This window comes from Pieris napi, chromosome Z (assembly GCF_905475465.1).
Source record: "Pieris napi chromosome Z, ilPieNapi1.2, whole genome shotgun sequence".
NCBI classification, from domain to species: domain Eukaryota; kingdom Metazoa; phylum Arthropoda; class Insecta; order Lepidoptera; family Pieridae; genus Pieris; species Pieris napi.
This window is the reverse complement of record NC_062259.1, coordinates 10,688,398-10,832,576: the sequence shown is the minus strand read 5'-3', so window position 1 is coordinate 10,832,576 and position 144,179 is coordinate 10,688,398. Positions and strand designations below refer to the sequence as shown.

The window sequence follows — 144,179 nt, the reverse complement described above, 5'->3', positions numbered from 1 at the left end:
ATCGAACCTACGACCTCAGGCATGAGAGTCGCACGCTGAAGCCACTAGGCCAACACTGCTCTTAATGAACATTACTATTCACTAGTATTGAAAATTAAGTCAACAAAACTTATTACACATAATTAAGTCACACTCTTTTTTGCGAACTTTAAATATTAATATAAAGCTAAAGACAGAAACATGCCCTGCGATTCTGTAACTCACTTTTCGAACTCACACAGCGGTTATCTTTATATATATATGATAAACAATAAACTACAAGCTCCCACCTTTTCAGAATGCCGAATCATAAAATGACTGCTTCACGACTGATTTGAGAGCGACCGCCGATGCGAAAACCGCTGTGAGTTCGAAAAGTGAGTTACAGAATCGCAGGGCTGTAGGATTGTTATTTCCGCCATTTTGAAATATCGAACCATATAGTAGTCATATATTTAATAATCGGAAGCATTTATAGAGCTAATCTAGCGCCACACAGTTATTAACAGTATTAAATATTAAACCATACTACTTTCCATATCAACGTCCAGTCCCCAAGGTACCACAAATCCTACCTTGATTGTTTGGTATTGCATTATATTTGTGTATAAAACTCAGTACGGAAAGTATTGGGCAATAACGAGTCATTCAACAAGGCAAATAAATTCAGTAAACATAATATTTTTTATTAGCCAACAGCTTTTATAAAAATTAAAAACACAATTGCATGTATTAATGTTATATATAATGCTTATAAATAAACGTCTGTGAGTATTTTTTTATGTGCGTGTTTGTAAGAGGGTGTGTGTGACTATTTACTTAATATTTTTGAAGTGAAACTTCTTTGGGCGCATGTGGGTAAATTTTTACGGAACGTCACGAATATGTGCAGCGCTTTTGTCTTTTTCGACACTTAATATTTTAACAACAATTAAATTCATTAAATTCCTAGCATATCTTCATTTTTCCCTCCCTCTAAGTCTCGGAAATCTAAAGTTTTAGATTTGTAATATGAACAAGACCAAAAATTAGTTTGCCAATGAAGTTTCACTTCTGACGTGTGTACTTTGTAGGCACGCACTTTTTGTTTTATATGATTTTTATAGGAGGCCTTTGTTAATAATAATATTTATTTATTTATAGCCTTATATCAGAAATACAAAATATATCCATTATAAATATTGTTTTTCTTAATCTACGATAACTGATTCTGTGTGGCTACGGGCAAAGGCCTCCCCCATTGTCCTCCATTTTTCTTTATTGTACACTAATCTCGTCCAGGTCTTAGTCTTCCAGCCATTTCCATGATTTCATCGGCCCACCTTTTTAATTGCCTACCTCTGTTTCCTTTATGGCCTCTTGGTTGCCATGGTAACATTGGTACATAGCCGTTACGAGAAAAGATATTTTTATTTGTATTAACCGAGAAAAGACTTGTATGTATACTCCGTCTATGACAGAACTTGAGATAGGAGATCCACGAGTCAAGGGGTCCACGTAGGAGATCGTGTAGTAAGCATTGGTCCTGGACAGTGCGTCTATCCTTATATAATATAATACAAAATTTCAGCAGTCTTAACCTCCTACGGACAGTTTTACTTGACAAATATAAGAGAACGGAATCGAACCGTTAAAAGGGCGATATTAACGGAACCCCAAAAATTACGACTATTAGAAAAATACAGAAATAAACTTCTTATTTCTGACAATTTGAATTAAGGATATTATAATGAAGATAATGTGTGCGGTAATTACTGTATGGCCAGTTAAACACTTAATGTTTTGTATAAAATTGCTTCAGAGCGTTTAATGAGTGCCGAGTAAAGTTCAGTAGGTATCTTGTATTAATGGAATTCATAGTTGTAACATGGAAAACGGAAAAAATATGTATACACTCTGTATACGTGTAACGCTTAAATAAATTGAAGAAGGAATGTAGTTTAATTTAGTTTTTATAATCTCTAATACGAATATTACGTATAGGGAGAGTTTTGCCAATTCATCTTGCCCGCTTGAGAACTTTTTTAAATGAACCAAAATAAATAAATTTTCATTTAATTTCACACAACGTATTTACAGTTTTCATAAATCGTTAAAAACACCCATTAAAAAGAATGATAAATAAACTTAATGTCGGATATATATCTTATATGTTAAACCTAAATCAAACAAACGGTCGCAATAAATAAATTTAACTCCTAATTCCATAACATAAAATATTTTGACAAGCGCAACATAATAAGTGGATTAAAGGATACGGAGACACAAAGAAATACGGACAAAGCGATTTCCGACCCCGAACATTAAGAAATCAAAAGTTATAGCAGCTACTTCCCTCGCCCATAACTCAGGAATGATCCTCCTCGTCCATATTCTACGATAAAGCGATACCCAACGTACAATGGATTGGACAACACAGTTGAACGCCGCAAATACCGTAAATGGTTATAAATCATCGGCATAGCGGAAGTGCGCCGCGCGCCGTCCAGCTCCGCAATAACCGCTGGCCGCGTCTCCCGGCATTTCCAGCGATAGATAAATTAAATACCAACACACCCCGCCATCACAAACCTAAGAGCGCGAGGAATGTCCAAATAAATTTTTTGATAAACGCACCGGAAGCCCCGACTATTACGTGAATCTGCCCCTGTCCTCAGCTCATTGTTTTTCACCGAAAGTATTTGGGGAATTTTGAGCGACCATCTGAACCGACATACGGGATGCGCGCCTCTTTTGAGCCGATTAGATCTGAAACGATAACAAGCGTCTAATAGGTCAGTTTTGTGTCGGAGTTAATCAAGCATCAAAGGCTATGAGTGTAATCGAACGCCAAACGGTGCGGGTTCGTCGTATATCTCACTAATTAATGGATTCGCTAGGAACCTTTCGGTCACAAAGGACACCGCTGGGGAAATAATCTCTAGCATTTAATACGTCGCCACATGTCCTGAGTAAATATTCTCCAATTGTTCCTCCATTTACATTATTCGATCGCATGGGTAACGGTTTCGTATAAAGCAATATTAATATCGTTGCGTCCATAAACAAGTAGTCGTCGATGATAATTCAAAGACATAAAACGATGCTTTATCTACGATCGGTAGGCAGCCCCTTGAGAGTTTAGTGTGAAATGTGTTCGGAGACACCGTTTAGTAGCGTAATGCGCGTGACTGTCGTACAAATTATGCATTTCGGAGACATGTCGATTTTATTACTGCGGAAGTGACGTCAATAAACCACAGTACAGAAGTTTAATGTTCGATTCGTAATAACCGGTAGTCGTCAGCACGAAATGTTGAACACGGATAACAATGGCATAGTTATATATCTAATCGAACAGAGCTTTTATCGATAAAAAATTTCAGAATTTCAGTTAATACAACGGGCTTCTAAACGCCCCAAATATAAATGGTGTGTGACATTCGGTCCCATAACGCCCTAAGAGATTTCGTATCGACTCAAAAAATGATATACTCCGCACCTTATATTGAACGGAAAATAAATCGTATACTTCCTTTAAGTGCCAATAAAAGTTGAAGTAAATCATAAAAGTATCACTCCTCGAGAAACGTCTATAACAAGTGTGTTATTGCAGAATAATTCAGTAGCAGAGGAGGGCTGAGTGAAGGATCGCTCCCCGAAGAACTTCGCGGGCGTTCGACCAGGGATTCCCGATGCTCTATCAAATCTTTCAATTATTTATCGGACCCGTGTCTACTTTTCATTTTACTCCTTTCCGTGGCTGCCTTCACTTAGAGATATACCCCTTTGGGGATATTGAAACACGAATGCTACGTAACTCTTCACGATGTTGGAGTTAGTTTTACTAAATAACTGATGCTTATACGCTGATATATTGCGCTTTTGAGTTTGTTTTTTGTATGTAAAAAATCACACTTTTTACGTGTATACTATACAATATCACGATCCATAACTAACTGATTTTGGTTAAACATATGATTTTTATCCCCCCGGTTTAGTCACATATTCATAATTATGTTTTTTTCTATATAGAACCGATGGCAAACGGACAGTAGCCTCACATGATGTTAATGAACACTCTCAGAGCTCGCGCATACGTTGCCGGCCTATTAAAAATTGGTTCGCTCCTCTCTTGAAGGACCCTAGTCGAATTGGTCAGAAATATTTCAGTAGGCATCTGGTAAAATCAACACAAGCCCGCACGGTGAAGGAGAGATGGTGAGGAAACTGGCATATCTTTCCCAAACAGTATCAGGCATTATAAAATTTTGTTTAATTTTTTAATTATATACAAATTTGTGGAAACTACTTGTAAGATTTACGAGAAGTACAAATACAAATTTAGTAGTAATATCTAAAACTTCAACGCACAGCACTGGTACAAACATAATACCGTGTAGAGTGTAGACATTATATAAATAATCACGAGAAGAAAGAAGTCCAAATAAAAAGCACATGTTGACGAATGCAAAGTTTTATGGCGTCAAATATTCGTGCAATGATAATGTGAATAAATCAAAAACAAAATTTATATTTACCGCTCACTATAAATTATGCCATCGCAGTAGCATTTGGGGAAGCATAAAATTTTGTTATCTTTTCACGTGTACATATCGATTTTTAGTTTAGTAGGTTGTAAATATTGTGACTCCACATAATATTGCTATAATAAAATTTAAATAGCGATATTTAGCGGGAAGTTAATTAATATGCATTGCTTGCTAGCGAGCAATACAGTTAATTTATATTAAAATGTATTTTCTTCTAGATAAATCAAGCAATATCAACATTTAAGCATACGTATAATTACCAATTAAAAAGATTGCACTGTTAAATAAACTTATTTATTTTCAATTTTAAAGTTACACACACGCTTTTAATTACAATAATTCCGTAATTAAACCCAGCATTGAAATATATTGATTTTTCAATATATCAATAACTAAATCTATAATATTATGAAACTCAAGGACGTTCGCTAAGTTAATTTGCCGCGCAATAAAACAATTTATTTAACCTAAATAAAATAAAATTATAGCAGATAAACTATTCGGTAGCAAAGCTATAAAATGCAGTTATATCATATTGACCTTAATTAATGATTCTAGGATTCTTTGTCTATGTATAAAGCGCGTTAAAGCTATATAAAAGTACTAACTCTCAAGTGCTTAGAGAAGCTGTAATGGATCTCAATGTAGGTGGTCAATAGATGACAACTATGACTACGGTGGATGTGGCAAAAACTGATGATAATGACACTCACTATCGGAAGGGAAGAAAGGACTTCGTACGCCGGCCGAATATTGATGCGTGTGTAGACCTAAGAATGTTTTAGAGGTATCATATTTGTTATATTCTTACAATCTCTGCGCAAGGGTGATGGTGAGACCTGTAAGGGCCTTTACTTGATCGGTCCAGCGAGCAGGGGATCGGCCTCGAGGTCTGTCCCTCCACTCTGCCGGTCACGATGAGTTTTTCTAAACTTTCTGGATCTCTGCGTGTTACATGTCCAAAAAATATCAGGATGCGTGGGTGACAAAGTGTCGAAAGACGATTGTTTACCTGCAACCATAACACAGAGCCCTAGCTGTCCAGAGAACCTTTCTTCTCATAATTATTAATTAAAGGCGATTTTGATGGCTTCAAAACGTATTTGAAATTATGAATCTCATATAATATATTATTATTGTAGTTGTGTAAAACGAAATTTTCGTGCCGTCTATGCGTTCATAGGTCGCGTATAAAACAAAATCATATATATACTTTCACAGACGTGGCGAAGAGGGAAATCTTAAGGAATGGTAGGATTGGAGTGTATCAGCGGAGGTCACGTATTCCGAATTACTCGTTTGTGCAAAGTGATCCTTATTGTCAGGGAAGTGTAGAGGGCACATCAAGTTTTATTGTGTTGATATTGAATGAGATTAAAGATTGTGATCTAGTACAAAGTATTAGTTGTGCTCTTAAATTGGTCGCAACATGATGTTCTAGCCTAAAGCTATCTTTCATAAATGGTTTTTAAATGCAAAAAAAATATTTATTTCTTAAACATATGGTATCGCGAACTTTTTTGTAGATATGTCTTCTATAAATCTGTAGATTAACACTTGGCTCTATTGTTAATAGTTTCTGCACTGTACCCGATTTAGGAATTTTCATTGGTCTTTTTCACACTATCACTATCGTAATTTCATAATTCATACAGAACTTTTTTAAATATTATATAGCTTATATTCGTCAGTAACGGTTTTAACAGTGAAATAATTTTTCAAATCAGTCCTGGAGCCTGATCAATGCAAACAAACGAACCAACAATCAAATCTTTCCTCTTTATAGTATTGGTATAAGTATCGTATAATTCCGGAGAGTAAATAGAGAAACGTCATTGTTTGGTTGCCTTTAATCAATGAAATAGACGTAGAAAGGAATTTCCTTTATTACTGGAGGCTTACAGGATATACAATTTTTATGAGGTTTAACCTTTTGACGTGTTATACAAAATAAACACACTTTATGTGTGTGTGTGTAAGCTCAAAAGCACGTACTTTGATATAATGTATAATTCAAAAGATGTAATTGTTCAGACATTCTGAAGTGAAGTGTATTCAAATAGTCCTCATTTGTTTAATACATCGGTAACTAAAACTAAAAGTAAAACTTAAAAAGTTAAATATATTTATAATAGATTATATTTTTACAAGTAGGTACTTCAACTTTTTAAAATTACGTTTTGACATTTGCATTCTAATATAACAAAGATTGTGAAGGTCTTTGTGAATAAATACAGGATTACTGAATGCAATAGCAAAGACAAAAGACTGCTAATTCGCTATCATTTATAAAAATGAATAAATATTGCAATTCTTAATTTAAAAAATGTCAAAACAAATAATTCAAAATATTTTCAGATTGATAACTCCTTAGAAACTTTTGTATTTAAACTTCAAATAAATTGGTACAATGAAAGACGTTTTATGAAATGAGGTTCACCTAAACAATGGATAATTAAGAAATAAACCTCATTTCAGACTTGCAGTCATCAAAACGTTTGCGTCAAATATTTGTATAAAGATTACCTTACAATATATAGTTGATACTTAACGCTATCTATCGCGTATGTCAAAACCATAATGGTTTAGATTCAGAGTATACCAAGCATATAAGTTTTTTGACATCCAGGATCCAACGACTTAAGATCTCCAAAGATTTGCCGATGCACAATGATTTTAACAGTACGAACTGTTACTTGCGCATATAGAAAACATTGCTCAACCAGCCCTGCGATTCTGCAACTCACTTTTCGAACTCACACAGCGGTTTTCGCATTGGCGGTCGCTCTGAAATCAGTCGTGAAGCAGTCATTTTATGATTTGGCATTCTGATAAACAATAAACTACAAGCTCCCACCTTTTCAGAATGCCAAATCATAAAATGACTGCTTCACGACTGTTTTGAGAGCGACCGCCAATGCGAAAACCACTGTGTGAGTTCGAAAAGTGAGTTACAGAATCGCAGGGCTGGGCTCGCATTAGGCCCACACTTTTAATACTTCTTTAAAATGATTTTGTAGCACGTAACGTTATTGAGTGGTGTAGACTAGGGGAGTTGAGCAAAATCTTAAGTTTAACTGTGCCTTTTAAAATCTTATTCAAACTTTGTAATATAAACTCACCCCTTGGAGGGGTCTCAATAATATTGTGAAGCCATCTGTGACGAGGGAGGGTATCGGATAGACATATTTTTAGATTTAACTCATAAATTACAACAATCCAATTGGTTTACGCTCGTGTGAGAATTAGGTGAGTTTTGTTTGCGATGCGGTTGTTTATTAGCCTTATAGGGGACGTAAATAGATTAGGAAGCACTTTTAATACATCGTTAGCGATTCCCGGGAGTTCATGCCAAAATGTTTTAAGATTTTTGAGATATGTTTGAACGTGTGAGAAATGAAAAGGACGGTACAGAAGTGTCGAACTGGTGTGTACCAAACGATAAGTAAAATTTAGCACAGCTGGGGTTCGAACCTACGCCATCAGGGATTAAAGAGGAACGATGACAACCACAAGGTTCCAAAATTCATGATAATGTCTACTTCTTTAACTGCCAAAGCGCAATAAATTTACTTTTGCTATATATTTCGTGTTCTGCCCAGCGGTGGAAAATAATATCATCACAACGTTACAAAAGGTTAAAAAGATAGCGGAATACCACTTACTCGATGGGATGACAAAGTCAAATGAATGCCCCTAACTAAATACAAATTGACATCTCTAAAGTCCTGCACCTAATGTACTCCACTCTAGTACAAGAAGAATTAAAGGAAATCATTAGAAAGGGATGAAATTTAAAAAATTGAAATAGGATAATAATTATTTTAAGATTCATAAAGCTTAAAATTTAGAAAATTCTACAATATTGTATTAACTTGATGACGATAATGAACGTTACGAGTTAAGAAATATATCGTGACGTTAATTAGCTATCAATCATAAAATTAATTGCATATTAACAATAATAAATAGTGCTCATAACGAAAGACCGTAAAAAGTTACTGTCACTATAACTTTGAACACAGATTGTTGCACATATTTAGAAAAAGGGGTTGAAAACGTTAGATTCGTCACACACGCGACGCTCAATGGGATTTTAATTTTTAAATTGGATTTTTATATCGTTTTAAAAAGGGACTTCGCAAAGTGTTACGTAACATTACTTACCATGAACACGTCTTATAAATAAAAATAAATCAGTGGCGCTACAACCTCTTTATGATCATACGTTATTAGTACATTTCAAGATCTAATAGGCAAGTAGGTGATCAGCCTACAGTGCCTGACACACGTCGCGTGTTTTTGGGTCTAAGACATGTCGGTTTCCTCACGATATTTTCCTTCAACGTTCGAGCAAATGTTAAATGCGCACATAGAAAGAAAGTCCATTGGTGGACAGCCGGGGATCGAACCTACGACCTGAGGTATGAGAGTCGTACTCTGCAGCCACTAGGCCAACAAACTTTTCTTGATTAAAAAATTATAATTTAGCTTGTACGGTGTACATTATATATGTTATGTTTAAAGTTTAATACTTTGCCATGTTTTAGGTTGCATTGATATAGAAGTCGCCTCCCAAACCATTCCTCTCTCTCTATCTAGCAGAATATATCCAAGCCCCACCAGTGCTCCTCTTTTCCAAAAACACCATTCATATTTTCTAATGGAATCTGGTCGTTGAGGATAACAACTTAAGAAAAATGATTAAGAGTTCTGGATGTCAAGACTCGACTTTGGCTGTCTAGCTTCGGATCTCTTCCTCGTGACACTATTATATGACTATGAAGTAAAACAAATTCTATGTATAAAGTTTTAAATAGCCGTAAACTTGCTGTTACAATTTCATGGAACATCAAAACAATGCTTACAATACAAAACATTATTAACGGCCTCAGTTTGAACCCCTGTTAAATAATGACCTCTTAATTTCTACAATGATGGTAATTTCGGTTTATTTACTGACGAATTTTAAACCTAATTAACTCTGTGTACAGTTCAATATTGCTTAACATTTGAAATTGCATGTTAGATATCTGTGGATGAAATTAAAATTGCTCCAAACTTTATTGGGACAACGATAATGTATAATATAGGGTTGATAACTTTTCTGCATTTTATCGCCTACTGTTGTGGCTTCATTCGCAAAAAGGAGTTCGCTGTTATGGGAATTTTTTACTGTTTTTAAAAGTCATTTTTACTTCGTTAATCTACTTTCAATGATTAGACTTTTTCAATATGTATAATAATCAAACTTAGGAACAGTGACAAATCAAAAAGCAATTATATCGTCATAGTCGTAGAATTGTGACGGATCTGACAAATAGTAAAAACTTTACAGGGCAGACAATTCAAAATAATATAATCATGTTAGATTTTGTCATAACTATTTTAATTAATATTCTGTTATTATGAAAGTTGGCATACAAGCAAACAAAAGGGTTTGTTATGAAATAAAATAAAATTACACAGTTTTCTAGAAAAATCACATGATTCTATGAGCGTCTATCAAATCCGTCACTTTCCGACTGATTAATTTGGAATTTAAAACACATGGAATTTGTTTTTAATGTACCCGTAATATTTAGTCAATGTAGTATCCAAAATTTGATAAAAAGGATTTTGTTACGATCAAGACAATATTATTTATGCCTTCAGGATTTAATCAAATCAATTTTTTCTACTACATTAACATACTTTCATAAAAAATTTATATCCAGACTTTGGATATATTATTTTCTTTTAATTCCATTAGCTTGTAAATAAATCTCATATTTTCATCGTACATCGGCCTTATTTACTTAATTGGTGTTTCGTACAGCGGTAAAGTAATGAATAGACTTCCTCTGAGGATGCGATGTGAATTTCTAATTGAAAGATATCATTGTAAGCAAGTCGATGTATGAAATTATATATTGTCGTGTTGAGTCACATTTCCTTATGACTTTTTAATGCTTGTTCAAAAAAATTATCACGGATATGTATTACTGTGTGCGTCGGATATTGATACCGATTCTTGTATTTTTAAATAGGTGCCTTGAAGAATAAAAATACGTGGTTTATTCCTGTCCAAATTATGGGATATGTTAATGTTAATATGTATTATCTTAAAACCCTCTTATGGCACAGATAGTTCTGCGTCTGTATTAGTGATTATTACTACACACCCGGACTAACTAATATATTTTGAATTATAGTTATTTAAAATCTCTATATCTTAATATATATATTTCTTGTGTGCGTGTGTATGTGACTGAACTCCTCCTAAACGACTGGACCGATTTTGATGAAATTTTTTGTGTGTGTTCAAGGGGATCTGGGAATGGTTTAGATTCACAAATCAGCCCGGCAGATGGCACTGCAGTCGGTACTTTCATACTTTGCTTAATATCCTAATCGCTTTAAATATCATGCAGGACAACGTCTGTGGGGTCCACTAGTAATATATAAAATTCTCGAGTCACAATGTTCGTTCCCATACTCCTCCGAAACGGTTGATCGATTCTTATGAAATTTTTATGCATATTTAGTAAGTCTGAGAATCGGCTACTATCTATCTTTTAAATCCCTAAATTTTAAGGGTGGTCCACTCCTAAATTTTTTTTTTTGATTATTTTTTTTATGCTACAGCATACTAAAATACATACAACCTTTAATTGTCACCCCTCTACGATCAACCCCTATTTTTTACTATAGTAGACAGTTATTTTTATAGAACTAAAAAATGTTTCCTAGAAATAATATAGGTACATGGCAAAACTACGTTTACGTAAACAATAATTATTTTTGTTGTCCCAGCAAAACCAAAAAGCCGTACAAGCTAGTATTAAATACGCACATAGAAAATCCATTGGTACACAGACCTGGTCGAGCTGGGGTTCGAGCCATAGATATAAGAGTCGCCAACTAGGCCATCACTCCTCGTAGTTTCAGAAGCTTTCACCTTTTAATGAGCAATGAAGCCGGCGCAGAAGTTTTACATGGACTTCAAACTAAAGACTTGTTAGCTTTCTATATTTAATCATAAATTCCTCTCGTCTTTTTGAAGGCAGGGAGGATCTTAAAACTAAACCTGACGATATGCAAGTGATTGTAGTAATTATAAAAGACCACACTATACAATATTATGCACAATATTTATTATTACGAATTGTTCGATAAATATGTAGCTAATTATAAAATGACATCTACAAATTTCTTTAATATATTAACCGTAATTTAATTTCCGAACCAATTCGACTAAGACTGGGTTCACACGGCATTGTCCTGCACGTTGTTTTGCAGTATACGTCTTAACGAATAAATAGTGGCACATGTATTGTACATAGACCTATTCTCACGGCGTTTGTACTGCAAAATATCGTACACCGTTTATACGTTCAAACGAATACTCAACGGACTTGTCAAGCAAATCGAATAAACTTTAACATGATATTCGGTTTAAAGTGGCACATAATATAGCTCTGTCTCGTTCTCGCTCACTGTGACAACTGTGTGAAGACTGCGGCTATTCGTATTTTACACGAATGAAAATCCCTCAAGAAAAGAGCGTACCAATTCTTAAAAGGCCGGCAACGCACTCGCTAGCCCTCTGGCATTTAGAGTGCCCATGGGCGGCGGTATCACTTAACATCAGATGAGCCTCCTGCCCGTTTGCTCCCCGTTCAATAAAAAAAAAATAAGCTGACAATACGTCATAGTTATCCATCTAAAATTATTTCCTTTTTAGTTTCTTACTAGATTAAATAAAAGACAAGCTTTGTTAAAACACTTCCTTAACACAGCTATGTGTGCAGAAAAAATTTGGTAGAAGAAAAACCATCGCTGCATTAGGTACCTACGTTATAAACTGAACAGATTTTGGAGGCACCATCTTTCAGTAATGGAGACATCTGTAAAAAAATCGGACCCGTTTAAAATGTTTAATAGTCTATTGGTGTATAGTATAGGTTTGATCATTTTGTTTCATAGAACCTTCCACAACACGTCATTTTTCCGCATAACGCAAGCGTTCAATTAGCGTATAGGAAATACAAAATCCGGCATTCATAAAATAAAAAAAAATAAAAAATATGTTTATTATGGAACATAAGATACATGTATCACTTATTCCACGTCATTAAATTTGAATTTGTTGGCATCCCTACTCATCGGCAAAGAAGACAGAGGGCCGAGAGAAAAAGCCGGCGTAAAAAAACGCCTCTAATACCTCAGTATTGTGCAACACTATACTCAACTAAAACTAAGAAGTAATTCTCTGTATTCAGAGGGAATCGTAGGTTGAAAGCCGAAGAGATCAAGTTCCCTCTGCGAACGGAAAGTTCCCAATTGTTTTTCGAAACTCCAGTACTTCTCGTCCCGCTTTTCACTTCGCGCAATTACTATTTGCAGGAAGTTTGTTATTGAATTTTTTAAGAGATTAATCCGTTGGACTGAGAGGAACTTTGTTTGCGCTACATTTAAGGAACGTTTAAATCTTTTTAGTTTTAAACGTTGGCCGTGTTGTCTGTCTCAGTCTCGATACTGAATCTTACCTCAGACCTACGGCTCTAAACTCCAAACGTTTTGGTAATACGGGTGTCTTATTTATTTATTTATTCAAATTACTGATAACATAAGCTATTAGGGATGCAACGGATTGTCGTTAATAATGAAAAATAATTTAAGGGAAAACGCAAGATAAATTAAATTAGGAATAACAGAGAAAAATTACTAAACTAAGTTTTTTATGTAATACGGAAATTATAACTTATAAATTTATTCTTTCAAAGTACTGATAACATAAATTGTAAGGGATGCAACGGATTGTCGCTAACAATGAAAAACAATACTAAGAGGAAGTGCAAGATAAATTAAATTACAAGTAACAATGAAAAATTATTAAACTAAAATGTAAAAAAACTAAAAGCTAAAAGCCTAATGCTGAGGCTAGGCTAAATGAAACTTTCATCATTATTATTTTCTTTTTTTACTTTCATATTAAAATATTATTTTATGCCAAAGTGTAGGTCAGATCCATACTGGGCCCACTAGCTTGTTTTAATATTATTCCGACATTTCTGTCTTTTTTATTACACTTATCTAAAATATACCAGTAAGATTACAATTATACATGATTATAAATCATCAATTAGACTTGACTTCATGTCCTATAACCTCTAGATGGGGCAGAGAGCGTCCACAGAGAGTCTCCATCGCGGTCTGGAGCCTCGTATTTAACCTCGCTCCAAGTCTTACCACCTCTCTTTGCCTCATCTGCAACTGTAAGGCGCCAGGTTTGCCTGGGACGGCTTCCACTTTCCTTGCGGGTTCCAATCAAGCGTCTGCTTGGGAATATGATAGGGATCCCTTCGGAGTGTATGGCCTATCCATTTATATTTGCATCGCTTGATCTGATCGTTCTGATCTGATCGTTAGAGACATAATCATCGTTAGACAATTAAGGTAAATTATAAATTTTGTCAAAATGGATTGGAATTAAAATAAATGCACTGAAAAGTATTAACAATAAAACATGAAATTGCTATCGCCCTCCTTCGGTTATTTCTGAAGTCGGATAAAAATTTACGACACGAAACAGATAGGAGAAGGTTGATGAACTATTAGACTAACTAACTATAGAACCAGGCTTGTAGAGTCACCGTATTGTTATTCCCAGTAAACTGTCGAAATACCTAAATGTTTTCACTAAATGCAATATATCTTATATGGCGAAGGAAACATTTGTTCGACTATTAACAACTCTATTAATTGCCGTCTTCAACAATAATTTATAGACAAAGGAAACAATTAATAATTGGTATAAAAAGTATATTATGATAATGCGAATTCGAGTATGTACTAAACATTCAATACATTGCTAGATACGGTAACTTAATATTGCAATAATATGTGTGTTAGTTAACATCTGCAGTTTGCGCTATGTTAATTTTGTTCCAGAGAACCGCCTGTTCAGTGTTAAGGACTCGGCAGACGAGATATAAACGTCGCGTTTTAGTTTTAACGACGGCTTGGAAACATTTATTGAACAAACAAACGTTTATTCAAGATATTTAATGTTTTATATTGAAGTTTTAAGAAAAAAAAGTCGATATCTCTTAGCCACCAATGGGGCAAGTCCGACACATTTTATAATTATACACTATGCTAACTAACCCCAATAATTGTTTCGGAATCGAACACTGAGCGTATTACTTAGCCGAAACAGTGATTGATCAATGATTTTTGCATATGTCGTTTGATTTTAAAATAATAAAAATCTAAATATGTAAATTCCTAAGATTAGTTATTAGATATAAAAACTTAGTTGCTTGAATATAGTGAGAAATAAAGCCTTCATTCATTATATTGTAACAAATAATTAAATAGTCTACGACCACCATTTGAAATATCAGTAGGTACGTCAGCGTTACTACAAATTCTTTATTTAAAAAAAACATGTTTTTATCGTGTTTCTTTGTTTTTGTTAAATTTGAAATGTATCTTGCTTTGTCGGACATGAACCGATATTAGATTTAAGAAATAATTGAACGGCGTTTTTGGAGCGTTCCGAGCGATATAGGTGTGTAACTTCTTTTGCGGTTGAGAAGCGACTAGTCAACTTTGATACGGTAGACGTAACGATCTCGCCACCTACTGCAAAGTAAACTTAATACAAGTTGCGAACTTTCACGTGATTGCGAATTTGAAAAGTTTCTGTATTATGTCGCCATTCGCCACATACAAGGTGAACTAAACTTTGATCCACATTAACACAGTTAATTATCTAATAACACAAATAATACTCACAATGCGAGTATTATTTGATTAAATACCTATAAAATACTTATTCTATTTCTGCATTTATGTATAGAACAAAGTGAATTTTTTTACGCTAGATTGTTCATCATCCTTTAGTTCGTGAATTCGAATCACAGCTGTTTAGGAATTTTTATATGCGCAAGCTTTTGTTCCTACAGTGAAGGCAAACATCGAGGTGAATCCGGTATGTATCAAACCCAAAGATTGAAGACATATGTCAAACACAGAATGCTATCTATTTCTATAAAATCAAAAATGATCGGTAAAATATGCAATCAGAGACCAAGACTCATGTAGGGTATTATAATTATTAGATTGTTTCCATTCTGTGATTTGCTAGTTCCCGCCCAAAAAATTTTGACAGCTGACAGAAAAAAAACGTCACAGAAACTATTTTGAATACTATTGATAAGCAACATGACATTGCTTTGCTTTGTTTCTCAAGGATGAATTCCATTTCACATACATACTCCATCATGTGTGTAAGCTCGCAAGCAAAGTAATTAGTACGTAAAACGAGAAATAAGAATAGTTGCAATTTGAACAGTGCAAGCAATCTGCATTCACTAGCTTCTGTAAAACGACGGAATAAACAGCCCGACGATGCTATGAACTTTTGCAAATTGCTTTAAGCTGCAGGGCGGTAGCGTTTAACAAGAACTAGCGAGAATACTGTTCCGCTTAGACCCTCTTAAGGCAAAGCTTTTTATTTGATTTTGCGGACATTTTAAAACACAAATAGGTATTGAATTGTAAAACATACGATTTGTTTGTTGTATAATGCTCATTGACATATTAACAATTGATAGTAGGTTAAAAGCCGGCAACGCACACGCGAGTAAAACAGGCGGATTTCTTTTCAAATGAGCTTGTAGAATCTATAGCGTATTACTGTTTAGGCACATACAGATTTTAAATTATTATATTTTTATCATAAGCAATATCAATCATAGGAAAGTTACAAAAACACCCTGATCCTAAAATTATTTTTAATGAATGTTCACATATTTATTACAGAGACTTGAGTATAACGTAACACAGAAACAATATTAGGAATAGTAATGAAGCTGGCGGTATAACAAAGCCAATGTTAGTAACGAGTGTGTATGAAAGAATAACAAGTACTCTTGAACAAGGCGGAACATAAAGGGATTTAGTAATTTAACAAACAGACCGTACCTTTGTATTGTTACAAACTGCATTGCAACGTGCACTCGAAAATGTCCAATTAGCGATAACTGGGCCTTAAACAAGGAGCTAGAGGGCCGAGGAGAGCTTGCGAACAAAACTATGTGGTGGCAGAGTAAGAGCAGCGGCCCCAGACTCAGAGCGCCTCCCTGCGGCACACCTCGCAATATTGCACGTTATATTAACGTACTCAATACAATCCTTGCGCTAAATATAAAGTTCAAATGTTGTATTTCTTTTATTATGTCTAAATGGTATATTTTGTTAACAAAATAATGTATTGATTATGTGAATGGAATAAAGAACGTGTCTAGAGATTAAATCCATTCAAAGTTTTGTTCAAAACAACGCTACTCTAATCTATCTATGTGTTCTTGTTGGTTCATTAGAACGCGATCAGCTCACAATTTTGTTGTTAAGATTATATGTCCCAAAGAAGTCCATCCGGTCTTCGATTACACGGGACGCACACGAGAAACTAATATATTAGATGATCTTAAGATGTATCTTTTAATTTTATGATTTTATTTATTACTTTGTGAATCGAACTTGAGTAATATAAGCATAATTAGAGTCTCAACGATATAAAACAAAGTTTAAGTTAAGTGATAACAATATTTTTTTAAATAGCCAGATGCTTCACAATTTACTAATAGGGTAAATTATTTAAAGTGTCACAATAGTCAATAAGCAAATATAATGTCATCTTTTGTCATGTTTAAAGTATATATTGCGATGTATACATGAATATGGGCAGACATCGGTCCTCCGATGTCGGACATGTAGCTCCTATCTGTTTCGATGCATTTGTCGTTTAAACACCAACCTATAATAAATCAGACCTCTGCATCCACATTCTTTAATAACATATGTAGCACGTCATCCAACCGTATTATAAACTTTATCGCCACGACATAAATATCATTTTACATTGATTAACTACCTGTATTTCTCACCTGACCGTCCACGCTAATTTAAGCCTATCTCGAATCCACTACGGACACTCTTCATTCAATACTTTAAATGAGATTCTTATCGCGCGTCCTTAAATAGATTAGTAGATTAATGATGTCTGTAATAATTAATAATGGATCGTGAATTTTACAACAACAATAAAAGCAGTTCGGTCGCCGTCGTAAAGTGTACCTTGCATTTTGCGTTGTTCTGAATCCTTTAAGTTTACGATGCGTCAATATGTTCCATATATTTACTTCGTCTTAATTACAATCACGTTATCGTCTTCACTTTATGGTGGTTTAGTTTTTTTCGTATTTCCAAAGCCGTGTTCTTTGGTGGTACGATGTCCGTTTATTGATATGATAATGCTGTAATTTTATGTTCGGATACTGTGTTTGTTTTTTTAATTTATTGTTTTACGCCGTTATTACATCCTTGCTCTTAAGAGTCTTAAAAGAGCAGGCTTGCCACTGCAATGAAATCAGTACAAAAACGATAATATTTTCATTTATACCATTCACCATGATTTGGAAAAGAAAAGACGATATTTGTTTCCATTTATCTGTTTATCAACCTAATTGAAATCCATACAAGAATCATTGAGATTGACCTAATCAAACGAATAAAATAACGACAGACCCGAGCGCATCTCGGTCAACGTACAAGCTTTAAAAACTTAAGCCCTTTATAAAAAATGAGAAAAAAGAATACCCCCTAATTGATGCGTCGTCTTTGTTTAGTTTAATTCTAACATGCTTTTCCCATTAAAGTGGTCAGGAATCGAGCTCGTGTTGAAGATAAAAGCGACTCTTTTACTCCTTACACGTTATAATATTATAAGGCCGGGTCTGACCCCAATGTTTTAACCCTAGTTTAACTCGCGTTCTACAATGCCCACTCGCCGCACATGAGACCAAATAAGTGAATCAACGTTCAGCTCCATCGCGCTTTTACGTTGTCACAGCATCCCTGGGGTGAGTATTGAGAATCGATATGTTTACGCTAAGTGCTTAAGTGCTTGCAAGGGATTGCGTTTCACTGATGAATAAGCAATGCAAATTTATTGGTACGCACATTTGTATACTTTACAATTCACAATATATTTCACCACGAAAATACCGCGTTATTAAGATTCATGTAATTGTATCAAATTGTATAAATTATTTTGGATCTTTTTCTTACAATTGACAGTTAAAACGCCGATCTTCTTTAATCAACGATCAATAAGCCGCGGGTTAAATAAACTGTGAATCCGATCCAGCCGTGTACCTGAAGACGGCTCGGCACCTTTTGTGCTTTCGTTAGTTTTATGGATAATCTTCGTTTTACGTGTAATAACATGGGGACTTGTGTCCGGTCGCACATTCGATTCCCAGTCCACACCCACTCACATTTTATCAGCGGCCACGGTCACTGTTCGATAATTTTATTACAGAAGTTTTGTCAAATTGCTTGACTCTTCAAATTAAATTAAACGATACTTGTCCCTCTTTGATATGAAGAATTAATTAATATGGAGATTTGTTTCAACTTGTTACCTACTTAGCGTTGATAGTTTAAATGGAATGTTTGTGTTTATGATTCTTTTATTTTGAGTTATACAGATTCTAGATATAAAAACTGTTATAACGCTCTTGATAGTCAATTATTTTTGCAGCTCACAGTTTTCACAGTTCTTATACATACTTCGCGTCACCCTACATTTCTTAAATGAATTAAAATTTGTGGTTGGTAGCTATTACATTAATGTATTCCGAAATTCGTATATCCGGTAGCATAAAACGGGAGGTTAATTTGGAAGAATATGTATTAAAGCCCACTTTTTATGAGTGCGCTACTTTGTATAATGAAATGTCTCATGTTCTGAAATAACTTTTTCACTTCATACGGGGCTGGCTTGGAAGCACACAAGATGTGTTTTGCTTGCAAGATAATTTGAATAATTTAACAACACTTTTATAGAAACAAATTAAGATTAAAACCAAAGTTAGTATTTTCAATCAAGAAATTATTTTTAAAATTAAATTTAAATTTTTGCCCAATTTAAGACGACTCTCAGACTATAAATTAAACATGAGTAGCGGTTGGCAGAGTTGGAACTAAAAACGTCGAATAAAACTCATGTAAATTCTACAAATTGTACGGAAAATCTAACCATTTGAGTTGTCAGGTAACATTATAACAATAAAGTATTCGAATGACAAATCGTAAAGTTAGTGGCGGTAATGTTTAATTGTTGATTAAGAAAAATAATGAATAGGCAATTACAATAATATGTGTTTGACGACAACTTCTTTTCTCCAGATTTCAGAAAGCCATGAATGACGTGGAATAAATTTGTCTGATCAAAGCTCTATGGAATGTCAATATTAATTAAAACTCAGACACATGAAATGTCAATCAAGAAATAATTAATTAATGTTCCTTTTATTGCTACACAATTTGGAGAATCTAAGTCAGGAAGTTCTAGTTATAACTATACTACGGTAAAAACTATACTATTTAAAGTAGGAGTATACATATGTGATATAAAAGTAATTTTAGATAATTAAAACTCTATGGCAGGCCACAATTGGAAAACTAGTGCGAGCTGGACCAGTCTTTACCTGTTGAAATTTCTAGTTAAAACCAAAAAGCTTCACGAAAGAACTTTCTGTGTCCTCCTAATGTCCTGGTACAATGTACCCTACATTTCAGAAATGACACTGTAAACAAAAGTATCATATAAGTTTATTAATTACACGGCCCCTCCGACTCGAGCCTCCATGAATATTAATTACTGGATACCGAAAGCTTTAGAAAGCTCAAGGAGGGAAACTTTTACAAAGAGCTTTTATTATTTAAGATGTAGCGTCTATGCAATGAAATGAAATATGATCGTTCTTTATTCGAATTGAAAACGACTTAATTGCATTGTTATAAAGCTTATTTTCTTATGTGTGTATTATCATTTATCATAACTTATGAAAGTGGCGGAAGAAAGTCAATAGTAGGTAGGTTGTTTCACTCGCCACGCCTCTGTGAACAAATAACCGAAAATTATACTTTCATAAAAATAGTGTTGTTTTTTAGAATGTTAGGGTGGACACTTTCAAGATATACCTAATTAGGAAGCTCTACGTATTAAAACGTTTCACGGCTTCCGCCTATTATTACGAATAGTTTTTTACTGTTAATTATGTAATAATATAGTAAAAATTTAAGTTTGTTTTGTTGAGTCAAAAATTTGTGTTAATGATGTTTTAGACTACAAGAATTGGCGTCAGATCTATGCTAGACCTTTAAAGTTTGGAGAAGTTTTGTGCGTATTTTTTTACCTTTAACTACATTATTTCAAATCTAGAATTGATGTTAGATCAATTCTAGATCATTTATAACTATTTATTTTATAACTTATCCATTTAAATGGTATTCCAGTATAATATATAAAAAAGTAATGATATTTTTTGATAAAGGAAATAAACTGATACACATAATATAACACAGACCTTAAGAACTCAGAAAGTCATTTAATTGTATAATATTTTAAACACATAAGTAGGTACGTTTAATAAAACCCGCTTTACCAAACTTTTTATAGAAGGCAATAAATATATTTTTAGACATTAGTGTCTTTTGTTTTAACTACAAACTCCATACCAAACTTTATTTATTAAAGAGCTGCGACAAAAGTTTAAATCTGGTTTATTGGACACAATTCGAATTAACTAGGCTACTACGAAACCTCCCGCGGTCGCGTTGAAGGTTATATTCGAAAGAAATAATTGTTCGCGTTTTATTCTGATGTACCTATTGTTTACATAAAAATAACTATACGTATAAGTATAAACATATACACTACATTTTAATACATTTACGTATTTAGAAAAACAGAACTTGAAAAGTTTTTCCCTACAGAATTTTCTGGCTGTAGCCCTCGTCAATAAAACGACTACTTTCCTAATATATTGAATATCTATAATTCACAAACTCAAATATTTTTTCTATTATGTACCACGTCATTTAAAAATAATTTGATTCGACGCAATCGTTCGGTTGTACGAAATTTCGGCGATTCATTTCTATATATATTACTTTGTCTACAAGTACATAACAAGGGTAAGGCGCTAGAGCCTAAGAGTTATTATATAAAGTAATTATTTAATTAACACGGTGTAGCTGTGTTACCCTCTTAAGCGACTCAGGACAAGGAATTAAGTATGGGCTAATGTTAACACGAACGTGTACGTAGCCGTTATTGTTCCGACGCTAAGGCCCCCCGTGGCGGTATTTATGGCTCTATACCAAAGTTTTGGCAAACACACCCGAACCGTTACTACGGCATAGGCAGCGATACTATCCACCCGTTGCATTTACAAACAACGTATCCATTACGCGTTGCTGTGTAAGATAATATGTAATCGCTACGACGAGTCGTCAATGTATTAGAGGTTTATCGATGAGTTTGTTTTAATAGCAATGTTTGAAGGTTTTAGTATATCAGTCGAACTATGACTGTTAACAACGTTACTCTTACCCTCGCTTTTAACGTCATTAGTTGTGCGAGATTTCGTAGGAACGCATAATGTATTTGTTTTCATAACTGTACGCCATTTTCATTTACCCTTTGTATGGCGGATCTATTTAATCGTTGTGGGAAAGTAATATTAATTTATTAGTTAATATTTTTATGACGCAGATGCAGTTCCTTATAAGGGCAATCAATCGCCTAATTTAGATATTTTACAATTGCTACTAATATTTATTAAACCCTTGTTAACTATACAGCCTGTGTCCTGCCAGGACTTTCAAATAATTAGGAAATAAATATCCGCTAGTAATGTAGCATTTTCATGGTAGAATACAATATGAAATCGGCCCAGAAATGAAATTATTCGTTACAAACATCCAAAAATACAAATCTTTCATCTTTATAACTTCGTTTAATGTTTAATTACAATTACTTAGTTTGTATATTAAATAGTCCGTTACACTATTAAGTAGTACAAAAAGTGCAATAACCATTTTATCTCCTCATTAACAGTACACAATCATAAAACAAAAATAAATTCATTATATTCAAAACGGTCATTACTCGGCGAACGTCAAAGTACGCTTTCCTCACTTCAAATTCATAACTTTTAATTAACTCAAACGGAACAATTACAGCGTTTATTGTATTATCAAAATACGGAATACGATCGTAAATTGTAAGAATTATTACAAATTTTATAAAACAAAGGGTTGTTACGTTGAATTTAGTGATGTAAGCAGATGGCGAGCTTTCGGAGGTACATTAGAGCGGAGAATGGTCGGTTAAGATGATTCAGTTGCTTGAGACGGTGTTAATTTTGTTGCGATGGTTGGAACAGATGTTCCTAGTATTCGCTCTAGACATGCGCATTACGAAGAGAATATAAATTTTTTGATGAAAGTGGTGATGCGTGAGATGCTTTTTGTATTGGACGTAAAAAATAAAGGTATTGCCTTGATAAAACTAATTATTATCAATTATTATTATTACTACTGTGTAGGTTAAAAATATTGTAAATAATATTTAAAATAAATTTCAGGGTAGTTATTTGACGAAATATTTGGCTTTTATTTTTACATATTTTAAAACATACTCAGCAGCTTTTTTCTTAATTGCAAGAGTGCTTAAAATTACTTCATTGCGTTAATATTCATAACATTAACTTAAAAATTTTAACTGTCAAAATCGAGGGACTTTTACTGAAAATAAAAGATATTATCCATTCATTACGCCACACCCTATTATGTATGTATTTTTATTCTGTCAAACATATATCTTCTGCAACCTAGCTTAGTTAAGGTAGCTTAGCAATTGTTGTAGCTTATATGTATGTCTTTTTCAGAATCAAAAGCTCTTAATAGTTCCTACATATGTATGTTCAGTATATGATTAATGAAATTTAATTTATATTTAATAATTTGTACCAAATTTGCGTAAATAAACACATAGTAGGTACTTAAGTAAACCTTTAAAATCAGCATGCAACGCATAATCTGCGAAAATTGAAATCCTACTTTCCGCCGAATCCTATTTTGTCCTCTTTTGAGCGGGGCGTTCAAAAATCCTCGAATCAGAATTGGAATGAATTCCCGACATTAATCCGCCAGTCCGAGGGTTTGTTCAATGAAATAAGTTCTTGCTTTATAATTTAATTCGCATTTACATTCGAACTAGACTCGGCGCGGTGTCGACGTCAAAAATTTTAATAACAAAATAACTTCGGAACTTCGTCTCGTCAAATATAATAGCGAAGTTGGAAGTAATAAGACAAAATTTTATGCGTAACAAGGGGGTTAGCGAGGGGTCTACTTGCCGCTGCCTAGACAGAAATGAAACGCCCGAGCCTTATGAAGACGAACAACTTCTTAACAAATATAAATCTTCCTTTTCATCTACATTTTTTCCTCTGTTAAGGGTGACGCCAATTTACTGCCTATTTGGTTTAACATTATTTACAAAATGTACGTGATTTTTATTTTTATCATTGGATAAATGAGGTAAATTATGAACCAAATTCACGATATTTTTTACTGGAGAATGGATTAAAAACAAAGAGCAGTGTGGCTTAGCTGTTAAGCTTAGAACATGTTCAATTTAAATTTAGCATTTGCTTGTATGATGAAGAGTTGAAATTCGTTAGGATTCTTGGAGTGTTTAACAGCCAAATCAAAATGAATATGCTTTTAATATATTTTTATCATCAGTTTCTAATTCCTTTTTGTAATATATAGATATTGGTTGAAATAGTCTAAATATAAAAGTGTCACCCGATAGCGAATTGCGTTACAAATCGCGTGGCATGTCTGAAACTAAACTCGATAACAGCTGCATCACAATTTACATACAACACCAAAATATATTAAAATGCTGTCATCACACTCCAAGAGCGAGACGTCATTGACACCGGGCGCTCTAACGGTGATTAGCACTGGGGGAGACAAGGAAAAAGGGCTACCCAAGCCATAATTATTACGCTACGTACTTCGTGTGAATAATTACCCCGGCAGATCAATTTAGGAAACCCTGCATTTAAGAGAGTTAATGAGCCGGCCATTTTTATGACGCCCGCGACCACATTCCCTCCTAGTTCTATAGATGACAAATGAATAACCAAATTAATGGCGTCTAAGTAACTTAAAATACGATACACAATATCTCTGATTGAGTTGACATCATTGCCTCGTTCATTCAATGCGCACATTCGTCAATAAGTTTTTTTGCAAAAAAAGGGCCGCTCACCGCCAGGATGACATACGGGAAAGGATCAGTTTGTCATAGTTACTCTCACGAGTCGTAAAACATCTTTTTTTCACTTCCTACTCAAAACCGTAACGACTTAACATATGGTGAGCTAAATTATGTTACCTACGTCTAAACGACAACAAAATAAAAATGTCCAAACATTTGTATACATTAAATAAATTTATCATCCCTGTTTCATTTATAGCTGCGTCAAAGGAAGCTGCCGTGAGCACATGGGGCCCGTCAAAGTCCCAAACGTATTATTTTTTCAATATCTCGTTGGCTAATGTGAGATAGTGATTCGCGACAAATGAATGTTCGCGCCGCGTGAAATCAGTTCCTTTGTGAGTGCTGTCTAGTAGTCAGATCAGTACGAGAACGTTTGAACACGTGTATGTGGGCAGACAAGGGTGCCGTCCAACGACTATACCTGTCAAAATATGACGACTCCCGTTCGACTACAGATGTCACCATTGTCATCGGTTTTAATCTAATTTTGTGATGTTAAGCGTAAAAGTGCACGTACGATTAACACGTTTCGTAACGAATTATTGGGAGGCTGTCAGGTTTGCGTAATCCGTGACAGGAGATTGGCAGGCGAGGGCCGATGCCGGAGGGATGACTTCTGTGCAGCCATGTGAGCGATGCGATCCACAGATTGCTGAGCAATCCTGAAACATTGGGGACATTTTATACTTGCATAACTAGTGCTTTGTACTTAATAATGCGGTCCATATATTGATAAAAAGTTGTAATAAACATTAATCTAATTAACGTAGTGTTTATAATTTTTCATAAAAAAGACATTACTAAAAACCTATTTTACTATCGTTCTTGAAGATTTTCTTGTCCCAAAATTGTTTAAAAACAAAACAATAACAATCTTCACGTAATTGTATTAAACAATAAATTAAATTCCAATCCAAAAGCATATCAAACCCGCAACTTTGTTTACATTCTGTAAATGTTAATATTATTACGAATTTATATTCGTATCGTCCTTTTCGCTTATCCCAGGCTCATTAAAACCTATCTGCATCCCCACATTACCATTCCCAACCCAATTTGAATTTAGAAATTTAATTTGAAGATTGTAATGATACGAACGTTGAAATGATCATCAATGGAGCTAAATCTGTACCCAGAGATATAGCTACTTAGTAAAATGAGAGGGGAGATGTGTCACAAAAGTTATTTAGATGTTTACGTGTGTATCGTTGCATTAAATAAGCAACGAATCGTTGTGGGGGCAAATAGACTTGCGACAATGCGTTCGACACCCGGCGTCTAATATGATTAACTTTTGTATATTACAGATGGGAGCTGTGATGTGTTAAATTTTTGAGTGTATCTTGAGATGTTAAGGGCGTGGGACTTAAATATAATGCTGGATTTAATTATAGAAACATTCTTATGGCTGAATAGGCTTAGTAAAATAAGGATTCACACCAACATTAGTACATTCCATTCTACCTATAAATACGATTAGAATTTTAAACAGGTGCGTTAAGCCAAGTTCACTTGAGTGATAAATACAAAAAAATCATAATATGGTTAGTCTATGAATACAATGTTTTGGGTAACCTATAGATTTGTAGTATAATTTAAATAGAATAACAATTAAACGATATAGGTATGTTCTGCAATCTAATGGTAAGATAATGTTCAGAGAGTGGAGTTAATTGTGAGCATTGCACATTTAGGCGAAGAGCCCTCACCGCTCCCTTGAGACTCAGTCCCCACACAAACACCCTCGCTGCCAGCCAGTCTTAATCATTCACCCAATGGAAGCCCATCTGATGTTCATCACTTAACACATGAAATTTAAATGACGTAAGCTAAAAAAACTGTCGCCCAAATATTTGGCGAAAACGTCGAACAATAGTCAAGCCACCAACGCTGTATCAGTTCCCTGCAGAGCGTCAGATAAATAGTATAATACGCACAAAGAGCGAACCTTGTGTCATCAATCAATGTATTCCGAAATGTTTCATTAGTAAACATTAAGATGTTTGCTTACATGTCCGAATTGTCCGCGACGTATACCTATGGGAAGAATTGCACTGTTCGTCGCGGTAGGTGTCATGGCCACGGGAAAAGAATCATTCAAATACGGTTCACTTGAAATGCTCTAAATAAAGTCTATTGTCAATGAATTGCTGAATATGAATTTAAAAATGGAACGATTTATGTTTAGTATTGTTATTACATAAAAGAGTTTAGTAAAACCTTTTTACGTTGGAATTTTGATTTTAAATGTAACCTAATCAATTTAAAATGTTCCGAAACAGATTTGCTTGTTTTGCATGCCAGTTCTATAGATGCTAAGATTTTGTTTTGCGTTTATTTGTTCACACAACACAGGTAGGTGTTATAATGGCATTTTTTGATGTTTTTATTTATTTTCATCGTGAGACTGTCATTGATTCCCACAGCCTTGATTCTATAAACAAATTCAGCGTTTTGCAATCATTTTTAAAGATTTTTAACCAACTTTAGGTCCAATTATATAAGTTATCTATACATGAGATATATATTGAGATATAATATTCTATCCACCAACGTTCTAAGTAAAATCCCGTATACAGTAGAGCAAGTGACAAACATAGTCAATTAACTTTTTCTGACACAATCCCCGTTTTTCCCGGGAATCAAACCCTTATTAAATCAATTGCAATACTACATTAGCAAATAAAAAGCTTTTTTAGATATCCTACGTTATTATATTTATATATAGTATAATATAAAGTAATATGGAAAGTATGTATACCCACTTAAAGTATCTGCTAATAAACTTACATATAACTTTAATTACAGTTAAAAACCAAACGCCATTTACAGCTACTAATTAAGACATTTTAAAAGCGTATGAAATATTAAGCACTTATGAACCACTATTTAATGGTAGCAAAGAAAGAGTAAAGTAGAAACAGTAAAATATATACTAATATTACAATTTGTATTTTTGTTTAACGTTTCTAATGATTAAGGACGGATTTCAAAAATTACTTCTAAATGCATCCCTAATTGATGCTATATTTATTATCAAAAGCAAAGCAAAGTGCGAATCCACCACAGGCCGCTGGAATGTTGTATACTATCTTTACTATACTTTTCACTAGACAACTATTACTTTTCATAAAAAAATAATTAGTCCCATGAAACTGCTTGAAATCATTAGTCCCTTTTCATCACAGCGTCGGCACAATTAATCAGAAAGAGACAAATGTAATCTCAGAACAGAGCAATAAGTTTAAATTAATGTTTGCTTAGTGCGATTCTCTTGCCTTTAAATATCGCCTGAGAACTCCCTTAAAAATAGAGGCGCTGAATCTCTAAGTAGTAGTAGTAGCCTCAGAATTGTGTTACCTGATATTTTTTGGCTCTAAGGCGTGCCAGTCTATTAGTGCAGCCGATTTGAACCTACGACCTGAGTGATGAGAGCACAAGCCACTAGGCCAACACTGCAGAAATTTGTTGGTGTATCTATAAACCGTACCAAACAAGTCGTCAAATCACTTTGAGGACCGAAGGTGGGCTATAGATATATATGATATATGTTGATGGCAAAAATTGGCAGACATTTACTCCCAGAACAATTAACACTATTAACATAATTTAAATAAATTATAAAATTAAAACTTTACAAATAAAGCTTATTCATAAACATATAATATACTGAATTAAGGATATATAATCATTCAGCAAATAGCGGCCTACATAAAGCCTGCTTAATACCAGGCATTATCGGTGTCTGAAGAAAACAGTTTCAATACCGAATCGTAAAACTAACGGCTCTTGCCCAAGATTTAAATAAAACGCTCGGTTTTATTTATTAAGATCGTAAGATTAGCCGTTTCGATACCGCCTGTTAGAAGAAGCACATCACAAAGTATATTATTTAAAGTTGCTCTGTTTATTTTGAAAGGCGCGGGATCTTTAGTTTGTATTGTTTCAAAACGAAAAATAAAACGAACAGAGGTCTTGTACCATTGATTGATTGGAGATTTCGCCTAATATAAAGTGTTGTATGTCCTTCATTGTTTTGAATCCATTTTAGGGACAACAAATTGGGTTAAACCTAGACTTATGAATATCAATAATATACATTTTTGCGAGTTTTTTCCCGCGTTCGTGACTTAATTATGGAACTTTTAGAAAATGATAATTTTATATGAAAATGTATAACAGAAAGGCAAAGAAAAAAGCCTTATTCGTGCGTTTTAACCTTGGGTATGCACCAATGGAATTTAATGTGAAGGCATTATAAAAATTGCATATTTCATATCCAAAGTCTCAGGCGCAGACGGTTAATCACTTACTTACAAACAGATAAATGTGTCTACCCCATGACCAATGATAACGGAACTATGATTATGTGTATTTCGTTAATATTTTCATTTCTTTTTATATTAACACTTACCTAGACTATTAAATATCTGTATTATAACGGAAAATTTCTGTGTGTCTTCAACGAAAGTTAATTAATAAAAATAAGGCTGCATTCACGTAGAATAAAGTGTTCATATATATGTTTAACTTCGGATATAATAGCTTATACAAAAACACTATAAGTTATGTTATGTTATGACACACGATGTTGTTGAATAAACAACAAAAATTGTGATCGATTGCCAACCCCGGGCAGAGGACAACCAAACGCAGATGTTTATTTTTCACTGAATAATATCGCTCGGCTATTCAAAACATTGCAATTACTCCGAGGATATAGCAATCACAGTTTTTGATATATTAAGTAGGTGTTGTATGTTAGTTGTTGTCAGCAACTAACCAACAACATTTTCCAAATATATGTGTTTTTTTTTTTACAATTCTAAAATTAAGAGCGATTTTTATTTCTGGTATATTCATTGAGGTGCCTTTTTCTATAAAGGATTTGAACTCTCAATTCAATAAAGGAAGACCTTTATTGAAATCGGTCAAAAATAGCAGTAATACAATAGTAGCCGGTACATGGGTACTGTTATTTCCGATTGAAAAAAAAAAACAAATCAGTATTATCTACCTGCCCGTTTATCATTTTATCTAAATGACTATGTCACTTTGTTCGCTCATCTTCATGCATCAAGCGTTTTTTTAAAAGCAGTTTAGTATTGAGAGAAAAAAGAGCATACCAATTCTTATAAGGCTAGCAACACACTTGCGAGCTTGGCAACGTGAGTGTTTATGGGTGGTCACTACACGTACAATTGTCCTATATAAAAAAAACCAAATTAGCAGATTAGTTAATAAGCAAGTACCAGTAGTTCAAACAAATTGTTTTACAGTATTAGAATAGATCATTATTTATGAAATAAAAACATTAAAATGAAACTATGGTACCTATAGAAAAGTTCAAACATATTTTTAATATTGTTTTTCCTATTTAGTATAAATTCCCAATTTCTCATAAAAAATTTTGTATCGAAAGAACGAAAGAATTAAGCTCATTTAATGAAAGATCTTTTAAAGTAAGCGTTTTAAGATGTAAATAATATTTTTTTTATGTAACCAGATAAACTATAAGTCCATATGATTATTATTGTGTTCAATATAGTCCATAATAATATATTAGTTTTTTTTTATGTTACAGGGGGCAATCTGATGTTAAGTGATACCGCTGCCAATGGACACTCGCACTGCCAGGCTCGCAAGCGCGCCTCTGGCGTATTGAGAATTGGTACGCTCTTTTCTTGAAGGACCCTAAGTCGAATTGGTTCGTAAATGGGTACTATAGTGGGCAGCTGGTTCCACATAGTGATGGTGCGTGGCAAAAATTGGCTTAAGGAACGCTCAGTTGTGGGACGACAGACGTCGAGATGGTACGGATGGTATTTTGTATTCTGCCTTGACGTCCGATGATGAAACTCAGCTGCAGGTATTGGCTGCAGTGAGTAGGTTAGTTTTAAGGCATATAAATAAAAATGACAGATAAAACATGATAACGGCTGGACCAATTCGAGTGAGTTATTTATTTATGCCTTCAACTCTGAGTAAGGTTTTTATGGAGAGAAAAATTGGAACAACAATTTGAAAAATTCAGTTTTATTTGTACTTAGTTTTTATTCCGGTGAACAGTCGAAGAACAGTATATTGTATATTGTATATAGCTACTAAAATAGTAGGCTAGGTAAAAAGTCAAATAAAGGCAAAACGAACTTCGCGAGTGCAGCCAGTACAATTTTAAAAAATGCCCACAGACATCACCGCAACTAAACCGCACATAGTATTTTCACCGTGTAGGCACGTCCGTGGGTGTATGGGCAATCTAGCCTTCTCACTATAACCGTCAGCATGCTGTCATGGCTCCCCCATACGCGCTTCATCAGTGATACAGACCGCTCAGCATAAAAACAGTACACCTGTACAACCAAACATTGTAGACGCACTTAATAGACCACAATCTTCAAAGAACCTTACACGGTTCTAACTCTTACACTCGCTCACTCACTCAATCACTCACTCACTCACACACTCACTCACTCGCTCACTGACTCACCCACTCACTCCAGCCCTGTCCTGTGCCACCTCCTTCCAATTTCTTTCTTTCAGCTGCATGAGGTGAAAGCCAGAGTCGAAACGATGTTGATGATTGATTGATGAATGATATGTTCAAGTAATAACTTGAAAATATATTTTTGTGTTAATTATACAATTTCTAAAGTTAAGATTAGTCTTGTATGTTAACATAGCATAGCTTATTCTTGTTAAATGCATTTATGCTGTATCGTATAGAGCGGCTTTTCATTATTATAAATCAGGGCAAAACGCTACTCGTCGGTAAACCAATAAACAATAAAGTCAACGAAATAAAAGCAATTATCACATTTACAGTCTTAATCACCGTTTTTATTGTTAAAATGATATTAAACAACGCAGAGTTGTTTATTGTTCGAGAGCATTTAAAAGCGGTTCAACCCTTTCTCTGTTTTAATTATTTTTTAAACCTTATCATTAACTGTATTAGTAACAAAATACACTCAATCACCACTGAGCCGATTTTAGTGAAGTTTCGTAAGATATCTGCAATCGTCTTTCTTTAGAAGTTGACGATAGTTTTGCTAGTAATCGAACCTAGAATCTACCGTTAATAGTTCTTTGAGGCTTTTGTAAGGGTTTTTTTAATGTTGGGCGCATAAACAAGTTATAATACGAAACTATTTTAGGGGGGTTGTTCGCGCGTTTCGCGTTTGTTGCGGGCTTCTTGTCTGACACTAGTCCACTTCTCTAAGATAGACGAATTTCCTTAGCTTAGAACGAATTGACATACACAACAACATATTAATACTGATAACAATACCTATATTAGCCTGGATGAGTAATTTAGGGGAGAGGATGGGGCTGACATTCTCACCGCATCACAATTTTTTAGAAAAACTTAAAGATTTCGTCACTGTATATGACAATTGAATTTTGCTAATACTTTGTAGACAGAAACTTGTGTGGTACAGTTTTATTCATAATAAATTGAAGTTGGGACCCCTTGACTTGAGTTAATCCGCCCTTGACGTAATAGATTTGGTTAAGATTTTTTTTTTTTAAAGACACTTCACACCAATTGACCTAGTCCCATGCTAAGCTGGTGAAGCTTGTGTTATACCTACCTAGTACCCAGGCAACAGATATACATACATATTATAGATAGATATACATATAAATACATATTTAAACACCCAAGACCTAAGAACAACACCAAATGCTCATCACATCGATGTTCCCTCAGCCGGGGCTCGAACCCGGGACCCATGGATTCGCAGTCAGGGGTACTAACCACTAGACCAATGAGTCGTCTTAGTACTGTACTGTTGATTCAATCCAAGGAATATATAGAATTTGCAATTCATTTAAAATATATAAATTAAAAGATATGTTACAATCAGACTTAATTTTTATTTAGCTTAAGAAACTAAACCATTAATTTTATTTTCTATATGTTTTTATGATTGCAGTATAAAAAAACAAATCCGGCGTAATGTAAAACACACACACACGAACAGTTAACTAATTGCAATTAGGCTTGGCGTCAAATATATATAAAAGTTGTTTTTTTTTGTTACAGGAGGCAGACGGGCAGTAGGCTCACTTGGTGTTAAGTGATACCGCCGCCCAAGGACATTCGCAATGCCAGAAGGCTCGCAAGCGCGCTACCGGCCTTTTAAGAATAGGTACGCTCTTTTTTTTGAAGGACCTTAAGGTTCCAAATGACATTATCGAATATTTGACAAAATCATAGTACATTTCGTGCTAAGGTCATTGTCAGAACAACAATCTCCACCACATTAATAAGAATATCGATAATACCTGATAATCTATCGGAACGTTCATTTCTATTTGTATAACTCTAAATCATACCGTCGGCTAACACGCATTCCACGAATTCAAGTCATATCCAGCATCGTTACAACAATTATAACAACTTATATTCATTAATCTCTAGATAAATTATAATTTATAACTCTCCGAGTATGGCATTAATAAAAGCTCTATTGAAAAATCCCGGTCATAATAAATACATGATATAAGGCAAACAAGCATTAAGATCTCCCGGTGATCGGGTCGCGTGGCTCGGATCAGGCATTTTCATATCAAAGGGATTTCTCAGTTTTTATGAATTAGTTTAATTCAACCCCCGCCTGCGTTCGGCGTTCACGCTCCAGAACTTATTTCGTGGGAGTTTTTGCCATTGATAACATTATGAAAATGTCTCAATTTATAAATATTACTGTCTCCATTTACCATAAAATTGTATCTGCATACTAATGGGTATACGTATTTATCGTACTTAATATAACCTTTTAAAAGTATTAAATGCTTGTCGCTATAAATCGTTATTTTTTTTATTAAAGGAGAGCGGCTTTTATTTAAAAATGTTTATTAGCATCAGATTGTGTTTTGAACTTATCTAAAAACCAGTTTTATCGATGCTTTTATCTCTGAAACGATTATTTGGCCAGTCGGTATCGGTAATTATTATTTTAACGACCGAATTATTGTTTTCATTGTGTATTGCAAGTTCCCCCTGAACTTCGCCAAGTAATTTATAACAGTGCAAACAATGACTATTTCCTCTGTATACTAAACATGTTCTTTTTTCAAAATTGAAACAGATAAATAGAATAACGATGTCGATAAATTTGGTTCTTGTAGTGACATAATCTATTGACAAAATAGTAAAACGCGAACCTTTCACTAATATGACATTGGCAAATGATAATTCTATACGCAGCATTATTCAATATTAGAGTGAATTGTTGGGATACTTTTAGCCACAAAGGGCGAGCGAGGGTTATTGTTCGCGCACAATAATTGTTTGCTCGTAGACAATTTAGTTACTTGAATGTTAAACAAATTGTTTAAAAGTTGATTTGAGAACTTATTGAATATTAGCATATTTTACACAGATTTTCAATTAAATACCTAACTTCGTTCGTAAAACAATAGGTATATCTTTAAAATTAACATAATGTTAATAATCAAACGCATAGAATGGCAGGTATTTTTTGAGTTAGAATTCAAAGTTCTTGCTCGTCTATTAGCTATAATCGTAATCAACTCTTGTAAAAGAAAAATTAATTAAATAAATAATATTTGATCTCGGCGAACTATTTAATGCAATTCCCAAAACTAAAGAAGCAGAAACATCCTGAGGTCGTTCTTTATACATGCGAAAATGCCTAATATAATCGTGAGTTTCGAATTCACTATTGAAACATCATACTCGTGATTCGGACCACCGGCACACAGTATTGTCATATTTGTTCTCATTTCCATGAATTTTGTATACTCAAAAGCAAGTTTTTTTATTACATGATTTATTCTTGCCCATTAGGTCATCGTGAGTAATGCATCTTCTCGCTATGGGGCGTCCGATACGATTTCTTAGATAACATTAACATGTGTTGTCAAGTTGTTTAAATAATAATTTTATAAGGTGTCGGATGATCGGATGTTTGGTGATACGACTAATTTGAAGCTGTGAGGTTCGATTGGTAGACTAGAAAGGGTTAACTTCTAATATTTATATGAGGTCAGGTCTTAATGCAATTAGATAATAATTAAGCCCGTTTATTTCCAATCTTTACAAATTATACTTATATTATAATAATATACATTGTTTTAATGCGGCCAGCGTTAAGGGTACACTGCCAAAGGAGGGCCAAACTTTTTAAATTAGTATATAGAGGTTAAGAAAATTGTAAATACTATGTATTTATATATATATTATAATGATTATATTGAAATATACAGTTAGGAATTTTAGATTTGTTATAACAACTTCCTTCGGTACAATTGATCGGAAAACTTTCCAGAGCCTCCTCCAGCTTTTTCCAAATATCTCTATCCATGTTTTTCTGTCTCCTTCCTGCTTCTATTTCTTCTATCTACCTTTTTTACAATGCAATTAGTATACACGGTACAAACTATTTAAATTTTAAATTTATAAACTTTTAGTTATTATTACGATGTAGTTTGAGAATATTGTAAGTACATGTAAACTGACACACACAAATATTTGAGGTTGACAATTGACTGCGTGTTTCGACAGAACTGTTATGTTGATAGGTCTAACTTTTAGATTTAATAAGGTAAAACGTAAGAAAAATTGTTGTTGAAAGTTTACAGAATATATATACTTGAACCATTCACCATATTCAAAACTGTATATTTAACAACTAAGTAAACAAAGTTTTTGTCTATCTATAGTTCAAAAGTACTAGATTATAATCAATTTTGACCCGCGCCCTTCAACCTACAAATTGTACAACGAAACAAACACGACATTATACACGCAAACCGCAAGTCATCAGGTGTGAGGAACATCAATAAACAAACAAATCAACGTACATCATAAACAAAAACCACTTGTCACCCGGAGAAAGTTTTTGTTGCTCTTGCATTTTTATAACAACAGTTTTTATTTGAGGCTGTTTTTTTATGTAGGAAGGAAGCCACGGCGGGCGGTCTTCGCCCCCTGGGGACAGAGTACACAAAACATTTCGTGATCCATAAAGACAAAAGGAATATTACAATCTAAGTCTCGACGCCATACTCGCGGGATGTAAGTTTCGTATTACCTACAACTGACTTACTCCACTTTTTTTATGTAATAAGAGGCAATCGGGCAGGAGGGTCACCTAATTTTAATACCCATGGATACATTGCCAGAAGCCTCGCAATGCGTTGCCGGCCTTTTAAAAATTAGTACGCTCTTTTCTCGAAGGACCCTGTTGGTGTTACGCGGCAAAAACTGCCTTAAGATACGCTCAGTTGTGGAACGATGAACGTCGAGGTGATAATGATGGTATTTTGTATTCCGCCTTAACGTCCGATGATGAAACTCAGCTGCTGGTATAAGAACAACTCCTCTGAAACAAATATTTGCCTGTTAAAGCTTTCTTTTAACTCAGCGGGAATTGATTCTATGATACTGAAAATCGCATTTACTACAATAAGTATTAATAAGTTGCCAACATCGATTTAATTGCTTTGACAATAATATAGATTAATTATCTAATAGAAATATAATGTATAAGGGATTCATTATTAATAAATTATCTTAGATTTACCACTGTATAATCTCGATGACACATTCCCAAACAAAAGATAATTTTTTCACAGCTATTAACAATAATTTAGATGGTTCTATTTTTAAAACGCAGAGTCCACTCGGGCCCGGGAAGCACTCTTACATTCACAATATTAAAACATTTACATATTATTCATGGAAACAAATGTCCTCTGAATGGTTTTTGGATTTGTTGACTTAATACAAAGTGCTTATACGAAGGTGGCCGATGTCGGCGACATGGTATAATGGATTGCCAGACGCTCACATTTTGCACAAATGTTTCTCTTATTTAGAAGAACGCAAAATTTATTATCATCCCATCAAATGTTGTATTGTCTTTATGGAATTATTAGTCTCGATGTCTGCATGTGTCTTTTGCCTGGTTCGACATGAAAAATTATTGTGTACCTTAAATTTTATATTCATCGACAAAGCAATAACAGGTGAATTAAATTATTATCGACGGTTTGAGAACACTAGACGTTTATAGCGTCTATTCTGAACGCAATGAATATATTAAGGACCTCGTTTTTAAGAGTACAGAGATGTAAACTGCGTCCGGAAATCGTAGTTATAATAAAGAGCTAAGGTAGAAAGCGGCCACTCGCTGCGTGATCGATGCTCCGCCTGAACGACAAAAAAATAACAAAATCGACTTAGCGAACATGTTTAATAAAATGAATGACTCCCCAGTATATCTTCACCTGCTTAGTATGACATAAATTATAATAACATTATGTTGTACACGTTCAAGAACTCCCAACAAATTCTCATTCACTAGGAAATAAGACGTATAACAAAAAATATTGTCCGAGTTATTAAGATGAAAATAGAAAAAGTTGAATTTCAAATACCTCTGGCACTGGCTTTTGTGTTTGTTTACTTGACTAATGTTATATGAATTTGGATTAGGAATTGAATAAAGATTTAATATATCAGTGCCTCTATAAATAGCCGCTACAACTTATCAACGCTCGGCATTGATGTTGAAACCACGTTCTTACTTTTAAGACGTTTATACAATCATAGATTTATCATATCAACGTGATTCACAGCCATGAAGCGCCTATAGCTATAGTAGTAGTACATTCTAAACAAATATAGTATATCTTTACTGTATAAATAAAATTTTGTAAACCAATGTCTTGACTGCAAAGTTCCTTAATTGAATTAACACTTAGTGTGGAGAAGAGATCGAATGGCCAAGTCGTAAAAATCGATTAGCGTGTTATGTAACCGCACGCTTCCGAATTCCTTTTATTATCAATTAGATGGGTTTATGTGCGGAGTAGGTGAGATTAGGCCGTGTGGTCGTGCGTGTCTCCATCTAAGGTCGGGGGCTTAGTCCCTTGGGATGGGAGACCCTTCAGCGAGCGATGACAGCTGCCTTTGTCATGTCCGAGGAGGAATTTTATACCGCGAAATTGACAGCAACTTTACACCGTAATTCATCGTGTAGTGTTGTGATTCTTAATAAAATATTGTTTGATGCGCCGTACAACTCGGCGTAAGGCCCTGAGTTCACGCGGCGGGATCCGATTTATGTTTTATATGGGCTTGTTCATTTTTGTTAATGTGAAGATTAAAATATTAATGTTGGCGTTGTGGTGAGAAGTAAACAAGGAGACGGCGCCGTCTTATCGCTCTTGCAACCGTTGAGCCTACAAAATCTGGTTCTTGCAACTTGCGCTCATAATTTCTTTAAACGGGTACTCAGAACATACATTTATTGAAGACTAAAAAGCTGGATTCATTCTTCTTTTTGGCAAACCCAATATAAGGCTTTAATCTTCCTTTGTTTAGTTTCAGTAAACAGATATATGCACCAATCTTTGTTTGAAGGCATAGGAGGCATCAAGTTTTTGATGAGCAGTTTTCATTCAATACATTTTCATGAAATCGAAATTTAAAGCTAGTTAATCAGTAAATCGAGCAGTCTTGGCCTAGTGGCTTCCGTGCGACTCTCATTCCTGAGGTCGTAGGTTCGATCCCCGGCTGTGCACCAATAGTCCATTGTGTGTGTGTTCTTTCTATGTGAGTATTTAAAATTCGCACGAACGGTGAAGGAATACATCGTGAGGAAACCGGCATGTCTTAGACCGAAAAAGTCGACGGTGTGTGTCAGGCAGTGGAGACTGATCACCTACTTGCCTATTAGATTTATAAATGATCGTGAAACAGATTCAGAAATCGAATGCCCAGATTAGTTCTGGGTGAGGTCAGAAGAGGTTGTAGTGCCATTGATTTATTTATTTTTTAATGAGTAAATGCTTGGAATTTCGACAGAGGAGCTGACAAATCTGATTAGATTTATTAAACTTGGTTATCAAGGAGCTACCAAAGGCCAAAACTTCTCCAGAAATCGTGTTGGTTAAAATATAAGTTTTGTACATTCGTTACCTAGTATGGCATCTTTATTGACCAGTGTAACTCTTTTCAATCTTTCTAAATAGTTCATCACGGCCGCTTTTAGCTAGTAAATAGCATCTAGGCAAGCGTCCAGCATCTAGCTAGGTCTATATCTAGCCACGCCTACTTCTAGAAAATAACTAAAACCGTCAAGGAAAATTGTTTTGAAAATCACAACCTCAAATCTTGCTTCAACTTCCAATCTCTCAGGAATCTCTCCCGACTCAACCGTGAAAGTATTTCGAACTTCGATATTTGATTCGAGAAATATTAATGAGACAAATCTTGATCGCATCCGGTGGGCCGATCCTGAATAAGCTATGACTTGACGTTTCATTAAAAATTTAGGAAACGCCTGGACCTTGTGGAATTGCTCGGTGTAATTGACAGATGTGCCGTAATAGACCTCTGAAATATAAATGAATTATTAAAAAAAAATCGGACCATTAAATGTACAGGCTGCTCGTTGTTCGAATAACGTTAACTGCAATCTACATGGTCTTCACATAATCTTGTTAGTTATGTCTGGACTTTAAAAGAGACTGTGACCTCTGAGTTTGTTTCGGTGTTTCTTCTCAGAGTAGTCTGATAGGAAACGTCGATCTCATCTAGTTTAAAAAAAAATGTTTGACGTGTAAAAGTGTTTGTAAAAACCTACTTACAGAAATAAATCATTTATCATTTATCATTTGTTTTCAAAATATTAACTGTTACGTTCCACATACGAGCGAATATATTAAAAATGTTTTGATTTGAAACATCTATAGCCGCACGTAAAACCAATTTCTGGAGTGGCGACGCATGCCGTGGCGACGCGTCACCACGCTATATGATGGTATGGTAAGGTAGGTAAGGTATATACTATATACAGTATACAGTCTATATGCAGTAGTGTGTACGGTGTGGTAGCGGTGTGTAGTTCACTTTAAGTCACTGATTAAGCGAATTAAGTAGTCACGATTTGAAATAAATTCGTAAATTTTTGTATTTAATGAAAATGAATGTTTATTCAATAAATAGTCATCGTTATCTGAAAAATTTTTTTTTATCATTATGACATATTTATTTCCTATCACAATCTGTTCTTTTCAGCATATTACTTTTACAAAAAAATGCTCACATTTTTTTTTCAGAAAGCACTATTGAAAGAGGAAATATTTTATAGAACCTACGATTCGTCTCAATTACGGAAGCTGAATAAGTTACTGAATGTGTAAAGTTTTTTCACGTTTATAACGTAAAAATACAGCTCAAGGCGTATGAGGTAAACTGATAACCATATTATATTTTCGACACGTATAAAAACAAAACGCCTCAAATATTCAAAGTAAGGGAGAAAATTGCCGACGCAAAATTCTATCACGTTAGGGTGGGCTGACCTCTCACACCTTGCGGCCCAATAAATCATCTATTGCGTAATATCGCTTTTGTATGCATCGATATCCTCTTAGTTATTTATTACTCCAAACAGATTTCATAGGATTTCCGGCCCTTGAATATTTTTGAATATTTCACTTAATAGTGGTCTAATTTTGTAAAACTTCGCGTCAGGTGAAATCAATAAATTGCAACATGGTCGATTAATTTTTTGAACGCGAGTATTACAAATTTAATATAAAATTTTATTATTTTACAATTAATTTTGACTTAATCTTTCACTACACATTCTCATGTTTTGTTTTAATTCAGTATGTAAGCGTGTTTTAATTTGATTCAACATGATGTGGCAGTCAATTTTTTTTCAATAATCAATTTGAATACGATAAAAAGACGGATCCCAGAAAGACGAAAGCCAGAAAGAATCGAATTGAATTTTCCCCTAAGTAACGGAGACGATTTAATCTCAATATTTTCGGGATGTAACTACTATTTATCCGTAATGTAATACAGAAAACAAATATAGATACTATGCAGAATTTATGTTCTTACCGGTAAAATAATTAGTTGAGAAAATGTAGAGGTCCTACAATAGTTACCTTTTATAATATTACTAGCAGACCGGCCAAGCGTTGCTGTGGCTAAGGTTTTCGTTATATTACATAGTAGTAAACTATTCAAGGGAAACGGTAGGAGAACACCAGTTATGGGGACCACCATGTTTTTCTGGTGGGTATGCCATTAAATTGTAGCTTATGTGAAACGTTGGTACTTTCAACACAGCGCCATCTGTTAGAATTGTGACTATCAAATAATTTGCAATAAAATAATATTGCGGGTGTAAATTGAGATGTAAGCTATCCTATCTTTTAAGTTAGATCAAACCGCACACGGTGTGCAAATTTGATTGAAACCGGTTCAGTAGTTTAGGAGTCCACAGCGGACAAACAACGTGACACGTAATTTATATAATTATTAAGATGAGTTATGAATTTGTTTGTGTTGGGTGTGGCAAAAAAAGCAAGGAAGACAAAATAAATGCCGTGGAAATGAAAAGCAGAAGCGATAAGAAGTATTTGTTGCATTGCGTGATAGGATAAGTAATAGGTAGAGACATACGCTAACAGTGTGAGATAAAAATGAACAATGATGCTTATGATGCTAAGATGGTATAGCCATGTAGAACAAATAAATGGAAAGCGGTTAACACGTAGAAAGACTTGTCGTACATACCTGGAAAGTCCAAGTTCCAAGGACAAGAAAAAGTACCCATAACCGACGAGCGTACATGGTGAGTATCATGATTGGATAACACGAGAGAGGTAATTCAGGGCCGTTGCAAGTGTAGATTCCTGGTCTCTTCCCGGAAACAACAATTAGAGTTTGTTATTTCAGTTGAAATCACTTTTATCCTTTTCTTTTATAATCAATCCAAAATGTACTCACAACAAAAACTTCGTATTCAAATTAAAATGACACATACATGGACCAACAAAACTAACGTCTTTTCCACAGACCAACAAACCAAATTAAATGAACATCTGTAAATTTGTTGATAATGAATAATATAATTGACGGCTTATTGGTCTAGTGGTTAGTACCCCTGACTGCGAATCCATGGGTCCCAGGTTCGATCCCCGGCTCAGACAAGACATCGATGTGGTGAGCATTTGGTGTTGTGCTTAGGTCTTGGGTGTTTAAATATGTATTTATATGTATATCTATAATATGTATGTATATCCGTTGCCTAGTACCCATAAAACAAGCTTCACCAGCTTAGTATGGGACTAGGTCAATTGGTGTGAATTGTCCAATCATTAAAAAAATAAATTAAGAAACACATTTATTTTTACATACATAAATAAATGTATTGTCAATATTTGATACATTCATCATTAGATTATATAAAAATGCTGTAGATAAACCATATTAAATGCCTGTGAATTATGTATGTAATATTTCTTTTATTAAGTAATTGCTTGAAAAAAGGTCACACGTTGTGAATTGTTTGGTTTAAGACCAAGTGATCAAGCGTGTCTAGAAATATCATATAAAACACAACCACATACTGCTTCGGCTTCGGAATTAACACTGATTCCAGTCAAAGTTATCATAGATATCCATCACAAAATCCATCGAATTTGATAAACAAACTACTGCCTGGTTGTGCGAAATGTCTTAATATAGCATGTTTTTCTGTAAATGGGACTCCGCCAATTTATCTTACTTATATGTAAGAAAGTTAAGGTGCAATTACCTCATGTTAAATAATAATATTGAGCGTTTCTTAAGGCAGTTTTTGCCGCGCACCACCACTATGTGGAACCAGCTGCCCACTGAAGTATTTCTGAAACAATTCGACTTAGAGTCTGCCAAGAAAAGAGCGTATCAATTCTTAAAAGGTCGGTAACGCACCTGCGAGCCCTCTGGCAATATGAGTGTCCATGGGTGGCGTTATCATTTAACATCAGGTGAACCTCCTGCCCGTTTATCTCCTATTACATAAAAATAAATCAATAAATAACAATATGAAGTCAACATTTGGAAAATTCAGAGATACATTAACTAGCGTTCGGACCTCGGACCTTTGCGGTTAAATGAGAGGGTTAAGGGACCGCTTCAACCCAGCTTCCAGTTACTTAAATAATAATTATTTAACCCTTTACAAAATGTGGCTTCGCTTATCCTTATAAAATAATTATTAGTATTAATGTATTTGGAATTAACTTCTTTTTGTGACTCTTTGGACCATATCTTCGTATATTCCCGTAAAGTTAGATTCCATCGAAGGCCGCCAACGCACTTTTTGAGTGTCCCGTAACCTCGTTTGCTCCCATATTATATAAAAAAAATATTATAGATTGTTCCCACCCAAACTGTATAAGGCAATCAAACAATCCGTTAAAACACAGTCCGGCAAATATTTTAGCTGTAAGGTTAATGTTATAAGTCACTAGCAAACTCGGCGAACTCCGTTTCGCCACCAGATGGCTTCGTTTTATGTAACATTTTGTTTGGTGATCCCGCTTTTCTGTTGAAATTTTTCCTGAATTTTCTATAAACCTCACGGAGCCCGAGACCTTTCCAACGAACGCAAAACCGTCGAAATCGGTTCGTGCGTTCTGGAGTTATAGCGTCAGGAAGGAAAACCCGACTTATTTTTATATAGTAGATTAGTTAGCGACAAATATCATTCCCGTATGTCACATTGGATTGTTAAAAACGTATACATCTCGATAATTTATTAAAATGCACCAAATGCATTAGTTTACTGGTTGTAAATTAAATATTTGCATTTGTATTGACCGAATTAGTTGTTCACCTGCATTGCTAAAGGCGAAGTAATAATTCAAAAATAATGCGCACTAAATGTTAGGATTGAGTACATTTGGTGGTTTATTAAAAACAATAATTAGTTGCGGTCGTAACAAAATAAGAAAGAAAGAGCCAAATTACACAAACTAGAACCAATGTGTGGCTGTGAGTACCGACGGCGTGCACAAACATAATGTTTATGATAATAAATAAGTTTCAGAAATAGATCAAAAATTACAATTATGACAAAGACACATTTGAGTCAAGTGATAACAGAATGTCCTTAAAGATAATCTATTTGATTTGATCTTAACTCGCATTTAGTTTACGACGTTGACTATACAGAAGTACTTTATTAGAAGTCTACATTTAGATTTAGCAGCAGTTAGATTCTTAAATGGCCGTTGTTAATTCTTCAGCCTTGCGATCCTGTAACTCACTTCATTTTATGATTTGGCATTCTGATAAATAATAAACTACAAGGTTATTAGAGACCTAATCAGAATGCCAAATCATAAAATGACTGCTTCACGACTGATTTGAGAGCGACCGCCGATGCGAAAACCGCTGTGAGAGTTCGAAAAGTGAGTTACAGGATCGCAAGGCTGGTTGTAATATGTATTCTAAAATTGTACGAACAAAATTGTCTTTATATTATTCAATCCACCCCAGATAGGCTCCTTCTAACAGTGGCAAAAGCACTGTGCTATCTAATACGCCGCATTTAACATTAAGCCAAAGATCTAATTCATTTTGATTAAAACATATTTTCTCACAAAAAATCGATATGTGAACCGACGAAAGATTTTATGGCGTATAAAAATATTCGATAAATAGTATTAATTAATTCCAGCAAACAATTTTATTGCAGCAATCATTGCTTATAAAGGTAGACTATAAAATGTATTCGCATTGGTTTAGCGTGGTGGATATTAGCCTCTATTTGTGTTGTCAAAGTTTATAGCTATTTTATTGATGGATTTATTAGACATTCACTTGCGATAGTTTGCGATTTCATTAACTATACTTATGAGATTTGATTTATAGCAAATAAATATTTGACGATATTTGATACGATTTACTTGTTATAGAAGTTAAAAAAACTCTTTAGATTGCCTTCGACCTGGTTCTTGATTTTCTTTTGTGTTGGCGTAACTTGAGAGTAGGTAACCGCTTAGTACCTAGTAGGTAGCGGCTTGTCTCCGGACTTTAGAATCTTTACCGTAGATCTTCGACATGTGTCTACCGTAAAAAGAAACAAACAATTCGTACATAAAGAGTCGTAGTGTTTTGATACCGCATTAAAAAAAAAGGCTGCGTGTACTTATATACGCGCGTAAGAAGTTATAATTCCTTGGCATTATTAAACATAGTTTTTGATTGCATGCGAATAATTAATTACAATTAAATAATCAAAGACTGGAAAAGGAGTCATTATAGTCAATAAAGTTCAGTTTACATTTGAAAAATTAAATAAATAAATATTTATTATTATTCTCTTACATTAAGTGTAACATACATTCTATAATTATTCGAATGTTGTTTTTAAATTATGTCCAATGCCGGAGCATCTTCCGTGGGCAACTTCATTCTGTTAATTTTGTGTCACGGTTCAATTTAACACGTTCACTGCGTAACAGGCCGATATCAGCCTGCCGCGGTATTTCCGCTGGTGCGGACGAAGAAATCTATGTCCCTCTCGCTGGTGCGTAACGATTATCTCAGGTGTTTGTAAAAATTCGACAGGGACAAATATATATTTCATCTTGCGGTCAAAATTGTAGGTTTTCCCCATCAAAACATAACGGCAGGCTTTTATCGACCTACCACGCACTGACGCTGCTTTGCATCCGCTGAGTGCGGCAGTGGGCCTATTTCAGCCCGCCCACCCAACAGGCAGCTGGCGACCCGATACCGCACAGAGCGCGCGCCCGACCAGTTAGTGTTGTGCTATCTAACTGATCTAACATAGCGTTCGATATTATCAACGATGGCAAGCAATACAAGAAAAATACAAATTTAGGAAAATAGTGTAATTCGCCTTGCAGTTATTGACAGTGATAGTGACAGCAGTGAAGAAATATTTTCCACTAAGAAAAATAAAAAGTATTTCTGTTTCCAAGACAGGCATACATAAGTAAATAAATAAATTTTTCAGTTCCTTTAGTAGTAAATGTAAATTTACGATTAATTTAACTTGACGATTCAAAAGTGTACTTGGTTACCCACTTGAATAAAGATATTTTGAGTTTGAGTTGAGTTTACGATAATTCTGTTTTATTTTCGATATTTCTCTGTCCCATCACTACTAAAAATATATTCTAGTGCGGTTCAGGTCGATATCGGCCTGCCGCTTTTCCTGCTTTATTTCTCATTTCCTGTTTGCCAGATCCCGGGGCGAATCAAACCTAAGGAAGTTGGGTTCATGGTCATTCTAACAATATAAAAAAAAAATGTTTACATTATGTTTCCACAAAGTTATAGCAATTTAATCTATCCTAGTGCTGTTGGGTCTAGAAAGACCTGCCACGCACCGGCGGAAATATCATTGGGGGCGCATTTTGGCCCGCCGCCGCACCTGATGAAATATTATTATTTTACTTGCCGCAGTGAACGTGTTAAAACTTCACTCTCATAAATTTTTCATAACGCGCCTAAAGAAGTATAACTTCAAAACCTGTAATACTATTTCTAAAATAGGGCCTACTATTAGAAAAATACGTATTTACTAATCACTTATAAAAAAGAATTATATAATTCATTATACATAGAAAATAATTTTAATATAACGCAAAGTTCCTCCCTCCAATCTCAACCAAAATATTTCCAATGAGTTCATTAATTAAGATCCCTTTAATTAATCCAAATTACGAAACTCTTAACTCGGTAGGGTCCGTATCTAATGCGCCTCTTAAAACTTGAAAAAAGCGGTTCCTTTATTAGTCTTTGAGTATTGTAAGAAATAAAGGGAGCCACCCTCTCGCAAGTGACGACTTCACTCACTCTATCGACCCTTTTCAAGAATTTATTTTTACATTTTTTACCTCTTAAGAAGCATTTTAATAGTCGTTAATCACGATGTGGCCAATTTTATGAAAAGGTCCGCTCGTCGTGATCAACATTATCGAGTATCTAGGATATCTTTTTGAGACGACTGATTGGGTTCTTAATTCATTCAAGCTCCCAAACTATGTAGCAACTTTATGTCAGCCCTGCGATTCTGTAACTCACTTTTCGAACTCACACAGCGGTTTTCGCATCGGCGGTCGCTCTCAAATCAGTCGTGAAGCAGTCATTTTATGATTTGGCATTCTGAAAAGGTGGGAGCTAAAGTTTATTGTTTATCACCGCTGTGTGAGTTCGAAAAGTGAGTTACAGAATCGCAGGGCTGTACATAAACTTTAAAGTTGTTACAGTGTACTTTCTCCTACTTATATATTTATTACTCAGATTTAGATGAGTTTAAAGTAAATAGAATACAAAGGTAAAAATCAATCGTTATATATTGAAAACCCTCATACCAATCGCATTGTATTATCGGCTTCGTCTGTGTTATATAATTTTTCGTACTGAGCTAGCGGGTAACCTTTCTAGCAAAGTAAACCAAAGACTCAATGAACCGCTTGACTAAGATAAATAGATCAGATATTCGCATGAAAATTTAGTTTCTTGGTGTAAATTAATTGTAAAATTTAATTTCAACAAAGCAGTTAACAATTGAAAGGAAATGGCTGAATCTAGGTTTGAAATCTATTGAATTAAGTTTTTAATATTTGGCTATTTAAAAATAATGATATTTATACTACTTAAAACTAAAATCTTTTAGCTGGTTTTTATATTGGTTGCCCACAATTACTGTTTTTGTAATAATAGATCTTTTGAGAGAAGTTTCCCTTCTGTGTCTGATACGGGAAACAATTTTGGGTCAAAGACTGTTTACAAACTTATTCCAATGTTTTCCTCCAACAAAAAATAGAAAAAAGGATAAAAATAAAATAAACACAATTCAAATAAAGATTTAATTACAATCGTTACATAATTTTAATTATATGAATAGGTACATATTTAGAAATATCTATATAGGACATTTAATATTAAGAAATTGTATTCGATTTGGTCACAATTTATTTTTAAACTGAGTCTTATATAACAAGCCTCAAAATATTGCAGTTAACATGTGACCTACGATACAAGTGTCCGACAGACAATCTTATATTTCAAATTCATTTTAAATGTTCAAACGACGATGTTCAGTTGTTACCTTAGTTATATAAACTAAACACTCAAAATCAATTACATTATAGGTTTCTGTATCAATCAATCATTCTTTAATTCACTTTGAACAGAGAAGTATATATATCCTATATAAGCCTCAGTTCAAAACCTTCCGCGATCGCAAAAAGTCCTGGCCCATAGGTCACGTATAAAATTGTAAATTACATTAAAATAATGCTCGATGACAATATATTAATATTCCTACATATATTTGACATAAACACAGTTGCTCAGAAACGTACTAAAAGCCTCAATTAGTTAAATAATATTTTGTCACATTTTGAGTGAACAGTGTTACAACTGATATTTTGAGACTTCGTTCGTTATTAAACTTCTGCGTTTTTAGATCCAGTGAAGTCCTTCGAGTGACAGTATATATAACAAAATCAGTAACTACTGAACACGGGCCCTTTGAAACAATCATAAGGGGTCTCGGTTTAGTGCTTTCTCTGAATAATATTAGTATTAGCTATATACAATTAAACTGGACTTCACAATAACACTATATGCAGCTTTTGGTCATAAATAATTTATAAGCGATTTTAAGTGTATTTTAAAATAAAATTGCACTAAGGGAATTAACTAAGGAGATTGTGAACTTACATTTATAAATATGTGAATTTTGACTGATTACATAAATGCATTGGAATCTAATGTAAAACCTGCATTCTTCATAGCTTATCGTAAAGCCATGAAATAGGCTTAACACCGAAAAGAACTTTGCCAGTAAAATATATATACATGTAATCTAATAATACTTTTAACAATATTTATAAAATTCGTTCAGATGCCACGAAACTGCATCAATGTGCAAACTGCATCAAAAGCATTAATTACTTTGTACATTTAATGTGAAACTAAAATAGAAAATCTACATAACTTTACTTATATACAAAGACAACAACATGAAAGTCGACGATTGCTTACACAATTCAACAAAAATAATACGTCTTATACGGAGATTTTAACAATTAAAAAATTATACACCTTACGACGAAATTATATGGAAGAACAAAAAAAATAGGATGATACTCATCAGGTTTTTCCTAATTAATTTACAATATTTCTCTAATCAACTCCACAAGACCTTTCAATTTAGTTTTCTATAAATAATTTGGATAATATTACATCCACAATATTCTTAAGTCTATAAAAATACTGAGCAATGATTGATTTTGATACAATTTTACTTTCTGAACAGTCAACAGCACGACGCATTAACAAAGCATTTCTAACCAACCAGTACGAACTCCAATTTCAAAATTCAAGGATGGCTCTCTAGTATATCCGCGTGATTTCTTTAAAATACATAAAGAAGCCCATTACGAGATACGTTCTTTGATGCTGTACTTACAAGCTTTCCAGATATAAAATATACAAATACGTAATTGCACGTGCTTTATTTTCAAAATGATTAACAAAAATGTACGAAAACTATTATATATTCGTGTTTATTATCGAAGTGTCGTTTCTACGTCGTTTGTGGTTGGGATTTATGGAAACACTGTGCCACTTAATTGTCCTTTAATAGTTGACGGGGCTTCCCCGCAGCAGCCCAGCTTCCACTTACTTTATCTGAAACAAGATGGGATGATAATTAAAAAACGTTGCTATTGTACAGTTCTAATCTTTAAGTAAATCTTAAAACTAAGTCAGTGTTAGCTTACAAACGAAAAAAGACACTATGTTTTGCTAAAGAATACATTTGTAGCTTTTAAAACTCTATTAAGAAATGCAACAAACTGCGGTAACTTTTACAAAAGAATTAAATACCAAAATAAATGTTTTAATAGAAAACAGACAATTAAATCCTAATCTCAAACGGTATACCCAAAATTCAACCATAAAAACAAGGAATTATCGAATCCAAGATAGCCCATTCTATAGCCCTCAGCGTTCACACATAACGGCTAAAATAAGAATAAAACTTAAAGCAATCGAGACGAGGTGACGAAACGCTCAGTCTCATTATCTGAGAATTTATTAACGAAACGGTCCGACCGGAAAACCGAAATGTGAAAGAAATAAAAATTCGACCTCGCCCGCGGTCATCTAAACTTTTTTGAAAAAAAAAAAATATTCGAACAGGTTAGCTGGACTCGCGCCTGAATGAAACCGAGGACCCGGGATCGAGATAAGAGGAAAGATTAGAGTCTCGAAAAAAAGTGGTTTTAATGCGGTTGTGAATGAAGAGCCCATTCAGATCTCGCCCACGCATATTCATCGTGCGTTATCTAAAGCACAGAGTACTATAAAGATCGAGCTTTTGAAGACAATACCAATTCTCACCTACACATAGAGGAAAGGTTAATACTACTCGTGATTTAGCAAAGCGTTTACCCAACAACAATTTTACAGAAACTCACTTTTTGAACACTAAAATAACGCTGAAATCTACAGCCAAAGTTCAAAAGATACGTACAGATAACTCTACACATTAATATTTCTTAGATCGAATATGTAACCTAAACATATTATATAGATTGAATAGACATTATAAAATTCATAGTTTTGGAACTAAATTTCACAGTTTATAGGTACTCTGTATGCGGTAGCCACACTTAAAAGTAAGCTCACATCCCAAACAATGCTTATTTGAGAATAGTTTTTTGTCCGTAGAACAATTCCGATTATTCAAATGAGCTGTAGTGAATGGAATTAGAGCTAGGTGTGTCTGTATACAAAGGATTGACGATTTTACTCTTGTTAATCATGAATTATTTATATCAGCGTAATAATACTTAAGTGTTGTGTAAATAATACTTTTAACTAAGAATCTTTGACTACGTGATTTTTGTCAAGATCACGTAGTCAAAAATAAATCAATGTTTGACTGTGTAAACTCGTGAATATGACAGTGTGTTATATAAATTATTCAAAAAACATACAAGGGTATGTTTAAGTATTGCACTTATAACACGTACATAAATCGATTTCACATCTCTTTCAATTCGCGTTTATATTCGTCAAAGAAGTTTTAATTAAATAGATATGAAATGTTTTGTCCTTAGCACTGTGTTGATTTACAAATACATAATATACAATTAAATAAGGCTATGAGTAACATCGTAAGTGTTCCAGATCCTTGCCCTAACTAGCAATTTTTTTCTAGGTGTTTTATCGTGTTAAAATTTACCGCATTAGTAACTTTGTTTCTTGGTTTTAGAATTCTTCTTTGTATCTTATTTATTGCAGTATAAATTAAATAGACATAATCGTGTTGGTAGCATTATTTGGATTAAATAAAAACGACACAGGTATGTTATTTAAGCCGAATAAGAACTGTCGATTCGAGGCATTCTTTTTGGGACTCCTTTAAAGGGATGCCGCGATAAGGAGTTATTTTCGCGTCAAGGAATTCGCTGGGCAAAAAGGCGTGAAAACCAAAATAATACAAAAAGTTATAGATGTGAATTTGTGAGCGTTTGCTTAAAACAGAATTCTTTGCGAAGCCACCGTGTGGGGCGCTGTCGTGGTCGCAATTTATTGTAATGAGACAGATACCGCGGCTCCTTCTGAGAAATCCTTTGGCGACTCTTAGAAAAATGCGACTAGATAAACGGAAATTATAAAACTACGGCAAACCTGTTATCGTTTATGTATTTCTTGTTGTGGATAACGTTGAAGATTATATAGGTATAAAGAAATGTAGACTATTAATCCGTGAGGATTTAATAGATAATTAGTCTTTATATACACGATTATATCTATTTACATACTAATTATCTGTTGTGAGATAGGTTCCGAAAGAAAAGATTAATTTTATGTTCCAATTATTGAAGTTACGGTAGTGGTTGTAAAATTTGGTACTAATAGGCAAAAAAAAACAGTATGTGTGAATGTTATAGTTATTAATGCTACGCTAGTATTACTACGCTACAAAAGAGATGTTTAGTTTTAGCGGGTCACTGTTCTGCGCTCACGTAGGAGTTTGTTTCACGTCGTTTGACACTGACAAATGACACGAGATTGCAATCGCCTCCTCACCCCTCGCGTTTCGACGCGCTTCCATTGTTTTCAATTACCAACATGACACCGGCGCAAGCTCCATTACGAAACCGCAACTCTGTTTATGGCCTTTTGGTATCTTTACTACGATCATCCATTTGTGATCGTCTTTACTTGTAGAATTTTGAGGCTTTATATACATTTATAAAGTGACTTTGTCCGTGTAGAATCTCATTTTTTGGACACGTGCCCTACGTCTAAAACTTCACGTGTAAATAATAAAATGAATATATTCACCTCTTATAAAACGGTTTAAAGGCTGCTGATCCCTCGTTGTGATGCTGGTTCGGTTGATGGTTGTTCGTGTGATGGGGATTGTGGTAGGGGTCACGCTGTGGTGATTGCTGGTGCCGGGGGAAGCAGTAGCCAGAACCACCACTACCAAGAGGGTTGGCGACACTATGCACCTTCATATTGGGGGGTGTTTGGGGTGGCGTGTCCGTTTGCACATCGGGAAATGCAGCTGGATGTATGCAGGGATGTTGCCCGCTGTATTGGCCACCAGGGAAGCCACCGTATCGTCCGTAGGATCCACTCGCAGGGCTTGCTGCAGCCGTTGCGGGCAAGACGAATCCGTTAGAACTGCCATCGGCTGGAGGCGGTCGTTCGGGTCCATAACCATGCTGAGGCCAAGGTTGAGCGGCTGGTGGTGGAGTTTTACACGCCGCCGTATCAGCCAGTGACCAAATTTTCGGCTTCGAAGCAGGTATAGGTACGCCACACTCGGAGGGGCCCCGCTTCGATTCCTCCTTTATCCCGTATCCGAGTAGCTGGCTATGCATCCCTTGCAGCAGATCATCCTTCCGCTCCTCATCTGAAAACAACAGAATTCACGTTCATATTCCCCGTGTGTACAAGCGGATTACTCGCAATAGCCAATACCGTGACGCATTAACTATAAAAAAGAGCTTAAAGTACTGTTCCGAAATCGATACGATTCGCATTGTATCCGACGTGACCATTACACCGGGGACGTAAGTTTTAGCTCGTAAGATGTAGCCGTATCTGCTCCCTTCGGGAAAGTCGTGTGAAAATACGTTTGGCGTGCAGTGACCCATTCGTTAAGTGGTTATCCGATTAGCGAAGTGAAAATACCACTTTGGGGCGCGACTCCCCCGCCGCGGGCGCGCTCGATCCCTTTCACATTTAAGCTGAGCATTTATTTCGCATTTCCCGGCTCGCCCCGCGGCGCCGCACTCCACGGAATGTGCCACACAATTAATGGTCAACCTCGCATCTCGTCCTCTCTATTTTGCCCTTTGTGGAAACATTCACATTTTTTATCGTTTGAAAATGAACATCATTTAATTCAATTTTTGTCGCATTTGGCGCACCATTTTAAATAGATAAAATCAACCTGTAAAAGTATAAAAAATCGTTTCAATACAAATGAAAATAGACGGCATGACGTTAAGACTTACGTTTTTAAGTATTATTCCGACATAAACATCAAACTTAAAGAAGGGCCAGTACGAAGAGGCGATAACATAAAAATAAAGCAAATTTTTCATTTGAGGCGGATACATTTTACAATTAAGCCGAAATTCAGCAAAATTTTATAAAGCTCTAAGTATTATCATAATACCATTTGCCGTTGTAAAGTGGCTTTCGGGGTGAGAAGGGCTCGGGGTGCCTAATGAAATTCGGAGAGCCGGAGCTGCGGGGGCCTCGACCGCGCGACTTCATTCGCTTTATTCCATTTAATGCTGACTGCTCCTAGCTTTTAAGAGGGGTTATACTCGTTGCCCTTCACGAGGGATAAATAGGGATGCCAGTGATACTTCGCGCGAAGATATTTATCCGGCAAATTGTTTTAATTTTCATTGTATTAATCTAATAGAGGCTCACAACGCCGGGAGATAAGCGGTAATTTGATTATTTTGTAGTGTTCAATACGTTTAGTGTATACAACAATTATCTGGCAAATTGTAATTGTTTTACTTTACCATGTAATTGTTTAGTTTTGCGTATACCTTTATTTTTGGTAACGTTTATTATGAGTGTGATGTCAATAGTTTTTTCTCATTTGATTCTTGATTGGACAGCCGCGGAAAGGTTTTGAAAGTTATATTAAATAAAAGGTAAATTTGTTATTACATTGTTTTAAAATTTTAAATTTGTTGTACGTAGAAATGTCTATTTCCGTGTTTTTTTTATGTCCACCAAGAAAACTACCATTCCGAAGTCAGTACACATGTTGTTTCATTGAATAAAAAGAATTATCTATAATGTACCTACAGTCCTACATGGATAATACAAACCAAGTTTATTCCGTAATCTTAATCTAAATCAGAAAATCAATTGTGTGGTCTCATTTTTAGCAAATTAAAACGTTATCACCAGTATGCAAACAAAATGGTCCCCTTTATCGAATATGCAAATGATAGATTTATCCCGCGGGCGTCCGGGGCACGTGAAAATCGAACCCGCCGAGCCTCTGCCTCAAATGGTTTTCCCCTTTAGTCACCGAAGCCAGGGGCGAAGTGAGACATAATAAAAACTCGTCTCGGTAGCGTGGGGAGACCCCCCCCATCCCCCCTTCACCACAGTGCACTTAAAGCAAGGCCACTGCAATTTATTACATCTCGAGCGACGTCCAGTGACACTTGTTTGTTCTCCTGACTCGTTTTCCATTAACGCGCGGGATTAATATTTTGTTTGCAATGCGTACTTATGACAAAAATTAACATTTATCGGTGGGGTCCGATTGCTTTTATTCATGAGTGGCTTAGATAGTTGTGATGTTTGTCGTTCTAGGGAACGCGTGTGAAAGCTTTTATAGATTGTTTGCAGCGACTTAAAATGATATATTACACGTCGTGAACATTGACATTTTTGTAGAATTGTGCGTTATGCATGTCGGTTGTCCGTTATGGTTTGTTTGGTTAGGCGCTGGGAATCGCGTGGAGATGTCGGGATTAGGTTTAGCGGATTAAAATTTCCTTGTTTGGACAACGTGGCTATTGAATTTGCGAAATTATTTTGTGACACATTTTAATCGGATATCATTGTTGGCTTTGGAATATTTCTATGCGTAAGCCTTTAAATCAACACATCTTGGTAACCTTTTAAAATTAAAATAAATAGTACTTATTTTGTTTATTATATGTCACGTATTCTTGAAACCACGAGGGCCTTAAAAATAAAAGATTATTGACACTACGGATTATCAATCCAATAATCTTATATGTATAGCGATTTAATAAAATCGAATAGAACCTTTTTTTATTATTAATGCTACGCGTCGTAGCTCCAGATTGTTATTTGTAGCGCTACGCTTCTACGCCTAACTTTTCAATTATCTCTCACCGTAACCATGACTCCTATATGTCAAAAACATATTGCACATACAGAAGTCATTCTTAGGGTCTGTTTCACAATGTACGGATAAGTTCCACATAAGTTCCAAATTAGCTATTTATTACTTATTGGTAGGATAAACACTATTGTTGCGTTTCACAACTGTCAGATAGCGCTATTCGTCACATAAAGTCCGTCATATGTTATGAGTCCGATGAATGTCAAATAGCACAATTTATCTTCCAAATAATTTATGTGTTGCATAGCTATTTGGTACTTTATCCATACATTGTGAAACAGACCCTTAGTCTCTATGCTTAAACATTAAAAACTAAAGTTAGTCCTCGATGAATATTAATAATCATTAATTAAAAAACAACATATATATTGTAATGGGTGTTCTAAGTACGGAAGTTGAGCTTTCGGCACGTGTCTGTAATCCGCAACCATTGTGCCATCTCGCCATATTCAAGCCATTACGAAGGGGGTCTAACAAACATACATTACTGGATTTGATACGTCCTAATGTTATAAAGCGAGAGTCTGTCACGCCGCTAAACACTGATCCGTTTGAAATTGAATTAAGAAGTATTTTTGCCTTTGCTTATAATACTATCTTTACAACAAAAAAAATGTGTTATTTGAGTTTTTTTTCTAATTATTTTTGCATTTCTTATACTCTACCCTCTGTAGGTGTTTCTTTTTCATTGTTCCACATTAAGGTTCACGAAGAAATCGCTTGTTAGCTATAAGGCCGCCCGTTGCCTTATAACTTTTGTAACCTGCTTTTTTATTTTATTTTTATGTATATGTTTTTGAATAAGGTAATAAAGTATAAATAAATAAACATTGATTTACAATAAAATCTTATTCCTCAGTGGAATAAGATATAAATATCTACTCGAACTGGAAGTTATTGAAATATTTTCGTTACTGTCTACCTTTTTTGTACTAGTAAAGTATCGTAATTATGTTATCAACACTTATTAGTGCAATATTTGCATATTATATTAACAAATATTTTACAAGGCAGAATTAAAAATATACTCCGTATCACCTCGCCATTCGTCATTCCACAACTGAGCGTTTCTTAAGACAGTTTTTGCCTCGCACCACCACTATGTGGAACCAGCTGCCCACTGAAGTATTTCCGAACCAAATCAACTTAGGGTAAGAAAAGATCGTACAAATTCTTAAAAGGCCGGCAAAGCACACGGACGAGTGTCCATGGGCGGCGGTTTGCCTCCTTTTACGTAAAAGGAAACAATGAATAAATAAAATTACACAAAACGCATACTTGATATAGAACTAAAATCTTAATAGAAGCGTTTATCAACGCTCGAATGTAATCTTAGTTAAATCACGAGTTATTGAATCAAAGTTGAGATGATAATTAAAATGCATCTGCTTGTAATGTATTTTATGACTTTAACAATTTCCATATAAATATCTAGATAACAATCTTAAAACTTTATTCAAAAGATTGTACATGTTTAGTTGCATCGAATCAAGATTTATAAATAATTAAATTAACATAACACTCGTAGGCTTTTATCCGCATTTTCTAACCGTCTACTGAACTTCCTGTTTGTGTTTTTAAATATATGGTAATTTGTCTAATGTTTCTCATATAAAAATATTCAAGACGTCAGTATTTACCTTACATAATTAATTTATAATCGGTAAGAACATTTTTTTAGTTTTCATGTTAATTGTAATTTATTTAAATTCTTTCGAATTTAATGAACACTGTTGTTTTTAATTGTACGCTTAAGCTTCGCGAGCGATATTTCATCACCCTTTGCCCTCGGCGACGACAATGTCGATTGCGATTTGAGTGCACTTCTTTCCAACAATAGCTAGGTTCATTAGGCAACGTATGCCACGCGTTAGCCGTGACCCCCTCCATTTCCAATGAAAACACTCGGCCAAACCATCTCAGTTGCAACAATGCCTACTTATAATTTATGTTGTTGACAAGCGAGACTAAAAGCACACCCACCGCGTCTGAATTTTATGTCCGACATAATCCACAACATTCACGACACGCGCATTGCGACAACGTAACGTATACCACTAATAACCGTAGCGTAAAATCGGCCTATACTCGATTGGCAAACATTATAAATCCCCTAAAGCGTACTTACTTACGTTCAACGAAATGTCCTCATAAAAGAAACGATCCACGAAGTCGACAAATCCTTTGGCAAGAACATGAAGTAGGGCAGATCGTCAGCCGTACTGAACGGGACCTTCGAATTTCAGCGTACCTACCTACATAACGGAAGGTTTATATGAATTTTGGGTGAGGGCGCCGCCCACTTTACTACAAATAGGAAATCCGGGAGCGAGCAGCGGTTACGCTCAGTTACACGCCTGAGACCGATCCCCGCGTCACAGCCATCCTCCCCCCAGCCCCTTTCCTTACCGAATCCTCTTTCTGGACTCTTCTCTCGTGTTAACCGGATATTGCTTACTTTCATCTACAATTTATTCAACGGTAGTATTAAAATTGTTTTAAACAAAAACCGATCGCTCGGACCTCGCGGTCGAACAAGCATTCTGTAAAAGGCAAATTAGTAACAATAACTGGCGCAATTCACATTCGCATTTCAGTACGCAGGTTAAATAATGGGACAGTAACAATTCGCAGAGCACATCAATAATTCATTGGGACAAAATGTACGCACGAAATATGATTCAACATCCGATTGTCAACGATTTCGGTTTAACGGTATTCGATTTGTTTCGATTGTGGTTTAAACTTTTCAGCGTTGACTATCGGACGTTGAACTGTTAAAAAACTCAACCAACCTTTGCTATTTTTAATTTTCTCGTCTTGTTCCTTCTCTTCGTCGGAGAGCATGGCGTCATCATCATCATCCGTTTTATTCTTTGGCTCCCAAGTCATTTTGTTTTCCTTCTTGAGTCGTCTCCGTGCGTTTGCGAACCACGTCGAAACTTGTGTCAATGTCATCTTAGTTATGATCGCTAACATTATTTTCTCGCCTTTAGTGGGATACGGGTTTTTCTTGTGTTCGTTTAGCCATGCTTTGAGCGTCGCTGTAGATTCTCGCGTCGCGTTTTTCCTTCTAGCTGCTAAATCGTATCCCGCTCCATATCTGTTGACAAACATAAATTTATCCATATACCTAAAAGGTAAAACGCTTCTGGCCTTTAATCAACACATTCGCCTTACAATTTAAGATCGATGAGTCACAATTTTCAAACGATAAGTAATGTATGTTTTAAAGATTAGTTCCCACTGATAATAAATAAAAAAACAACTGAATAATAAGATACTGTAATAACAAGTCTTGTCTAAACCAATTTTATATAACGTGTAAGGTATTGTTACGTATTTGGTAATACATGGTATATAAAATATTTATTATGCATTTCATTCTCAAAGCGCTTCGTAAAATCGATATCGAAATTTCGTAACAGATATGAGATAGGCATTTTATTGAGAGTAATAGATAGCGCCGCAAAAATAAAACAGCCTCAATATAGAAGGCCCTCAATCGCATTTGCATCTGAATTTCAAGCGTAATTTTGGGGCGACGTGAATTTCAATCCCTCAGCGTCGGCAGACCGTACCTGGTCTCGATTTCTCCACCGACATGACAAAGGCGAGTCTAGAGAGGGCAATAAATAGGTATTGCGACGGAAAATAGTTAAAAAATAGTCCCCTACGCTCGTATGTTCACACAAATTGATACCTTGTGCGGTGTTTCGAAGATTCGCTGTTGAAGATTTTTTCGCGCGAACATTGTACGTGACACGAATGTTTTGATGCTTTGATTTAGGTATCATTGAACGGCATAACTTTAATGTTGGCGTTTTTGTGGCGTAATATAGTTGAAGCCGCATCGATTCGAGGTGTCGGCTCTTCAGTGACACGTGAAGGTGATAGAAGGCGTGCACTTGAGTGCATCAGGGAGGTGCAGCGTGGGTTGCGCTTGTGTAGGCGTTAGTGCACACTTGGAATCGATTGCGACGCCATCTTGCGAACCGGCCACAGATTAGGTACAAGTCATCGGATAGCCGTCTAGGTGATATGTCTGTAGCGCTAAGACGTAAACATTCGATTCCTTTATTCGAGGATTACAACATTATTTAAAACGAATTTCTTTTTATATTCCTAGATACATAACTAACCTTTTATCGATATAATTTAATATTGGTGATGGTTAAAAAACATACCGTGTAAACTCTTTATAACGAATTTCAAGGGACCGAGCCTTTTTTTCGTTTGAGAGAGATTTCGTGATAGGGGGGAAGAGAAAAAAAAAACAAATTTAACCAATAACCTACAATAATTTCTAATTTTATTACTATCAATAGGTAAACTTTAAGGCTTTTCTTTTACTGGCCATCTTGACAGTTTTAAAGTTTGTTTACGACTGATTACGTTTAGTAACTGAGACCTAAATTTATTACAGGCAATGTAATCTAAGAATAATGGCACACGTGTTAATTCAATAAACAAAGACGAAGGCTGTTTATGACCTCAGGTGTCTTAGAAATTTTGGCACCTCAAAAGGTTAATTTCGTAGGCTAATTATAAAAACAATTACACTTAAGTATGTTGTTGATGTCTCAATATCACTATATTTCTTCTGGCTGTTGCGTTATAAATAGTGAATTAATGTATGGGGTTTGTGTTAAACCGAACGAATTCGACTATTTTTACTTTATAGAGAGATTTTCGTTATAACGAATACGTTATAAAGAGTTTATAATGAATTATATGCAGTGAGTATGAAATAAATTTTTAATTTAGTGACCACAAATAAAAATCTAATACCCAATTCTTAAAGTGCATTCAAAATAAGCGTTGAAACAAATAAATGCTTTTGTCAAAGTAAAATCCACACAAAGCCTTTGAAGCCAGACCACATTAGTTTAACACGAATAAGCTCTTCAGAAATCAACCCGGATAGCGGTGAAGCGATGTTGAAAAGAAAAGCGTCGCGCTGTAAATATCACGTCTGACATAGAATGTTTTCAGGGCAGCGGCTTACCACGCTTTCAGCGTTGAAAGCTGCGTAATTAATTTTGACAGGCCACTTACGACACTTGCTCCGCAACTGTATTAATTTAGGCAGTATCCATATAATCAATGGAAATATGCTAAGTAATTTAAAACTGTATATTATTAAGTCCTTCAAATGAACATTTCTATATGCGGTATTTATGTTAAAGAAAATTAAAAAAAACAATTGATTGAAACAAGTGAGCATCGTGGGTGAATGAAAATAGTAAAATAAACGAGCAACTAGCACTTTACAAGTAAAATATAGCGATATAATGGTTCAGCCATGTTTCCGGGTGATGTATTGGAAAACGTTTGCGGGCGGGCGGTTAGCGCAGCCTCTGTAATACATGGAGGTGCGCATTGAATCCGCGGTATCGCTTGTACGATCTGCCCGCTTGGGGGAATTGCGGCCTACGTGCCCTCCCAACCAACCCGTGCTATGTACCAAATCGCGTACATAAGTAATTCAACCCCCTCCCACCCTCGGGTGAAACGTATTAGGATTCCTTACACAAGCTTCGTAGCGATACGTTTTGCCGTCCGCGCCTTATCAAGACGCGTTAATTATGAACAATCACTCACGACTGTTTAGGCAGTGGTCGGCCGATTGGATTTATTACATTATTCGAATAAAACTCAATTAAGAAACATTAATTACGCACGACGCGCGTATATACGTTATCCTCCTAGTTGAACCGACACAAATCGCGTCATTTAAGAGCCGAGAACCGCTAACGAGCGTTCCTTATTCGGTTTATTTAAAATGTAACAGCCCAAATCGTTGGCACACAAATAATTCCCTCAGAACGTCGCCAGCCCGAAGCGCTGTAATTTCCTGCGTATTTTGATCTCAATGGAGCGGTACAAGTGCTCCCTCGACTCTTTTCTCTAATTTTTGTACGTTTTCTGTGCTCGAGAATAATGTTAAAAATAGCTGAGTAATTTTTCATTTCGGCGCTCGGCGGGCGTGGCAGATTACAGGCTGTTCAAAATAATACGGTAACTGTTCTTAGCTGAAGCGCGCCTCGAGTTTTGTTGGACATTTCCACGGGTGTTTTGTGTTAACATTTTATTGTGAAGTTCAATTGTTATAAATTAAGTACTTAGTTTTTTATTTAATTTATTCAGCAAAGATCACCCTATGTCAGTTATAGTAAACAATTGCGTGAGAGTGGAGAATGTGATACATCACGGTGTATTTCCGTGCTCGTTCCGTCGGAATCGTTTCGTCTTTTTTACGCATAAAAACTAATGTCTCTCCTAATTATTTTTAGATTATAACGCGCCGCCTGCTATATATTAAGTCGAGCGCAGCCGAATTGTCAGCATAACTTCACTTTGATGTACCATGATTTGTTTTTATTTTCAGTCAGATCTTGATTCATGGATGGATAAATTTTTCAAGTGTGCGTGAAACATAATAAATGTAATGGCGCTACTTCTGTTACAAGCTACAGTAAATCATATTTGATTCAATTAATCGTTTTATATGCAGATTTACACGGTAATATTTGCGACTCAAAATTCACTAATATTATTTCAAATACTTATCGTTCCATTTTCGAAAAAAACTTCAGTACAAAAGAAAATGAAAATTATAAATACATTGTTTGCGAAAAACGTCAACTCGACGCGTCGCGCTTTGGATTTTCGAAGAAAAACTGTGAATTAATCAAACCCTAGCGCGAATGGTTGTGGCATCATTCGTCTCTGTCACACTCCGGGGTGGCCGTGTATCAAAATGAGACGACGAAAAACCGGGTGTGGTTACTTGGTCATTTGTGCACGAACGCCAAACACAGCCTCGTACCTTAAACGGCAGTTTTTATTCATACGGGAAATTGCCGATAATCGAGTAAACAGAAAATAAACTTTAAAGAATGCTAATTGTTAGATACCGAGGGTCCTCATTGTACCAATGCAACTGAAAGTGGATAAAAAACAGGCCTCTACCGTAATAAACTGCATTTTATAGGCATCGACCACACATATCGGTACCACAAAGCTCACAAGATCTGTTACAATACCATTCAGGTTTTTAATTACCCGCTGCTAGAAAAACACAGCAATGACGACGCGACTCAACGATTTATTATATCCTGAATAAAAAATGGTACAGTGAGTATTACAGGCACTCTTGGAAAAGCGTAAGTACGTTTATGGAGTGGACTTTTAATTTATTATTGAGAGGTTCTGGTTTTTAGGTGCATGTTGCAACAAACTGTTGCAAGTGATATTTTTCTTTTAATCACGATACAGGTTTAGTACATCGTAATCTGACAAGTTTCAATTAGATTTTTTATACATAGTGGTGATTTTATAAAATGCAATATTTAAAAGTATCGACGTACTTTTCGTACAAATATTTAAAGCTTAAATCGTTAAAAATGTGTGACTCAACGATTACATGAACAATAGCATACGGATAAATGAGTGTTAAATACATGAGCCCTTCGCAATGCCTTTATTAAAGATAAAGTTTAGTAAGGGTGTTGTTATGTTAATCTGCGCCGCGCTGGCTTTATCTAAAGTGACGTGGCCGATGGGCCTCGTTCTTAGAGACCCCTGGGACTTACCCGTAGGCAGCTAATGTAGGGTCGTATGGGTAGTAGCCGCTAGAGGGTTGAAGGCCCGCTGATGTCCACGCAGACATTTCACCACCACCTTCTTTCAGGGCGTAGGGATTACTCTGAAAAATGCCAGTAGATTTAAGGTTAGACTAAGGATTTTGCGCCCTTAATACACGTTAGAGAATGAGATACAGTTCTTTCAAACCCAACCATATTATAAAAACAAACTATAAAGACATATCGACGATATTATATTTCTCAGTACGAGACGTAATTTTCATTTCTCAGTAAAACACAATATGCCTTATCAGAATCAAATCCTTTTAAGAAATCGGCACTCAACATAATAACATGTCCACAGAATCGACAACGCGTGTAATGTGAGATAAATCACAACACACAATTCCTCTCAGCCAATCGGTTGACAAATACGCCGACTTGAATTTAATTAAAGTTAACTTAATAAAAGGGAATAAACTCATGAACAACAATAAAAGTCCCAAGTGTACGGGCTGACATATCACTAACGCATTTGCATAATGTATGGAAATAGAAGGGAAAACTATTAAGACTCACGCACCCTCGCATCGGATAGTTTAACTGAGGGAACGTACCCTAAGTTATTCGCATACATTAGGAGCAACTAAATTAAAAGTGTGAATGATTCGCCTCGGGACCTCAGCCCTTGTCTGGAGCCCTTTGCGCGCTCTGATAATAAAAAGTATTAGGATACATATGGAATGGTGTTTGCGTCGTGATAACTGAATAGGGAAGCTTATTTGTCCCTCGGTTTTAAGGAAAGTGACGAGATTGTTGTTGCGCTTTTCCTTCGTATTTTGTCATTGTTTGCGGTACGGAGATATGTTTGAGACTGAATTTCAAGGGCTATATGTAATTGAATTCTAAAATTTACGTTTATGTATTATGCAAATTTTTGTACCGGTCAATAGGACAACTTAGTAAATAGATATTAAAGAAAAAATTCGAGCTTCGAGCTTTCGAGATACGATTTATAGTTGGGGGCGAAAAAAATTAATCTATTTTTGAATAGGACCAAGGCAACTATATATATATAAATAAATAATTATGATGATATTCGTTTAGTTTAATTAGTGGTTAAATATCTTAAGTAATCACTATTTATTATGTATTGCATTAAATGTTCTCTTCTCGCACAGTTAAAAATTAGCAAAAATATATATTTTTGATATGTTTAATATAATTTTTAATTGCAAAATAACAGTTTTATATATTTTAACCTGGTTTGGTGACACTCACTTATTCGATTAAAAAAAATTAACATGCCACCTCTATTATTTTATACGCTAGTAGCATGTTATACAATATATTTAATACATCAACTTAATTAGTTCATTTCATTATTAATTTAATTAAGTAATAAAAAATAATAAAAAAGCAGAATTGTATACACCAAAACTCACCTCTACTAGTAAGATTATCAATATTATTTTGAACCCTTATAGTAATTGCGAGGTGCTTTTGTTTCCTCAAACATAATGCAATATTGTATCAATCTGTTTTTTATGATGTTTGACAGTTAGGTTATACGAGACTTGATTGTATATGAAATATGTTAACATAGTAATTGCGTGATAATACGTAGTTACCAGTCTTGAGATAACTGCTGAATTTGTCTCAGTATTCAAGTTGGGAATAATTTATCGTTTACGATTAACTATTATGATAAGTTTAAGAAGTGACGGCCTAATGGGTCAAACATATGCCTGAGATCGTAGGTTCGATCTCCGGCTGTGCACCAATGGACTTTCCATCTATTCTACGACCTCACGCATGAGAGTCTCACGCTCAAACCACTAGGTCAACACTGCTCATGTCGTATTAAATCTTATGACAAAAATAGCATTAAAAATCCTGCAACTAGGCAAGTAATTGCATTCCTAATCAAAACAGAAGTCACTGATTGTGAAAAATGAGAGTTTCAACCACATCATTAATATCTATTGCATGGTTGTACTTTTTCCCTAAATAAGCCAGTGACAAATTCACGAAGGCAACTCTTTTGTGAGGGAGAGATAAAAATTGTGCTTTTTCCTGCTTCTGACAACCCTGGAGACTCACTAACTATGAGCGATGAGTGGCTCGCCCCTGGAATTAGAGGAGAATGGGGTCACGTGACTACTCGGTCTAACGACCACGGATTGCCACCACTGATGTTTTCTTACACCCCTACATCATTATCCAATCAACTCCGCATCAACTGGAAATAAATATTAATTATTTATATTATGGTTTCACTGCCTGACTTTTGAAGGCAATTTTGTATTGATACAATCTAGTAGTGCAAATTAATTTAGAGAAGAGTTATTCACAAAAAAAAAAGAGAAAAACTAAAAAGGTGTTTATAGGAACGTATTATAACGTATATTTAAAACACTTTAAACTTATTTAAAATAAAAAAGTACTTATAAAGTTTTAACAAAGAATTCGTGTAAAGTATTGATATCAACAATTAGAACTGATTTTTTTCCGAAAATACTCACAGTTGTTAACTAATTAAATTTGTAGTTCACAATACTGTTTTCGTGTTTTTCCACATTAAAACACTTGCCGTAAAACATTTTCATTTCATTAACTAAGGCTGCACGCATTCGACATAAGAAGCACGCTCAAACCGCTTGTTTATAGGTATTTTAGGACCTATTAAAACTGTTAATACCTCCTCAGAGTTATACAAACCGTTATTTTGAGTTAACTGTGCGATAAAACTCATTTAGTAACCCTTAAAAATCTTATCCGACCCAATTCACCCCACTCTTCCGTAAAACTGAACCTAACAACGTTTTAATCAATTCTCCACAGAGTTCGCGAGTCAGCGCGTTAGAGACTCATTACGTGGACCCCAAATAAATATAAACAGTAGTGGAAGGGGCTTTCGCAGTAAACATTATTCACACGCGCCACTACATTCACAAATAAGGAGCGTGCAAAAAAACACAGAATCAGTGCGGTTCATAAATTAGATTCATTTGTTTCAAGTAGTTATTTGCCGGTTCATAAAGCCGTACCCCTGCTTGGGCGCCAGCCGAGAAACGCTCGAGGCTAGGCGCCGCGACGACCCGCGCCTTTGCCAAATTGTCGCCTCTCCGTCATTCCTAAACTTAGCTTTCTGGCTACCGAACGCCGTTAAGGCTGATTTTACTTGGTGCATGTTGTGTGATACCATTTTCTGCTTCATAAACTCCATATACGACGGCTTTTGGTTCGAAAGCCAAATCGCGTTGCTTAAAATTAGCCAACAGATAAATTTTAGTGCGCTGTAACTTCTGATAATGGACCAATCACAGCGTGGGCGTATTGTCTTTGTAGACTGTACTGTATAGGTTTAATACCATAGGCTAGAGAGTATTGTTTTGTTTTTAACCGACATTAAACATGGGAAATATTGTTTAAAAAAACACAGGTTTTAGTATGATTATTGGTTGGCTTCTAATTAAATTGAGGGTATTTATCAAATGTTCCATACGATTTGGAATATTTTTATAGTAATTTTAATCTGATGAATGCCATGAAAAGCTACGTGGTTGCAAAGATTTTTGAATAACTAAAGGACTAATTATTTATTTTTATTACACTGTACACACAGTTTAATAACACACAAATTAGGGAAATACGGATTAGTATATTTAAATATTAAAGAATTTTAATATCTTTAGTAAACAATGTCAGCAACATACGAAACATATAATATATATCAAACAATTTGTAACATTTCCAGCAAGAGTTAAAAAAAATACCTCTACAATGTTTTATCGTTCATAACGTTGTACTATCATTAGTGTCATGTGAAACAAATTGGATTGAAAACTAGCCGTGTGCAGTGCAATTTATTTGCGGAATTGCAAATTAACCAAAAGGTGTTTTTATAGGGCGACAATAAATTTATCCAGGACATGTGGTATTCACTACGGCCAGTCCTTGACAATTTAATGTAGATAATATTCAAACGCATTCTATTTACGGAATATCCAAGGGGTAGACAGATTGTCTATGAAGATAACTGTGAACTTTAACGTTGAATTCACAGAATATAACGGACGCATTTTAGAGAAGCGTTGGTCTAGTGGTCGTAGGTTCGATCCCCGGTTGAGCACCAATGGACTTTCTTTCTATGTGCATATTTAACATTCTCTCGAAGGGTGAAGAAAAACATGAGGAAACTAACGTGCAGAAAGCTAATCATCTGCCTTTTAGATTGACAAATGATCATAAGACGGAAATCTGAGGACCAGACCGAAAATGGTTGTAGCGTCACTGATTTATTTTTATAGATTTTATACTAGCACGTAAAAATTACAAACAAAATAAGACATATACAAAATAGTAGGCTGTTATAACGGAAAGGAAAGGATGAAGTTGAAAGCAAACCGATGCGAAATTGAGAAAAACCTTTGATTCTTTCTTCATTAAAAAAACTACTTCCAGTTTCATAAACTATCGTATCAATATTTCAAAGAATATTCCTCACAAAAGAAAGCTATGAAGTAATCGATCACTCATATTAAAGTGCCCCAAAACTACAAAAAAGGTAATAATATTATTCATGCCATAAAATAATAACGATACTCAGCACGACTAGCGAAATCTGAAAGTGAATTGTAGCGAGTAGAAAAAAGAATGACTATAAGTGGATAAAGAGCGTATACAAACGAAACAGTCATTTTATGCCGCACGGTGACGCAATTGGTGAATAATATAGAATTTTGTGTCATATTAACCAAAGTTTAAGGTCTACATTTGTAGAACGACACGACAACGTGGGTAAGTTCAATAAAGCTTCCCCCAAATAAGCCATAAAACGAACGGCATCGGGCGCCACGGCCTTTCGGGTAGGTACGTTCCCAGCACCAATTATTTGTTTGTGGAGATGGAGGCACAATAATTTTATTTTAGGTTTTATTTAACATTTATTTCGTTCCGGCAATTTCACGGGTATCAAAGTATTGCTAGATTGTGATTTAAGCGAAATTGCTCATTTTCCACTTCGTTCGCATTATAACGATGCGATTTGGCATCAAGTTATTATTTTATTACGCGTGATATTTGTATTTTTATTCATGGCCGAAAACGTTTCTTAACGTCTCATTTGAAACGCAAATTGAGTTCTGGCGTTTTGAATTGTGTTGTATCGCGTTGATTATCAAATCTAGAAAATGTGCGTCATCATTTATGCGATTCACTTTGTCGATGAATTCAATGCTGACGATAGATAGAATGAACTTAATTAATCAATTGACAGCACCGTTTATAGTGATCGCAAAAGCGTCGCGACAGGTAGACGGTCGCTCGTAAATAAATAAACAATAAACTGGGATTACACAGTTCAATTGGAGATCAGGCGATGTGCGGTTTCGGTTAACAGCCGAACCCGACGGGAACCTATAGCCGTAATTCAATGATCGTAAACGCCGGCAATGATATCAATTAGACGGGGTTCGGGACCGATAAAGTTCTGCTTTAATTAGGAGAACAAACAACAGACGATATTTAATGAGGCGTGCGCACGCGGGAGAGAGGTAATTAGGTCGGGGAAGGCAGACTGAGCAATCAATTATTATTGAGCCACGCTGATTGATTCGCCCGCTCTCTGCGGTCTGCCATTGGCCCCATCGTTTTACCATTTTATTAGGAACTGGATTAATTGCAACTTTTTAACTTTCTTTGGTCCGGAAATCTAAGCTATGAAACTCAAACATTCCCGAACTCCCCTGTATCACCAGCGTACCTGCTTCGAGGTTTCGGTCCATTGAACATTTTAAATTATAGCCTCGTAATCGTTCACCAAACGCGTGGCCAGCACCATGAATTATAATCAATCGAAAACTCAACCATCTGTATTAATAACTCAACAATCGACTCGAGTTTCCGGACTCGATATCTGATGTCTTACTAATAGCTGTCAGAAGGGTGAGCAGCTGTAAACGACGTAGGTATAAATTATCTATAAAATAAGGACATTAAAAACCATTTAGGGCAATAACTATTCTGTGAATGGCAATAAATAAATTGAATAATTTATTCTGATACTGGAGTGAATGTTAGAGGTGTCAGTTAATGGAGGAGAGGGGGAGGACAAAGCGCCCCCGGAGCGCTATTGTCGAATTACCCTGCCCGTGACATCTGTCCGAATAGCAACAATAACTCGCAAAAAACTCGGATTCACCAACTAAAGAGTAACCAAACGTAAAATATATCTACGTCTTCATTGACAGTATTGTTGCGAGTGACATATCATTTATTCTATTTTTAATTTAGAACCAGTACGGTGGTCCGTTTAATAGGAATTGTCACAATATTGTAAGAGGTGTAAATTTTGCCATTTCAGGGTGCTTAATGTTAGATGTGAAATGTTTTGTGTTGAATGACGATCTTATTCCAATTTGATGTTTCATGTTTCCGTAAATAAGTAGAAATACGTTTTATAGAGTTGATTTGTGTAACAAGAATTTCTATGTATTACTGCGATTATTATATGTGTTATATAGTAAAACAAACCAATAGCAGTACAACCTTTTAGGCCTCAGATTTCTGGAGAGGAATGATCACGAAACTATATGTTTGTTTGTATCATTTGTTTCTAATAGCATCGCCTTTTTAGAGTCTAAAGCATGCCGATTTCCTCACGACCTTTTTCTTTACCGTAGGAGCGAGAGATGTTTGTGCACATACACAGAAAATCCTTTGGTGCACAGCAGGGAATCGAAGCTGCGACCTCAGGTCTGAGAGCGGCAAACTGAAGGTACCTACTAGGGCAGCACTGATCTATGAGTTACATAGATCTTACAAATACAATTTACAATGTTAATAATGTATTAATATTCTTCAAAATAGATAATGCATCTGAAAGAACCAAGCTTTAACTCTTGATCAATTCTAAGGTTCTAATTAAACGTGACAGGTTTAACCCATAAGAATTATTCATCAAAGCGGAAACTTTGACAGAAAGAGACGAAAGACTATTTAAAAGAGTGCAATTAGACTTAATTGTTTTAAATAAAAGAGATTTTTTTGTAAGTTTTATTAGATGTTTGATGCCGTAATATGGCTGTCCTCCATAGGACCATTAAACTAGACAAAATAAACTGGTTTCTAATCTAGTTATATAGGTTTATATTTGCTTTTTTTAAAGAATAAACTTTGATGAAACTCGCACACTGTTTGACTGTACGTAAATTAATTCTTTTTTTAAAGAAAAATGTAAAATCTCTAGTAGCAATATTTGTAAATATGTGAGCACCATGTATCTAATAATAATTTAGTTATCGGCTGCATTGTTTTTTATAACACCTATTTAATTTCGTATAGTAGTCTTTTTCTGGGCTTCACATATAATTATCAAATCAATATTATAAAAACTATTTTAAAAGAGTAAGTATGGAGTTTCTTGCTTATTAATTTCCATATGAAATTGCCTTTTGGAAGGGGCAACTAGAGTATTATTTTTAAAATAATAAGTGTGTTCTTAAATTGTATATTATAAGTATTTCTAGGTATACTTTTGATGTTAAAGAATAGCGGCGCTCATCTTCTCATGACTTCAAAAGGAGATCCGTTTAAATTGTAAGTATTGATGGAATAAGTTTGATAATCAGTTTACCTTCTAAGCTGATAAACTTCGTGCGTTTATGTTTGTCCACACTACTACTAAGACGGTTACATGTAACACGCCGAGCTTCAGAAAATGTGGAAAACGTTATTGTGTACCAGGGCACCTAGACCCGGACTAGGCACATACTAGACCTGGACTGATCTAGTAAAGACCCTTACAGATGATGCCCTGGCGCAGAGTCTTGCCGAAGACAGAGAAGAGTGGAGGAAGTTGTTCGGAGCCATTAACCTGACCTTCAAAAATTAAGCTACTGTAGTAGATGGTGTCCCCAAATCCGTCGAAAATTAAAATTCATAGAGGTCCTTATTGATTCGATTCAGTGTAACTTGAAGGACAGCCTGCAACAGGCAAATAATACCTAAATAAATATAATAAAAAATAAATAATACCTCGTAAAAGTTATCTTATTATTAATGGCCAGTAACTATCCTAATTGCATTTTTATTTATTAAACTACAATTTTATATAGTTAATTAAAAATAATTTAAATTGTAACCGTAAATATTTTAAGAATTGTGGCTCAACGTAGGATTTTTAACTAAGGTCGTAGATTCGCCCGATTTGCGTTCCCGGATGTGAACTAATGGACCTTTCTATTTTTTTTTTTTAAAGACAATTCACACCAATTGACCTAGTCCCATGCTAAGCTGGTGAAGCTTGTGCTATGGGTACTAGGCAACGGATATACATACATATTATAGATAGATAGACATATACATATTTAAACTAAACACCCAAGACCTAAGCACAACACCAAATGCTCATCACATCGATGTTCGTCTCAGCCGGGGATCGAACCCGGGACCCATGGATTCGCCGTCAGGGGTACTAACCACTAGACCAATGAGTCGTCAAACCAAACCAAACACAACAAATGTTTTAATTGTTGTCTTAGCGCCAAAAATCGACGACGGTTGCCTTGCCGACCGCCTTAGTGGTTAACATGAAGGCCCTAAGCTCGGTTCCCAGCGCATAAAAATTACATAGTTGAAAGATACAGAAGGCTGATCACCTACTTTCCTTAAAATATCCGGCTGTAAAACTTACCTCGACCTAAAAACGCTTTTTTAAGTAAATTATATAATAATTATTAGGTTAATATATACAAAAATATATACACATTATAATTAAATTTCTACGTCTTCTTATAAGTAGCACAAACAGTTTATAATTTGGCCCCAATATTCACGAATATAAATTAAACACAATAATTCATTGCCCACTTAAAAAGCCTCGTTATTACAATAATAAAAACGTTACCTAAAAACCCTCACACAATTCTTAAACAAACTCAAATGAAATAATAACGCAACACATATCTTACTTTCAATCGACACCTCGTTTTTTATCCGACTAATGCCCGACGAATCGCCGCGGACAAAAATTACGCCCGAATCACCTTTTTTAACTTCCGGCCGAGATAACGGTCAAAACACCTTTACATTGTTAATAAGTTACGAACGCTTAGCGACGACCGATAATTGCTTATAGTATAAAATTGTTTCTTTCAATTAGATTACATTAGGACAATTTCCTGGGATCGAGAATAAATTGTGAGATTAATCGTGAATGTCTCCGCACGGAAGGCATGCAATACCCTTAATTCCGGGTCGAATAAAAGGGTCGCAACAAATTTCCAGGAAACTGCTTCATCCACAAACCGATGAGCTATGATTGCGTCGCGTTGCGCGGTCAGCGCGGTGTGGAAAGTGTGTCCAAACAACAATAAATGCATTTAGCTCGGCCTTTGTTTGATTTATTATGGAGCCGTGTAGGTAATATTTTATAGGAGTGTGAGGGCGCGCGTCGGCCTCCGCGGGACGTCGGGAAATCGGGAAAAGCCGAAGATTTATGAGCGGGCGAGCCGCAGGCAGGACGCGGGTGACCGTTCGGCCACTCCGACTGTTTGCCTAGTCATTAAAGTCGGCAAGCGAACGTTTAGTGCGAAGATGCCGAGCAATTAACGCTTTCGAGGTGCGAGGGTAATGGGCCGGTCATTGTTTGTAAATGATTACGGTGTTAAACTGACACGAGAGCTGACAGATTTTATTTGCACGGCCATGTATTTCAGTCCGATAAGCGGAGCGCTTATGTGTCGCCGGTAGATAAGGCCACAGAAGTGTGCGTCTCGATATCTATATGTATACAAGCAAAGTGTCAATCACGGCGAGGCGGTCTCTTACAACGTTTTATCAGTTGTCATATAACCTAACGCATTTATGTCAAATCGTAGATGTTGTGATAAACACACCTACGGACTGTTGCGTCATCGCGATGGCGGCTGATATACAAGTAGACACGTTGTTACTAAAAAACCGATAGGTTCGATGCTATCAAGGGAGATATGACAAATGTGAATCTTGTAATGAGAGTTTAGTTACCCAAAAACTTGTTTGGAATGAATTTGGTAAAAAAGTGAGGACCAAATCCTGAAAAAATGGAATAAAAGGGATAGCAACCGAACAAAGTTACCGAGGATGAGAGACAAGTGGAAGAATTAATGAAATGGACTTAACGTTAAGGCGGTTAACAAATAAAACGGCAAGAAAAAAATTAATATTCCTGCCCGTATGAATTTGCTTCCTTGGTGTTATTTTTAAATTTTTAAATTCTTCACATTTGAAAGGCCGTCTATTGGTTTTACCGAATTCAGTTTTAACACTTGAAACATGTTAATATTAATAATGGTACAAGCCTGAAAAAGTAATCGCTATTAATTACTTCAACTGAAAACTTAAAAATACATTATCAAATTAAAAAATATTTCTAAGACAATTTAAAATTGAACCTGCGAGTAATAATAATCATATTCAATCTTACACTTTGTAAAAATCGAAAACTGATAATGCTACTTAATTTTTATAAAGAAATGTTTTTTTTTAAATTTATTTATTTATAAAAACCCTTCGCCCTTGTTATGGCGACCCTAAATTGACAAGAGTAAAGTAATAAGTGAATAAAATTGACAGACAAAACAAATAAAGCAAACATACGAAATTAAATAACTATAGACACTAAAGGCAACTAAATTAATACACCGAATCATATGTGCCCTTTTCAGAAATTTCCGAATTAAATATTCCTTACACAAATCTAGATAGTAGAACTTAAACCATAACTAATCCCCTCTTCCACAGCTTAAGCACAAAACTATTCCCTTTAATTTGATAATTAGATGCGAGATCTGTTGATTAACGAATAAAAGCAAAGGCGGGACCACCCACCGGGAGACGGCTTAATAAGACACTCATTAACACCTTAATGGCTATTTTGAATTCGCTTCATTTCGTACTTTTATTTTCTCTTGTCTCTTTTTCACCGTTTGCGTGCCGTCCCGCTCCTGCGCCCTTTAATTGAATTTTTCTAATTCTCTTTAACATAAGATTAGTGACGTATTTAAATTGGTGTTCTGTTACGAATCGGTCCGGAGTCTTATCAAGCGTTTAATTTACTTATGATAATGAAGTTCAAGTTGGAATTGATTTTAGATGACGCGTTTTTAACTAAGTCAAATTAAGAAAAACTCTACGAATTGCGTTTGAAGGTGAAATAAATCTGTGGCGCTACAACCTCTTTAGGTTTGGGCTTCAGATTTCTCAATCTCTTTCATGATCAATTTTCAATCTAATAGGCAAGTAGGTGATCACTGATCAGCCTCTGTGTGAGACACACGCCGTCGGCTTTTAGGGTCTAAGACATGTCGGTTTCCTCACCATGTTTTCCTTCACCGTTCGAGCGAATGTTAAATGCGCACATAGAAAGGAAGTCCGTTGGTGCACAGCCGGGGATCGAACCTCAGGGATGAGAGTCACACGCTGAAGCCACTAGGCCAACACAGCTCCTACGTTTGGAGATATTTCGGTTAAAAATTCAGGAAGAACATCCGTGGAGTAATTTTAACATAACACATTCGAAGGTAAGATTTATGTAGACGTACCAATTGTTAACATGTATTGCAGTACAAAATAAATATAACTAAGATTATAGAGATTGGCAGTTTATTTAGTATCAGAGATATCCGTTAGTAATGAATGTGGAAATGTAAAGCAGCTGTTTTCAATGCACGGCGTGAAATAGTTAATGTTTCAGTGTTAATATTAAACGGAAACTCACCCTGAATCCCGATCGATTCTTGCACAATTAACACATGTCCGTACGATAAAGCAAAGGAAAATTAGTGTGTACAAGAAGGCTGATCACGTACTTGCCAAAAATATTAAATATAAGCTTAAAGCCAAACTATAAATACGGCCTAATAAATTAATAATGTTGACACAAAGTTACCCCACAGTCGTGACAACATGTCAGAGACGAATATTTTGCCGAATCGAATCATATTTTAATTGTTCACATTTCTTAAAAATTTACATATGCCTTGTAATTATCTACACTATCATTAAGAGCCATGACGACGTCAATGAATTAACATAAATCCTGGCTGCGTGTTGACAAAATGAAATTGCTTTGTAAAAAACCAAGCATATTGATTATCAAAGGCACACAATAGATAAAAGATGGCGATGATCATTGTTGTTAAGTTCCCTGCGACAGACGGCGCCACCGGAGTCGCTCGTATACTAAAATGGCAGTTGAATATTTTCGCTCGCAAAGATTTAAAGCTCGCGTTATTCAAAATTGAAACCTAAGTACACGCACATAAGTCGAGTTCACGTTAAATACGATGAAGACTTATGAAGTCAGACACAGTATATTTGTGGCGGAGCGTCGTCATTGTTCGCTAAATTGTCTCTTGCACGGAACCGGCCGAGCTTGTCGTGAGTTAGGTATGAGCACACAGCACACAATGACAGCGTACATACATTTAAACACCTGTTATTAAACATGCACGGGGTCACAACTCACAGAGCGTAGGTACTCAGAAACCTCGTTAAATACAATGACAGATAGAGATCGCTGCCAGCGGTTTAGGATGCATCAACAATTACTGCGCACGGTGATATTATAATTATAAAGTTCAACGAACTTATTAAATTATATTCTGTATGCCAATCTGAACCAAAAAGCATCAGTTGTAAAACAACGGAAAAGTGATTTATAAAATGCCTCCAACTCCCAAGATTAAGACGGGAAACTTCCGTTCAACACTTGTCGAAAACCGGATCATCTTTCGTTCGATAGGATTTTCTGGGCTTAGTATATTTCACATGTGCTACGTGTATAAATCGTTCGAATCAAATTGACTTGATCTTCTTATAATATGAAATTGTTCAGAAATATAAGTTGTGGATTTTTTCTACCTTTCCGTGGTCTCTAGCGACACGGCTCAAGGCCCTTCTAAGGATTAACACTCCCACACACGGGAACCGCTCATTTGTCCCCTACTCTAGAGACAAGGTGCTAACTGACGTAACTCTTCGAAACCGCGGTCCGAATTGACACTAAGAACTTATATCGGAAAAATAATACGTATAACATTGGAAGCGAGTGGTCAAGGCTGAGCTGGAGTGTAATTGGTATAATAATGGCGGTTGTATTTCGAATATATTTTCGAGTTTAAATATTAATGTTTCGTGACAAGGTGGCGGCGCAAGTTTCGAGGTGTCGGTAGTTTTCTGGCCCGGCGCTCACGGACCGGTTGGATGCCTTGCACGCCACGCTATCGCCAAAACCAAACGAGGAGAAAAAACGATAAAACTTACTCCGACGCAATCCCGATAACATGTAGCCATATTCATTTAAAAAAAATTAACAACTATTCGATGGCCAAAACATCGTAAACTCTTCAGAAAATTAGACAATAATGATGTAGTCTGGTTTAAAGAACTGTATCGCCATTGAAAATTAACATAACTTACCAAAGGTGAATAGAAAGCTGAACTATCGACGCCAATACTTGGATACGGATTTTGGTCTGTAGATGGGTAGGGGGCGCCGTATACCCCCACCGCGGCGCTTGATAACCGAGGATATGAGGAGAGAGCAAGTCTTGCCCCATCATATTGGCAGGAACAAACTGTTTGACCGGAGACCGGGTCTGTGATTATAGGCCGAGGGGTATCGCAACACGAGGCGGCCGGTGTACTGGCATGGCTTCCAGCCCCGGGTGACAGAGCGCCGCCAACGACGCCTGAGCCCCCTGGTGATAGTGGTGGGGCGGAACTGGAACCACCGTCTGGTGAGGTTGCCGCTCCACCATTGCCCGCCCCGCTACTGCCAACCAGCAACTGAAATCGAAGGATATTTATAAGTAAAGAAATATTATTCTTATTAGGTACTTTAGTTTGGTGAAGACATATTATCTCCAGTGTTATCTTTTTAAGATGATATATCGACAACAATGACGCATGTGTAAATAAACGTGAAATTTAATAAAAAATACAATTTTACCTATTCTTTAAGCGCTCTTTCAACGCTCTCAGCCAATAGGAATAAAATATTGCGATAAATGTGGACATCTATCACCCCATAACGACTCATTTAGATTTTTTAAAATATAAACCATTGAATTGAACCGTCGATTCTCATTTGAATTTCTTGAATAAGTGGACATCTTTATCCGTCAACATAAAGGCTATTTTACGATAATGTTCGGACATAACCTCTTTTGAAGTAGAGAAAAGATGAGATCGGAATAAGTGAAAACTCAACATTCAGTCTGTCTAATATTTATTGTTGAATTTGAATGGCATTCAACACATAATAAAAATAAATAATTGCCGCCGTAAGGAGCTGTTTATTTCACGATCTTCCTGTAATAAACGTATTTACGTTTAATTGGGTCTCAGTGGATTTGGAATGTTAAAAGGTAGAGTCAATAGGTTGTATAATACAATCTTGATTATAATACGGTTAATACAAAGATTATTTAGATACCTACAATTGATTGCGTACAGTAGGTATAGTATATTATATATTATATACCTTAAGTATTTCTTTCTAAAACAAAAATATACAGTATTTACAATATTCTTAAGCTGCATAGTAATAATAATTAACAATGGATAAATAGAAAATTGAAACCAATTTAAAAAGTTTTGTCCCTACGGCAGATATTGTTCTCAACGTTTCCTCACTGTATTGCGTGATTAATTCGGTCGTAATGCCTACTTCAATTGGACAATTCAAAAATATTTTTTCGATCCGAACATGTAGTTCCTGAGATCAATCTCGAGATGTTTTCAAGCAAACAGAGAGAGCTCCCAAGAACGAAATGTTTAATAAAAAAAAAAATTTACAATAGGGTTGTGACAAAATTCTTAAATCGCTAATCCCCAAACTAGGGAGTCCCTGTGTTGTGAGTAACTAGATAACAATTATTCCGTGGTAAAATTGATCTGTTTATTGATATGTTGCAAGTTACATTGGTGAATAATTTAAAAAAATCTTCTGAACGTTAGTGTACGTAATTTATTTGCATAAAGAACGTAAATTGTTAAACTTATTTTTAATTTTAACTAGATTTTGTCCACGTTGTTGTTTGTGGAGGAAGAAAATCTTTCTTCCACCGACCTAAAGGGATAGTCATGCTAACCACCGACTGGCATTATTTAAAATTTAACAACCCTTTAGGATGGTTTTGTTTGAATCTTTTTTCTTAAACCAGTCTGAATGCCAAATAAATGCCTGTTTCGCACCGGTGATGATATATGATTTTATACCTAATGTACGGATGAAAACTGCATAAAAATCAGTAGTAGACTTAGTTTCATATAGCGATAAGCCTTTCCGACACTAGCTTGCCTACCTCGTTAAACAGAAATTCTTATTTCAATAGTTTTCGTACGACGCGGTTTTGTTTATTAGACTAAACCAGAATCTGAATGTTACTTAAGATGTAACCTTGGATATAAAGATAACATCTCAGATCAAATCTGATGAGGACAAAACGCGATAACAATAAATTAATTATTAATGAGCAGAATTAATAAAAATCAATAACAAATGTTGTGAGTGTTGTACACTTTAAAAATCACAGGCTGTCACTGTTACTGCGATAATTAACAGCTGTCATTAAAGTCATATGAAATCATATTTCAAAAACTCTTTAAACAAATTCATTATGTCAATTTGTGTACATAATTCACTAATCTCCATGATAAAGGTGACAAAAAGAAAGGGTTTTGGAAGAGATTCAGATTTCAGATATTGTTCCTAGATATCAAATCAAATTAAAATACTAGACAATTTAAAAAGCAACAACACTTACTTGTGTGTCTTTTTTTATACATAACTGAACAGACGGTTGACCACGATTTCACTTGATGGTAAGTGAAATGTGGCCCATAGGAGGGCACACCTGTCCAGAAGATGCCTATTTATCCTCCGCTTAAATTATCCCATACTGTATAATTGTGTGTATTTTTTATAATTTAAATCGAAAGCTTTATATTTTAGAAATTAATAATAATAATAAAGCCCGTTTTATTTCCAATCATGACAAAATCAAATTATAATACACAGCTTAGATTATTTTAAATGTTTATAATTTTTTTTTCTTTTGCTTGTTATTCTATATTCTAGCTTCCTTCAGTACCGTCGATCGGAACCCATTCACGGGTAAAGGCCTCCTCCAGCTTTTTCCAACTGACTCTGCTTATGGCTCTCTTTCTCCATTCGTTTCCTGCTACCGCTTCTATGTCTTCCATCCTCTTCTCCTTCTTCCTCTTGGTCCTTTCAGTTGTCTTTAAGGTCCACCTATTACCGGTGTATCTTGCTATATACACCGGTAATAGGTAATGTAAGGCATCTATAATTTTTGTTCTTCGTCTTATTTTTTTTTCTTTTTTCGCTATTAATTTTATGATTTTTTCTTATTTTAAGTATGCTTCTTTCCATAGCTTTCTGGCATGCTACTAGTTTAGTTTTTTTTTAAAATTACAATTTAGAAGTATCAAAATAATTCACACTTCTAATTTAATAACACTAAATAAAAAAATAATTGCTAAACAGTTACTCGAAGTAACATTAATACTCCCTAGTATCATAACAGTTACTTCCTGTCATGCTCAAGCATACTTATAAGGTATCCATTTCACGCATTGCATACGCGCAATCCTATTGATTAGTGTTTTTATCGCGTCATGATATTGCATTGATCACATATAAATAGTTTTATGATTCCAACACCATTTATCAAGTTCAAATGAAATTAGATTAACTAGATTACTGTGATAAATAGCTTTAGATTGCTATTTTTAAATGTGATTAAATACTCTTTGCTGTTCCAATGTCCAAACCTAGTATTAACATGTACAATATTAATAGTTTTTAGGCGTATACTCTATTAGGACCAGATTTATTAGGAAGTTTCCCAATGCTGACGGTAAGTGAAAATATTGACATTTTTCAACACACAGGTATGCTCTGACAAAGAATGCGAACAGTTCTAGCTTTAACTACTTTAACAAGATCTAACTAGACACACAAGTTTTTTATTATTTTATTTTTATGCCTACTCACAACATATAACCTTAGGTAATCATTGTTTTCTTCTTTAAGTGACAATACAAATTTTAAGGCTTTTTGAATACTGCAAATTTTGTTCTAAAAGCAAATAATGAACATTACACATACATTTTTAAGTCTAGTATTTAATAAATCAAAAGGCGTTTTTCATATACAGTTACATAAGGTCTATACATTGAGTAAGGCTTCGAATCAAAACAAAAACTTGCAAAGCCTTGGTGTTCGAGGTTGCGAACATAATTTCTATGGCTTGACGCACATTAACTGCTTGATGGATTATATGTGCGTTGAAAGGCACTTTTGATAGGGTTAAATTTATAATAAACTCGTAGAGTCGAACGGAAATGAAAATTAACGATAAAATGCTTACTAGAACGTTTTAAGGCCTGTGATTTCTTTGTACTAGGTCAAAATTCAACCAAAAATGTTGTTTCAATAATTTTTTCAGTATAATTAGGATTTTCAATCCATTCAAAACTCTATTTCAAACATAATATTTGCACGAAATACTTCAATGATACTCCTGAGTACCCTCTACCGTACTTCAACTAGATATGACAAATAAAAACATGTTTATTTATCATATATACTTAAACTTTTGGCGGTAAAAGATTAAAGGGAGTGAAGAGGTCGAAAGGACGTTGAAAGATTTGGTCAAATATTGGGGTAGAGTTAGAAATAATAGCCAAGTACGCGTACCTACGTTATAGGGTTGGCTATGTTACAAATAATAACTGGCCATTATCTTGATACTCTGCGCAAAAAAAACAATTTAAAATACCCAAATTCTGAATGTGTCAGTTGTTGACACAGTTCATACGAAACAAAAGGGAATAAAGTAAAATTTATCTATGGAAAATTGTGACAATTTTAAAAATTTAAATTTCGAACAAAAATTTGTTTTAGGACAGTTTTTGTATTTAGTAAAATTGTACTGTGTGGAGAAGAATATAATTTGAAAATGGAATCTTAAATGTGGCAAGTGCATTGACACCCCTAACGGAACACTTCACCCACTAATGCTCCGTTTGAGCACTGATGTGTTTTCTCTAAACAAAGCGAAACGTCTTTAGAGGCTCTTGTTTGATACTACATTATGGATGAACGAGTTTCAACATACCATGTAGGTACAAGACCCTATCGCGGTGAAGTCGTGCCTTTTCAGGCCCGCACCGTAGAGTATTTGTTTATTTCAGAATGGAAATACGGCTTAGGAATGTTATTTTTTAAACTTTTAAAAATAGTTTATGTATATATAACAAAAATAGAGCAGTGTTGACCTAGTGGCTTCAGCGTGCGACTCTCATTCCTGAGGTCGCATGTTCTATCCCCGGCTGTGCACCAATGGACTTTTTATGTGCGCAATTAACATTTGCTCGAACGGTGAAGAAAAACATCGCGAGGAAACTGACATGTCTTAGACCCAAAAAGTCGACGGCGTGTGTCAGGCACTGGAGGCTGATCACCTTCTTGCCTATTAGATTTAACAATGATCATGAAACAGATTCAGAAATTTGACGCCAAGACCTAAAGAAGTAGCGCCACTGATTTATTTTATTCATATAACAAAAACATATATTTTTATTGTTGCATACATATAGGTAAAATTATAAGTCCACGCTGAGCTATCAAAAACGTATTGAATGGCATACGGGAATGTTCGATCGAGACTGACGTTAGATGAACCAAAGTTTTGTCCTGTCAGATTTCTCACTCAATGTGAATGAATGAAAATTTCATAGCATTCATTTTGCACGAATTCTTTTTGAATGCTGGATGTTTGTGTTACGCTTCATTTTGAATCCACGTAGTGTTCTACTGATGTTTTTTCATGTGCAATTTTAATATTTAGGCAAGTTATTAATGTATATATATAAAAATGAAACCCGTTTTCCGTTGTCACGACATAACATGAAAACTGCTTGACCGATTTGTCTGATTTTTTTTTTGTAATATACCTTGACGTACGAGGATTGTTCTTACGGAGAGAAAAATTAAAAAAAATTGAGTGAAAAAGTCTAAAAACAACACTTTTCTATATTCCCATACAAAATATTCGTAATAATACTTAAAAGTCAATTTGAACTTTAATACCATATCATAAAGTTCAAATGTTAGTGAAGGGGTTTCGGGAAGGTAAATTTTTATTTTTTGACATAATGTATTTGTTGTCTTATCAACTTTCTTTTTTTTATCTTACTAGCTAGACCGGTGTCCCGAATAGCAGAATAAATATTTAAAAAAAAATAAAGAATCGACTGTTAGGCGGTACGATGTTCGCCAGGCCAGCTAGTATATCATAAAATAGTTTACAAAAAATTCAAAGTTATTTATATTTATTGATAATTATCACAGTTACAATCGTCACACATAGACAAGCTGTGGAAACCAGCTATTTTCTGTAATCTATAGTTATCTATAGCGTGTATTCCAGTAATTAGTAGTATCTACCGCGTTATTACAGGTCGTACTTATATTTAGCTATCACTGATTCAGATGTCACCCGGCAACTGATAACGTTACAATGTGGTATGGTGTCTTTGGATTATAAACTCTATTGCAATAGTCATAAAGAGTTAAATTCCATGTGATAATTAATAAGTGAATCATGTTAGTGATCGATTGTATGTGTTATTATTCGAATAAATAATAGGTTAGGGGTTATTTACGGTATATAACGTTAATAGATGGGGGGAAAACTGTGCGTCAACTGATGTTTGGCTTTGCTAGTACTGTTTGGTAATTTTAAAATATGTCACTTCGTGTTTTTACCGTAAAGTGTGTTTTATTTTATATATTGACTTTTGTTATGTGAAAATTACTTTTTTTTTATAACTAATCATTCAAAACTTGGAAACTAGACAGTTGCCATGGTAACGAATTATTAACAAATGCCATAAAACCAATATAAACAAAAGTGATCTCAAAATAACAATTGAATTAGTTCCCGCATTTGGTTACTGAATTTGGTTTTTCGTAAGTTGCCAAAACAAATTCAATTAAGAATATTCTTGTTTCAGAGAAGAATGAAACGACATAGAACACCTAAAAAGAAGAACACTATACCGATTTAATAAAATCTTTGACCATTAGAGTTCTTTATTATCAAAAAGGTATTTTAAGAATATTTTCCAGTTTACCTAAAGGAAAGCGAACCGGGACAGGCTAGTAACAGATATTTTAATTAAACAGATAAACATTTCTTATAATCACAGTCTCAAATATAAAAACATTAATTATGACGTCAAAGTTTAATTACCAATTCATAAAAAGTCGATGCCATACTCAGTAAACAGAGTGTATTACTTAGTGGGGTGACTCGGCAAACAGAAGTTTCAATAAAACTACCCAGAGAGGACACAGCAAACACTACAGTCTACGACTTCTCTTAAATTAAATAAAAAAAGCTTTATTTAGCCCAATCTGTCAAGTGAAAAGTGTTCCGCAAAGAGAGGGAGAATTAATGTTTTATGGGCGTTTATTAGATATTATGGGGTGGAAAACAATACGTAGGGGAGGTGTTATAATCAGAATGGATTTATTTCGTATTAACTAGTGTTGTGGCCCTTGTACAGATACTGGAGATTTGTCAATCAAGACTTTAATTAAAAGGGTGCAAATGGTGTTTTCTATTAAGTTATCTTCGTATGAACAGACATATGTTATTATGCGATTTGGATATCTAATTAATTTGAGGTTTTTTCGTTCGGTTAACGAAGTATTTTTATTAATTAAATTTTGTAATGAAGTATCATTGGTTTGGCTTAATATGAGCTTCAAATAATCGTGATACTAGTTTCTAAATTGCAAGAATATTATTTTATACATAACATATAATTTAAATACTAGGAGAACCTTATGTGGCCAGTGTACTCAATGGTATGATTAATTTTCTTAATAACTTTCAACCACCAGCATTGGTACACATTTTATTTTAAACACAACTAAAACTAAATAAATCAATCAGTGACGCTACAATATTTCTAGGTCTGGGCCTCAGATTTCTGTATCTGTTTCATGATCATTTGTTTATCTAATAGGCAAGTAGGTGATCAGCCTCCCGTGTCTGACACACGCCGTCAACTTTTTGGTCTTAGGCAATCCGGTTTCCTCCAGTGTTTTCCTTCACCGTCCGAGCGAATGTTAAATGCGCACATAGAAAGAAAGTCCATTGGTGCACAGCCGAAGATCGAACCTACGAACTCAGGGATAAGAGTCGCCAGCTGAAGCCACTAGGCCAATACTCACTTTAAACACAACTAGAGATTATTAAATTGACGAATCTGCGTACAATTGAAAACCATTCTTCAAATTAAAAATAAATATCTTTACAATTAACACTTTGATTCGTTGTTGACCGTAATTGATGACAATAATTGCATTATTTATAATTAGTTATAAAAAGGTTTAGCTTTTATGTTTTTGTTTAATTTTTATATTAATAAGTTTTTTATAGTATTAGTACCTATATAATTTACTTTAAAAATAGAAATAAAATAAATTAATATATATTAAAATAGACGTAGTAAAGATACATAAGGTGATAAGAAAATGTCAGAGATGCTATTAGATAGGAATGAATATCAATTGTTAAATCCGGTCCAAATTTGGCTAGATAGAGGTTTTTATCAGATTATCACTTCCTATGTATATTGATGTTTATTAATTCCGTTTTTCTGCGATTAATTTGAGAGATAACAATTCTTAGTTCAGTCGTAAATATTTTATAAATATTTAACGATAAATAAAAACCTCCTTAGACCGCTTTGAAGGTTTAAAACGCAGCTTTCTTAAACTCAATTAGTGTTTTATTGTTTTTTACTCATGTTATGTCTCTTTTCGTTAAATTGTATTAACGGTGTACCGAAAAGAGACTCTTTAAAACCTATGAGATCGGTTTAATTTGTTTAATTATGAATGAATGTTTGTTTAATATAAGGCTGATTGAAAATATAAAGAGATTATACTTTCACCCTAATCAAGCTAATCATACAGTTAATATTAAAAAGCTAAAATTTTCGAAGAAATAGTATAAAAGTGTCATTTGTAAATCACCGGACAGCAACACATCGCTAAGATTATCTCCTTGCAATCTGATAACAGACATTTATCACATTTTGAAGGTGTTAGCTCATTAGTATTAATGTTATGTTGATTGGTTTTATAGCTTACTTTTAATGATAATTAAATAGATGTGAGAAAAAATGTTAACTGCCCAACGAGATAAGCGCCTTTACGCGATCGATTTAGAAATGAAGAGAGATCCTTAGAAGGACTAAAGACACCGACATTTCCCGAAGTACGGATAGTCTATGGGGCAATATAGTCCTGGAGTGAAGACCGAAAACCAGTCGGCAAATTACCTGGTGAGGGTGTAGAGAGGGCGAGAGGGAAATCGTTAGTTCTGGAAAATTTGGGTAGAGGCCTATGTCCAGCAGTGGACGTCAACAGGCTGACACGAACGAACGAACGAGAAAAAAATATTTGATATGTATTTGAAAACGTTTTCGCAAACTGTTTACATAGTGACGGATAAACATTTTAAACGTTAGTTTTGCTTAATTTTCCTTTTGTGCCTCTTTGTCTGTTTGTGCTTCATTGCCTGTTTGTACCCAAGTGTCTATGCCGAATTATACGTAAATGCCTCTTTGTTTACCCGTATCTCCTTTCTTAGTAATTCACCACTAATAGGTGTCATGGGGTTAAATTTCTAACCTTTTCTGGTTTTTATAGACCCCTTTGAATTGTAGAATGTAGGAGTAAAGTTATAAAACCTCAACGTAAAACTTAAAGACTTTCAGTTTAACAAGTTCTTGACCAACTGACTCATGGAGGCTGAAATGGTTTAAAGTGTCCGGGTTGATCCTATCGAATCCGTCATAGACTGGTAACAAACACACAAATACAAACAGGTCAACGGTGACTTTCGTAGCGAGTTTATTTCTAATATCATCTTTGTTGGAACAACTTTTGAGTGAATTTGAGGTATGCTTTACAGCGTACGCTGTGAAATCAGTTGTATAGGTGAGGGTGAATCATTAAGTACAGAGTGGTCTACTTCAAGAAGAGCGAGAATTTTTAAAAGGCCGTAAATGATATACTAGCCGATACCAGCAGGAGCTATCTCCCAAAATTGTGAGTGTTCTTGAAAATTCTTTTCACCAGTCAAACCTTGGACTTACTTTAACCCACGGAGGCGGTGTGTAATTGTTGGGCGTGGTTATATTACGACTAGATACCCCAGCCAATGGCCTTACAGCGTCAATATTTGATGAGGTCCGAAGCATGTCCATCACGGCGGGCGGCGGTCATTCGCACTTTAAATAATATATTAGGAGTGTCACACCGTAGTTTTCTATTTCATATTTAACAATGTATTGATTTTATGTGTTTGTTGTTGCCTTCTTTCTACAAATAAACTACTTTTTTTATCATAAATTTATCAGTATTCAATTTACTCTCTTTCAACGTAAACCTGAAAGATCTTTATCGTAAACTAACCTGTACCATCAAGGCATAGAGGTTTTCACTCGACGAGTATACGTTCATAAATATAATTTATATGAGGTAAAGCAAGTTTTCTACAAATGCTTTACTGCCAATTAAACTAGGACACATAAGTATGTTTCTTTCAGTAAAATGCGTTACGTTCTTAACCTTATTATAAGGTTAAAGTGGCTAAGACATTATTAAGCACATGCCTAGGTTTCACAGTTTCACACTGAATTATGTAACTATGGTTTATGACTTCGCAGTAATAATGGCAGTTGAGTTTCATTATTGGACGTCAAGGCAGAATATTAAATACCATTCAACTCAACGTCCATCGTTTCACAACGGAGCGTTTCTTAAGGCAGTTCTTGCCGCGCACCACCGCTATGTGGAACCGCTGCCTATTATATTTCTGAACCAATTCGACTAAGGGTCTTTTAAGAAAAGGGCATACCAATTCTTAAAAGGCCGGCAACGCACGAGTGACATTGTGAGTATCCATGGGCGAGCGGTATCACTTAACATCAGGTGAGCCTCCTGCCCGTTTGCCTACTAAATAAAAAAAAAGCCGCGAGTACTAACGAGAGGTGACTTAGCAAGAATGATACATAAAATCAAAAATCATTCCTATTAGGAACGACAGAGTTAGATCTGTAAATATAGAACTAAACGGTCCTGCCGTGCGAATGTTTGACACGAATATTTGAACGAGCTCGTGTCAAACATTTGGGAAGGTATGCTAGATGGAACTATGACTAAATAAACAGAGCGAAATCAGTTTAGTGTTTAATTGGACGGTATACTTGTTTACTAAATAGCTGTAGCAGTGTGGGTCTAGTGGCTTCAGCGTGTGACTCTCACCTCGTAGGTCGTAAGTTCGATCCCTGAGCTCTAACAGACTTTCTGTCTATGTGTGCGTCGCTCGATCGGAGGTCATCTACATCGTGGGGAAACATGCCTTAGACCAGTGTTTCTCCACGTGAGCCCACGCTCCACGGGTAGACAATTTGACGAATACTTAAATTATCCTAATCCTTGGGATTGATTTTCTCCAGTTCAAAAAAAATATATGACTCAAAACTTAGCGATTAAAAAGAGTGGCAGGAAGTTTCTTGCCAGTTCTTCTTGCCCGCTCTACGCCCTTGACTTACGAACTGGTAGTAGGATGTAAATTTACAATTAAATTAACTTTTTTTTTGACGTTCATAAGTGTTTACTTTTTTACCTATATGAATAAAGATATTTTGAGTTTGAGTTTGATAGTTAAGTTAAAATTTATATTTTATTTATATTTCAGTTTTTCACTATAAGTATTTTCATCATTATATGTATATTATCATTTAAGTTTCCTAAGTGAGCAATTCAATATTATATATTAAAACTTATGTATGTTACATTGGGGTATAAGAATTTTAGAAAGAATGGTACAAATGGTACAAAATGGGCATGGTACAAAAAGTTTTGGGAAAACTGCCTTAGACCGAAAAACTACTTGCTACTAGGCCTATTAGAAAAAAACAAGCTTGAAACAGATACAGATATCCAGGCCTTAAAAGGTACCTCCTCTGGTTTTCTAAATGTATGTTTATTTTTTACCTAAAGGCTTCAGTTTACAAATAATCTATTTAAGATCTAACAACTACTAATTGGAAATTACTAGCGTAATCCGAAAACTATATTAAATTTTAAAATAGCGTAGTAATAAAAGCGTTTAATAATCTAAATAACGTTGATCCAATTATACTTATTATAGTTAATTCTGGCAACAATTTTGACCAAAGTTACGGGATATGCTAAGGAGGACATCATAATAATTAGATCGTTATCAACCGTTATTATAATATGAATTTCTGAGCATAACATTAAGAATGCATATTTTGTGTAGTGTCGAGATAATATTCAAATAGGCATAGTTATGTGTCGATACATTTTATAATCAACTTAGAAAATGCTTAAAAGCAGTAGATATATTTTGTTGTGATGGGGAAATTGAATTAAAGCAGCGTTGGCCTAGTCCAGCATGCGACTCTCATCCCTGAGGTCGTAAGTTCGATCCCCGGCTGTGCGCTAATGGATGGAACGGCGAAGGAAAACATCGTGATGAAACCGGCTTGCCTTAGATCCAAAATTCGACAGTGAGTGTTGTGTCAGGCACAGGATCACCTACTTGCCTCTTAGATTGACAAATGATCATGAAACAAATACAGAAATCTGAGGCCCAGACCTAAAAAGATTGTAGCGCCAGTGATATTTTAATCTTTTAATTTATGTGACATTACGAAAATTATTTAAATAGAATTAGTCTATTGGCCTTGCAATTTGACGCGGCTAAAATATCGATGGAATCATTTGATAACGACGGATATATCCAAAATTTAAATATCGATATTAGTGAATCCCTAGTGGTTGATTAGAATTGCCGCGGGCGAATGTGTAATCGGCCTTTAAGCGCTGGTCCTTTTAAGCACGCCATTGAAATCGATAACTAATCATTATAATGATTATGAGTTGTCTTATTTTGCCCTGACGAACAGAAGTTAGGCGGAAAGATTCCACGCACGCTGACCACGAACAGTTATTACTATGTTCCTTTGATAATTATAATTATCTTGGCAAATTTGTACTTTCATTTTGTGTTTAATGTGGGTAAAAAGACATTTTATTATAATTTGAAGTCTTTACTGTGGCATCTACTTTCTCCAGTGGCAATCGATTTTCGTTTAGTTTTTTTTTTAATTATCTCTACGTATATGTTATGCTTGCCTATAAGTGCTTGTCACATTAAAAATTGATTTCTTTTTTGTACCAGTGTGCCGAGCGGTGGCAAACTTTTATAAATAAATACATAATTTCTCAAAGTTCCTTTCCTACTGTCTTGTTCGTCAAAACCCATAGGATTTTTTTTCATTTGCACGGAGTCGTGGTATATTCAAAATTACATTTCAAATTTACTTGAGTCTTTAACTCAGCCACACATAAATACCTTATTCATTAAAATGAAAATAAAACAAGTTAATTATAAGCAGTTAGGTTGTCGCTACCTCATGATCCCATGGAATTAGTATGTCACGATTATTTAGGAGTTTGCTCGAAGATCAGTATCTCATGCCTGGAGCAAAAAAGCGTTTGGGTAATTTTGGTTAAAAGCTTAAGTAGTAGCCGTAAATTTATTCCTTTGATAATCGCTCATAGCGTATACGCCAAGTGTTGACGTGGGATTTCACATTTTAGATACTAACATGTTCTTTTTTAAATAACAAAGCGGCTTAAATATAAGTATTTCCTACAACTTTGATTGTACCCTTCGGAGTATAGACTCTTGGGCCGAGTGCACAGGCGGTAATTAAAGATTTAAGTTGGCGCCTGGTAGATAGTACCGGTAACCCCAGAGCTGGTGCATTTTCGAAATTTGCTTTTATTTTCTAATTTTTAATTATTCTTATTATTATTATTTATGTAGGTTAAGAATATTGTAAATTTGAATTGTTTCATGATTTTTTAAAAAAAGGGAATTAATCTTAAGTCAAAAGCAACGTTAGCGTTTACTATGAATACTTGGCACTCGTTGACTTGGCCCCGGATTGTAAGTTCAACGCCAATAAGCAACAGATTAGATGCTATTTATGGTCAAATTTGCAACTAAAACTCCATGGTGTATTTTTATATTTATAACAAAATTTCAGTTAGATGACCCCAAAGCTGGTGCTTTTCTTGTCGTGTATACATATTTAGTTTTAGGCAAAGTTATATACAAGTATGATTCCTAGTCCATAGGATACATCTCACACCGTACAGGTTATAATGATACCGACATTAAGTCACGATGTGCGTGAATGACGCTTCACGAGCGCCCGTCACACCGACATGCGACATTAGCAATGCATGGCTCGGACCCAGCGTCGCTCCGAACCCAGCGTTGATAAATAACAATCGCGTCCGAAACTACAATTAATGGTTATTTAACGCGATTCCATTTAATTATCGTGAGGCGAATTGCGTTATGCCAAATTCCCAATGGTGTTTCAATAATGAATTCTCGAACACGTGTCAATTGTCTATCGAATGCTTATAATCCGAATATTCGAAATACAAAAATCACTTACATGTATTGCATCGTACGGTTGGTTCATAGCAAATAACTTTAATGGAAAAATCTTCGAGCGAACTGCGAACACAATCTAAATGAAATGCAATCAGCCGCAACGCGGCAATTTGAGAAGCATGTCTCCTTAAATTATTATCGATAAATGCTAAGCTTTAACATTAATTACAGAGTAAAAACGTAACATGCTGCTTTAATTAATAGACTAGAGTGAGCATTGTTTGTACAAAACTTTGTCTATGTAATTATACTGTATACTTGTTACACGTCTTAGAATTGATAAGTATAGCGAGTCTAATTTATATTTTTAGAGCACTAGCATTAGTTCTACTATATTATAATTTCCTACAATATTATCTACGCCTTTTCACATACATAATACCAGTAAATTGATGATATTTTTGTCTTCATATGTCATACCTGAATTATGAAACTTTAAAATGGCGCAAATTTTAGGTTTATTCTAAAGATAAAGAACGGTGTAATAGTAGGTCTGTTAAGAGCAATGAAATAGGTTAAATAACTTGTATATTATTATGTTGGTAAGGTAGAGGCCGGCGGGTGTTTCGAGTTTGGTTTATAAATAACATTTAGAGGGTGGGGCGGGGGTTCGGATTAAGAGGTCGGGACTCAATTAAACTGTGCTACCGGACCCGGCTTTTATTGTGGACTTTTGTGACCTCCCACCGGATTTCCAAATAAATGGACCCACTTTACGCAGAGAGTGCGTTTGCGAAATTCTGTAGTAATGTTTGGTCCCCTATGAACGAGTAACGGTGCCGTGATCTTGTTTGCTAAAGTAATTATCATAACCTGTACTGTAGTCATTCAGATGGTACTTTTAATTATACTAAGCTAAGGCTTAGTATATTTAATATAAAAACCGCTGACGAGGCTCTTCAGTAGATTTTATATTAAACAAGTGACGTGCTAATTTCATACAAAACTACACGCTGGTACCTACTGATCAGCTTACTTAGAATAAAATTTACACAAAAATGGGTCTTTTTGGAATAAAATTGTTATAAATTTATTCTGGTGTGTATATATCTAATTTAAATAATATCAACTAATAATTATCGCAATACAGCTAGGAAATGCTGTCAGCGTTAAATCAACACTGCCGCAGGGGACCAAACTTTTAAAATTTGTTTTAATTTTCTTTTTAATATTGTTTATGATTACTTAGTAGGTTAATAAATTGTAAATACAAATTATATTTATAAAGGTATGTATAATGTCCAACATTGCCTCTACTAAATAACATGAGAAAAATTGTAATTTTCCAATAGGAAAATGAAACAGTATTTAGAGCTCCAAAAGCGACTAATAAGAATCGGGTGTTATTGGAATTACTGAGAAATTATAAATAATAATTATATTCGTTTTAAAAGCCAATTGAATCGATTATGTAAATTCTTCGACTAATAGAAAGCCACGTTATTTGTGAGCCTCATAGGCTATCGGTACCTATATTAACCCGTGGTATACCTTAGTCATACCAGGCTGAACGAAAAGGTTTCTTTAACGAGTAGTGGGCTATATTGTGAGTACTAAAAAATTTTGTAGAACTTGAAAAATATGTCTAACTTTATATTACATATAACAAGACATCGGACTGCCTGAAATGTAATTAATGTCGAAATTAAAAACTTCAATACGGAAGTTAATCCGGATTACATCATATCAATATATAAGTCTTTCCTCCAACTTCAGTTTTGTTCCCTTTGGCGTAGAGACTCTTGGGTCGTGGGGTTCAACACAGGGTTAGAACACTAGTATTGTAGAACATTAAGTCAACACAATATTACTTATTAGCCATAATTATTGTATAGGCTAGATTGTAATTCATCTAAAGTCAAATCACTATTGTGAACTTTATTGTAGGAAAAAGAATTAAAGAAGTATGAAACGTTCAATTTATTTAAGTAATTAATGTTAAATTATAGTATTTATCGATCGCTTATATAAATGTATTCGTGTCAATGTAAGACAGAATTAACTTGCCCTTAGCTTCTGTCTAGACTACCCCCGGAGGTGGGTCGCTGATATTGGTGTCAATAAAATTAGACAGAACTAACCAGCCCCTAACTTTAGACTTAGCGATATTGATTTTCAAGAGATGACATTCTTCGTATTAACCGATATTAATGTAGCGAGCTAACTTTCGGTTAAGCATGATTAACACAGCTAGTTTAAAACATACGAGTGTGTGCCACAGAACCATACAGCTATTAAACGCCGAGCCAAATTGAATGGCCAATTTAATTCGTTCAATTAGACGGAAAATTGTTACCTGTATTGCCTTGTTTAAACTCATATGAATCGTATTGTGAAATTGCTTTGATAGCAATTGTGATTGTAACGATTAATTTTGTACCACATAGGTATATATGATTGCTGATGGGGAGGTGTACATAATAACTATGTTTTTTGAGTTTTTTGAAAGGCATTACATGTATGTATTCTATGTATATTGTGTGACAAATTTATAAATAAAATATTAACATAACTTTTATACTTAAATGTTAATAATTTGACTCTTTACGATTAGTGACAAGAATTTTTCAATGAATTTTTATATAGAATTAAAATTTCATCTACGAAGCTTTTATTAAGTTTAAAATTTAAATGTAAAAGACAACGCAATAAACCGGATAAAAATTAATCATAATTCACTTCATAACATTCAAGTTTTTCTCTAAAAGGCGTGGCGATTTTCGTGCGTCTCTTCACTTGTTTTTGTCCCTTATGGTTCACTTATGGTCTCCTATAAAGCCTATTCTTTGGAGTTTCAGACAGTTTGTTTGAAGTCCCATAACTCCTAGGCCAAACATATTTCTGCGTCTTTTTTGAAAAAAAACAACTTAAATCAAGTCCAGTATGTTACCTGAAATTTTATCAAAAGAATACTGGCAAGGACATTTAATGGCTAGTAGTATATTGAATAAGCCTTAGTACTTTATACTATTTGAACAAATAAAAATTCTACGTAAGAATGAAGGCAATGTATAAAAGCTTTCCATCAAATGCCAGAAATCCCCATCACCAATCATGTGGTTGGGTATTGGGCGTATTAAAATGGTTTTTATTAAATCGTTTAGTAAAATCTTCTAGGAATTATTGTATATAACATTAAATACACAATATTGTGCATTTCTTTCGGCCTTTTTTAATCAACATATATCTATGCTTTATCGTAATTAACACAAAAAGTGTTCTACATACTTATTACTAATTAAATCAATTGATTATATTTGATAATAAATCAGTAAAATGATTTTGCAAAGGTGCCTGCGATATCTATAGATATGTATTTAAGTGCTCTAATAACACTTTTTGTTCAAAAAGAGCCGCTACATGGCGTGTTAACCGATAATATCGATAATACTTTGATAAATGATAAGAATATACCTGAAATATCTTGTGTTGTTTATATAATAATCGAAGGCATCTAGGTTAAGGGTTGAGCGATCTTTGAAAGCTGCCTTGCGATTCTGTAACTCACTTTTCAAACTCACACAGCGGTTTTCGCAGCGGCGGTCGCTCTCAAATCACTCCCACCTTTTCAGAATGCCATATCATAAAATGACTGCTTCACGACTGATTTTAGAGCGACCGTCGATGCGACAACCGTTGAGTGAGTTACAGAATCGCAGGGCAGGGCTGCGAAGCTATCATGATCAGTTTTGTTCTAAGTCGTTGGGACAATAATTGTGGTTTGTGGGCTGCCGTCCACTCTTCGAACGATTTAGGAACATTTCTCTTCAACAATATTTAAATTTCAGTTTACATACAACCATATTGAATACACATAAGTATAATATCCGATTGGTAATTTTGGACTGCGGAGGACTTCATTCTTATACATGGATGTTACACAAATCTTTTGGAGGCTTTTACACAATTTGGAGACGGACGAAATAAGAGAAATAGGACTTAATACATAAGCATAGCATTTATTTTTAATGTTATATTATTTACAGATTAAAACATCCATAGCTCTAATAGCGATAACAATGTATTCATTACTGTAGTCTTATAAGAAATATCTTACAGTAATGATCCTACATAGTACCTACCAATGAATAATACTTATGTATTCATTTTCCGAACACCGCAGCTCGGTATGTATATTCTTGGTAATTTGTCCTTTTAAAGACACTCTTCTCTCGAAGGGCAGAGAAGGGAATAGCGCATAAAGAAGAAAAGAAAAATTTATATAAGTTAGAGCCAATACGCTAGGGAAAAATAATAGCGAAGAGAAATTACTCTTGACATTTCTATATAATACCTGTATTATATTTCCAGGCTACTACTATTACTAATACAGCAAGTGTATTCTTTGTTCTTATAATCTTTAGTCGGACTGAAGTGTGGCGCATCTTACTGCGTAGTAATATTATAAACGCGAAAGTTTGTAAGTATGGATGGATAGTATATATATAGTTTAACTACTCTTTACGTAAAAACTACTGAATGGATTTTAATGAAACTTTACAATAATATAGCTAATACATCAGAATAATACAGGCTACAATTTATAAAGATAGTGAATTGTCCAAATTATCAAGTAAGCAGGAAAACATCTCCCATCGGCGAGCTATTCTTGCGAGCGCTGCCAAAACCGCTATAGTTACACATATGTAATGTATGATGGAAATATTTATCTTAAATAGTCCTACAAAAAAGCCAGTCATAGTATATATCTATGTCTTATGTGTAAGCCATTATAGCCAAAATAGTGAACCATAACTACAATAAAAATTGACAATTTATTTAAAATGCGCTTCGCATTCGCTAGTAATAAATTGATTTCTAAATGAAAATATATACTTTTATCGCTTCTGATATTCAAAGTAGATAAAATATCTCGCTACATCATTTGGGCAAATACAATTTTAATCCTGCGCAGACAACGTCGCGGCACCAGGTCGTAAATAATAAACTATAGCATCTTTAGATGATCTGACGTTTGGCGCATAAATAATAAATCGTCAGTATTTGGTCGTTAGTATTTCCGATTAATACATAACTATAAAAAAATATTGTTTGTTGTTGTCACGTCATAGCTGTGACTTGAACTCTAGACCACGATTGAGACCTAGACCATCCCAGCTCTTACCCGGTAAATGCAGTTTAAAGACTTATATCTGGACTTTCAAACGAAAATATTTAATTCAAGCCAACAGTTCTTGAGGGCATTGAAATTTTTTACATATATCTTTTTTTTAATAAAATCCAAATCAACATTTATTTATTACCATTGGTAAATATACCTATGGACTTCAATATTTAAAGAAAGAAAGACCTAAGTTTACTACCCGTTCCCAAATTAAGTGAGAAAAACTGACAATAAACTCTCCGCTACTCTTTTTAATTGCCAAGTTTAGCAATATGCCATCTTTGGTTTTTAGACATTATTTAATGTTTGAAATAACAAAATAGTCTTTAACTAATGAATTCAGTCTTTAATAATATTATAATAAATACGATTTAAATTATTAATATTTCTGGTTTGCGTATGTAGAGATTTTGTTTAATTAATAAATATTTGTTTATAGGTACTTTACGTTGCGTTGCGGATCCAATTCTACGCCAGCATTGTTTTTATTTCACGTCATAAATTAAAATATAATTGTCTATCGGATAACCATATATTTACGTATCAAATTATGCGTAATAATCCTTCTTAAAGGAATAATTAGAAATCTGTAACTTAATTTTAATAAAACCTTCTTAAGACTATTGCTATGTGTATAATAATCCTCTTTCTATATTTCCATAAGTATGTACAAAGAGATTACTACTAGACTCTATGGAAAAAGTAAGTAAATTAATGTTACAGTACATAGTTAAAACCTTATTTTTATTATAAAGGATAAAGGATACGGTAATAATTAAAAAACAGGTCAAGTTAACTCTTTAAGTACCTAATTGTAAACCTAAAAAAAAATCTGCTTACAAAATATTCACCTGTCACCTGCCCGACGGCAATTGTACAACTGTATATTGTTAAATAATACTAAATATAATATATAGTCATTATTTAATATAGTAAAACATTCTTAGGTTTAAAATCAGCTAATAAATAACCTATATTTTGTTAATTATTATTCATTTCAGTTATGTAATTTGAGGAATTTATTCATCAAACTATTTCTCAGTGTATTTTAATATTGTAATTTTGTTAAATAAAACGTAACGTAACGTTAAATATGAATTCTGGAGATATGTCTACATATATTTAAAAAGGATTTAGATTTATTATATATATATTATATTTATTATAACGTGTTACCTACTCTTAATACTTACACCCTTATTTGGTTATAACTTAATAAGTTGTACGCAATAGGATTAACTTAAAATTAGGTAAGTTTAACGCATTAATTAAGTACCTTGTTAAATGAAATAAAAGGAAGTACCCATTCCGGTTTCTGTTTACAATACTTTAGAATAAACTGAGTTATATTTCCTTCTTTAACTGGAACCTGTTTTCTTTTGTTTTTCTGCTTTAAAGGTTACATAGGGACTTTATGATATGAAATAAGTAATCTAGTTGGTACCTGCGAGGCGGGCGGGTATGAGTAGCCGAACTGTGCGTATGCTGCCATAGGGACGATCATATGGGCGGCTTCACAATACACTGTCTCTCAAAGTCTATTCACGGACGGTAAGTCTATGTTAATATATCACAGTTTAAAAGCGCGGTGGGTTGCGCGCCGCCAACCGCGCGTCAGGGTAAATCACGCACTCGCATCCCGGTTCCTTTCGCTCGATCGACGAACACGTTCGCACGACCAACTCTTAACACAGACTGGCGCGCGGCAGACCGTAAACGCCCCTCCACTGAAGGAATCAACTATCTAAGCCGCGCCTTCGAGGCGGGGTCTGATAATATCCACCAATCGACGAACGAATCGTCCATCCTTTTCAGACCGATGGAAACTTGGATTGCTTTAAATAGCCCCTTTGGACGTAGGCCACGCCTCCTTTAGCCAACCCTATGTTTGAGGTGGGGGGGAGGGGTGAAGGAAAAAGTGGTGGAGTAGGAGTGATGTTTATGGGTTTTCGGCGACGTAGAGTGTACGACGAGCAAGCCAATCTGTACTGGCAAAAAAACAAGTCGATCGGACAAGTTTTTTCACGTTGTCAGATGGTATAGCGAATCTTGTGTTTATGTCTATAGCGGAAATGATAAGAGAACAAAAGGTAATGTTTTCGATAAATGACGCTTATCACGTTGATAATGCATTATGAATGTTTTATCGGAAATACACACATCTGAGGGTGTTTTGTGTGTTGACATTACAATTTATAGGTTACTAGCAGTCTCGGTAGGTATATATATATTCAGACATTTTTTTAAGTTTGGGAATTCAAAATTAAAACGTTAAAGATTTTTGGATTTTCGAACTTTAATAAATACACGCTTTGTTAGATAAATTCTGGATATGATTCTTGAATTTGGCGTGGTTATATCAAAATCAAAATAAAAAAGGCAGGCATATTCGTTAGTTATAAAATACCGATTAGGTAGGTAATCGACACTTAGGGGTCCTGACAGCTGATGTCTGTTTTAGAATACTTTTTTATATTTTTTATTGGACAATTCACACCAATTGACCTAGTTCCACGCTAAGCTGGTGAAGCTTGTGTTATGGATACTAGGCAACGGATATACATACATATTATAGATAGATAGACATATAAATACATATTTAAACACCCAAGACCTAAGCACAACACCAAATGCTCATCACATCGATGTTTGTCTCAGCCGGGGATTGAACCCGGGACCCATGGATTCGCAGTCAGGGGTACTAACCACTAGACCAATGAGCCGTTACCGTTACTAGGTAGGTAGGTAATACCTAATAAATAAATATTAAACCTTAATCTTATTACCTAAAGTAATTTTAATTTTACCTGCACATATACTTTGTTTAAATATATTTACTACATATGAAACTAGTTTTATTAAAAACCAAGTTGGTGGCGCTACAACCCTCAGCTTTACCTGAGATTTTAGTCTGTGCCACACACAGGATATTTTTTTTAAATATTCGATGCGCTTTTCGATATCATTCCCGATAAGTAATAATTGTATACCTATGTCACCGTAAAATTGTAAACACCGTTACATTGTAATCTATCTCGCGAGATTATAAACTGTCGAAAGATTGTGAACCTCAACGAACTGCTTACAATTTAACGTATTATTATTCGGTAGTTATATGAAATTGTTGGAAAGTAAAATTAATCTGTAATTGACCAAAGAAGTTTGAATGATAACTAAATTAGTGTAGTACTATCTACCGAATAATAATACGTTAAATTGCAAGCATTACGCTGAGGTTCACAATCTTTCGACAGTTTATAATCTCGCGAGATAGATTACAATCTAACGGTGTTTACAATTTTACGTTAACATATACATAGCACGCACAATTGGAACGCACAAGTTTGGGGGTGACTGGTGAAACTTACAAGCTGAAAAGATATTTGCCGACGTGCGTCTTAAAATGTTTGTGGTCATAATTTCACTTAAAGTTCAGTTTCGTTACAATATATTAAATTTATTTGCCTTTGTGTCTCAAACTCCTATTATTATCAAAAATCAGCTGACCTGAAATTCTTTCTCGAAAACGTTGCTACCTCCCGTACTATATGAGGGACTCTACATTTTGTTGTGGTAAAGCTCAAAGCTCGACGCGGCCGCAGTTGTTTTGCCTGCATTCAATAGATGGCGCCATAAAAATGGCTCTCAACCTAGTCTTTAAATTTATTTTTACTTAATTAAAAATCTCGTCAGTAAAGATATCATTTGTAAGACATTATACTCTTTAATTATATTAAGTAACTATTCAAACTCATCTAATCAAAACAATTATATATAAATGTCGTAATATAATACTCTTATAATTATATATCCAACACACAAATGCACAAAACAGAAGAACAATAAAAACAATAACTAACCTTAAAATATAATAACTAAGATATATTATTAAAAGGAGTCCCTTTAGGCAAGGTTCCGAAGATACTGACAGCGTTCCCCCTTTGAATCGCTAGACTAATTTTTTTTCGTGGTAGCTGCGGAGCTGCCAGCTCTTCGGTCTCCTGCGATGTCGACTAACCTTTTTGATATTTCCTTAAGGTTATGTTTTAAGGTAAGTTATTTTTCTTCTGTTTTGTGCATTTGTGTGTTGGATATATTATAATTATATTAATTTTTTTATATAATACATTGTAAGATGCATTGATCGTTATAATATGTTCAATATAAAAGAAGAATTAAGATAGCATTTCTATGTAATACTCGTACCTATATGAAGTTGTTTCCCTACTTCATAAGTCAGACACAACAAACCAAAAATACTCTCCAAACACCAGATCTTTGCGCCTTTAATTTCTTCAATATCTTAGTAGTCAAACAAAGTGTTCAGCTAGCTAATATGTATATAATTTTTATTAAACAATAATTTTAACATTACATTATATTAGCATGCTAAACTCTTTCGATTACAAAATGGTTTTTCGAATACATTTAATTACCACATGAAAATAGGTGATAAACGCTGTATACAGCCTTAACAAATGTATGCAACGATACATTATAATTATGCACGATATAATGAGCCCTGTTCGGACTGTAATTAGAATAAAATTACATTATACAATTAGTATTGCCGTTAGCGTACTTATTATTAAAAGATTACTGATAAGTTCTTGAATGCGAAGCTCCCATGATACATTTTTAAACGTTTTATATATGGTAGGGGCCAACGAGCCTACTAAAGTATATGTACCTACTTATGTTAGTTGGTGCGTTGCCGACCTTATATAAAAATTATTATAGTATCAATTCAAAATTGATTGACGGTGGAAGGGTGAAGGGTTATATTTTTTCGAGATGAAATAAAAAAACGAGTGGAGCATGACGTTCAGACCCGAGCGGTAACGCAAGTTCGGCTCTGTACATCGAAAGCAAACAACGTATATGGCGAGAGAACGTTGAGGTGTTTGTTACCGCGGCTAATAAATGGTCTACCAAATAACATAATAGATTGCCTAACGCCAACCAACATAAACAGCAAATTAAAAAACTACTTTTATATGCATTTGTCGCGCTCCTAAACAAGACTGCTATGGTTACATTAATACAAACCACAGCGGTTTTCAAATGTAACTTATTATTATTGTATTATATTTTTTTTGTAAAATAAAGAAATTAAAAAAAAATTTATTTATGGCCCTCCTTTAAAAGCTATCCAGATAAAAACTCACAAATCACATAAAAATTACGCTAGCTGAATTGAATTTCGAATCTATAAAGGTCATGCAACGTATCTTGGCATGACTCTGAGGTGCCAAAAACTAACACAGACACGGTGCACGCTTATCTCTCTCTCTCTTATAACTACACTCTCAAATACATGCGCAAACACACCCATTCACATACACTAAATGTCTTATAAGACTTGTGTTTGATTAGCTGAAACGCTAAACCTACTTTTTTCTCAAAAAACTGTTTTAAACATGTACCATGTACCACTGAATAATTGTTATCTAGTTACCCACAACATAGGGCCTTCCTAGTGTGGGCGAACTAACGATCTATGAATTTATTCACAAGTCATTTGTCATGAAATTAAAACTGTTTATTGTATCTTAAATAATCAAAAGAAAATACCAATGCTTGATTAAAATAAACAATTTTTTTGTAATTTTTTGTCTCAAGCGTAAGTAGTCTGTCTATACCTACTTCCCTAACTATCTGCCGAATTATGTTTAAGCTGTGATGAAAAGGGTCACTATTTAGTTAAAATAATGCAATTGTTTTCTTTACAAAAATAGGGCTGGTATTTAAAATATAATTTGTGCTTACAAAGTTAAATTTAATTAAATTGCTTTGTATTTTGTATCAAATATAACATTCACAGAGAGGATTCATTGGAATGAGCGATACCCTTAAATTAAACACAATTACTAAAGAATATGTTTATCTATTCGAAAAACTGAAGATAACGAGTGTCAGTTTGATGGCAAAGTAGTGTAAAATCAACAGATACTATAGATTAGCTTATGGAAGACCAGCCTTGCAATTCTGTAACTCACTTTTCGAACTCACACAGCTGTTTTCACAGCGGCGGTCGCGCTCAAATCAGTCGTAAAGCAGTCATTTTATGATTTGGCATTCTGATAAACAATAAACTACAAGGAGGGATCCTTAGATCGAAAAGTGAGTTACAGAATCGCAAGGCTGTACACTGTGCGCTGTACAAGCGTATGTATAACTTACAACTATATACGAACCTACTTAAAAAATATTTATAACGCTTTATAACGCATGTATTGCCACTGGTTTCACGTAATTATTACTTTAATAAAGCATGTGTATCGAACAGACACGCAACTGCACTCGGCATTCATATGGAATATTTAATTCTAATAACACGATTTCCTTTAAAATCTCTTACTCCAAAATGCACTCAAATATTGCTTTGTATTATGAATTAAATGTAATGTAGTATTTACTCTTCACTTTAAACCTTAGTCTGTGTTTTCAATATGATTGTGTCAACTGTCAACTGTCAAATTTTCAGCACCACTATTCTTTAGGCGCGGTGATGCCTTGTATCAGTTAGAAGATTTTTTTTTATGGCTCTGGCACGATTTGTGCATTAGCCAGCGTCAAGTATAGGATTTTTTATAATTCGTGCTAGTCTTTAGAAATTCGACAGTGTCCTCCATGTACGGTTTTAGGCACTCGCCCGGTACCGCACAACCCTCCCAAAGGCCGAGAACAAATTTAAATTAAATTAAAACTTGCCCTCGAACCGGGAATCGAACCCGGTACCCCTCACCTAGCTGAGAAATCGTTTTATTTCTTCAATTTGTTTCACACATTCATTGTTATAGTTGGGTATTAAGCTCATAATTTAAAGACTCGTATATATCAGGTTATTTAATTACACAAAGGGTATGGAGATATCTATCTGATTGATGTGTGTGATCTACGAGTGCGACTAAATACGACTCGTTTTTGGGTTTTCGAAGTCAGTTAAGCAATTTTTTTTTTGCACAGTAAAAAAAATAGTTTTTTTCAAATTTCCAACACACAAATGTACACTATTTAAAATATTCTTAAATAATAAAAAAAATGTAAATACGAAATTAAAACTCATTTTCTAAAGTTTGGTCTCTGTGGCAGTGTACCTTTATTGCTGTCATTTCCTCGCTGTATTGCGATACTAATTTTGTATTGGTATTTTCGTTGGTCGATATTTTATTTATATAAAAGAATAATAATCTAGTAAAAATACGATTCTCTGAGTAGGTACGTACGGATAATCATCAATCTCTTTGCAATGTATCACAATTTCATACAAACAGTGCTACTTTATAAAAAGGTTTTAATTTAGTATATATATAGAGTTTATTATAAAAAACATCGTGATATCTCGAGCAATGCTTGAACGGAGTATGAAAAATATCCAAAACCCTAAATAGCCTGCATCATAAGCACACCCCACATACACACCCTCACACACATACCTACCCGTGTCACCATCACACAACACACTAGAATTAGGTATTTAGTTAAAGGTATTTAATATTATTATTAAACCTTTCTAAGTTTCATATTTGTTTAAACATTTTTGGAAATAATTCCATCTTTAGTATGATTGTATTAAGTTATATACAATTAAAGCTGTAGGAAATAAATAAATACAAAATCGCTAATAGTGGTCATACGGCCGGCCTATAAGTCATCACATAATTACTTCATTTTGTCTAACGAGGCTTATTATTCTGTAAAAATGTTTTACTAACCCAACAATAAAAACCGAATATTAATTTTTACACGTAGGCTCACCAGCCTTTAAGTGACACTATGAACTCGCAGGTCCGTTGCCGGCCGTGTAGGAATCGGAAACAGCTTGGACAGTGCGAGGTAAATAGGATCAACCCACAACCAATTATTGTATCTACGGTAGTGTAGACAATTCATCCCTATTATTATTATAAAAGGTTGTACAGTTTAACACATTAACATTAAATTGGAATATGAGAGGACAGATAAATCCAAAAATCAATCTCGAAAAATGGAGCACACTACATTCTGAACCAATATGACTTAGGATCCTTCGAGAAAAGAGCGTACCAATTCTTAAAAGGCAATGCGAGTGTCTATGTATCACTGAAAAAAAAAGAAATCCTTGGTTGTTCGAAACTTACGTGGGATTGAAAAGTTTTCTTTGAAGGTTTTTATGGAGAAATAAATTGGAAAAATAAAAATAATCAAACCTGTTTTACATCATTACTTGAAACACTACTTTTATCTCCTACAAAGTATGTTATAAAAACAGTTCATAGGCCCAACATGAGCTTCAATGTCCCTTTACCACGTCACGCGTATCTTTACATCTCATTCCCAAAGGACACAACAAAAAAAAGTTTTTCTCACTAATTGCATATCCCTGGTCTAGTATCAACACATCCGATCGCTCTACGAACGAGATTTCACTAACCGCTAACGGAAAAACTACTCTGTACACATGTAATAAAGTCGATTTTCAATAAATGTATCATCGCATGGCGCCAAGACATCTGTCATCGTTAATAACAAGCAATTTGAGCCAATTTCGCATTTTTGGAATACGACGCGCTCATGCGTCGCTCTCGCAGGAAGTTGATAAAAACAAATACTAAATAATGCGTTTGACAATGTCAAGTTTTTGTTGAGACTAACAAGCGCCTGCGCATGGAAGACATTAGTGGGTCGGGTAAGTTATTATCTATGTCAGAATAATGTGAAGCAGTACAATTAACTCTTGTGAAGGAAGATATCGTGAGGATATGCGGCAGTTAATTAAAAGAAGAATAAGATACCGACTCTTATTTCCATTTTAACAATAAATATAATTCTAGCCGCTAGAATTACCAAACCCTGGGTTCGGGTCCACGCTAGAATCTAGCGGCACTGTAGATCCTGGGACTTGGATAGTTTCATTAAACTATTTTATTAAACCAAATCTGAGTCCGACACACTTCATCTGTCTTAGCTCGATTAATTTGTAATGGTTTTCGATGATTTCCTTCCCAATTTCTTAATTTTACCTTAGGATCTAAAATCCCGAAGATTTTAGTGTAATATAACTACTCATAGCATGTTCTGTCATAGCTGGAAGCGGTTGCTAATTATTGCGTGAAGTTCGCGTTTGCGTGAACGAACGTTGGAAAACGCTTAGATATTTATGAACACATGTTGGTACATAATTAATTTTTACGATACATCTGATAAGCTGTCGCTCGCTATATCTAACAAATAGTTGGACGCGGCTGATGCACTATAGTAATTGGAAGCTTTAGTTTCGGATAACGGTGATTTGTTCCTAAAATACCTTAATGCAAAAGTTTTTTAAATGTTTAAAAAAAACTTAGACATAAAGAATGGAACCAAACAGAGCAATTAAAACATATGTAGACGGTGAGAAAAGTCATATGAATCATCATAAGGACAGGTACTGCTGGTACAGTAGAGAATTAAACGAAGATAGAGAAGGAGTTAGGCGAAAGGGGCTAGAAAGTGAATTCCATAGCGTCACTGCGGAGACCCTATTTCGCCAAGAATGGAAGAGTTATGTTACGGGGTTTCAAATATATCGGAATATAAATGAATCCCGTTGACTATTTTGAGGTAAGAAGGAGATTTTTTATTGAAGATACCATCCGTATTTAAGAGATGGAGAGCGTGGGACTTTTTTTATGTACCCAATAGGAGGCAAACTGGCAGGAGGCTCGAAAGTGCGTTGCCGACCTTTCGAGAATTGGTACGGTCTTGAAGGACCCTAAGTCGATTTGTTTCGGAAATACTTCAGTGGGCAACTGGTTCCACATAGTGGTGGTGCGCGGAAAAACTGCCTTAGAATACGCTCAGCTGTTGTGGAACGACGGACGTCGAGGCGACGGATGGTACTTAGCAATAATGCTTAATTATAATAAATGTATCAAATCCAACTATAATGTCCTATGCCCTTTGATGGGGCAAGTCTATACCCCTTAAGGACATAGGACCAAAATCGTGTTCGGCCACCGACGGATTTCTTTCACTATTCTGAATGAATTGCTCAAAAAGCACACTGAGAAAGATTTTTCTTATAGAATACGTAAACGAGCCGACGGGACGCTCACATAGTGCAGTCATGGACAGCCATATTTAGTGGGTGCGTTGCCGGCCTTTGAGGGTGGATACTCTTTGAACAATCGTATCTCTCAGGGAAGACCCCTACCGGGAGTCGATTCGTAAATTCGCTAGTTCGTAAAAGAAAGTGTCTTGTGAAGGGGACTGTGGAAGACTTCAATAACTGCTGATGAAATTTTGATTTGATACGGCTCGTACGGTGTTGAATCGAGGCAGGAGGGTTTAACTCTTCAGAGCACTCTCCATAGTACACTTTGTAGAATACGGAATATCTCTGTGTAGAGAGAGGGAGAATCAAGCCGATCAGTATTACGTTGGAGATTCACAATTCGACAAGCCCCCGAATTTGGTCAAAAGGAAGAAGCTTGTATGTGACTATATTGTGTTCTATTTCGTATATATTAAAATCTGCGCGAGCATTATTTCACTCAGTATTGCACACCGTCTGTATTGTATAAGCCAGAAGAAGGCCAATTCTACACTTTCCTTTAGAAAGAAGGTAAAATCACAAACACCGATAATGAACTAGTATAGTTAAGGACTTGACAAAGATTAACGTATTTAAAAATTGTATAATTGAGTGGCTATTATAAATTTTATAATAAAAACATAAACTCATACTTCGATATTCGATCACTGATACATCATTGGCTAATTGAGGGAGACATGACCAAATTGTACTAATTTAACTATCCGAAAAATCCATCAAAATTAAAACAAAGTTGTATATACTATTATGAAAGTTCTCAATTCAACTAAATGATTGATTTCAAATGTTATCGCTTTATTTTGAATTTAATATTTAGTAGTAATCATGACAATACAGTATTCACAATTTTCTTAACCTATATAAATATGAAAATAATAAAAAGAAAATTAAAACAAAATTAAAAAGTTTGGTCCCTGTGGCAGTGTGTGTACCAACGCTGGTAGCATTTCCTTGCTGTATTGCCATATATATTCGTTGAGCGAGGAAAGCACCAGCTCTGGGGTCACCGGTACTATCTACCAGGCGCCAACTTTAATTTAGTCTACTCCAATGGGAACAATTGAAGTTGAAGGAAAAATTTAACCGCTTATTATTTTCCGCCTGTTCTGCCTTTTTTATAATGAATATTACTATAAATATTTTGCACGAAAAAATGGGATAATGTTAATATCCAGAGGGATACATATGCTTGTAGGCACATCGTGTTTATTCGTTGATTAAACATACGCGGCCGCAATGCGTATGCAAGCCGACGGACATATTACCAGGGCTCGAATTCTGATTGTTTAGAGAATTTATTACCCCCGTGCCTTGTACAGTTAATTGAATTCGCCTGTAGAATAGGCACTGGCTGAATTGCGTTGCGAGCGTTTATCGTGTCTTCTCAGTGCGTGGTCCGGCCGCCATTTTTGTTTCTGTTTTGGTTATTAGAATTTGAATTTCGAATAAGATATAGATTACATTTCTACGTATCTGTATTTTGCGTCGTCGGTGTTATATTAGAAAATGTCGTTTATTATTTATTTAAAATCACTTAAAGGATTAAATTATAATTGAGAAGCGACGGCTTATAAATATTTTCCAGCTAAGAAATAAACTTTTAAGACTGTACGTATAAAATAGAAGACAATAAGTAATGTAATAGAAATCTTTTGTTTAGAGTGTTTATAATATTAACCCACACATAATAATTACAATTAAAAATGGATAATTAAAATAAATTTAATTAGTCTGCTCCCTATAGTAAAGGGTTTAGTTAATGTTTTTGGGGCTAAGTGTAAATTTATAACTCAGTGTATTTTTAGTTATCAAATAATTTGTCAGAACTAAACCAACTTATCTCGTACACAAATAAACAATTAAAATATGTCCTCATTTGTCCATGTTAATCAAAATGGTCTATCAATTAATTATTTGGACATATCTTTAACATCGATATCATTAATTTTATCAAGTCAACGCTCATTATCTCTGAACGTTACATATTTTTTCATTGTTTATTAAAGTGGTCATTAATCATTGTACACAAGCACTTAGTCGAGATTTTAAGATAGTTTCCCTTATTAAATAATGATAGAAAATCTATTTGTAAGTTTTTAATTAGAGAGTGGAAAATATAGTTACCTACTAATTACTGGGTGGTGAAACGTAAAACAACTTCATTTGAATTTTAACCGTCGCGTCGTAAAATAAAGGAGTTTGGTTTCGATGTACCGTTTTGTTGATCGAATTTGAGGTGTTACAAGATACAACCAATGGCTTAAATAGTTTTTCTGCTACTAACGATATCTGAGCAGTGATGGCCAATTGACTTCAGCGTGCGACTCTCATCCCTGAGGTCGTAGGTTCGATCCCCGGCTGTGCACCAATGGACTTTATTTTTATGTGCGCATTTAACATTGTGAAGGAAAACATCGTGAGGCATGTCGGTTTCCTCACGATGTCTTAGACCCAAAAAGTCGACGGCGTGTGTCAGGCACTGAAGGTTGATCACCTACTTGCCTATTACATTGCAAAATGATCATGAAACAGATTCAGAAATCTAAGGCCTAGACATAAAGAGGTTGTAGCGCCACTATTTCTAAGAATCAGTTTATAAAAGAAAATCTAGCTTGTTGTATGTTTCACTTAAACACATACACACACAACACGGCCATTTTGTATACACACTAATTAATTGTTTAGAATGTTTGGTAAAATAATAGGGAAATTTTGGAATGTAAGTTCATCACCAAGTTGCTAGTTTTTATATTCATAGATCTTACTTCTGGGACCTCTGCGACCTTTATTAATTAACACCAGCTACGAGATAATGGAAACAGCTTCGTAATTACATCTCCAAATGTAACATAAATCTTACTATAGTGAAAGGATTTTAATATTATGTTTCTTAAATACAAACTATTATTATTTTTGGAACGAAGTTCCTTATCGCGCGTCGTGAAAGGGGGCTAGATGGAAAAAATTCTTACGAAAAGTTGTCACGACACTTTTTTGCTGTTTGCTATTGTAATACACCGGTTCTCGTCCGATCACGGAAGTCAAGCAACGTCGGGCGAGGTCAGTACTTGGATGGGTGACCGCCTGGGAACACCTCGTGATGTTGGCTTTTTTTGGTCGTAAGATTGGTGTCGAGAAAATCTATCATACTGTTATGATACCAATTAACATATAAATTAATCGAAAGGAATTTCGTTCCATCCGTATGTCCCTTGACACCTCTAAAGTTTTTTCTACTAAGTATTATTATATACATTCATTTTCTTTCTTTTGTGGTCTCTGGCAGAATGACCAGCGCTGTGGTACAGTCTGCTCCTCAGTATAATGCTGAGCCAGGGCCAATTACAACGACAGCACACACGCATTACACACTTGAATCTCACCGAGAGGAAAAAGGGATTTTTTTTATATCTCTCATTATATTTTTTTTCTCTTTGATTATTGTTATTATGTGTGTGTGTGTTTTTAGTAATACATGTTATGTGTATGTCATTAATATGTCGGTCGCTCACTTACTATACGTTTTCTTTTACAAATAAAAGTACGAAAATACTACTTTCCAGGAAACATATTATTTTTTCCAAATGCTGTATATTGCGGTGAACAATTTTACGCTACGATTTTTTTTAATTATATTTTCGTAAGCATATTCTTTGCATTTAAACCATCGGTTTATGACTATTAAATTTAATACAAGTGAAATTTAATACAGGTTACTATGTCGATAATATTAAGTAATTAAAATTCATTTTCATGTTGTAAGATAACATTTTCCTTAAACGTGTACACCTGTTTTCAGACATGTTAAGTTCCTCGGTACCTCACTTATTTGTAATAATAAAAATTTCTACTTTTATGGTCGCAAAACACGTTCAATAACGTCTTCATATCTGAATCAAAAATATGTTTTGTTAGACAAACAAGGCGAGGAATAAAAAATTAAATTAAATAAAACTATATGAGTGAGACTGACACTAAACCAACAGTTTTTGTTTGAAAATTCTTTACAATTCGTAAAGCGAAACGTTTCCCTCAACTTATAAACAATTTAATTACGCCAAGAAATGTTAAATTAGGTACCACTTTGTAATTTCAATCTTCAGCCTAGAACGTATTGATTCATACATCCTAAACCTCACAGTCTATTTTCTTAGATAGCAAACTTACTGCTTGCCCTAGAAATTCGACCGTGCCCTCCCAAAGGCAGAGAACAAATTTAAATTTATAGAAATAAATTTGCGCTCCGACCGGGAATCGAACCCTCGCCTAGCGGACACTTAATAAGACCGCTTGGCTATGAGGCTCTTTTTTAATTACGCCAATCTTAAGGGCCTATCCCGGCACGAATTGCAGTGTCAGTGTCTCGGGGTGGACTGCGGGGCGCAGTGGAGAGCTGGAGCACTGAGGCGCGCCGGCCCGTAATAACAATAAGTTATGTAAAACAATAAATTAATGTAATTTTATCAATTTTTTTCTGAAATGGATTATTTGGCATGCGATAAAATATATAGTGTAAATTTCAAAATCATGTTCTATATACATTTTCGTCATAAAATGAATTCAAAGTGTCAAAAATTTACTATGTTTGGATTTTTTTCCATCGAGCGAAGTTATTTAAATCGTGTATCGATCTTTCAAAATGGATACATAAACTACTCAACCCCACCATATATTTTTTCCATTTGCCCTACTTCAAGAAACGATGACGAAAAATGGAAAGAGACAATGTACTTTTTTGGAGTTTGTCGACCAGATAGATCCTTAAGTAATTCTAACTCCAACTAACCCTCAGATAGAAGTAGCCTCATATCTGTTACACGTGTTCGCTATGTTTACAGCCTTTTAGTGTTATCGTGTTCAAAATTAACATATAGTTAGCGTTTTTTTATTTATCGCCACACAATCGTTTCAGGTTCCGCTACGAGTAATTAGGTCTAAAGTTTTCAATTCAAATTTACACGTGGAATATTATCATTTAATTTATTGAATAGATACAATAGTTGAACGTGTTCGGAACTAGGCGAACAAGAGAGTTTTGGGTTAAAGTTGCTTTTTATAAAGTTTTCCATTATCATTTTAATCAAAGCCTGTTACTGCTTTATAGAAGAGCTAACAGGCAGGAGGCTCATCTGACGTTATAGGCAAACATAACAAATACGAAGAGAAAAAAAAAACATCAAAAATTATAAAAACTAAAGGAAAATTAATTTCAAAGTGTAAGGGGCGCAACTATGGATATCCAGACCTAGCTCGTTTATCCGAATGCTCAATCCGGATATCGGTGAGTTTTGGCCATAACGCGTTCTTCTAAATGGGACAAATGGTTAAGTGATACTGCCGCCTATAGACACAGACGCACTCACTCACTCGCAAGTGCGTTGCCGGCCACTTTAGAACTGGTACGCTCTTCTCGAAGATCCCTAAGGTGGAGTCAAAGTTCAGTGGTTCCATTGCAAATGCGGTACATGGAGTAGACCCTACATCTCTACGGAAGGCCAAGATAATTAGGCGATTTGAATCGCTCTTCGTTGAATACGGTCAAGTACAAGGAGCCCCCCCCCCCCAGAGAGAGGTGAGAACAGTACTCTATGCGGGGCCGAATTTGCGCTTTATAGAGCAAGCGATGGCCTGGTGAAGTACCTATTCGAATTTCTGTGCACGCCAAGCTTCTTAGAGACTAGTTTAGCTTGATTGCAAAAACCCAGACCTTACACTACACTTACTGGGAACTATTATTTTCTTTACTATGAATCACATACATTCAGGTACATACATTGCAGAGTCTATAATTTAGTTATTTGTCACTACCGTGTTTCCCGTGGTTACCATGGAAACGGAAAAACACGTGTTCATAAATAATTATTGCCTATGTAAAATGCTCCAAAGTATAACAGAAATTAACATACCCTCTCTCTGAAGAATTCTAACTTCTCATAGTGGGGTAGATCATGGGTCAGTGATAATATAATTAAACAATATCTCAGGTTTCTTTAACATTTAACCACCAATACCAACTGTCATTGTAATACACATTCTAAAGGCTTCGTCGATGCTTCCTTTGGTACAGGACTGATTCTATTATAATAAATCAGTATATTTGCTACGTAAGTACTCATCTGTCTCTTTTCATTAAAGCGTTAACACAATTTGACAGAAGCAGATAGGAGTACTTTAAAATATTAGGAAACTGTATGAACTGTCTCTTGACGACCTTTTCTAAAAAAACGTTTTAATTAAATCCCATGACCACGTTCATGTATCAATGAATGTTTCCATGTGAGCATTAAGCACTCATACAGTGAAAGAAGACATCGGGTGGTAATAATAATAATAATTTAAGTATTTCCGAACCAATTCGACTTAGGGTCCTTCGACAAAAGCGCGTACCAATTCTTAAAAGGCGGGCAGCGCACTTGCCAGCCTTCTGGCAATGTATCCATGGGCGGCGGTAATACTTAACATCAGGTGAGCCTCCTGCCCGTTTGCCTCCTATTAAAAATATACATTTGCAAGAATATGGTACCAAAATATTTTGGTGGTACAATCTAAACTCCGAATACTCTGCCAAATATGTCTTAAAAAGTAGACCCAAAAAGCCTACTAACAAATGATTACAGATACAAATATTATTAACACGTCAACCCCCTAGCTTCGGGCCTCATGGAAACGACGGACAGTGTGTATCGGCTGTAAAGGGCAAAACTTGCCGCAGTCTGACAGTTTACGAAATACGGAGGGAATAAAAAAAAAATATTGGATTTGCATTCCCTAATTGCCATTATTTCTTATAAAATGTGATAAAAGCCATGAGGCTGATTGCAGATGGATAAAAAAAATGTGTGCGTGTACTAGGTGTACACACGTAAGAAGTGAAACTTCTTTATAACCTTATTTTTCGAAAAATGATCTACTATATGCAACTTTACAGAAATTGGTTAAATAAAGTTAAATTGGATAAAGTTTAACAAAAGGCTTTTATTATCATAGACATGAATACAAATACAATTATTTCATTTTAACTTATTACTGTACTACTATGTAGTACTAAGATTATTACAGAATTTCATTAATTGTAATAGAATTATTAGTATTACTATCATTGTTATCGTTATTATATATTTTTGTTACTAATGGCTTCGAATTTCTTCGGATCAACCGTGGTAGGGACAAGAAAAAGATGGCGCGTAACCGAAAAATGTGACAAATGTGTGTATTTTTTTTTCCAACGCTGATAAAGAAGTTTGACTTCAAAAAGCAACATGGCGCGTAACCTGCTACAAAATTTCTCCCATACGTCGATGAAGAAGTTTCACTTCAAAAGATGGCGCGATGGAAAAATGTGACGCGTAACGAAAAAATGTTACACTAAATTTTTTTCCAACCCCGATAAAGAAGTTTCACTTCAAAAAGATACAAAAATCTAATTTAAATGTGCGATATTCCTGTGTATAATGCTGTAAAAGTAGTTCAAACCCTTTACCGCGGTAACTTTCCACCTGGTACTGAAGTTTCATTGCCACTAGGTTGTTAATGAGATTTGCACAACGGTGTGACGCTAATCTAATAGTAGCGAAGTACCTTGTATGCGACGCATGTAATCGGCTTCTTGTGTGCATAAGTAATATTATAATTGGATAAAATTTATTTTAATAATTTCAAACTGATTGAATACCGGTTATTGTAGCAAAATTTATTTTAATAATTTCAAACTGATTGAATACCGGTTATTGTAGCATTTTTAATTAATTCTTAACTATATTATATGTGCCTGAAATAGATCAGTAAATAAGAAAAGTTTAAATAAAATAATGGAAACAGTTTGCTACAATCGAGAATGTAATTTGTTAAAGTAATCAGTAATAAGAATCAAGAAAAAATTCGTTCTAACGAGTTAAGACAACTACCAGAATGGTTAACAAGTATGGCAACTTGGCAAATCTCTCATGTCTTGATATTAGTATTTAAAAAAATCAATGGCGCTACAACCTCTTTTAGTCCTGGCCTCCAGATTTCTGACTCTATTTCATGATCATTTTTTAATCTAATAGGCAAGTAGGTGAGGCTCCAGTGCCTGATACACGCTGACGACTTTTTGGGTCTAAGACATGTCGGTTTCCTCACGATGTTTTCCTTCACCGTTCGAGCAAATGTTAAATGCGCACTTAGAAAGAAAGTCCATTGGTGCACAGCCGTGGATCGAACCTACGATATGAGAGTCGCACGCTAAAGCCACCAGACCAACACTGCTATATATATAGAGATATATATATATATATCTGTTTCTTAACAATTATTATTCTTATTACATTACATTACTGCTAACTTTTACTAATATTTTTTTTTTCTACTAAGTATTATTATAATTAAATTATTTTTCTTTATTTACGACTGAAGCTCAAACTAGCTGCTGGAAGAATGACCAGCGCTGTAGAACAGTCTGCTCCTCAGCATGATGATGAGCCAGGACAAATAACAACGACAACAAACACACATTACATACTTAAAACGTACCTTATTCTCTAAAAGAAAAAAATATATTTCATTCTTTTTTATAATCTTTTTAATTATTGTTATTTTGTGTGTTTGTATGTTTGCGTGTGTGTGTTTTGGTAGTAATAAATGTTATGTCTGTCTATGTCTATATCTGTTGTTTTTATGATCAGCTCCTATTACTCTGACTTTAATAACATTTATCTGCCAATCCTATTTTAAGGTCTGAGTTGTAAATTATATTTTTCAATCCTTTATTTGTGTCTCTTGTTGTTAAATAAAACCAGATTTATATAACTATAGAAGTTCTTAACTTGTACAAATGTAAAATAAAATAAGCCTTATCCATTTCAATTCACAAAAAGGTCCCTATATTAAAGATGAAATGCATTTCATATATTAAAACATTTGTTTCGGAAACTTTTCGAGAACACGCCTGTGAACGTAAGAGCTTTCTAAGATGAGCGTACCGGGACTGCATTTACATGTCACAAGATCCTGTGGGAGAATGTACACTTGCCTATGATTGTGTCATGTTCGCACATATACATATATCTCTATTGATCTATGGTTCAATTCGCGGAACTGTACAGTCGATTGGTAAAGAGTTAACTGCGGTGATTAATATTTTCTGTATTTAAAGCTTCATACATTACTGTTCAAATTATTTTTTTAAATATATTATATTGAGATGGGTTGAGAATTAATTATAGTACTTCCACATTACAGCGTAGACTCAATTTTTACACGAAAGATTTATCTTACTCTATCTCTCCTTTCTTTATCTACATTACGCATGCCCCGCGATTATCCACATTATACCACTATATCCACTGACCATAGAAAAAGTTTTCAATCGAACTATTTAGCTTTTATAAAGAAAATAATACGAGAGCAGTGTTGACCTAGTGGCTTCAGGGTGCGACTCTCATACCTGAGGTCGCAGGTTTGATCCCCGGATTTGCACCAATGGACTTTCTTTCTATCTACGCATTTAACATTTGCTCGAACGGTGAAGAAAAACATCGTGAGAAAACCGACATGTCTTAGACCCAAAAAGTCCCCAGCGTGTGTCAGGGTGATCATCTACTTGCCTATTACATTTAAAAATGATCATGAAACAGATTCAGAAATCTGAAGCTAATACCTAAAGAGGTTGTAGCGCCCTTGATTTATTTTAAATAAAATAATAGCCGTGAACTGTAGTACTGTATAAGGTAAAGCAATAAAACACTTAATTCAATTTTCGGCGTCATCCACCCGTTTCCGATCGCTTAAAAGGCCGTCAGACGGAGCAACAACGTAGACATCCCCTTAATATATTCCATGTTTAGAATAAGATTATAATATCGAGCCAGTGTTAGCGTTTATTCCACGTTATAATTGGAGATCTGAATTTAACCGGTGAGACAGCAATTACTAATGCCTTTAAAAGGTTTGATATTAAATAATTTCAATATAATCGTAATTACATAATTTATACACGATCACCGAATTGTTTATAATCTGTGGATCTTCTTCTTCTTCTTATAGTGCCATCTCCTTGCGAAGGTTGGCGATCATCATGGCTATTTTAATTTTGGATGCCGCGCTTCTAAACAATGACTTGGTGATTTGACCAAACCATTGTCTCAAGTTTTTAAACCAGGACGTGCGTCTGCGGCCAGGTCTCCTTCTACCTGCCACTTTGCCTTGTATGATTAGTTGAAGGAGCTCATATTTTTTTTGGAGTTACGTATAGATCTGTGGATATCACAATAAATTTCCTTAGCTTTTAAATAAACCTTTGGTAAAAACGTAAGTTCAAAGGTAGCCTTGTAATTTAAAGTTTCATTTAAAAGTAACATAAATGTATTAAAATAAACACTGAATCGTGATAATATACTATACCAATAAAATACCTAGTCTATAGTACCGATCTCACAATAAATTCTTTTAAAAAATATCTCAACCTCTACCAAACTTAAGTCAAACCTTAAAAAGTTATCAACCTTTTTAAAACGCAAATAAAATTGTGCCCAATGGGCGTTAAAAACCTGTTCGGAGGCGTCCGTTCGAGTTAATTTTAAGTCAAAGTTCAAACAGCATAAAGAATACTCGTCCCCGTAATCACACTCACACAAGAGATGGCCGTTCATTCACAAAACGCGAACATGTCGACCCAAGTCTCCCTTCATCTCTTATCGTTGTTCATTCATTATAATCTATTTTTATAAGATGCGACGGGCCTAAAACACATAACGCCTACATTTTTTGTTACACTACTTAATTATCTGGATTTATATCACGATAAAATCGACGAGTCTCCAGAGATAAAAAGTGATCTTTGTAAAAACAAAAGAATAAAATTACCTACTAAAGTGGACCTTTTACGAGCTTACTTTGATTGATTATGAGGAGAGGACAATACGAATAAAAACCACAATTTTCGTTTGGATTTGTTTTTTAATTCACACTTAATTTTTATTTTATTTACACTTTGTTGAATTATAATATAAAAATTTAACATGATTACATGTTCAACTTAAAGGAAAGGCAACTGGCGGCCTTATCGCTTTCGAGCGATCTCTTCCAGGCAACCACTGTGAGAAAAGGAAAAAAATGTGTTTAATTAGATATTTTTTTGATAATCAAACCTCGGTATTATTAGTGTTATTATATAGACATTTGTGAATTGTTTAGAATCATAATTTTAGTAATATGCCACGTTGCGGTAATTAGAATTTACGCCAATTATTTTCGATATTCACAAATACATTCTTGCGATTAAAAAATTTCGATTATATTTTCATACGCGTGTATATTACCTAAAAAATAATTAAGTGTCATTAAATTGCTTGATAAACTAAAAAGTTTGATAAATAAGAACGGGATACGTATATAATTCGCGTCGCTTGCTTTTTTCAGTTTTTTCCAAGTTGAATTCTTTGTTCGATGTGTTGGTTTTAGTTAATTATTGAGAAGAGAACCCCGCTTTGGTGGCCACGACGCAACGTCCGATGTCTTCGATAACCAATCCAGTTTTAATCCTCTTATTTTAATGCTTTTAATTAGTTAGAAAAATATTTTAAAATAAAAATGCCGTAGCGCTTGCGAACTGGGGTTTGTCTTTGAATTCTGAAGAGCCCTGGGCACTATATAATTGAATACATGTCCGTTACAAAGATTGGCTTCTGAATTCCTTTTATTATTATAAAGGACGATGATTTAGCTTTATTAAACATAGCCTCTAGTGCTTCGCGCATAATGTATCTTTTATGAGGTTCCTTAATTACGTAGCCGAGGATTATGTTTTTTAGAATAGAAATGTTGGTTTGGGAGTTTAAGTCAGCAACATTATCCGTGTAAAATAAATTGTTACTACAGTGTATAAAACGGAAGTAGTTAGTACTTTGAGTAAATCACATACAATATTTAGTATTTTCGAACTAATTCGACTTCGAGGGTCCTTCAAGAAAGGAGCGCACCAATTCTTAAAAGGCCGTCAACGTACTCGCGAGGCATCTAGCCTTCTGCCCGTTTGGCGCCTGTTCTATAATATATACTTCCTGATTTACTGATTTATCTTATGATCGTAATAATAAATGTATTGTGTATGTGTTCTCCAAATGCGTTTATATAATTATAAATGTCGGTATGAATATCTTAATAATAAATGAAATTATATTAAACAGCGATCGTAATTTCATTACGTGATTAAAGATTCACAAACAAACCATTGCGGCTGGCAGGTATTAATGCGAAGAAATTATATCGCAATAAAAATAAAATTATCCATTATACGCATGTGCAATGAATAAAATAAACTGCAAACGATAAGTAGGATAATTAGATGCATTTCAGTTGGGGTAATTAAAACAATAATAATGTAATAATTAACGTTAGAACCTCCACAGATAACAAAACGTTGTAATTTCAATATTCCTTTGTTTTCAACACATATAAAAACATCGTTTCTTAATGACATTGTGTAAAATAATAACATATAATTAGTACGTACCTGCTACAAAGATAAAGGAGGGACAGCCGAGCTAAAAGCTGTTTACTATAAGTGAGGTACAGTCGTTAATATAAGTGTTAAATGCTTTGGTAATACTGTGGTTTATTTAATAATATACTCGATATGATTTAATTAGTATATTTTAATTAGGGCTTTTTTAACATATTGCATTGTACTTTAAAATGCCTAAAGCGACCAAGGTCTTTCAAGAAGCTTGTATAGACTATAAATGAAAATTGCCTATATACGAGGACTACAATAAGGATTTCAATATTTATTTGTTATTATTGTATTTAATATACACGACCTCCGACGGAGAGGATGCTTCCTCCAAATTCTTCCACTTTTCTCTTACCTTCGCTACTTTTTCCCGATCTTTCCCTGCTATCTGTTATATTTCAAAGCTTGGAAGCTTTCTGGTTTTTCTTTTCCTCTCTTTTTTTCTTTTTTCTCACATAGCGACTCAAAATTAAGTTACTCAACTAACTTATTACCTATAATAATTTGTATTTGGATATAAATATTACTATTTACTACTGAAATCGTAATAACATTGTACGCGACTGTACCCAAGCTCGTTTCCACGTTATCACAGTGAAGATCCTTATCTTGACGGGCCGGTGACCACTCGTTCACCTTACCTTTGTCATCTACAGGCAATCTGCCGGCCCTGTTAACCCTTACGTCTTATATCATCGAAACAAACCATATATGTAACGTCAGCAAATTATCACACGAAATTAATATTCATAATCGGAATTGATATTTTTTATACTTCCACGCCCATTTTCCTGTAGGCAGAGACTACAGATCTCTCGCTTTTTTTTTATAACGGGGGCCAAACGGGCAGGAGGCTCACAGCCGCCTATGAACACTAACGTTGTCAGAAGGCCGACCGGAATTGGTTCGTAAATACTGTAGAGTCTAGTGGGATACTGGTTCCACATAGACGACAAAAACGCATCCCCCAGTTTCATGTTCATCATGTATGCTCATGTGTTATGGGTGCTTTTGATCTGTCTAGTAGGTTGAGGATTTAGTTCCGGTATGTACGACGAGCCCTACCCGACCTGATCTGATCATCCATGGTTAACCCATTCGTAAGCCGCTTCTCATTTATCCCTTCTACATGGCCAAACCCCCATGTATTCCTTGTTGAATCCCTGTTATTACATCCTCTTTAATAACACACTGCTTGTTTTAGGTTTAAGAATAACTTTATTTCTCATAAGAATTGCATACATAGCTCACTTACAGAGAAAAACTTAAAACTAAGATTAATAATAATTAGAGCGCACAGGTGTACGTATACTCCCTTTTCTTCTTCGTCACGCTAGTATTATTATTATTGCGTTTCGTCCGTAAAAAAATTACCCTCATGCACCTAAAGAAGTTTCACTTCAAAAATATTAGTCTTTATACAATTCTGTTCAGTCACAAACGATCCGTAAGTATTCAGGACGCATTCATTTATAATAACCCCCTTAACACACAAATTAAGATATAAAATGGAGAAACAAATGTTAAAAATTCGATATGGATTAGCCGGTAATAATTTAGTGGTTAGTCTGCGATCAAACGCCGATAGTGCCCAGTGAAAAACTAAACACTGACTAGCCAACTTTCGAGCCAGGCACTACGTTAATTATAAAGGCTGTTCACACGCCCTGCATGCTTTAAAACGTTTGGTACTTTATCATGATGTATATCAAAATGATTTTTAATTTGGCCATGGTTTATACTATTATTTCTACACTATATACTAACATATTGCACGAACTCATCACATTTACTATATTGCACCACGTAACACAAATACAATACACCAATTTTATTTTGCTTTCTAGTACTTATGGAAGAGCTGGGAACGCTGAAACATTTTTTACTTGAAAGGTAGCCTGTACTTATAACGCATTTTTATTAAATTCTATTTATAAATAATAAAATAAGTTAAATATCCTTATTTGTACATTAGGATTGACCTAAATTACTTATTAGTCTTTAGTTAGTCTAGATCGTAATTTTCCATGATGTCTTAGAAAAGACACATGTATATAAAAAAAAGTGTATTTAGTACAATTTTATTCATTTCAAGGCTTAGCTCACCTTTCTACTTATAGCATAGCTTATATATTTTTAAACACATGAAAACAAATATTGTATAAGCCTTTTTCAAGCGTTTTCTCGGTAATTTCGCAGACTTAAAAATGTATTGTCAGTAAACGCGGCGTTCACCGCATGCCATACAACGAGCCCTTAACATGGACTCGAATCGCTGTCGACTCCTTATGAATAAATTATAACTACGCGGCAGGTGGAATGACCTGACACAAAATGTTTTGATGGAATTGTTTTAATTGGCCGTTATCTCGTACCGATCAGTCTTATTTTTAATATATGAATCTATTTATCAAGCATTCACACCATCATTCGCATTTAATTACAAAATTATCGATCTAAATATCGATTAGAAAACAAATATCCGGAGTCAATTAATTGTTTCTCATTACGAGGAAATAATTGCGTTTGCGAACGCTTGATCTGAGATTGTACATTCAATTATACTTGTAATTATAACCAATTAGCTCTTATATGTTTATCACGACGAAGGATAACCAAAACATAGTTAAAGTACAAAAAACAGTCTAACAAAGTACTCATCTGTCTTTGTTCAACACGGCGTAAACGCAATTTGATAGAAAGAAACACCACTTTACTCACTTTCTGTTGTGTTTCTGTCATCGTTGGTACTTGTACTTAGTTTAATATTAGGCGAGGTAATTTTTATCAATAAATCGTATCACCTATTTGGTGGCTTCAAAAAAATCCACAGGTTTTAAGATGGGGTTTTGCAATGTTTTCGGTATGTACGTACATTAACACGATTCAAGCAAATTCCGCCCACGCTTCAGTGCATATATTTCTTAGGACGGTCAAGTTGAATGACCCGTATCGTTCGTTCATTCAGTACAAATGTTAATAAAATTATCACCTATTATTCGTTAAATAATTTCGCGGTTGCTTTTCGTGAAGGCACCATTTTCCTTCAAGATTTTCATTTCTAGCGCTCATAATAGGCTCATAAGGCATTTACTTACTTTTAGAATATTACCATTTAATACATTTTTCATTGCGAAAAGATTGGAACAAACACACATACAAAAAATCACAATCCAATATATCTGTGACAAGTGTGCACAGCATTTAAAGGTATTACAGATATAAAAGACAATAATAATAATTACAATATACTAGATCAAAACTACAAATATTTTATAAAATGCAAGCGTATGCAAAATATTCAAAAGCACATATTTTTCACAAGTTTCCAATCGTGTAAACACAATCTAACAGTTTACCCGATGGTAACTATAACATCCGTGTTATAACATTTCGAATAAAAGGCTGTATTGTTACAATGTTCCAATTATCCAGAAACGTAATAAAATCGAATACTACATCCGCCAGTGAATAATTTCTTTCTCAAATCGATCAGAATGAAATAGGCTACAAGCCTACAATGTATTCGTGACGCATTCGAAAGCTGCATAGTAATTGAAATTTTGTAGTAGTCAATAGTATACATACTACACATTACCAGTGGTTAAATCGAATGAAAAGATCATGAGAAAACTGTTAAGATAATCCAAATAAGCAAAATGTGCTTATGGCCTATGTTTTGTTAGATTGAAAACGACAAAGCCATTCGATTTAGTGAATTAGTGTGAGTGAATTAGTTAAGTTAGTCTTAAGTGGTAAACTTTTTCACATGAACAGTGTCTTTCCTTAAATAGACACTGTTAAGTAGTGTTATTGGACATTACTTATTAGTTAAGTTATGCTAGATCGTAATGTTAAATGATGTCTTTGTCTAGAGACAATTTATTTAAAAAAAAAAATAACCGGACCAAGTTTGTTCAGAATGTTGTTGTTGTCATGAGACCTTTAACAGTCATAATCACTTGTAAGTCAGTCTAATAGAGCATTTGACGAGTTAAAGAATTTTTGATAAACACACAACGGTTATAGTTTATTAAGAAATTAGTAAACAAAAACCTCTTGTGATCGTTATCAAATGAAATCTACCCCATGAATTGTGCGAAGTACATTAAAATTAATTCCCAACAAATGTAGACTCGACGCTCAACAGTAAATATTTATGAGAATCAAATTAGTGCGTTCGCGCATGAAAATGTGGTTAAATAAAGCTATAGATATTCGATAATTGTATAATTTTCGTAGTTCGTCAAAGACACGCATTAATTAGGCGTTCCCGGAAGTACGTCGCGTGCGTCGCACGATAGCCCTTTGAATTATTTATATCTTTAATATTGTAATTACCATACAGCAGGCTGATTATCATTTATGTTATTATATTAAATAACGCTCACGGAAAGGTTAGCTCATGATAAAGAGATAATACTTCAGGTTAAATGTTTGAACCGGCGTTCGACAGTTGAATGCTAATTCTCGAGCAACTTGTCCATTTACACGCAATGTATTTTTTCCTCAATTTGTACTCGTTTGTCTATGTGGACGATCTCCTATAATTTGTTGTAAGCTTGGTCATGATGAGAATTCGATAAATAGTATCGTGCGATCTTGTGCACGCGCATTGTATGCTTATGTCAGTATAAGACGTAGTAATACCATTGTTATCGCTTTCTTATTGTAATTTGCGATGTTGCTTGCAATGTAATTAAATCTGATAATAAGCATTTAATGTTTTCATTAGTGGGGGTTGAATTTTATTGAAGCTTGTAAATCACTAAACACTATAATTTTTGTTATACAAAAGTAATTATTGTAATTACGAAAAACAAATCAGTGGCGCTACAATCTCTTAGGTCAGAACCTCAGATTTGTGTGTCTGTTTCGTGAACATTTCGTTTTGGCATGTAGTCTGTGCCTGATACAAGTCGTACACTTTTTGGGTCTATGGCACGTCGATTTCTTCACCGTACGAGCGAGTATTAAATACGTACATTGAAAGTCCATTGGTGCACAGCCGGGGTTCGAACCTACGACCTCGCAGATGAGAGACGAACGCTGCAGGCACTAACGCTGCTTGATTGTGATTACGATATTAAGATATTTTAACTTCCAAAGATTTTATCCATATTATAACCACTGAAGTTTTACAGAAATATATACAATACTACCCGGCTTATAAATATAATAATTCCTATATAAGTACTTTTATTCGCACCTAAGATTAGGTGGTACAATAACACAAAAAAAAATGTTTTTATCATGTTAATATCTCATTAACCGGTATTAAGTCATTCTTAACCTTCAAGCAAATTTTCCGAGTAGTATGCTTATCTAAATATTAAAAAGTTATTATGATAGACCAATTATCATAGTATTGAATCTGATAAAATTCAAATATATGGAAAAATTATTACGAAAACGCAAGTAACAGTTTGCTTTCCGTTGTCTTAGTACTTACGTACGTTTGGCACGCAATGTTTAGCTAATTGCAACCGTTGAAAATGCATACAAAGTATATGTACAAGTAAGTTAAAAAAAAGTTGTTGCAATGTTAAATATGTACTTATCTTTTTCTGTCAAATTTAAACGATATGATGAAAAGTGATCCGACTTACGACTGTATCATAGAGTACAGAGACAAGAGTCAGTAAGAATAATTTAGAGCAGTGTTTCCCAACATGGAGCCAACGCCCCACAGGGAGCAATGTGATTGTTAGGGGGGAATTTCAATTTCAGTTTTTCAATGTTTTAGAAACTTAGTTACTGTGTTTCATTAAACATTTCCTAGAAATTTCTTCCTAAAACCTAACATTTAAATTTCTTAAGTGACCAATTCAATTTTGTAACATTAAATATTATGTATATAACAAAGGGGGCTTTATTATTGACATGTTAACTGTACTTGATATAATAATAAAACTATGTAAATTAACAATATTTATTATTGCAAAATTATAAATTATACATAAACTATTTGAAATACACATGTTATTGAACTACAATAATTATTACTGCATTTTAACGATACTATGAAGACACGTAAAATAGGCATTAAATTTGATATACTCGCGAACATTATTACATCCTCTATTTATGACCGTATATTAACGGGTACCGTTGTAATAGAAAAAGTCAGGTTAGTAGTTCAATTAACGTAATATAGATAAACAATTGGAATTGCTTTATAATGATCCCAAATAACGTAGTATTCATGTCAAAAAGATGCGTACACGTGTTTCGCCATTACCGCTACAGCTTCTTAATTAATTACGACGAGTAAAAACCGACGTCTGGGTGGGTACGTAGGCCTGATGGCCAACCTCTAATAATGGAGAAGCACCAAAAGAATACTCTTCTTCTTTTGGTTTTACTCTTTTTCTTTTATAACTCTTTAATATCGTAGCGCTGATGTCGTCGTCGAAGTTTGCGGTACCGAGATCTACAGTCGAGTTTATTGTTACGTTTTTGATAGGCAAGGTTAGCGTTCTAGAACATATAAATATATTTTGTAAAGAGAATTAAAGTGTATCACTAGACTATACAAGGCGATTGTGAAAGAAGTTTGGAGTACCTACCAAAGGGCTTGCCCTGCTCATACGTCTTTGGGTCGGATTTAAGATGTATAGTGTATGTGATGAGAGATCGAAGCAAGAGGTTTGTAGGCTGTACCTAACTGTATGGTATATTGAAAATGTTTCATTCAATAATAAAGTAATCACTACATAGTATAAAACAAAGTCGCTTTCTCTGTCCCTATATCCCTATGTATGCTTAAATCTTTAAAACTACGCAAAGGATTTTGATGCGGCTTTTTTTAATAGATAGAGTGATTATAGAGGAAGGTTTATATGTTTAAAAACATCCATTAAATAGTGGAGAAATACTGTTATTTTTGAGGTTCCTAATGTGATGTCGTAAATAATTTAATTTTTACCGCTTACATTGCAAACGCAGGCTGAACCCTACGTGATTTATCAAAATAATGTAGTAAGTATTGTACACATTGAAAAGTTCTACACAAAACTCCGCGATGTTATATGTCTATCTCTTATGGATATCCCACAATAACATTTTTTTGTCATTTACCTTAAATACATTGTTGATTTAATATAGATCGATATGGCCCTTTACAGCATATAGCACTTTAAATTTAGCATCAGCATTGCACCCGTGCGAAGCCGGGGCGGGTCGCTAGTTGTAATATAAAAGTAAAAACATAATTAAACACAGACATCAATCTAAAAAGCTTGATTCCTGTGGCAGTGAATTTTTAATGCTGGCATTTCGTCGCTGTGTTGCGATACTTGTTCGTTGAGCGAGGAAATCACCCGGTCAGGGGTTTTCCCGCACCGGGACTGTCTACCAGGCGCCAACTTAAATCTTTTATTATTGCCTGTGCACTTATACCCATCGGCCGTTAGTAGTTTTATTAATCAATGAGTAAACCAATTATCATCAGCCGAAATGTTATAAGTTACGCGACGCAATTTTGTATGCCTTTTTTTATGCCAGGGCAAACGGTGCCTGTTTGATGATAAGTGATACCACCCATGGCACTCACACTGCAAGAAGGCTCGCAAGTTCGTTGCCGGCCTTTTAAATTGGTACGCTCTTTTCTTGAAGGCCTTATTATTCGTATACCTAATAGAACACTTAAACAGTCAACGTACTGTCAATCCGTTGTAATGAATGAATCATGAAGTTCTTTGTTTCTGTTTTTAACACGAGACATAAAGCGTTAATTCCCCTCAGTTTTTTACTTCTAGGCTACGCTATTATGCAAAAATTTATAGAAAAAACAATGACTCAACATGAACTAGGACAGTCATTTAAGTGCAAACTTGGGTATAATGTTAACGCTTTAGTAAACAGAATTGACTTTGCCGTGGGAAAGGCGAGTAGCATTAGGAAGTGTCACCTCGGACACGTGTGTCCGCTAACCGTTCAACTACCCGCATTATTTTTCCCCGAGAACCGGTAATTTTTAATGTAATTCTATACTTAAGTGCAGCTGCGCCACACTCCGCTGAATATCTTCGATGGCGAATTAATTTCTTGCGCATCAAAACGCACTTTGAATTTTTAATCCCACCGCCGGTGAAATGCGAAGCGCCATTGCAATAACATTTCTATTCGATTACACCTCGGAGGTCTTCGCACGAACAAAACGTTAAATCAAATTTAATAACAGTATATCAAATTATTAAACTTCTACAGATTTTGAAAGGAAATTGCACTTGCAGGAGGACCAAGAAGTCGACAAGCGCAAGTTCCTGGAAGGTCGGTGTGAGTGTACGATAGTATAGCTAAAGGAGAGAAGTTATTTTTATAAATGTCAGATCTTGGCAGTCACACAGAAAGAAAAAAATATTGTTGCACCCACGGGATTCGAAGCACGACTCTAATGTAGAGGTAAATAAAAAATATAAAGAAGTAAGGTTACAATTTGTGAATGTAACCTTACTTCTGATATATTTTCGTATTGGGATGATTCGTATGGGGAAAAGCGCCAGTTTGGAATGCCGAAACTCAACCTGTCTTAACTAGCACCAGTGCAGTTGTACCCAAAGAACTTCAATCCAAATTGAACATAAACGAAAACGAACGTAACTCTGGTACTAAGAACTCTTTTGAAGAACTCTTTTGTTAAAAGTAAATATTTAAAAGTTGGATTGTATCTATTTATTTTCACTTCGTTGCAGTAATACATTACTATTCAAATAATAAAATAAAGAGGAGGGCAACTGGCGACCTTATCGCGTTTCAAACGATATCTTCCAGACAGTGAGAAAGAAAACCAAATCAATTATATAAGGTGAGCGCAAGAAGTGCAAAACTACATAAGACATAAAATTACTTAGAAAAAGTAATGGAACAAAGCAAAATTAAAAAATATGTAAACAGTGTAACGGACAACAATAAAAATTTACACATGAATTTATCATAATGATTATCTATTAAACGTTTATAAGGCAGTATTTATAGTCACTCTTATGATTCCTGAGAACCCTCTATAGTTCCATAAGCCTGTATATTTTAAAAAACGTTGACACTGAAATAAATGGCCTGTTTTGTTTCAGACGCATATCTTGTCACAAAAACTGGTGACCAGTTGTGATTAGCTGATTTTCTAAAGAAACGTGTTGCATTATTGACTATTGTTAACATAAGTGCTCGTATAAATGCGTTGACTGCTCTTCGGATGATGTTCATCGGTGCAAAACCTGCATCTTAAGCCTTCACACGAGAGCTTAAATTGTCATACATTTTTCATAGATTTTTTTACCACATATAATCACGTTCGTGAATGGTCGCTTTAAAGAATTATAAGGGCTATGTTTAAATATTTCTTGTTTATAAGAACTATGGAATGTATGTAATAAAATATTAATTTTTGCGTGTACCAACCTACTTGTTCGTTTATTGGAAATATGTACGTTGGCATTTTTAGCAGTAAGTTTGTAAGTGAGCTTTTTTGTTACAATTTATTACGCCTTATATGGCTGTTTAACACTAATTACTCATAGAATATTTATTGTATTAATCAAGAAAAGTTTAAGTATTTATTGGTGTAGATTTTCTGTTAATATTAAGTTAAATCTCAGTTAGACATAACACAATAAAAAAATTAATGTTTTAAAAATTTTGAGCACTTTATATCCCCTATTTTTTAGATATTTTTTACGTTAGTAGGTTCGAATTAGCTTAATTATAGGAAACCAATTCTGGTATCGCTTGGTAAAAGCTGAAGGAGGCTTTACCTGTGAAGGAGTAACAACAACAAACCATTACAAAGATTGAAAATAAACTGGCTTTATTTTATTAGGCTTTTCAACAAGGAAACGATAAAGCTATATTTTTATATGAAACTAAATTGTTTTTAGACAAATACAAAAAGCACTTAAAATTTGTATATTAATAATTTTTTGATCGTTGAATTAAATAATTGTGTGATCGTTGAATTAACGATGAAAATGTTATCAGTGTGTGAACACTTGAAATTCAGTTTGAAGTCGTGAATTATTCATTACTTTTCTTTACCTATAATTCCTCAAGAGACAGTAATGTTTTTTTGGTACATGTTTTACTCTGATGCTCAGTAAAACCTGGCAAATACAATACCACAACAGAGTGGGCACGCAATGGTTTTGCCTCGTTGAGTTCCAATTGAAAAACCTCTGTCGTTTCATGACATATGCCAGGAGTCACAAACCTTGTATCAATACGAATATTTTAAAACATTGCAGTGTTTTAAATTATTTTAGTAATAAAACCCAAGTAATTGTTGTAGCTCCTGATATAGATTCAGTAATAACAAACAAAGAGGAGATAAGAAAGAGTGGCCAATTCATCTCATCCATTCTATGACATTTAAATGAGAATGTTCTGGCAGTACTGTTAATTTAGATTTATTAAGAAGAAACAATGATATTTTGATTTAATCAATTGAATTCTGTAAGTTTTGTTATTCAAATAATGTAATGTGAATTGGAAGGAATAGATCATTATTATGTTTTTGTTTTATCGTCAAATATTGAAAAGTAATGGAAAATTCGGGCACAAGGCAACTTTAAATTGTTCAAGATAAGATTAGTTCATTCTTCGCGTTATATTTATTTGTAATGATAAATATCTCAATAACAATTCAAATGCGATTGTAAATTCATAATATATCAAAGACCATAAATATATGACTTCAAGTGCATAGTTTAAAGGTAAGACGCGAAAATACTTAAAATATTGCCCCAAAGCCGCTTCACTAGTAGTAGTACACAGTACACGTAGTAATTTTTTTACACCCAAAGGTTTGCCTTTCCTGACATAGGTCCATGCATGTATTGTTCTCGTAATTCCACGGCAAAGGTGACTTCGACAAGTTGTTTATGAACAAATATACTAAAAAACAGTAGCAACCATCTGAATACCTTTTATTTGTGATTGTAATTTTTTGCTTCTCCTCTTTAATATTCTTTGTATGAATATAAACGATGATATTATGTCGGGGCGGGAAAGATTTTCTAATGAAACCTATATTATTATTAAAAAATATTGGTTGTTTGTAAAGTAGGTTTACGATCGAGATGTTTACGTGATAACGTCTTATTGGTGATATAAGTTTTTGGGAAGTAAGGAATTAATGAAGATAACAATTTTTTCAAATTTTAAATTACATCTATCGTTTTATTCACACTTTTGATGATAAATTTCGGGTGTAAAATGACAAGTTTACTTATTCGACTATGATATACATTTTTCTTCATACATTCACGGAATGACTGGCAGCGCTCGAGATGAGACGGGAGATCGGTCCGTCTCTCTCTCGTTATACCTGCGATCGCGCTCGTGAGGTTTTGGTGTGACACAAGTTTCTGAACATGTCACCCGACTAAAACGATTTTAAAGACGTTATCACGTCAAAAATCTACTTCGTATATTCCTTATTAAATGATAATCTAAACTGTGGAATTCCACATCTTTCCATATCTGCACTGCCTTTTATAAACGTCCGAAGTTGAAGGACCAAGTATCTTTATGACATCTTCTATGGAGTGTAATATTTTAAGGCTGTATTTTACTATAAGAGTTTTTTATGGGATATGAGGCAAAGCATACGGGTCACTTTGAATGAAGGGCTAACCGCCGCCCATGGCCACCTGCAACGACGGGGGGCTTACGTGTTATTTGCAGCTTTTAAAGAGTAGGTCAGTATACTGGAGTAAATACCTAAATCATTATAATATATTATAAGGTGTTCACATTGTAACGTTTTTAGTATACAAAAGCTGGATATGGATTTGATTAGATGACGTCATTTTAGGGAATAATTAATTAAAAAATCGCTGAAAAAGATATTCTTAAGCTTAAATAAGTTTGTAAAATATCTACTATGCCAAGATATTTTACAAACTCTAATTGTTATACAAAAGTAATCGTAATTACGAAAAACAAACCAGTGTCGCTACAACCTCTTGGGTCTGGGCCTTAGATGTCTGTATCTGTTTTGTCACCATTTGTTTTTTCTGATGGGCAAGTTTGTGATCGGCCATTTTCCTCACCGTACGAGCAAGTGTTAAATACACAGACGAGTCCATTGGTGCACACCCAGGGATCAAACCTAGAACCATCAGGGATGAAAGTGGTACGTTGAAACCACTGTACCAGCACTGCCCTTTTACTTGTTTATTGGATCGATAAAAGATAACACTGTAGAAACAAACATTTGACTAACAAAAAAGTGTGCTTTGTAATTTTTATAACAGCAAAAATAAAAATTTAATATGATTTTAAATCTCTACATGAATTTTTACATCAATGAATATAGTTCAAATTTAATTAGTATTACAATAAAGGCAACGTTGTAGAAAGGCAAGGAAATAGAGGTACAAGAGATCACTGACTCGATAGGAAGACGACGTCAACAGAATAGCTGGAGCCAAATAGCACACGACCGTGACAAATGGGTATTTTTGGAGGCTTTTACCCAATACGGCCAAGGCTGTACAGTTACTGGATTTGAATAAGAAGTATAATAATGTAATATTCATTATAATAGGATTAATTATTCAATTTGGATTAAAATTTATCCAAGTAATAGACTTTGTAATAAAACATGAAAAGCAAGGAATCAATGGATTTTTTATTTTATTTATATTGTGTAAAGGTGTGTGAACTTATCTTAACATTTAATACAAAAAGCATTTCAAAAGTGATAAAACAGTGTGTACTTCACCTATTGCCAGCGGGACTTCATTCATGTGAAGAGAGGAAAGCGTAGGTAACATCAAATTAAACAATTTTAATCAAACATCAATTTTAGTTTGAGAGACATATATAATCATCTTAGACATTCTACTTGAAACGTATCACTTAAATTCCTTCAGCGAGGTGTGTCTTTTGACATTACAGGACTTTAAGTCGTACATTATTTAAACAAAAACTTTCTAGCCTCAGCGATCATTAATTACTTACATTAGACGTAAGTCGCTAACTCGTAAAGCGTATGCTTCATTAGCTACGCAGACGGTAAACATATATGTGTAAAAAATACATGATGTAATTAAAGTACATAGTTTTAATTACGCGGTCATTTTTTACCCAGCTGTGCTTGATGTCCGAGCAAAAACATTGGTATGCAAAGTTTCGTTGTTCCATGCTAGTGTTCATATATAAAAACGCGTTTGTGCGATAAGGACACAAAACTAAAACCGTTTGATTTTACGGGAATTTATTTATTGATTAATATTATCACGCGAGTACACTTTAAAAACACTAATGATTTTCATTATGTAGTAAATGTAATTAATCAGTCGGTCATAATAATAGAATATGTATTAAAATAGTTATGACAAAAACTAACATGATTATAATATTTTGAAATGGCTGCCCTGTAAACGTAATTATGCTACAAGTATCCACGGCTCTGAATGGCTGACTGGCATTGGATTGCAAAATAAGGAAGACAATGTCTTCAGCTGCCAGATGGACGTAATGATGTCCAGCCAATATTAATAATGATTATAATTTTAAATGAAAACCGTCCCATTTCACTCTTACTAGAGTACTGGTACTATTTCGTCACTGTGATGAATAGAGAACTACTATACGATACTTTAGTTAAGACAGTGCAATTATCTTTTATTTAAGGGAAATCTGTCTAAGGTCTATAAAAGTATTTACAGTATGAAGCAATTTTCCTAAAAACCGTACAAATAATATACTTTAAAATATTAATAAAGTTTTTTTATGTACCTAATAGGAGGCAAACTGGCAAGGAACAGGCTCAGCTGATGTTAAGTGATACCATAGACACATTGCCAGAAGGCTCTCAAGCGCGTTACCGGCCTTTTAATAATTGGTACGCTCTTCTCTTGAAGGACTCTAAGTCGAATTGGTTCTGCAGAGGCGCGGTGGTGGTGCCTGTCGGTCGACGGGGTGACACGGATGGTATTTTGTATTCTGCCTTGTAATTAATAGATCTTTAGTATAATAATGATGTCCATTTTCCTATAACTCACCATAATATTTTGGAATGTATATCAACGACACATAGCTTTGGATAAATATAAAAGTTTTTTAAATTGATTTCCTTGGTCATAACTTTTATTTTTATTTGTGACGGTGTCCAGATGTAATTGGCGAGAGCTTATCATACGATCTTGTTCTATATAAAAATATATTTTTGACATCGCTAGTTATAGAGGACAGCTGGGTTAGTAACTCTAGCGTATTTTGCCGAAAATCATAGTTTTAAAATCCCCTCATTACTTCAGGCTCTAAAATTCCCACATTTCTGTATCTATTTCGTGATCATTATTTCCAGTATCATAAGCGCAAATAAAAGATATTTCTCCTCTATAACTTAAGTACTAGAAGTTAAATAAGACGATATTTTGTCTCGTTTATTTATCTTGGAAATGACGTCAGAGTAATAAAACAAAACATATTTGACGTTATCTATAGTAGCATCAAGAGGAAAGGATTTTTATTCTTTATTGCCCTTTATCATATCATCACCTCGACGTCCGTTGTTACACAAATTTGGGTTATTTAAGGCAGATGGCAGGAACCACCACAACGCGGAACCAGCTAACCGCTAATGTATGAACGAACCAATTCAACTTAGAGATCATTCAAGGAAAGAGCAAGCGTAATTATTCAGAGGCCGGCAACGCATTGATGGGCCTCCTGCCCGTTTGCCCTGGTTCTATAAAAACTTAGTTTTTTATTCAGTTGTAAATATAACACTTATAAACGTTGATATTTATAAAAAGTAGATCTCAATTTACACTAACAATCAGTTGTCAAATCGACACCTTTGTATAACGATTATTAATCACCAAATTTTAGTTTACAAAGAGGAAGAGCTGCAACAATTATGCCGTGCTTGACATATTGAAACAAAATGTCATAATAAAGTTAGAATAGTGAAGTAACCGCTAATTATTTAATAAGAAGCTTGTATTGTAACTTTAAATACTTTATTGGTAGAATTTTTTTTATTGTGCAAGATCGCTGGAGCGGATAATTACCAGTGGTCCGTAGACATTTACGTGAACCTGTGTACAACGTGAGTTATTATCGTATAGACGATTTGTCGTTTAAAACGCAAGTATGGTTCTCTATCTTTAACTGATGTTTATAGCAATTATACAAGTAGGACTAACTAAGACTCAACCATTATGTACCGCATGAATGAAACGTATCTCCTAATTAATCATAATTATATTTATATAGTGCAGTCGTCGACTAGTTAAGTATTAAGTTCTGATAAACAAAATTTTATCGGGATAAAACAAATTAAAATCGATTCGCAAAAAGCATTTTCGGAAATATAGGCATATATTTTTTACTAGTCTAGCTTCTTGCCGAGGTCATTTTGTGTGCATGGTTCGTTGATTCCTTATAAAAGGAAAATATAGTCTTTGAAGCGAATCTGCTTTGACCGGGCAGGTATTTCTCGGGCAGTTGTCGATGAGTATCGGAACAAACTTGTATCTGGAGTCGAAACTGTGCTACGTGGAGTACCGGATTGGGCTAGACTAAATCTAGTCCAATTGGTCGCTACTCCTCTCTTTGAAGCCACTCTCTTAAAAGCCTCAGCTAGCATCGGAATACTGGGCGTCGACATATCGAATGACGCTCAGTTCCGCGGTTTTTTGGAAGGGAAGGCTTGTGCTCAGCAAGGCGAGACGGTACTTCATTCCGGCTTACAAATCTATAAAGCGCAAATTCGGCCCCACATAGAGTACTTTTCTCACCTCGGGGTGGGACCTCCCCAGTACCACCTTCGCTTGACCATATTCAACGAAGAGCAATTCAAATCGTTAACGACCAGTCACTTTCCGTGCGGCTTGATCCCTTGACGTTGCATAGAGATGTGGAGACCCCACTCTGCATCTTCTACCGCATTTACCATGGAGAGTGTTTAGAAGAGTTATTTGAGTTTCATAAATATTAATATAATAAAACAAAAAACTAACAATAAAAACAATAACTAATCTTAAAATATAATAACTAAAATATATTATTAAAAAGAGTTCCTTTAGGCAGGGTTCCGAAGATACTGGCAGCTCGTTCCCCCTTTGAATCGCTAGACTAATTCTTTGTCTGAGGTAGCTGCCAGCTCTTCGCTCTCCTATGATGTCGACTAAAAATATACAATATACTTTAGCAATATACTAAAGTATATGTTTAGTATATTGCTATACTATATGCTTCATGATTTAAGTCAGGTTTTAGAAATTCATGGTTTTAACGAAATTTTTACTCCCATTATATCAAAAGCCCAAGCGAATTTCCACGTTACTAAATATATAAAAGTTACTTAATATTCAAAACTTAAAGTAAAACAAAGTTAATTGAAAATACACCGCCCCTCGTTTCGAACAAAATGTTGGTAAAAAAACTTGCCGTTTTCGGTTCGCGTAACGAACGATTGCGAACACACTTTGTTAAACACTTTCCAACCTTATTCATTGCAAATATATTCTAATGTGATTGTTCGTGTGAAATTCGTCTGGCTTTAAAACACTTGTAACTATTGTTTTAATTCTTGTAAACTTTCTTCTGCCCTTGTTAATATTTGGCAATAGCAATTTTAACATAGTATTGTGTATAAAATGCGGTTGTTAATAATCAATATATAGAATTTTTGTTTCCTGAAATGGCTTGAATCTTATGCTATTGAAATAAGGTTTATTATACATTACCTCAAACTCTAATTATGTCTTAAAATCTGTATTGTTCTATGAAGTTTGACGTAGTACGGCTTCGTCAAACTTCATATGCCAAAGATGAGGTGGCAGTTGACGTCGTGAGTAAACTAAATACGAAGATAATGAGAAAACTTTAAGCTTATTCCTACTATAAATAAAATACAAAAACAAACTTTTCAAAGATTGGTTCCTGTGGCAGTACCTGGCATTGGTTTATTAGACGTCTAATTGTTTATTCAGTTTTTAGTTAACATAAACTATATAAAATAAAAAACAATTATGCTGAACACATATAGCCCTAGATGGAAAACATAATATATATAGTACATAGTCTTAATAAATTTCAATCATATATTAAGACTTATGATTTTGATGAGAAAATTAAAGAATATTATTCGATAAAATTTGATATTTCAGAATTGCTACTGGTGTGCTTTCTTTGAATCATATCATCAAAGTTTAATGTAAAATTATAAACACTCAAAAGAGTAATAAAACGAAGATAGATTTACGACTGTCTAACTCGTGCTTTCTTTTGTTGAATTCCACATCATTATTAAAATAAAAATATATATAGATAAACATCAAAGGTTTTGCAAACGAATATTTAAATTAAAATCACGATTAAATTGCAAAAGCTTCAAAAACAGGTTTCATTTGTAATTTTTTCTTACCAGTTTTAGAAGTGACTCTACCGTGAAGAGATAGAGTCAATAGATTGAATTTAATTATTGTATATTAGTGTAATTTTAATTATTTAATTTATGCAGTACTACATATTTATAGTTATATTTTGTAAACAGTTATTTTTACGAACAGATTTAAATCACGTCTTATATGAAAATAATCAAATTAAATTTTAGTTAGATCAGTTATTATTTGTGTGTTTTCAAGTGTGCATGGTTTTTCTTTCTCGCTTTATTTAATTAATGTAGGAAAAGAACGTTCGATATTTAAAATAAAATTACCAGCGCGACAACCTATTCCATTGGAAACCTATACCAAAGGAAATATAATGGTGTATATGTTAACGTAAAATTGTAAACACCGTTAGATTGTAATCTATCTCGCGAGATTATAAACTGTCGACAGATTGTCAACCTCAGCTTACTGCTTACAATTTAACCTATTATTATTCGGTAGATTGTACTACACTAACTTAGTTATCATTCAAACTTCTTTGGTCAATTACAGATTAATTTTACTTTCCAACAATTTCATATAACTACCGAATAATAATACGTTAAATTGTAAGCAGTTCGTTGAGGTTCACAATCTTTCGACAGTTTATAATCTCGCGAGATAGATTACAATCTAACGGTGTTTACAATTTTACGGTGACATATACCCTATACGTACATTGGCGCTACGTTCCTTAAAATTGGCCTCAGATTTCTGTATCTGTTTTTCATAATAGGCAACTAAAAGATCAGCCTTCGAGGCCTTACACACGTAAATTTTTAAGTCACATATCGGTTTCCTCACGATGTTTTCCTTCACCGTACGAGTGAGTTTTAAATCCTCATGGAAATGTAATTTGGTGATTGCCATGATTCAAACAACCTCAGGGTAAGAGCCGGATGCTTCAGCCACTAGGCAAGTGCTATACATAATAGGCAAAGCATATTCATTGTATAACATCAACATCTTTGAGCACCTCAAAAACTATACTGTTGTTCAAGTCCTTTTTTTATGGGTTTTATTTGACACTTTGAATATAGTGATAACCGCCACACATGAAAACCTATAACGCCGGGGACTAGTGGCTATGATGCCGGCCGGGAGTAGTACGCTCTTCTCTTGAAGGCCGCAGTCGTATCGATTTGGAAATACCTCTGGCAGCTGGTTCCCCAAAGAGGTGGTGTAGCGAAAAGTGTCTTATAAAGCTCTGTCTTGTGGGACGCCAGACGTCGAGATGAAATTTATAAGTGCTTCTTGATACATTCTACACATCAAATCTATTTGAATTCAATGTTATTAAATCATTATTTCCCTATTTTAAGGATTTAAATAATGTTTTATTGACTTATATCGATATTTCGTATATAGCAATCGTAGCGCGATGTATATAATTTAATTAATTTACTATATCGTTTACAAGCGGTCAGGAGTAAATAATTTAATAAAACAATTAATTAAATCATATTCTATAGAAAGTTTTTCACATAAATTATTTCATGAAATTATCTTTAATTGTAGATGTAACTCACTTTTCGAACTCACACAGCGGTTTTCGCATCGGCGGTCCCTCTGAAATCAGTCGTGAAGCAGTCATTTTATGATTTGGCATTCTATTAAACAATAAACTACAAGCTCCCATCTTTTCAGAATGCCAAATCATAAAATGACTGCTTCACGACTGATTTTAGAGGGACCGCCGATGCGAAAACCGCTGTGTGAGTTCGAAAAGTGAGTATCAGAATCGCAGGGCTGTGCTGCGAATTTTAATTATTATTAGTTAACGATAGGGCAGTGACCTTTATCTTTGGTTTGGTGTGTGGTGGACTTTAATTAATGGCTTAAATCAACTCTTCATGAGCGGCTCTAAGTACAGCAGAATTGCTCTAAGTTGTACTATGTATTATGTATATATGTATAATGTAAAAAAAAAATTCAGTTTAAAAAAATCATGTTCTTTAACAATTTTAGCAGAAGAAATTAACCTAATTTCAACAAATCAAAAGAAGCATCTTCCCATTATTTTATCCAACTGACTTATAACAACATATCTAAAGATTAAAGAACAGTTAGAAATATGATATACTAATAACAAAAATAAATAGCTAATTGTTGGCTGTAAAGATAACACAAAATACTTATCTGTGGCAGACGCTGGCAACATTTTCTCGCTGAATACTTGAAAGTTGAGCGAGGAAAGCACCAGCTCTGGCGTGGTCTACCAGGCGCTAACTTGTATTTAAAGTAAAAGTTATGACAAAACATCTCGAAAATGTAACTACATTGAAATTAATCTTCGATTTCATATAATAAAAATCTGGTTTTATATTATTTCAGATATTTGTATATATAGTTATACACACTATTAAAGGCGGTCTGTAAGAAAATTGTTTATGATTGATTTCCAATGCATTATTTCCTTATAAACCCTGGGAATTTAACGTATGACTGAATGTAGAATTTCCATTAAATTGAAGAAGTAATTTTAACCCTACTATTACTTTAACAACCCCTTTGGACCGTTGTTAGCGTATGAGTTGTGTTTAGTATCTTTCATTCTCTTTCTTTTAGATATTTGTGATTCGACTCTATAAAAAAATTGCTCACATTTTCTCTTCTCTTGTAATGTTAACGTGGCTTCTTAATTATTAAAAAAAGTTGAAGTATAATATAATTATATATTTATTAAATGGTGTACCTTTAATGCAAGAATTTCCTCGCTGTATTATTTTTTCAATCGATTTGAAATTTATTAATAAAACAAGCTAAGTCTTATCATTAATGCGTTCCTATTTAACATATCTTCACTTATATTTTACTTCTAGATTATTACAGAATATACCAAATAATATATCTCTAGCCTAGAATGATTACTAACACAGTCACAAAAATGTACTAAACTTTAATAGGTTAAAAATCCCAATTGTATCAAAAAGTTTTTTGGTACAACTTCTTAAATACAATTATTCATTTAACAATAACTGTAACTATACAAAGTAAAGGAATCCCAAAACATTCTCTTCGTATTAAGCCGTCGTCTTAACCCTTTTGGAGTAACAGGGTTGTTCTAGTATTGCATGAAATAAATATAACATGTTCAACTTTTATTTCAAATTTTTCACTAGCCAGGTCTATTTATTATGCAAGGAACGAAGAAGTTATCGAACAGCCACTTCTTCCTTGCGTCTTTAATCTTCTGTGAATTTAGCTTATAAGCTCATTCAAAACACGAACGCCACTTTGAATAAAAAAAGCCAGGTTTATTTTAAGTTCACGCTAATAATGTGCTCTATTGTTATTAACTTATGAATGAATATCACGCAGAAATCTTGAATCTAGTGAGGATAGTTTATTGATTATAAAGACGATAACTAGGAATTTAAGAAAATATATTATATTGTGCCCAACTTATAAAGTTAATTTTAGTTAAAAAAGTGCAGTTTTAGCTTTTATGAATATATTCCAAATAAACCAATTTTTATGTCTGTAAAAATAATCGGTTCGTATTTAAAAGGCAGCGGTAATTAATTAATATGAAATCGCAAAGGCTATACATTTCTAAAACAATTTGTTAATTCAATAATAATATCGTCTGTTAAAAATCTTTTTTTTGGGCTGTAGATCGAGCGATACTAATAAATAACTCCCAACTTGGAGTTGAAGTTATCATTATCCAGATTCTTTTAATAAATCCTTAATTGGAGTTAAGATACAGTGAATAGTAATAATAAATGTGAATTCAGTTGCAATAATGCCTAGAGTATTGGTTTTACATAAACCGGGTACACTCTATATAACGACACTCAAAGGACTGCATATTTTGACCCTACAAAGACTTGTCGTTAAATGGAAAGAACAAAAATCTGTATAAGAAAAAGACAAAGTTTATTTCTGACTTACACTAGGTAAGTAATAACATAAAAAACAATTGTTATTTGAACGCTATATAGTATAGTATAGTCTGTTATTTTCTTTCCCTGCACCAGTAATTATGTTGTTTGTTTTTTCTTATTTTATACATATCGTACAATATCGAGGCATCTTTGTGATACGTCTACGAATCCCAATTTGTTACCAAAAAAAAATACTTCTAAGAAATTTCTAGGTACGTTTGATGCCGACATTCGAGGTTTTTACGAGCGACAAAGAACGTACACAGTTCCTCAGTTTTAACTAATTTCGGCAACTTATTAAGTACTTTTTATTATTTAATTTAATTTACGTTATTGAGGCAAATTTAATGCAATGTAGAGTGTATCAACGTATGGAAGACAAGCTAAACAAAAGCCAAGTGATTTTGATGCTTTAGGGGGTTTGTTGATAAATCGACTGACGTTTTTGTTGTTTGTCAAATGTTAAAGACTAATTGATAACATATGATTTATTAAAAACTAAGTTTCACTATTAATAACGAATTAATTAATAATTATGAAATCCTATTAGAAACTGGTAAGAGGTTGTTGTTTCAATTTGTTGAATTAATTTTATTAAATTATACTTTATTGAATTGAAAGATATAAATATGGCAAATCATAAAGATGGTTGCACTTACATCTTGCTGATGAAAGAAGTCATCTTGAGCCTCCTCATTGGAACACCCCATGTCCTGCAGAAGGGGGGTCACGTGTCTCTCCCAGTCATCCATTATGTCAAATCGGCCAAACAAGCCAAAACACACCTCAATCTTCACTGACGAGCCATCCTCACTCGGTCCGTGGGCTTTCGCGCCAAAAACTTTTCACCGAAATTGGCGGGAAACAGTTCGCGACACAATTGTCACTGGGTGTGAGCGAGAAAAACGTTGAGCGGGCTTCTCACGTGCCCGCTGCTTAGTGCGCGCATTCACAAGCGTATAAAAGTTGTAGATGTTAGTACGGAATCAGTGTAGCGAGGTGCGGGATTCCGGCCGCCCGTCGACGCGACCGGAACAGGAGTGCGTGGTCTCTGCAAGGCAAAACGCCCTCTGCGTCGCGCCGCCTCGCGTCCCTCCCTCTCTAGCCTCTCTGATGCGCATCACTCTGTCCCTCTCTATCGGTTTGGTGCCTCACGCCTCCCATGGGCGGCAGCGATTTCCCGCCGTCAGCGGCCGCAACATGGCCGTACCTCCGCTAATCGCTCACCAACGTATGACCATCACCATCTTCACCAACATGATGAAGGTTCATCAGGAGCTTTTCAATACCGCAATAAAATCTCCGCATCTTCTAGAATTTCATAAAAAAAGTTTCTGAGAAAGTTCTTGAATGTTTTTTATGAACACAACTGACAATTTTCCAATGATTTTAAATAACTATGTGTTTCAAAATTATTTAATAATAACTGTTTATAAAGCGTTATTAAGAAAGAAATATTCAATATGAATCAAACATCATAATATTATTATCACATTTCTTAGTGGTAGTACATTCTCAGCCCCGAGGTCGTGTGTTCGAGTTTCTGTCTCCGTTTTAACGATAAATGAAAACAACGCAAAGAACTAGCAGACAACTTATTCTTATTGCATTTGGCGAGTCGATTTTTGAACCTTTCATACCACATTTCAACAACCATAAAGGCTGAAGAATCATGACGATAGATGAAAGCTATGTGGGAAAGATATTGAAGCTTTTTAAACAATAGAGAATTTATCTATAACCAATAGTCAAGCAGTAATACATTATCCTTGTTTGAAATTTCTCAAAACGCTTATTATAGTATATGTATACCTAAAACACACGTGATCCATTTCAATGAATTACCTGCGATGTGTTTCCTGCAATAATTTGGTCATAGCTGAATGTTCTCTTTATTTGCTGCCTTCCTCTGTATAGGAACTATTAAATGCTTTTTCCCCTATCTCTTCTATAAAACTGTAGTACATTCCTTACACTTTATGACATCATCGAAGTTCATAAGAATCCCTTACATTTTTCAAAATTTATAGCATACGCTAATCAGACATAATATAAAATCCTAATGGTGAAAGGATGTATGAAATTTTTAGATTTTTCTACTTTTTTATATATAAAATTTTTTTTTTAATAATAAGTTATATTTTCGTAAGCGAGCAGTGTTGGCCTAGTGGCTTCAGTGTGTGACTTTCATACCCGAGGTCGTAGGTTCGATCCCCGGCTGTGCACCAATGGACTTTCTGTGTGCGCATTTAACATTCGCTCGAACGGTGAAGGAAATATCGTGAGGAAACCGACATGTCTTAGACCCAAAAGTCGATGGCGTGTGTCAGGCACCTACTTGCCTATTAGATTTAAAAATGATCATGAAACAGATTCAGAAATCTGAGGCCAAGACCTAAAGAGGTTGCCACTGATTGATATATTTTCGTAATCCAAATAGGTTTAGAAATATGTTGTATTACGTAAATTTAATTATAAGTAACTAAATATATGAATAAATTCTGAGCTAATCAATAACTAATTAGTATTTTGTATTGAACGTATAAAAAATTAATTAATTCCGGTTAATATGGTCCGGGGTTCCCCTCAGTAATGTTAAATTGAGTAGGTAACTTTGATAATACAAATTTATTCCATGTTCATTAAATGAATTGGTAATGAGCGTAATTTTATGTCATCCCTTTCAAAAGATATTTTTTAATATTATTAAGATAATCTATTCTTATTTTTTTTAATGATTCGAGGTGACATCGTCTGTAGCGCTGCAATCTTTTAGAACTAAGAGGAGTAATTGTAGTAGTAACACAAATGTTTTGAGCTATCAAAAACATGAAATATTCTTTCAAACTGTTAGAAGTGGCTCAAAGCCATATTTGTATAGACAATTTATTACATGAGTAACTTATTCACCAACAGACGTCAAAAATTAAGGGAAAACGTGAAATTCGTGAGTTCACAAATATGAAAGATTTAATTTATGCAGTATTTACAGTAGTCTTAACCTATATTGTAATAATAATAAGCCATTGATAAATAGAAAATTAAAACAAATTTTACCAAAGTTTGGTCCACTGCCACAGAGATTAATGCTGGCATCCTCGCTTAATTTCGATACTTACTCGTTGAGAGAAGAAAGTTCTGTGATCACCGGTACTGCCCAGGAACCAATTTAAACCTTTAATTAGCGCCTGCGCACGTGAACCCCACAGCCCATGACTCTATACTCCAAAAGGAACAAAATCAAAGTTAGAAAAGTAATTTCATCCTGATATTTGTGTCGTATACAAATATTTGATAAAACTTGAAGCATGTGCTTAGGTGGGGGTAAAAAAACTATTTTAATGCTCCAAATTATGCTATAATTAATTTAAAAAAAACAAACTAATTAATCTTATTACCTTTTAAGGTTTTCAGATATCTGTATCTGTTTCGTGATATTTTCTAACAGGCAAGTAGGTGATCAGCCTTCTGTACCTGCCAGAGTAATAGAAGGTAAGCTTTAGGTGCAATATTCCTCCAATTTTCATCATATACGGAAAATATCTTAAATTTTACTTTACCCAGCAGTGTTGTCCTTCTGGCTTCAGCGTGTGACTCTCATCCCGAGTTTGTAGATTCGATCCCGTGCTGTGCACCAAAGGACTTTCTTTCTATGTACGCATTTTACAATCGCTCGAACGGTGAAAGGCAAAAGAGTCGACGGCATGTGTCAAGCACAGGAGGCTGATCACCTACTATTAGATTGTGAAATGATCTCGAAACAGATTGAGAAATCTGAGGCCCAGACCTAAAAACCTTCACTTTACCATGTTTTGTTTGACAAAACATACTTATTTCCAAGTACAGTAGGGTACGTACCTATTTATAACGATTTTAGATAATTTCTTTGCTCCACATAAATTAGAAAAATGTGCGTAAAAATTATTAACTATTAAAGGTATTTAAATGAATGATATGTTATTTATTTGAAATATCAATTAATTCTGTGGAATTAATATTAAAATTGCCGGTTTTCCAAGTCATCTGTGCACTATTTTCTATGGTGCTGAGGGTTTAGTCAAGATGCATTAACAGCAGTGTATGTTTCTACATACTTCTAGACTTTCTAGTCGAAAACTAAAATTGTATAAAAATTTGTCGACACGAACCTTCATTTTCTATTTTATCTTTTGAGTTCGGAATATGGTTGACTCTGTGCACCTTGTATTGTTAAAGATTATGTCTATAGGATTTTTCTTGAACTTACAATAATTAGTTCGATATTAATAAATAATATTTTTTTCTTTAACAAGTGATCAGCTTTTCGTATCGGAGATATTCGTTGAAAAATCAAGGAATATCTCCGGTTTCTAGGATTTATTGAGCACAAATGTAGAGGAAAATCTATTTGTGGATGGGAAACGTACGATCTCTGTGAAAACCTCACGCTTAACCACTACGCTAACACGTATTATTACGTGTAAATTGTTTTTTGTTGCTTTATTTGGAAGAAATATTAAAATATCCTCATTAGTATGGAAACTAATGGAATTTCTGTCTATGTGCGCATTTAACATTCGCTTGAACGGTGAAAGAAACCATCGTGAGGAAACCGGCTTGCCTTAGATCCAAAAAGTCTACGGCTTGAGCCAGACACTGGAAATACATACAAAAATCTGAGGCCCACACCTAACTCCAACTATCTCACTCCTCCTAAATAAAAAATAATGAATAAATAAAGAAAACAAACGTTTCACCTCTATTAGCAAACATTTTTACGGAATAGGCTTAGAACTATGTATGTACTTACTTTAAACGTTACCTTACCCAAATTTACCCTAAGAGGTAAGTTTGTAGGAACGTTTGGAACTATGAAGCACTTGTGAATACCTATTAATAATTTATTAATTACGCATTTGATTGTTATTAATCATTTCTTAATTTATGTTTTATTCTCAAATTAACAATAAACTTGAGAAAACATTCA

At 34.5% G+C, this 144,179-nt stretch overlaps 1 protein-coding gene across 2 annotated transcripts; it reads right to left on the bottom strand.

The window, feature by feature from the left end:
* Window positions 1-47,413: 47,413 nt before the first annotated feature.
* Window positions 47,414-140,253, bottom strand: LOC125062479 (homeobox protein caupolican-like). 2 transcript variants are annotated; one of them, XM_047668451.1, is made up of 6 exons: window positions 139,873-140,253; window positions 76,037-76,405; window positions 62,579-62,691; window positions 57,776-58,083; window positions 51,899-52,475; window positions 47,414-49,228 (listed from the first exon to the last, which is right to left on the bottom strand). In XM_047668451.1, exons 1-6 carry the CDS (start codon window positions 139,963-139,965, stop codon window positions 49,225-49,227), a joined length of 1,464 nt encoding a protein of 487 aa, XP_047524407.1. In that variant the 5' UTR covers window positions 139,966-140,253; the 3' UTR covers window positions 47,414-49,224. The 2 variants fall into 2 exon arrangements, with proteins under 2 accessions (XP_047524407.1, XP_047524408.1); XM_047668452.1 differs by lacking the exon at window positions 139,873-140,253 and adding an exon at window positions 96,810-97,076.
* Between the last annotated feature and the right edge of the window lie 3,926 nt (window positions 140,254-144,179).

Excerpts from the sequence above, each read along its gene's own strand:
- LOC125062479 (XM_047668451.1), bottom strand. The coding sequence starts at position 139,965 with ATGGATGACTGGGAGAGACACGTGACCCCCCTTCTGCAGGACATGGGG. Across the intron at positions 76,406-139,872 it reads ACTTCTTTCATCAGCAAGAT|TTGCTGGTTGGCAGTAGCGG; the intron begins GTAAGTGCAACC and ends CTTCGATTTCAG. Across the intron at positions 52,476-57,775 it reads GAAAATTAAAAATAGCAAAG|ATGAGGAGCGGAAGGATGAT; the intron begins GTTGGTTGAGTT and ends TGTTGTTTTCAG.